We start from the raw sequence: 133,243 nt of genomic DNA, 5'->3' as shown, positions 1-133,243 counted from the left end.
GCACTCATCCAGGGAGTCTCCGGAGGTCCAGACACCTCGCAGCCACCTGCCAAGATCTGGGATCTGGGATCCAGGACGAGGGCCTGGAACACAGGGAAGGAGGGCAGGGATAGCAGGTGCAGGACCGGGGGGGGGGGGGGGGGGGGGAACCGGGGGAACCGGCAGGGTCCGGATGCTGTGCTGGTTCCAGGGCGCAGTGAGGGCCAAGCGGTCCGGCTCGGAGTGCAGGCAGGATACTCCCAGCCGGGGCGGTCATCCTCAGGACGTCTCTGTTGCTGGGCTGGCAGCGGCCTGTGCTCCCAGGTGGAGCCCGAGACCTGGACACCAGGACCAGGAAGGGCTCCACTGGCTCAAAGTGACTCCGGATGAAGGGTACAGAGCTGGTGCAGGGTTTCAGTAGCTTCTCAGAGCGCACGCTCACACACTGTCTCACACACTGTGCAGAGCAGAGACGTGGCCACCGGCTGAGCTGCAGCCCGACACCCGGATCACAGCGGAAGAGCTGATCCGGTGGGGCTCTTCATTCAGCTGGTGCCACTGGCCCCTGTCTGCTCACAGGAGTGATGTCCCACACTCTGGCCTAAGGTTCAGGGAGGTCTGCAGCTGTTAAGGGTGGAAGCCAGCAGGACGCTCTGTGTCTTTCTGTGTGAAAGGGGCAGTTCAGACACATGTACTGGGTCGTCCTGACTGGGACATTGGGTGGGGTCCTTATTCTGAAACTACCCTGGGATGTAGGACTATACTAACAGCAGAAATAAGAGGTCAGTAGTCACCCTCTGTCCCATGCAGATGGGAAGACATCCTTCCATTCAGTTTTACCAGTTTCACCAGTTTACCAGAGCCTAGCCCTGCCTACAATGGACATGAGGCAGGACAGACCCTTGATGAGACTCCTGTCCATCGCAAGCAGCACACCCAGCCATGGGGCACAGTTCTGGGATGCTAACAAACACGGCATTTCATTGAGCTGTACGAGCCACAGGGAGACCTGTAAACTCCACACGCAAGATGTCCCAGGCTGGAATAGAGACAGAGACCCAAGAGCAACAACTAACACCCCACCCTCCATTATAATGGGCTGCAGCAAGCCAGCCTGCTGACATTTCTCAGGCTCTGGATGGATCACGCTCGTGCTCTCACAGAATTATCTAGGTCAGTGTGGAGCGAGAGCTGGAGAAATCACCTGTGTAGTGACACCTGAGTATCTCAGTGTTTCAGCAGGAAATCACATCACTGAAACCTCACAGGAGGAGAATGAGCCGCACTCTCTCGGGCTGTATCTGTTGTGGAGGCTTCTTTGTCTACAGTAGGAAATTAATGGGAAGGGCACAATGCTGGCAGACCTGTTTGGGAACAAGAAACCACGTGATTTAGGAGAAAGACATGAGTTCAACGGATTGAAAACCTGGAAATTTACATCCCCTCCTGCCTCTCCTTGGCTTCTTTATAAACCGGGTGCCTCCTCCAGTGTCCCAGACTCAGACCTGCAGGGACGACACCACCGGCGACCATGTCAGAGAAGATCCATCTCCGTGGGCCTGAAGGTAAGAGAGAATAACTTACAGCTTTCCTCACTGCGTCGGGAGCGTAGGAGTCAATCTGGGAGATGCAGTCCCTGATAAACTATATTGGGCAGCTGGGTATTCCCACACCATGTTCAGTTTTCCTTTTACTGGTAATTCTGGGGGGATGATTTGGGGACTTTGGGGAACCTTTTTACCTATTTTACTTTTATTTTACCTTTTACATGGGTGAAGTCCTGTAAAAAGGCAGCCCTGTGTTCTGTGTGGTCGCTAGTGAGTGTTTAGCATTCCTTGTGATTGAAAATATCTGAAAATTACCACGTGTGTCATACCAATTCGAATTTTAATTAATTACAGCAGGGCATTCAGGTGACACACAAGAGTCTGTTGGATGAACTGAACTGGCGTATTTTTCATACCGCTTACAAGCCCATTATAACCAGAGAAAAAGATTCTGGTTTCCTAACAAAGAGACTGGACGTGTGAGTCATTAACCTATGAAAAGCCCACATCTGTCATAGAAACACCAGACTCAGGTTTCAGTCTTCCTTAGGGGATGTCTTTGTGAAGAAGCTCAGAGTCTTTTTACAGCACCCTTAGCCTTTGAAGAGTAGCCTGGACAGCAGCCCGCGATTAGGACAAAAATGATGTTGGACGACGCTGACACTCCCCTCCAACCTTCTCCATCTCTGTCTGTCTCTGGCTTCAGCTCTTCTCTCTCTCCTTTGCTTTCTGCTCCTCCATCTCTGCAGTTTTCTTCTTGTCTTTCGTTTCTCAGTGCTCTGTCGGGTATCTTTCAGGTTCAGGCAAGGTGGGACAGGTGAGGAATCGGTGTTAATTAAATCATTCCCTCAATGCAGAGACTCATTACCAGAACAATGTCTAAAAATACAAAATGTTACAGACAGGGGTCAAGAACAGAGCTAAGTCTCCTTTCCTTAAACCCTGATACCTGAAAGTGAGTAGGTTTATATCATTAAACCTAAAAATTAAATTAAATATATCTTTCTATCTGAAAAATGAATCAAATGAATCACCAACAAGGAGAGAACGTTTTTGGTCTGAGGTTTACCCAATAAAGGAAATCTGAGTTTCCTAAAGTCAGGTCTGCAAGCTCTCTGCAACATGGCTCATCCAGAATCTGATCAGAGGTTCTCTCACTTGGCTTCTTCTCTCTTCTGCTCCCTCTCTCCCTCATCCTTCTGCTGTCCTGTCTCTCCTGTGTCTTCATCCTCTGTCTTTCTGGGTGTTGATTTATTATCATTAAGAACAGTCATGCCCAGGAAGATCCCCTCTGATGCTCTGTGTTAACCTGTCCTGCGCTTGGGTGAACCAGGCATTGTTTTTAGACTCTGTGAAGTGGGAACATTAGTTAGCTTTTTGTGACCATTAGAACGGGATTAAACAGAATAAAAATGAGAGACAGTGCTCAAATTATCTAGATTAACCTGCTTTTGACAGAAAATAACAATGACATCGTATCAATAAAACGTTTCCAGTTGACAGGTGTTACTGACTGCTTTAAATTACATCAATATTGAGTGGACCTAAAATACCATAAAAAAACTATGGAGAACTTGAACTGTTCCACCTCACCTGGCTTCTCCCTATGAAGCAGAAGTTTCGATACCTATCTCCTTTGTGCAATGTTAGTCTTATTTAAACTCACTGAACATCAGACCTCTTTAACATCACATTCCTGACACAGGTAGAGGGGTAAACAGGTGTTTCCTGCTCTCAGTCATAATTACTCTTTAGTTTCAAATTGTTTTGTGCTTTAATGCTGATCCCAAGGGTTGACTTTCTCTATACACCTAATTTTACTAACAGTATTCTTTGATCAAATGTCGTGTCAGACTCCCTTGATCTAGACTGAAGACATTTAGCTCTGTGTGTGACCAGCCCCTGAGATCAGGAGGCATTCCTGCTGTTCTTCTGTTAAATCCTTTGAAAGCTCCAATATCCTCTCTGTGGCCTGGTGAGCAAAACCAAACACATTACTAGTTACTCACAGATATAATGTAGTTCTTACTGTATTTATGTATTTTAAAGCCTGAATTGCACACCCCCTGATTTCTTGATTTCAGTTCCTCACTTTTTGTTCTATATCATTTCCCTATTGTTGCTTCTCCTAATTGCCTTCATGATGACACAGAACAGTCTACAAAACCACACAGATCCCTTTCATGTGCTGCTTTCTACAGCTCTGTATTACTCTTGTGATGTGTTGTTTAGTGTGGATCGTTTGCACTTATTCATGTTTAATTAAATTTACCAATTGTCTGCTCATTTAGACTTTGTCTACATTTCTTTGTAATTGCTTAGTGATGTTTTTGTGTCACTCCCCCTGTTTATATATATTGTGCAATTTTAACAAGTTCACTTAATACACCAGAATATAAATAATATATATCAGGGATATCAACAGGCCTAAACAGAGCACTACTGCTCATCCCTGCTCACACCTGTCCAAATAGACACACCCCTGCTCACACCTGCCCAATAAGATACACTGCTGCTCATAACTGTCTAATCAGACACACCTCTGCTCATACCTGTCTAATCAGTCACACCCCTGCTCACACCTGTCCAGTAAGATACACTGCTGCTCATACCTGTCCAATCACACATCCATGCACCTGTCCAATCAGACACACCCCTTATTACACCAATAAGACTTTTCAGAACTTTATGGAAACCTAAACATATTTTTTAATGATAACAGGTATTCTTTTTGTGTAATTAAAGGATTCTATTACATCAATTAAACAAGAACCTTCCCTTTCCAAATCCAGCTATACAATGCCCTTTTTAGTTTAGATCTAACAGTCATTTTTAGAACAGTTTAGGTTGGAAGACAGGCTCCAGGTAGATCATTAGTTTATGAAAGCAGCCACGCCTGTCCTTATAAAGATGTATGTCTCCTTTTTTAGTGCTTTAGAGTGGACAGTTAGGGACCAGTGAAGAACTCACTCCTGTTGAAATTAATAGTTGTAAATTTTATTTTATGTGTCTTATGTATGTTAGAATGTATGTCCACCTTTCCTTGAAACGTTAATCCAAACTGGCCACAAATCTGGTATCACCATGTTCAGACTCAAGCTGTACATACTAGACATGGACTCCCTGTAAAGTCCCCTGCAGTGGTCTGTGGACTTGTAAAAGGTTTTCAACATATACAAAGTTTGAATGAAAAGAAATGTCCTCTCTGTTTTCCAGTGGCTGAAGTCAGGATCGTGCTGGTGGGAAAGACTGGAGCTGGGAAGAGCGCAGTTGGAAACACCATCCTGGGACAGAAGAGGTTTAAATCTCATCCGGCATCCAAATCCGTAACTCAGGAATGTGCCAGAGAGGAAGGCAAAGTTGAAGACACCCGTGTTGTAGTGATCGACAGTCCAGGACTGTTTGACACATCGCTTACAAATGACAAACTCGTTAGTGAGATCGTCAACTGTATAAAGATGTCTTCTCCTGGTCCTCACGTTTTCCTCCTGGTTCTACAGCTGGGCCGATTCACAGCAGAAGAGAAAGACACAGTGAAACAAGTAGAATATATTTTTGGCCAAGGGGCAGCTAGATACATGATGGTCCTTTTCACTCGAGGGGATGATCTAGATGAAAATGAGACGATTGAAGACTATGTGAAGGAGGCTGAAGATGATCTGAAGGAGTTCATTCGCCAGTGTGGCAACAGGTATCACGTCTTCAACAATAAATCCAAGGATCCAGACCAGGTCTCCTCACTCATGAGCAAGATCTCCCAGATGGTGTCTGAGAATGGAGGCAGCTGCTTCACTAACAAGATGTACAGACTGGAGGAGGAGAGGAAGGCGGCTGAAGAGAGACGGAGGAGAGAGGAAGAAGAGACTGAAGCACAGAGGAAGCGCTTGGAGGAAGAGGAGAGAATAAGACAGGAGGTTGCAAGGAAAATAAAGGAAATGAGAAATGAATGGTGTTTTATCTCCTAATATTTCTGAAGTAGGAAATATTTTCTTCTTTTCCCAATCAGGTGTGGCTGATCAGCAGCCTGACAAAAGCTCACAGGATAGAAATGCACAGAACACACACAAATATGCTTCCAAGGCTGGTTTGGCTTTATTGAAATGAATAAGTCCTGGCGTTCTTATTCTCATTAATCAGAAATGTCCAATGATCTGTAATGTTTTGTCTTTTTATTTTACTTTCCAGTTCACAATAAGATGTAGAAAGTAATGAATGCTCTATACCTCTGTTTTTCCATTAGTAAGAGATGCTTAATGAGCTGTAATAGCAAAAAACAAAAAGCATAAAAATAAAATAATAAAAAAATAACAAAATAAAAATAAAAACATGTAATTTTCTTTTCTTTACAAATTCTTAATATGGGTTCAAATCCAATCTAGACGATTGCGCTACTACAAGTCCCGCTATAGACTCGGCGATTCCGTTCCGTCCTGAGCAGGACACTGGGTCGAAATGGAAAGATCCGAACGCAGTAGCTACATAAGACTGAAATTATATCATCGTCACGGCGTAATGAGAAGCCCCCGTCTGCGTATCGCAGTATTCAACTAAAACTGCATTGTAATTACAGTACAGCAGGCCTGCTGGGTGTCTCGGGTCTCACACTGAAGGACGCCGTCATCAGAGAGGCGCAGTCGTGTACTCTAGTGTCCTCTAGAGGGCAGCAGTGCGCACTCCGCGGCTGAGAACCGGCGTAGTGCGAAGCTGGAGAGTCATTTCAACAGGCGAGTCCGACGCGATGGGTGATAAACCAGCGGGCGAGTTTAGTGCAGAGCTGCGCGCTGATACCGGCCTCAGCCCCAGTCAGTGCGCTGCCCTCAGCTCGTTGCGTTGTCATTGACTTTACTGCAGCTACACACTCTACATTCATAATCAAACAGACGGAGCGCCGTCACTTCTCCGATGTCTGCAGCCGTGCAGACAGAGACCCGTGAGTATTTGTGACATGTCCGGGGACTGTTCTGTAGTTACCAAATTGTATTGATCAGTGTAATTTCCCGTTCTGTGTATTAAATAAAACTTTCGGGTATTTATTTTTTATGAACCCGTTTATTAACCTGTTTATTAACCATGGGGTCATCTCAGTGCGCAGCTTTCAGTTCGCTGTATTTGACTTTACTGCAGCAACATGTTCTGAATATTGATCACCATAAATCAAACTGCGGGCTGTAACTTCTCCAATGGCTGCTGCTGAGCCGACAGCTCCCCGTGAGTGTTTGTGACACGTCGGGGGACTGTTCTGTGGTCACGGGAGGTTCTGACTGCGGGTTTTATTGATTAGTGTGGTGTCACGCTCTGTCTTAGTTAAATACTGAAAATACCGGCTGCCGAAGACCGTACACAGGGGAACTAACACTTTCCGTTCTGTACTTTACTTCAGAGTTTTATTGACAGGTACGTTCAACGCCAAGGATTCAGAACTCTGGTATTTACAGGGCATTTTCAAGATTTAAGATGTATTGAGCTCAGATCACTTCAAGACGATCCTGTAGAAATGCAGATATTTAAAACAGAAACAGTACAATAGCCTGCAGAACACAGGGACACTGGCTTAAAACTCTCCCTTTGAAAAGTGTCTCTGTGTTCTTTAGAAAAGGGAAGCTCTAAATGCAAGTTGTTCTTTCATTTAATATACTGTAACGGTTGCAATTTTGCAAAACTCTTGCGCTTGAAAGGGACAGTGTTTAAGCGAGTCGGGAATGGATGAGGTGTCTTGGGTTAGCTGTCTGGTAAATGTTGTAGAGCATTTGACGTCTTCTGTTGATCCTGACTGACTGCTCGGAGAAGTTTCTGTCAGGGGCGTGTCTTTGATATTTCGTGCTGCTCCTCTTCATCAGCAGAGGCAGATGGAGAGACGGGTGGGGAGGTCATGAGGCACAGCGTGGAAAGCCCCCAGCTAGATAGTAGAGTCCACAGAGCTGCTGGACACGAGTGACATGAACACCAGCAGAAGCACCGACTCCAAGTTGAATTGATGAGTTGATTTACACTCTACATGGTAGATAATTCATGCAGGGCAAGCCCCGCTAGACTCAGGCACCTCTGTGGTATTCACAGGAAAGGGGCTGATTTTCCAAGGTGCCTCTCGCTCCGCTCTGAGTATTTGAAGCTGTGGGGCGCCGTCAGGTGCAGCAGCTCTCTGTGCGCGCACTGCCTCCCCTGAGCTGCTGGGAAGTGCGGTAAACGGCGACGGCGAGGCGGAGAAGAGACGTTCTTGCTCCAACTTCCCGGTGTTTCCTGTACACGAGTCCCGGACAGACGAGACAACAGAAAGCGTTTAGTAAACCGGCAGCTGGTCAACGAGCTGAACTTGGAGAGAGAGAGAGAACCAGGACACACTGACACCGGCTCAGCTCAGAGCAGCCGCTTGCAGCGTGCGCAGCGAGAAACGGCAGATCTAAAAACACCTTCTGATGTGTTATTGAGGTTTAGAGCTGGGCCAGTTTTAAAATGACTATAGAAACATCTGGGGGAAATATTAAATATTTTATCTTGTATTTACGAGTAAATGAGCACATTATGACTGTCACACGATACCTACATGATCGTGAGCTGGGGTCCAGTTGTGAGCGGTGCAGTCGGCTGCACACTCGGTCTGGCTGGAGGGTAGGTGTGAGTGTCCTCACGGCGGGGACGAGTGGGGTCCCATGAGGTACAAACTGGACACCTCCCTGCAGCTGAAGCAAGTGGAGGCCACTGTGTGCAGATTCTGAGCGCTGGGCACTGTGAGCAACAGCGACCCCACAGCTCCAGCTGGGCACTGTGAGCAACACTGACCCCACAGCTCCAGCTGGGCACTGTGGGCAACACTGACCCCACAGCTCCAGCTGGGCACTGTGAGCAACACCGACCCCACAGCTCCAGCTGGGCACCGTGAGCAACACCGACCCCACAGCTCCAGCTGGGCACCGTGAGCAACACCCACCCCACAGCTCCAGCTGGGCACCGTGAGCAACACTGACCCCACAGCTCCAGCTGGGCACCATGAGCAACAGCGACCCCACAGCTCCAGCTGGGCACCGTGAGCAACAGCGACCCCACAGCTCCAGCTGGGCACCGTGAGCAACACTGACCCCACAGCTCCAGCTGGGCACTGTGAGCAACACTGACCCCACAGCTCCAGCTGGGCACCGTGAGCAACACCGACCCCGCAGCTCCAGCTGGGCACTGTGAGCAACACCGACCCCACAGCTCCAGCTGGGCACTGTGAGCAACACTGACCCCACAGCTCCAGCTGGGCACTGTGAGCAACACTGACCCCACAGCTCCAGCTGGGCACTGTGAGCAACAGCGACCCCACAGCTCCAGCTGGGCACTGTGAGCAATACTGACCCCACAGCTCCAGCTGGGCACCGTGAGCAACACTGACCCCACAGCTCCAGCTGGGCACCGTGAGCAACACCGACCCCGCAGCTCCAGCTGGGCACTGTGAGCAACACCGACCCCGCAGCTCCAGCTGGGCACTGTGAGCAACACTGACCCCACAGCTCCAGCTGGGCACTGTGAGCAACACTGACCCCGCAGCTCCAGCTGGGCACTGTGTCACAGCTCACCTGATCACTGTCTGTCACTATCGACTATCGGCTAATAATCAGACACAGCTGACATTTCTCTCCCTTGATATGGCAGCAATGTGCTTCAGGAAAAACTCACTGTATTTGAAAGGACATTTCTTAAAGTTAAATGAGCTGGGAAAGAGAGAGATGTCTTGGATGAGGTGTTTCGCAAATTATACAGAGCATTATCAAACCATGAAAACACAACATCTTACTGTTTTGTTGAGTCTGTTTTCAGAAAGATGTTTCTTCTGGGGACACATGTGACCTGTCTTTAATATGAGGTGTTTGTCCTTTTTATCAGCAGAGAGCAGTGAAGAGACTGGGCTGAGGAGGAGAAACAGTATGGATGACCGCTCAGACAGTGAGTACAGAGATCAGATCACATCACAGGACAGCACAGCCAGAGGGATCTGTACTGCAGGGATATTAACTCCCAGTCCCAAAGGGATCAGATCACATCACAGGACAGCACAGCCAGAGGGATCTGTACTGCAGGGATATTAACTCCCAGTCCCATAGGGATCAGATCACATCACAGGACAGCACAGCCAGAGGGATCTGTACTGCAGGGATATTAACTCACAGTCCCATAGGGATCAGATCACATCACAGGACAGCACAGCCAGAGGGATCTGTACTGCAGGGATATTAACTCACAGTCCCATAGGGATCAGATCACATCACAGGACAGCACAGCCAGAGGGATCTGTACTGCAGGGATATTAACTCACAGTTCCATAGGGATCAGATCACATCTTAGGACAGCACAGCCAGAGGGATCTGTACTGCAGGGATATTAACTCACAGTCCCATAGGTATCAGATCACATCACAGACAGCGCAGCCAGAGGGATCTGTACTGCAGGGATATTAACTCACAGTCCCATAGGGATCAGATCACATCACAGACAGCACAGCCAGAGGGACCTGTACTGCAGGGATATTAACTCACAGTCCCATAGGGATAAGATCACATCACAGGACAGCACAGCCAGAGGGATCTGTACTGCAGGGATATTAACTCCCAGTCCCATAGGGATCAGATCACATCACAGGACAGCACAGCCAGAGGGATCTGTACTGCAGTGATATGCCTCTAAAAATCTTGAGTTCAGTAGTGAAATCATATGTCAAAATTGAGAAAAAAAGATTCATTTTTTCTGCAACATCAGAGTGTGCTTCTCCACCTGTGCTGATGCTCCTGTGTCACCATTGACCTGATAGCCTTCCACACACCTATACTCCTCTCAATCTATCACCATTGACCTGATAGCCTTCCACACACCTGTACTCCTCTCAATCTATCACCATTGACCTGATAGCCTTCCACACACCTATACTCCTTTCAGTCTATCACCATTGACCTGATAGCCTTCCACACACCTATACTCCTCTCAATCTATCACCATTGACCTGATAGCCTTCCACACACCTATACTCCTCTCAATCTATCACCATTGACCTGATAGCCTTCCACACACCTATACTATATCAAAACCCCTCCCCCTGCACCAGCACCACCCACCCCACCATCAGCAGCACCAGCGCCACCTTCAGCGCCTTGAACCCCAAGAGCTCCCGCAGCGCCCCTGGAGAGCCCTAGCGCAGCATCGCCTGCAGTCACGTGCTCCCCAACACCCAGCGTGTTTTCCCAAGCCCTGACCCCACCACTGACCCCACAGCCCCCCCCAACAAGACACCCAAACAGACTCCCATAAGTTGCCCCCACAATTGCCCCGATTACCACCCCCAGACCCTGCCGTTACCCCCCTGCTCCCAGAGGGGTACCCTGAAAGTGTCCCCAGCACCATCCACTGGACGTCTCATAGAGGGTGTCAGAGAGGGCGTTAGGAGCACCAGGTTGGACCCTATGCAGCGCTGAGACTGAAGGTGATCGCAGCATCCAAATCCCAGAAGCAAAAGGCAAAAGTCGGAGCCTGAAACAGAGAACCAGAGAGGCCAGGCGAAATCAGAGCAGGAGGAAACCAGGTCCGTCCCATAAGTATTAAAAAAATAAACAGCTCTTAATGTTTAATTATTCACTCCACCCATCTACTACTTAATTTTGCTGTATGACTCTAAATCCCTTTCCGGTATGTGTTTCTCTTGTTGCTTCTGTGCCGCTCTGGTTCTGTTGGGCACCTTTTTAAGCGAAAAGTGCAACAATTTTCTTTTCAGCTCTGTCCTTGGGGGAGGGGGGGCGCATGACGTCACCAGTGTGCGCATGCGCGTTACAACAAACCGTTTCCGGTGTTGTTGCGCACTTCTGAGTAGAGAGTGGAGTTGTAACAAACTTCTGCTACCAGATGTCTTCTGTCGAGGTTGCTCGTCAGAACAGCGACTTTTAGAGAGGCACACACTGGTCGGTCAGCAGGGAGACTTCACCCTGGCCAGCAGTGCACAGTCCTGGTCTGGGAATAGGAAATGGTGTATAAACCCCAGCAACACTGGCAAAGACACTATTCTGACAAAACCAGGGGTTTCTAGTAGCTGAGGGTCTGTAGAATAGATCTGAGCTAGTTTTGCAGAGGCACAAATTCTTGTTTGGGCCGGAATGAGACTTTTCCCCGTCCAGCACTGCACAGCACAGTGTCAGTTTGCAAAGAGGAAGTGACAAAACCATCAAAACAATAATCAATGACGCAGACGTGAAAGAAGAACGGGACATTTTCTACTGGCTGTGCGTCTCTGTATCGCATTCTCTCAGTGTTGAGGACGCACAAATCGTTGTTTTGCTATAACTGCGGCTTTGTCTTGTCCAGGGTTGTTTTCTGAGGTGTCTTTTAGAGGGACTGTTATTTTGAAAGGCGCAGCCAACAGGAAGCCAGTGAGTGTGGCTGGTTTCACTCTGCTCTGAGTCACAAGAAACTTCTTGGACGAAATGGGTGCAGTATTGTCAACAAATCGCAGTGAGTATTGGAGATCTTTAGGGTGACGGTTGTGTATCTTCAGGAGCATACTGACTGGACGTTTTATGATTATTTGAATAATTTCAAAATTATATTTCTTTAGTTAAATACTAACGATGATAATACACGGAAGCTCTTCAAGATATAAAATGGAGAACAAGGACGAGTTTTACTTTCGGTTATACAGAAAAACACAGTATTTATGCCGCTGTGTTATTAGGAATAAACTAGACTGCAGATTTATTTGTCTGCATAAACGTATTTTTTCAGATCTCTAAATCTGACTGTCTCTGAAATCGAGTTGATCGCTTCTGCAAATATTGAAAGTGAGTTTCAGGAAAGTGTTGGAGGAAATGGCAGCTCGTCGGCCCCGCTGGTCAATGAGCTGAATGTGTCAAAGCAGCAGGTTGAAATCTGGGGTCTCTGCTGCTCTGCGAGGTGTGCAAGAGCGCAGGGAGTCGAGCCCGGGTCATGAGCAGGGTGACAGCACCAGAACACTGACACCGGTCAGAGCGGCCGCTTGCATCGTGCACAGAGAGAAACGGCAGATCTAAAAACACCTTCTGATGTGTTATTGAGGTTTAGAGCTGGGCCAGTTTTAAAATGACTATAGAAACATCTGGGGGAAATATTAAATATTTTATCTTGTAATTGCGAGTAAATGAGCACATTATGACTGTCACACGATACCTACATGATCGTGAGCTGGGGTCCAGTTGTGAGCGGTGCAGTCGGCTGCCCACTCGGTCTGGCTGGAGGGTAGGTGTGAGTGTCCTCACGGCGGGGACGAGTGGGGTCCCATGAGGTACAAACTGGACACCTCCCTGCAGCTGAAGCAAGTGGAGGCCACTGTGTGCAGATTCTGAGCGCTGGGCACTGTGAGCAACAGCGACCCCACAGCTCCAGCTGGGCACTGTGAGCAACACTGACCCCACAGCTCCAGCTGGGCACTGTGAGCAACACTGACCCCACAGCTCCAGCTGGGCACTGTGAGCAACAGCGACCCCACAGCTCCAGCTGGGCACTGTGAGCAATACTGACCCCACAGCTCCAGCTGGGCACCGTGAGCAACACTGACCCCACAGCTCCAGCTGGGCACCGTGAGCAACACCGACCCCGCAGCTCCAGCTGGGCACTGTGAGCAACACCGACCCCGCAGCTCCAGCTGGGCACTGTGAGCAACACTGACCCCACAGCTCCAGCTGGGCACTGTGAGCAACACTGACCCCGCAGCTCCAGCTGGGCACTGTGTCACAGCTCACCTGATCACTGTCTGTCACTATCGACTATCGGCTAATAATCAGACACAGCTGACATTTCTCTCCCTTGATATGGCAGCAATGTGCTTCAGGAAAAACTCACTGTATTTGAAAGGACATTTCTTAAAGTTAAATGAGCTGGGAAAGAGAGAGATGTCTTGGATGAGGTGTTTCGCAAATTATACAGAGCATTATCAAACCATGAAAACACAACATCTTACTGTTTTGTTGAGTCTGTTTTCAGAAAGATGTTTCTTCTGGGGACACATGTGACCTGTCTTTAATATGAGGTGTTTGTCCTTTTTATCAGCAGAGAGCAGTGAAGAGACTGGGCTGAGGAGGAGAAACAGTATGGATGACCGCTCAGACAGTGAGTACAGAGATCAGATCACATCACAGGACAGCACAGCCAGAGGGATCTGTACTGCAGGGATATTAACTCCCAGTCCCAAAGGGATCAGATCACATCACAGGACAGCACAGCCAGAGGGATCTGTACTGCAGGGATATTAACTCCCAGTCCCATAGGGATCAGATCACATCACAGGACAGCACAGCCAGAGGGATCTGTACTGCAGGGATATTAACTCACAGTCCCATAGGGATCAGATCACATCACAGGACAGCACAGCCAGAGGGATCTGTACTGCAGGGATATTAACTCACAGTCCCATAGGGATCAGATCACATCACAGGACAGCACAGCCAGAGGGATCTGTACTGCAGGGATATTAACTCACAGTTCCATAGGGATCAGATCACATCTTAGGACAGCACAGCCAGAGGGATCTGTACTGCAGGGATATTAACTCACAGTCCCATAGGTATCAGATCACATCACAGACAGCGCAGCCAGAGGGATCTGTACTGCAGGGATATTAACTCACAGTCCCATAGGGATCAGATCACATCACAGACAGCACAGCCAGAGGGACCTGTACTGCAGGGATATTAACTCACAGTCCCATAGGGATAAGATCACATCACAGGACAGCACAGCCAGAGGGATCTGTACTGCAGGGATATTAACTCCCAGTCCCATAGGGATCAGATCACATCACAGGACAGCACAGCCAGAGGGATCTGTACTGCAGTGATATGCCTCTAAAAATCTTGAGTTCAGTAGTGAAATCATATGTCAAAATTGAGAAAAAAAGATTCATTTTTTCTGCAACATCAGAGTGTGCTTCTCCACCTGTGCTGATGCTCCTGTGTCACCATTGACCTGATAGCCTTCCACACACCTATACTCCTCTCAATCTATCACCATTGACCTGATAGCCTTCCACACACCTGTACTCCTCTCAATCTATCACCATTGACCTGATAGCCTTCCACACACCTATACTCCTTTCAGTCTATCACCATTGACCTGATAGCCTTCCACACACCTGTACTCCTCTCAATCTATCACCATTGACCTGATAGCCTTCCACACACCTATACTCCTCTCAATCTATCACCATTGACCTGATAGCCTTCCACACACCTATACTCCTCTCAATCTATCACCATTGACCTGATAGCCTTCCACACACCTATACTATATCAAAACCCCTCCCCCTGCACCAGCACCACCCACCCCACCATCAGCAGCACCAGCGCCACCTTCAGCGCCTTGAACCCCAAGAGCTCCCGCAGCCCCCTGGAGAGCCCTAGCGCAGCATCGCCTGCAGTCACGTGCTCCCCAACACCCAGCGTGTTTTCCCAAGCCCTGACCCCACCACTGACCCCACAGCCCCCCCCAACAAGACACCCAAACAGACTCCCATAAGTTGCCCCCACAATTGCCCCGATTACCACCCCCAGACCCTGCCGTTACCCCCCTGCTCCCAGAGGGGTACCCCGAAAGTGTCCCCAGCACCATCCACTGGACGTCTCATAGAGGGTGTCAGAGAGGGCGTTAGGAGCACCAGGTTGGACCCTATGCAGCGCTGAGACTGAAGGTGATCGCAGCATCCAAATCCCAGAAGCAAAAGGCAAAAGTCGGAGCCTGAAACAGAGAACCAGAGAGGCCAGGCGAAATCAGAGCAGGAGGAAACCAGGTCCGTCCCATAAGTATTAAAAAAATAAACAGCTCTTAATGTTTAATTATTCACTCCACCCATCTACTACTTAATTTTGCTGTATGACTCTAAATCCCTTTCCGGTATGTGTTTCTCTTGTTGCTTCTGTGCCGCTCTGATTCTGTTGGGCACCTTTTTAAGCGAAAAGTGCAACAATTTTCTTTTCAGCTCTGTCCTTGGGGGAGGGGGGGCGCATGACGTCACCAGTGTGCGCATGCGCGTTACAACAAACCGTTTCCGGTGTTGTTGCGCACTTCTGAGTAGAGAGTGGAGTTGTAACAAACTTCTGCTACCAGATGTCTTCTGTCGAGGTTGCTCGTCAGAACAGCGACTTTTAGAGAGGCACACACTGGTCGGTCAGCAGGGAGACTTCACCCTGGCCAGCAGTGCACAGTCCTGGTCTGGGAATAGGAAATGGTGTATAAACCCCAGCAACACTGGCAAAGACACTATTCTGACAAAACCAGGGGTTTCTATTAGCTGAGGGTCTGTAGAATAGATCTGAGCTAGTTTTGCAGAGGCACAAATTCTTGTTTGGGCCGGAATGAGACTTTTCCCCGTCCAGCACTGCACAGCACAGTGTCAGTTTGCAAAGAGGAAGTGACAAAACCATCAAAACAATAATCAATGACGCAGACGTGAAAGAAGAACGGGACATTTTCTACTGGCTGTGCGTCTCTGTATCGCATTCTCTCAGTGTTGAGGACGCACAAATCGTTGTTTTGCTATAACTGCGGCTTTGTCTTGTCCAGGGTTGTGTTTTCTGAGGTCTCTTTTAGAGGGACTGTTATTTTGAAAGGCGCAGCCAACAGGAAGCCAGTGAGTGTGGCTGGTTTCACTCTGCTCTGAGTCACAAGAAACTTCTTGGACGAAATGGGTGCAGCATTGTCAACAAATCGCAGTGAGTATTGGAGATCTTTAGGGTGACGGTTGTGTATCTTCAGGAGCATACTGACTGGACGTTTTATGATTATTTGAATAATTTCAAAATTATATTTCTTTAGTTAAATACTAACGATGATAATACACGGAAGCTCTTCAAGATATAAAATGGAGAACAAGGACGAGTTTTACTTTCGGTTATACAGAAAAACACAGTATTTATGCCGCTGTGTTATTAGGAATAAACTAGACTGCAGATTTATTTGTCTGCATAAACGTATTTTTTCAGATCTCTAAATCTGACTGTCTCTGAAATCGAGTTGATCGCTTCTGCAAATATTGAAAGTGAGTTTCAGGAAAGTGTTGGAGGAAATGGCAGCTCGTCGGCCCCGCTGGTCAATGAGCTGAATGTGTCAAAGCAGCAGGTTGAAATCTGGGGTCTCTGCTGCTCTGCGAGGTGTGTAAGAGCGCAGGGAGTCGAGCCCGGGTCATGAGCAGGGTGACAGCACCAGAACACTGACACCGGTCAGAGCGGCCGCTTGCATCGTGCACAGAGAGAAACGGCAGATCTAAAAACACCTTCTGATGTGTTATTGAGGTTTAGAGCTGGGCCAGTTTTAAAATGACTATAGAAACATCTGGGGGAAATATTAAATATTTTATCTTGTAATTGCGAGTAAATGAGCACATTATGACTGTCACACGATACCTACATGATCGTGAGCTGGGGTCCAGTTGTGGGCGGTGCAGTCGGCTGCCCACTCGGTCTGGCTGGAGGGTAGGTGCGAGTGTCCTCACGGCGGGGACGAGTGGGGTCCCATGAGGTACAAACTGGACACCTCCCTGCAGCTGAAGCAAGTGGAGGCCACTGTGTGCAGATTCTGAGCGCTGGGCACTGTGAGCAACAGCGACCCCACAGCTCCAGCTGTGCACTGTGAGCAACACTGACCCCACAGCTCCAGCTGGGCACCGTGAGCAACACTGACCCCACAGCTCCAGCTGGGCACCGTGAGCAACACCGACCCCGCAGCTCCAGCTGGGCACTGTGAGCAACACTGACCCCACAGCTCCAGCTGGGCACCGTGAGCAACACCGACCCCACAGCTCCAGCTGGGCACCGTGAGCAACACCGACCCCACAGCTCCAGCTGGGCACCGTGAGCAACACCGACCCCACAGCTCCAGCTGGGCACCGTGAGCAACACCGACCCCACAGCTCCAGCTGGGCACCGTGAGCAACACCGACCCCACAGCTCCAGCTGGGCACCGTGAGCAACACCGACCCCACAGCTCCAGCTGGGCACCGTGAGCAACAGCGACCCCACAGCTCCAGCTGGGCACTGTGAGCAACAGCGACCCCTCAGCTCCAGCTGGGCACTGTGAGCAACAGCGACCCCTCAGCTCCAGCTGGGCACTGTGAGCAACAGCGACCCCTCAGCTCCAGCTGGGCACCGTGAGCAACAGCGACCCCTCAGCTCCAGCTGGGCACCGTGAGCAACACTGACCCCACAGCTCCAGCTGGGCACCGTGAGCAACAGCGACCCCACAGCTCCAGCTGGGCACTGTGAGCAACAGCAACCCCACAGCTCCAGCTGGGCACTGTGAGCAACAGCGACCCCTCAGCTCCAGCTGGGCACTGTGAGCAACAGCGACCCCTCAGCTCCAGCTGGGCACTGTGAGCAACACTGACCCCACAGCTCCAGCTGGGCACCGTGAGCAACACTGACCCCACAGCTCCAGCTGGGCACTGTGAGCAACACTGACCCCACAGCTCCAGCTGGGCACCGTGTCACAGCTCACCTGATCACTGTCTGTCACTATCGACTATCGGCTAATAATCAGACACAGCTGACATTTCTCTCCCTTGATATGGCAGCAATGTGCTTCAGGAAAAACTCACTGTCTTTGAAAGGACATTTCTTAAAGTTAAATGAGCTGGGAAAGAGAGAGATGTCTTGGATGAGGTGTTTCGCAAATTATACAGAGCATTATCAAACCATGAAAACACAACATCTTACTGTTTTGTTGAGTCTGTTTTCAGAAAGATGTTTCTTCTGGGGACACATGTGACCTGTCTTTAATATGAGGTGTTTGTCCTTTTTATCAGCAGAGAGCGGTGAAGAGACTGAAGAGTCTGAGCTGAGGAGGAGAAGCAGTATGGATGACCGCTCAGACAGTGAGTACAGAGATCAGATCACATCACAGGACAGCACAGCCAGAGGGGTCTGTACTGCAGGGATATTAACTCCCAGTCCCAAAGGGATCAGATCACATCACAGGACAGCACAGCCAGAGGGATCTGTACTGCAGGGATATTAACTCCCAGTCCCACAGGGATCAGATCACATCACATCACAGGACAGCACAGCCAGAGGGATCTGTACTGCAGGGATATTAACTCCCAGTCCCATAGGGATCAGATCACATCACATCACAGGACAGCCAGAGGGATCTGTACTGCAGGGATATTAACTCCCAGTCCCACAGGGATAAGATCACATCACAGGACAGCACAGCCAGAGGGGTCTGTACTGCAGGGATATTAACTTCCAGTCCCATAGGGATCAGATCACATCACAGGACAGCACAGCCAGAGGGGTCTGTACTGCAGTGATATGCCTCTAAAAATCTTGAGTTGACTAGTGAAATCATATGTCAAACTTGAGAAAAAAAGATTAATTATATCTGCAACATCAGAGTGTGCTTCTCCACCTGTGCTGATGCTCCTGTGTCACCATTGACCTGATAGCCTTCCACACACCTATACTCCTCTCAATCTATCACCATTGACCTGATAGCCTTCCACACACCTATACTCCTCTCAATCTATCACCATTGACCTGATAGCCTTCCACACACCTATACTCCTCTCAGTCTATCACCATTGACCTGATAGCCTTCCACACACCTATACTCCTCTCAATCTATCACCATTGACCTGATAGCCTTCCACACACCTATACTCCTTTCAGTCTATCACCATTGACCTGATAGCCTTCCACACACCTATACTCCTCTCAATCTATCACCATTGACCTGATAGCCTTCCACACACCTATACTCCTCTCAGTCTATCACCATTGACCTGATAGCCTTCCACACACCTATACTCCTCTCAATCTATCACCATTGACCTGATAGCCTTCCACACACCTATACTCCTCTCAATCTATCACCATTGACCCGATAGCCTTCCACACACCTGTACTCCTTTCAGTCTATCACCATTGACCTGATAGCCTTCCACACACCTGTACTCCTTTCATCCTCACCTTTGTCTTTCAGCCTTCATTGAGCCCCCTCGATCCCTCTTTTGGTGTTCTTTTACACCTCCCTACTCAACACATTCCCGTGGGGAAGAAATGATTTTTGTTCCTATTTAGAGCCGTCTTCAGAGATTGTGACAACAGTCATGGTTTGTTATAAGGGAGTACAGTGCGAGATTTCAGAGGTGTAACAGTATTGTCACACCAGGTTATGTGAGTAGTAGCTGTATCAGTTTGTGGAGCTCAGATCTTGACTGTTTAAACATGTCCAGTCAGTGCGCTCCTAGCAGTGCTGCAGGGGCTGTACAGAGTCCTCTGTCCACACGGTTCGGCTCTCCCTCTCCTCAGGGCAGCTCTGTAGGTGGGAACCGAACACCACACACTGTGGGCAGAGGAGCCCAGAGGCGCCTGAGCACTGGAATTGTAAGCCTTCTTCACTGATGAGGATGGTGAAGTGATTGTTGTAGTGTACAGTGGTGACAATCCCCTGTGATGATATTGGGATCGTCAGGGAAGCTGTGAAAATGCTGTACTGTGTGGGTGATTGTCTCTGCTGCTCTAATCGCGTTGGCCTTTGGAGGAATATAGACCACAGTTACAACAGTGTGAGGGAGCTGTAGAGAGGTAATAGGGCTCACAAAGCCTTTCTCTCTCATCAACAGTGTTGCTCCAGTGTTTGTTTCAGTGCAAGCAGACGCCTCTGGCACACTGCTTAACGGTCTCACGGGCATCTCGGTCCACTTCGTAGACCACAGTATGAACCATACAGGGCAGATCTGCCAGAGCTGAAATAATACAGGAGGCAAATGAACAAATATGTTTTCTTTCAGTACAAGAACAAGATCAAGAGACCAGTCGCCAAAGAAGAAACAGCATAGAACGGCCTCCAGACTGTGAGTAGAATCCGTAGAACTACGATTGATGTGTCAACATACAAGTGTCACCAGATCTGTACTGCAGGGATATTAACTCACAGTCCCATAGGGATCAGATCACATCACAGGACAGCACAGCCAGAGGGATCTGTACTGCAGTGATATTAACTCCCAGTCCCATAGGGATCAGATCACATCACAGGACAGCACAGCCAGAGGGATCTGTACTGCAGGGATATTAACTCCCAGTCCCATAGGGATCAGATCACATCACAGGACAGCACAGCCAGAGGGATCTGTACTGCAGGGATATTAACTCACTGTCCCATAGGGATCAGATCACATCACATCACAGACAGCACAGCCAGAGGGATCTGTACTGCAGGGATATTAACTCGCAGTCCCACTGGGATCAGATCACATCACAGACAGCACAGCCAGAGGGATCTGTACTGCAGGGATATTAACTCACAGACCCATAGGGATCAGATCACATCACAGGACAGCACAGCCAGAGGGATCTGTACTGCAGGGATATTAACTCACAGTCCCACTGGGATCAGATCACATCACAGGACAGCACAGCCAGAGGGATCTGTACTGCAGGGATATTAACTCACAGACCCATAGGGATCAGATCACATCACAGGACAGCACAGCCAGAGGGATCTGTACTGCAGTGATATTAACTCACAGACCCATAGGGATCAGATCACATCACAGGACAGCACAGCCAGGGGGATCTGTACTGCAGGGATATTAACTCCCAGTCCCATAGGGATCAGATCACATCACAGGACAGCACAGCCAGAGGGATCTGTACTGCAGGGATATTAACTCCCTGTCCCATAGGGGATAAGATCACATCACAGGACAGTACAGCCAGAGGGGTCTGTACTGCAGTGATATGCCTCTAAAAATCTTGAGTTGACTAGTGAAATCATATGTCAAACTTGAGAAAAAAAGATTAATTATATCTGCAACATCAGAGTGTGCTTCTCCACCTGTGCTGATGCTCCTGTGTCACCATTGACCTGATAGCCTTCCACACACCTATACTCCTCTCAATCTATCACCATTGACCTGATAGCCTTCCACACACCTATACTCCTCTCAATCTATCACCATTGACCTGATAGCCTTCCACACACCTGTACTCCTCTCAATCTATCACCATTGACCTGATAGCCTTCCACACACCTGTACTCCTTTCATCCTCACCTTTGTCTTTCAGCCTTCATTGAGCCCCCTCGATCCCTCTTTTGCTGTTCTTTTACACCTCCCTACTCAACACATTCCCGTGGGGAAGAAATGATTTTTGTTCCTATTTAGAGCCGTCTTCAGAGATTGTGACAACAGTCATGGTTTGTTATAAGGGAGTACAGTGCGAGATTTCAGAGGTGTAACAGTATTGTCACACCAGGTTATGTGAGTAGTAGCTGTATCAGTTTGTGGAGCTCAGATCTTGGCTGTTTAAACATGTCCAGTCAGTGCGCTCCTAGCAGTGCTGCAGGGGCTGTACAGAGTCCTCTGTCCACACGGTTCGGCTCTCCCTCTCCTCAGGGCAGCTCTGTAGGTGGGAACCGAACACCCCCCACTGTGGGCAGAGGAACCCAGAGGCGCCTGAGCACTGGAATTGTAAGCCTTCTTCACTGATGAGGATGGTGAAGTGATTGTTGTAGTGTACAGTGGTGACAATCCCCTGTGATGATATTGGGATCGTCAGGGAAGCTGTGAAAATGCTGTTCTGTGTGGGTGATTGTCTCTGCTGCTCTAATCGCGTTGGCCTTTGGAGGAATATAGACCACAGTTACAACAGTGTGAGGGAGCTGTAGAGAGGTAATAGGGCTCACAAAGCCTTTCTCTCTCATCAACAGTGTTGCTCCAGTGTTTGTTTCAGTGCAAGCAGACGCCTCTGGCACACTGCTTAACGGTCTCACGGGCATCTCGGTCCACTTCGTAGACCACAGTATGAACCATACAGGGCAGATCTGCCAGAGCTGAAATAACACAGGAGGCAAAATAACAAATATGTTTTCTTTCAGTACAAGAACAAGATCAAGAGACCAGTCGCCAAAGAAGAGACAGCAAAGAGCCTCCAGACGGTGAGTAGAATCCACAGAACTACTGTTGATGTGTCAACATACAAGTGTCACCAGATCTGTACTGCAGGGATATTAACTCACAGTCCCATAGGGATCAGATCACATCACAGACAGCACAGCCAGAGGGATCTGTACTGCAGGGATATTAACTCCCAGTCCCATAGGGATCAGATCACATCACAGGACAGCACAGCCAGAGGGATCTGTACTGCAGGGATATTAACTCACAGTCCCATAGGGATCAGATCACATCACAGGACAGCACAGCCAGAGGGATCTGTACTGCAGGGATATTAACTCCCAGTCCCATAGGGATCAGATCACATCACAGGACAGCACAGCCAGAGGGATCTGTACTGCAGGGATATTAATTCCCAGTCCCATAGGGATCAGATCACATCACAGGACAGCACAGCCAGAGGGGTCTGTACTGCAGGGATATTAACTCCCAGTCCCATAGGGATCAGATCACATCACAGGACAGCACAGCCAGAGGGATCTGTACTGCAGTGATATTAACTCACAGTCCCATAGGGATCAGATCACATCACAGGACAACACAGCCAGAGGGGTCTGTACTGCAGGGATATTAACTCACAGTCCCATAGGGATCAGATCACATCACAGGACAGCACAGCCAGAGGGATCTGTACTGCAGTGATATTAACTCACAGACCCATAGGGATCAGATCACATCACAGGACAACATAGCCAGAGGGGTCTGTACTGCAGTGATATGCCTCTACAAATCTTGAGTTCACTAGTGAAATCATATGTCAAACTTGAGAAAAAAAGATTAATTTTATCTGCAACATCAGAGTGTGCTTCTCCAGCTGTGCTGATGCTCCTGTCTCACCATTGACCTGATAGCCTTCCAGTCACCTGTACTCCTCTCAATCTATCACCATCGACCTGATAGCCTTCCACACACCTGTACTCCTCTCAATCTATCACCATTGACCTGATAGCCTTCCACACACCTGTACTCCTTTCAGTCTATCACCATTGACCTGATAGCCTTCCACACACCTATACTCCTCTCAATCTATCACCATTGACCTGATAGCCTTCCACACACCTATACTCCTTTCAATCTATCACCATTGACCTAATAGCCTTCCACACACCTATACTCCTCTCAATCTATCACCATTGACCTGATAGCCTTCCACACACCTATACTCCTCTCAATCTATCACCATTGACCTGATAGCCTTCCACACACCTGTACTCCTTTCAGTCTATCACCATTGACCTGATAGCCTTCCACACACCTATACTCCTCTCAATCTATCACCATTGACCTGATAGCCTTCCACACACCTATACTCCTCTCAATCTGTCACCATTGACCTGATAGCCTTCCACACACCTATACTCCTCTCAATCTATCACCATTGACCTGATAGCCTTCCACACACCTGTACTCCTTTCAGTCTATCACCATTGACCTGATAGCCTTCCACACACCTATACTCTCAATCTATCACCATTGACCTGATAGCCTTCCACACACCTATACTCCTCTCAATCTATCACCATTGACCTGATAGCCTTCCACACACCTGTACTCCTTTCAGTCTATCACCATTGACCTGATAGCCTTCCACACACCTGTACTCCTTTCAGTCTATCACCATTGACCTGATAGCCTTCCACACACCTATACTCCTCTCAATCTATCACCATTGACCTGATAGCCTTCACACACCTATACTCCTCTCAATCTATCACCATTGACCTGATAGCCTTCCACACACCTGTACTCCTTTCAGTCTATCACCATTGACCTGATAGCCTTCCACACACCTATACTCCTCTCAATCTATCACCATTGACCTGATAGCCTTCACACACCTGTACTCCTTTCATCCTCACCTTTGTCTTTCAGCCTTCATTGAGCCCCCTCGATCCCTCTTTTGGTGTTCTTTTACACCTCCCTACTCAACACATTCCCGTGGGGAAGAAATGATTTTTGTTCCTATTTAGAGCCGTCTTCAGAGATTGTGACAACAGTCATGGTTTGTTATAAGGGAGTACAGTGCGAGATTTCAGAGGTGTAACAGTATTGTCACACCAGGTTATGTGAGTAGTAGCTGTATCAGTTTGTGGAGCTCAGATCTTGGCTGTTTAAACATGTCCAGTCAGTGCGCTCCTAGCAGTGCTGCAGGGGCTGTACAGAGTCCTCTGTCCACACGGTTAGGCTCTCCCTCTCCTCAGGGCAGCTCTGTAGGTGGGAACCGAACACCACACACTGTGGGCAGAGGAGCCCAGAGGCGCCTGAGCACTGGAATTGTAAGCCTTCTTCACTGATGAGGATGGTGAAGTGATTGTTGTAGTGTACAGTGGTGACAATCCCCTGTGATGATATTGGGATCGTCAGGGAAGCTGTGAAAATGCTGTTCTGTGTGGGTGATTGTCTCTGCTGCTCTAATCCCGTTGGCCTTTGGAGGAATATAGACCACAGTTACAACAGTGTGAGGGAGCTGTAGAGAGGTAATAGGGCTCACAAAGCCTTTCTCTCTCATCAACAGTGTTGCTCCAGTGTTTGTTTCGGTGCAAGCAGACGCCTCTGGCACAATGCTTACCGGTCTCACGGGCATCTCGGTCCACTTCGTAGACCACAGTATGAACCATACAGGGCAGATCTGCCAGAGCTGAAATAATACAGGAGGCAAAATAACAAATCTGTTTTCTTTCAGTACAAGAACAAGATCAAGAGACCAGTCGCCAAAGAAGAAACAGCATAGAAGGGCCTCCAGACTGTGAGTAGAATCCGTAGAACTACTATTGATGTGTCAACATACAAGTGTCACCAGATCTGTACTGCAGGGATATTAACTCACAGTCCCATAGGGATCAGATCACATCACAGACAGCACAGCCAGAGGGATCTGTACTGCAGGGATATTAACTCCCAGTCCCATAGGGATCAGATCACATCACAGGACAGCACAGCCAGAGGGATCTGTACTGCAGGGATATTAACACCCAGCCAGTCACAATGTTACTTCATTCCCAGGATCTAAACTGCAGTACAGGAGCAGTACCCCAGCAGGATGCTGCAGTGTTGAACAGCCCCTGTATATCTGAGAATGACTTCTGAATGTCCTTTCAATGAAAAAATAACTGACTGATAATTATTCTGAGCAGAATTAACAACATAACATTTTCTTTGTTGTTAATGGGGAACTTAAAGAGATACCAGAGGGAAAAAATCTGAGCAGCAGTGAAGGGTCTCCAGGAAACAGTTGGACAGAACAATTCAGTAGGACTCGCATTCCTGTTAAATCCTCAGTTTACATACCACCAGTGTGTTTCAGCTTTATCAGTTTGGGGTAGATTGAGTACATTTTATATATTAAGTCCTCTTTGAAAGAGTCACAGACCGGACAGACCGGAGTGGGGAAGAGTGCCACAGGGAACACCATCCTGGCAGCAGAGGAGTTCCCATCTCGCACCAGCGCCTCCGGCACGACGCGGCACTGCCAGAGCGGATCGGTGAAGATCAAGGGGAGGCGCATCACTGTGGTGGACACGCCTGGACTGCTGGACACTCGGCTCTCCCCGGAGGAGACTCGGTTCCTCAGGGACCGCTGCCTCTCCCTGAGTGACCCCGGCCCCCACGCGCTGCTCCTGGTGGTGAAGGTGGGGCCGTTCTCAGACAAGGACAGGAGGGCGGCAGACAGGGTCCGGGAGCTGTTTGGAGAGGAGGCTCTGAGGTTCACCGTGGTTCTGTTCACCCGGGGAGACGACCTGGAGCAGCAGAGCCTGGAGGAGTTTGTCCGGGGGAACAGAGACCTCCAGCTGCTGGTCCAGCAGTGCGGGGGCAGGTGTCACCTCTTCAACAACAAGAGCAGGAGTGACCGCGCCCAGGTCACAGAGCTGCTGCACAAGATCGACAGCCTGGTGAGAGAGAATGGCAGCTACAGCATGCCTGAGACTTGCTGTATGAAGAATGAGCGAGATACAGGAAGTGGAGAAGGAAAAGGGAGCTGTGCTGGAGAACAAGATTCCTCTTCATCACTTTCACAACTGGAAGAAGATGAAGACCCAACAGCTGGCACAGCTGGGAGACACACAGCAGGAGAGGCAGAGAGTTTCTCTGTCCCAGCAGCAGAGCGAGGAAGAGAAGCGCCACCTACAGGAGCAGCTGGAAGAGCCCAGTCAGCGACAGAATCAATACAGGGGGCAACCACAGGGGGCGCTGTAGAGCTGACATCACAAACACAGGGGAAAGAAAAATCCAAGAAAACAAGAGATATGAAAGCCAATATGATAAAATCCTTGGGAAACTGTAAGTTATTTGCTTCTTGATTTTAACTGCATAAAATTTTAGTGAGAAAGTTTGATGAAAAGTCTATAATCTTTGCTGTGCTCATTTCTATGATTTTGTATATTTCAAACAGTTAAGGGGAAAGTATTCTAGATTCATTTTAAAGTTACAAGCTGTTTAAGATTATCTTAATGTTAATAATTCTACCAAATTTAAAAATAACTACTGCATTAACTAATTTCTATTTATAGTCTATTTTTAAATGAAAGTCAAATATACATTACTTACATATGAAGATATTAACAAGAAGGATCAACTGCATTGTTTTAAAAAAACTGACTAAACATCTCTCTGTTGTTGTCATTACTGTATACTTATGTGTATAAATGTATTAATTTGATATAAATACCTCAGGCCCTGTGTTGCTTCTACACAAAACCGTCTAGGCTGCAGCTCAGTTTGGGAAGAAACAGCTTCAGCTCATGATAAATGACAGCTCCTAGGAATTCAACTGAATGTGTCCTGAGAGCTTAGTCACAGGGCACATCTCCCTGGACACAATCTAGCGTACCCTCAATGTTTTCTGCTTCTTTCTTACGTAATATATATGTCGGCTATTTTGTAAAAACTGCAAAACTACACAAAGAATATCTACCCCCAGTATGAAAGTTTAGGAATGTTAACTGTTAATTGAGCAGCTGAGGACTGAGAATCTGTAGCCCAACCCTGTGGCTCAGGGGTGACCTCCTGGCCCTGGGATGAGAAGTGAGGACCCCTGTCCAGAGGGAGGGGCTATCGAAGGGGGAGGGGGGCAGGAGGACGAATGTGAAAGAGCTAAGGCTTGTGTATGTTTTCATAGTTTATTTTTTAATTTAGGGTCTGATGTCAGGATTGATTAAGGATCTGAGGTGAACCTGGCTGCAGTCAGTGGATTTCATGGAATGAAAGGGGTTATATCTTTCTGAATGATTTAAAACCAACAGAAAGATAAATAAAAAATGACAGTAGTTCTCATGTTTCTCCCCTGTTGGTAGTTTGGCCTGGAAAGCCTGGAGCTGAGAAGACCTCAGGAAACTCCACCCAGGGTGACCAGAGGACCACAGCCAGGGCAGAGAGCACAGGTCTGTTTTATTTATATTTATACATTTTCCTTTATTAAGTTAGGCAGGGGTGCACGCAGTGTTTTAGAATTGTAACAGGGCATGTTAATTCCAATCATTAACCTGTCATACACTGTTTGTCCCCTGTTTTGAACTGGTGCTCCACTGGTGCGCAGAGTGAAGACAGTTATTTCTTGGATGTTACCGTAGAGCCCCTCCCTGAGGCATTACTGTAGAGTCTCCTGTCTGGGGTGTTACTGTAGATCCCCTCCCTGAGGCATTACTGTAGAGTCTCCTGTCTGGGGTGTTACTGTAGATCCCCTCCCTGAGGCATTACTGTAGAGTCTCCTGTCTGGGGTGTTACTGTAGAGGCACTCCCTGAGGCATTACTGTAGAGTCTCCTGTCTGGGGTGTTTCTGTAGATCCCCTCCCTGAGGCATTACTGTAGAGTCTCCTGTCTGGGGTGTTACTGTAGATCCCCTCCCTGAGGCATTACTGTAGAGTCTCCTGTCTGGGGTGTTAATGTAGAGCCCCTCCCTGAGGCATTACTGTAGAGTCTCCTGTCTGGGGTGTTACTGTAGAGGCACTCCCTGAGGCATTACTGTAGAGTCTCCTGTCTGGGGTGTTAATGTAGAGCCCCTCCCTGAGGCATTACTGTAGAGTCTCCTGTCTGGGGTGTTAATGTAGAGCTCCTCCCTGAGGCATTACTGTAGAGTCTCCTGTCTGGGGTGTTACTGTAGATCCCCTCCCTGAGGCATTATTGTAGAGTCTCCTGTCTGGGGTGTTACTGTAGATCCCCTCCCTGAGGCATTACTGTAGAGTCTCCTGTCTGGGGTGTTACTGTAGAGGCACTCCCTGAGGCATTACTGTAGAGTCTCCTGTCTGGGGTGTTACTGTAGAGGCACTCCCTGAGGCATTATTGTAGAGTCTCCTGTCTGGGGTGTTACTGTAGATCCCCTCCCTGAGGCATTACTGTAGAGTCTCCTGTCTGGGGTGTTACTGTAGAGGCACTCCCTGAGGCATTACTGTAGAGTCTCCTGTCTGGGGTGTTACTGTAGAGGCACTCCCTGAGGCATTATTGTAGAGTCTCCTGTCTGGGGTGTTACTGTAGATCCCCTCCCTGAGGCATTACTGTAGAGTCTCCTGTCTGGGGTGTTACTGTAGAGGCACTCCCTGAGGCATTACTGTAGAGTCTCCTGTCTGGGGTGTTACTGTAAAGACACTCCCTGAGGCATTACTGTAGAGTCTCCTGTCTGGGGTGTTACTGTAAAGACACTCCCGAGGCATTACTGTAGAGTCTCCTGTCTGGGGTTACTGTAGAGCCCCACTGTGAGGCTGGAACATCAGTGTACAAGCAGTTGTACAGGAATGTCTCAGGAATCCACCATCAGTGGATTACAGGAGTATCCTGATCTTTGAGTGGTGGTGCAGTGTGTTGTGTTAAGGGTCTATGTTGAAGAACGAGTTTCCACCACCTGTGAAGCATGTTCACATACTGACTCACCATGATACTAATAGCACACAATCTCACTTGGCTTGTTTTTCAGTGTCTGACACACATGAGATGGTTAATCCCAGTTTGAGGATTGTCCTGTTCGGAAGGAGAGGAGCAGGGAAGACGTCCTCAGGAAACACCATCCTGGGACAAGAGGAGCTCAGATCAGCTGCCCCAGTGTGTGACAGGAGACTGCAAGACATGTCTGGGCGGCTGGTTTCTGTGGTGGAGCTGCCAGCCTTGTTAGACACAGAGCTTTCAGAGGAGGAAGTGACACGTGAGACTCACCGCTGTGTCTCTCTGAGTGACCCTGGTGTCCACGCCTTCCTCCTGGTCATTCCTGCAGGGCCTCTCACAGACGAGGACAAGGGAGAACTAGATCTGATCCTGGAAGTGTTCAGCAAGAGAGTCACTGACTACATCATTGTACTGTTCACCTGTAGAGACTCACTGAACACACAACCTGAAGACGAGTTTCTGCAGGAGAACACAGACAGCCAGCAGCTGCTGCAGAGGTGTGGGGGCAGGTACCTGGTGTTCAGCACCAGGGAGAGGGGAGCCCAGGAGTCACAGCTCCTGCAGAAGATAGACAGCATGGTGAAGGAGAATAGGCCTGACTGCTACACCGCTGACATGTACCTGCAGGCTCAACTGGACAGGAGAGACAGGAGACTCCAGCAGGAGCTGGAGGAGAAGGACAGGAGGATCAGGGAGCTGCAGGAAAAGATTGAGAGTATTTCACCAGGTAAGATAGAAATGTACCTTTTGTGATGTTATTGAACAGAGATCAGGTGGAGGTCAAATTCTAAACCCACACTTTCAGTTCCCTGGACATAAAAGCTCCCTGAATGAACACAGTGCTGTGCTCATCCTCTCCAGCCCCCCTCCCTGAACCCCAAGCAGCAGTTGCTATTTGTGATGACATGTATTTTGTTTTACTTGATCAGTATGTTTCAAATCTGAGTCAGTTATTTTCTCTCTGTTCCAGGCAGTGCAGGTAAAGAGGAAGACCAAGAGTGTGTGAGGATGGTGCTGATTGGGAAGACAGGCTCTGGAAAGAGTGCCTCAGGGAACACCATCCTGGGAGAGGAGAGGTTTACATCCAGAGTCAGCTCCGGATCAGTGACCAGGATATGTAAGAAGGGAAGAAGAAATGTCGCTGGGAGACCTGTGACTGTGGTCAACACTCCTTGGCTGTTTGACACAACACTGTCAACAAAGGAAGTTCAAAAGGAAATAGCCATGTGTATCTCCCTGTCAGCCCCAGGACCCCACGTGTTCATCCTGGTGTTACAGGTGGGCAGGTTCACCAAAGAGGAGAGAGACACAGTGGAGCTGATCAAACAGACCTTCGGTGAAAAAGCTCAAGACTATACTCTCATCCTCTTCACTCGGGGAGATGAGCTTAAAGACAAGACCATTGACAGGTATATTGAGGAGGGAGACCCTGATCTCCAGAGACTTGTTCAGGATTGTAGGGACAGGTACCACGTCTTCAACAACAATGACACAGGCAACTGCACCCAGGTGAGGGAGCTGCTGGAGAAGATCGACAGCCTGGTGAGAGAGAACGGAGGAGGATTCTACACCAGCCAGATGTTCCAGGAGGCAGAAGCTGCCATCAGACAAGAGAAGGAGAGGATCCCGAGGGAGAGAGAGGAGGAGATTCAGAGACAGGAGGAGGAGATGAGGAACACGTTCATGAAGGAAGCAGAAGAGCTGAGGAGAACATTAGAGGAAAAAGCTCAGAGACAAGAGGAAGAGAGAAAGAGGAAGGAGGAGGAGCTGAGACTCAGAGTGGAAAAACAGGAAGAGAGAGAAAGAGAGGAGAGAAGCAGGAGAGTGGAGGAGGAGAAGAGAAGGAGAGAGAAGGAGGAAAAAGAAAGGAGGGAGTGGGCAGAGAGAATGGAACAAGTTCAGGAAGAGAACAAGAAACAGCAGCAGAAATGGGAGGAGGAAATGAAGAAAGCTCAGGCAAGGAGAGAAGAGGAAGACAGACAGAGAAGAGCTGAGGAGGACAGGGCCCTGAGGGAGAGAGAGGAGAAAGTGAGAGAGGCTGAAACAAGGAAGATAAAAGAGCTGGAAGAGAGGATGAGGATGCAGCAGCAGAAATGGGAAAGGGAGAAGCAGGAGTCCCAGAGGAAGAGAGAGAAGGAGGAACAAGAGAGAAAGGAGCAGGAGAAGAGAGAGAGGAGACAGTGGGAGGAGAAACTCAGAGAGGCTGAAGAAAATCACAACAAAACCCTGGAGCAGGAGATGAGAAAACAGCAGGAGGACAGGAGGAGGAGGAGAGAGGAGGAGGAGAGAGGAGGAGGAGAGAGGAGGAGGAGAGAGAGAGGAGAGAGAAGGAGCAGAGGAAGAGGAGGGAGAGGGAGGACAGACAGAACAGAAATGGCAGATCTGAAGAGGACAATGGAGGAAGAGAGACAGAAGAGAGAAGAGCAAGAGCAGGTCAGGAGAGAGGAGATGGAGAGAGAGAGGAGAGTGAGAGAGAAGGAGGAGAAGATAGTGGGAGAAGAAACTAGCTGAAGCAGAGCAAGAGAAGAAGAAGACTGAAGAGGACCTGATGAGACAGCAGAAGCAGTGGGAGCAGCAGAGGGAGGAGGAGAAGAGGAGGAGAGCAGAGGAGGACAGACAGAGGGCAGAGAGAGAGCAGGAGGAGAGGAGGAGGCTGAGGGAGGAGATAGGCCAGCAGAGGATGGAGGCTGAGAGGGAGAAGGAAGAGCTGGAGAGACAGATGAAGCAGCAGGTGGCACAGAAGGAAAAGGAATATGAAGTAAGATGTGCAGAGATCAAGAAGGAGTATGAGGAAAGAGCTAGAAAAAGTGCTGAAGAATTTAATACATTTACAGAGCAAGAGAAAAGAAGAAGAGAAGAAGCTGAAGGGAGATCTAAGAAAGCACAAGCAGAAACCAAAGAAGCTATAATGGGATCAGTCTTAGGACCTCCAGGAGCAGTCGTAGGAGCAGCTGTAGCTAAATCTTGTGTACAACAGTGAAAACCACACCATTCACCACTAGCAAAGTGTCATTGTGTCATAACTGTAAATAACTGATGAACAAGAGGTGTCTTTACTGCTTAGAAGGGATCTGTTACACTTGCTGGCCCTGATGAGCAGAAGCTGTGGATCCTATGGGGACGAAGAGATAACTAGGAAGCCGAAGAATCACGAAATCTGAACTCTAGGTCTAGGGTCAATCAGGTCAGAATCGGGAAGAGAGACAAGACATATATGAATCCATGTGTAATCCAGGAATTCCAGGTCAGAAGACAATCCAAAAGTCCATAAGATGAAAGAGTAACAAACAGAGAGCCAGAGACGAAATCCACAAGTCTAGGTCAGTAGAGAAACTATTGTCCAGACACCAGGAATTCACACACTGAGGAAGGTACACGCAAAGTGGGCAAAGCAGGGAATCCTGGGAAAACACAATAGTGAGCACAGCGCCTCTGCAGGTTGGCCTGAAGTGTCCTTGGAGAACGGAAAAGCTGATTGGATAACTATCCTTAGGGCTTACACCTTCTAGGATTGGTTGAGGTGGAGCTGTGTCTCTGGTTGTGGGAGGCCGATACCATGACAGAATGTATCTGAGTTTTATTCAAATAGATTTCATGACTTCATATTTTGTAACAAAAAATAACTACACCCTGTCATGTGGTGCTGGGGTTGAGGAAGAATCTGAGCATTTGCCTTTTTATTGAGTATATAATATAGTGACTGTTTGCCTTAGCTCATATGCTTTTTGCTTAGCAACAGTCTAAAAGGATAATTCAAGCATTTTATTTGACCTTTTGACATTAATATTACAACCGCAACGTGTCTAGTTCATTTTCACACCTTCTGTTTGCTTACTCCTTTTTTTGTCTAAATGCAAGGTAGAACTGCTTCTTAAGAAGAACGTGGTCAATTACAAAGAGAGAAACAACATCTCCTAATATGGAACCTTAGAGTGAGCTTTCCTGTGTGAATCTGCTGTATAAAACGTCTTGTATTTACCATCTCGGGGGGATAGACTTTTACAGACCTGTATGAGAGACTGCTCTCAGGTCTGCATGGTCTTATCCTCCCCATGAGCATGAATAAAGGACTCAGATTGACCACACCTGACCTGAGGGAAGAATTTTCTTCGACAGGGTTCAGGGAGGGGAGCTGGAGAAGATGAGCACAGCTCATCTGAACCTCTGTTCGATACTCTATAACGTGACAAGGCCTGAGAAACACAGTACTGAGGTCTTCACATCTGTCACTGGTCCTCCTGCTGTCCTCAACTGCACAGTCCCCCAGGGAATCAAGCATGTTTGTTAAAATATCTAGAAAGACCACAGTGAGCGCTGTGTCCCTTCTCCCTCAGTCACTTCTGTGAATTTGAAACGCTTGCCTCAAGTTGCATTTGCCATCGCCATTTGCTTTCCTCTGCTGATGACTATGAACCCTGCAGCCACACACATGGGAGACTAAGGAAGCGCAGGAAGACCCCGCCACCTTGCCCACCATCATGCCTGCCTTCGAGTCTCCTGCTGGAAATGACTGCAAGGATTTTGTTTGAAGTCAAGATGAACAAAGACTACCAGATACCAAAGGATATTTTCCTTTTGTTGTTCGTTTCTGTATTATCAATAAACTTGTTCATTTACATTTTGGGAGTGTTGGGGCTGTTTCTGATATCTTAAAAAAAATCACAAATAGAAGTCAAGGACCTACAGAGCTCTTCAGAAGCACCTGAACTAGAACAGAAATCCTCCAAACAATCTGCAAGGAAGAGAGACATGGAGTAAAAACAAGAGGACAGGAAAGTAAAGGTTTATACTTCAAGGCCAGAGGAATCGGTAAGAGAATACAAGTAGCAGGTCAGTTATGAAGCAGCTGGAGTCGGAGAAGCCTGACTATCGCAGTGAGGCGGCGATGAACACGTCACGAGTGGATACAGTGTTCTGGAGGAGGAAAGGGAGCAGCGCTGTGTAGTCACTCAGTCCAGCAAACTTCCCCAGAACGAACTGTGAAACACAAACCTGAGTTTTGAAAAGTCCAACTCCACCCTGTCCCCAGGGTACAAAACAGGACAAAACAGTGGGTTTCACATTGGAGAGTTTAAATTATGTGCGAGAAGAGTCCGCAGGGTGCCAGTTTCCTGCTGCGGATGAGCAGTTGGGGGGAGTGAACTGTGTTTCCACAAGGGGCATTGTTTTACCTCAGTCTGTCTGGTTCCACATGTGGCAATCTCTAGATGTAGATGATGTCTCACTTGTTCAATTTTGAGTAACCTGTATTGCACTTATGTCATAGAAGCACCTAAGTGATTTTATTATTTTCACTATGTTATTGTATTTTATTTGTGTTTTCATTACCCTACACTGCAATGTTCAGGAATTAAAGTAATTAAATGGTCATTTCAATTATCTGTATGATATAGTTGGTATTTATTCTAATTATGTTTTTTTTCCATTGTCCTCACCTACTGTATAAAGGGGAAATGTTTGCTTTATAAGCTATATAATGAATTATATAGTAGTAATGTGCAATATGAATTCACACAGCAGCTAAGAGTGCATCCTGCTGTAAGATTCAGGTTACATGGAGACTTGCGGAACATAGCCCAGGAACTAGGGGTAGAAGATATTTGTTTCCAGGGATGAAGTTTCACAGGCAGCTAATTGAAACACACTGACACATCAAATAAAAAATACTGGGCAACTGCTACTCCTGAAGTAAAGAACAAAAGCAAATCAAATTTCCCATGAGGTGCTAAATGTTTCTTAAAAAACACATATCAACACTGCCTGTCTCAGAGTTCACCTGTCTTTTTCAAAGACTTCATGCATTTAAAACTGGAACTTTTTCTTTCTTGATTGTCTCGCAATTGTACGGAAGTGCATTGCTGCCACTAAGGGAAACAAATTGCCCCCTTATCTCGTAATTACGAGAAGATAACTCATTATCTTGTTATTACGAGATAGCAATGCTTACGTCAGTGTGTGTACAACCTGTTAAGCTGTGCACTGAACACATGTAGAAGCTACAGTGAACTTCGCTAGCGCTTTCGGTTTAATGATTGTGTCCAGACAGAATACATCCCAATGGATCTGAAGGTAAGGAACTGTTCTCTATAAAGACCTTCCCTTCTTTCTTCAGGAGAGCTGTCTGCGAAATTGACGACTGTGTTGTGTTATATAATACACTACATTGTACAGGTGGATTTTTTCAGTACATTTATTTTTTCCTGTTTTACTGGTTATTCTGGGATAATTTGAATAATTTCATAATTCTATTTCTTAGATAAATACTAATGATAATAATGCACAGAAGCTCTGCAAGATTTAAATGGAGGACAAGGACGAGTTTTACTTTCGGTTATACAAAAAAACACAACAGGATTTAGGCTTCTGCTTGATTAACTGTGAAAGGAACACGGTAGATTTCAGATTTATTTGTCTGCATAAAAGTATTTTTCCAAATCTCTAAATCTGACTGTCTCTGAAATCGAGTTGATCGCTTCTGCAAATATTGAAAGTGAGTTTCAGGAAAGTGTTTGAGGAATGGCAGCTCATCGGTCCCGCTGGAGCTGGGGAACATCTCAGACGGAGACAGAGAAACCCTTACTCTGGTCAAGAACGTGTTTGATGAGACAGTCCTGAGCTACACCATGGTCCTCTTGTCCTACAAGGGGGACCTGCAGGGCAGTGCCCTGGATGAGCTCGTCAGGAGGGACAGGCAGCTCGGTCAGCTGATCGAGCAGTGTGGGCTCAGGTACCACGTCTTCACTGAGAACAGGAGAGACCCGGCTCAGGCTGCGGAGTTCATCAGGAAGATAGAGGACATGCTGAAGGCCAGGAGCAACACAAACTACACCCACGAGAAGTACGAGAAGGCAGAGGCAGAGATCAGACGAGAGCAGGAGAAGAGAATGAAGGAGGGGGAGTCGGAGTTAAGGAGGCAGGAGGAGAAACTTGGGCGAAGATTCTCGGGAGAGAGGCTGAGGCAGGAGAAGAAAAGGTTACTGCAAAGAGAACGGGAAAGATCAAGAGAGCAGGCAGAGAATTCCAATCCATTCATGTCAATGTTGCATTTGATAGCTGGTGTATTCAACGTTGTTAAGAATGTTGTCAGTGCTACACTGGCTGTTTCTAAACAATATCTGGTACATTCAGTAAACGATTGTGTTAATCAATGATAAACAGTGCTGGAATAATAGCATGCTGTTTTTAAAGAAATAAGTCTAAGTGAAACTTTTTTATAAACTAACCTACTATGTAAGCTTTAAAAAATTGAAATGTGGGCATTCTCTAGATGTGCAGATAGCTGTCTTTGACCTGATTGTCTCACCTTTCACCATGGCCAGGGATCCAGGTGATCAGGCAAGTGGTCGTAATTGTTAACTACACTCACTTAGATCATAAAGTCAGTTCAGAATCCACAGGCTCTCCAGGTGCTGCTGCTATAAACAGACCTAGAAAACCTGCAAACACAGTGACCAGCCCTCCAGGACCAGGACTGGACAGCCCTGCTGCAGACACACTGACCAGTTCTCCAGGACCAGGACTGGACAGCCCTGGTGTAGACCACTCTACCCCGGGAGTCATCACACACCCTCTTGTCCTCCGCCAGCTGTAAAGGGGTTCATACCACAGGAGGATCTGACCAGCTTGTCCATATAGCCAGACTGACATACACACAATCCGCTGATAGTGACAATGAGCTATTTTAGTACTAATGATGTTTGTAGTATATTCACTTTAAATATTACGTTGTTGCCATTTGTCTACGTAAACAAAATGTGCGCAGTCATTTATGTCACAGTAAGATTTTCAAGTTAAGGAGAGTTTATGCTTCATGCTGAAAGAGCGAGCCAGTGACCTACATCTCCACCGGGGGGCGCTGTTTCACACTTCATCCCCACTCTGCTCTCACACACGTGAGGCGATCTCTGTATATTCTCTGGGGTGTTTTTTTTTCACTGGGAATTGTGAGTAAGCAATATTGTAAATATGTCAGGGGCGAATCCCAGTGATTTTATTGTTGTGGGGGTAATGTACAGTTTTTATAAATTCATTAAAAGATACTTCTAATCTGCTGTCCTGTGTATTTTTACAGGCATGCTACATTTGGTGTTTTATGCTAATCGCAGGGTGTTAAACTGTGTTTCTCATCCTTATTTCTCCTTCCCTCACGGGCTGCTCACTCCTGCTCCTGCCCCCCTTCCCAGCCCTGGGAAACTCCGCTTTCACAGTTTCTGACTTGAAGCAGCTGTCAGATTCTCCACGTTTTATCCTGTCTCTGTTTTGAGCGCTTGCGGTTTCTGTTTCCTGACACCACTCCCGGAATCCCGGAATCACAGTCTCCCCACGCACAGCTGACTCACTGCCCCTCAGGCCCAGCACAGGGCGGCACTCGTCCAGGGAGTCTCCGCAGGTCCAGACAGCTCGCAGCCACCTGCCAAGATCTGGGATCCGGGATCCGGGACGAGGGCCTGGAACACAGGGAAGGAGGGCAGGGATAGCAGGTGCAGGACCGGGGGGGGGGAACCAGCAGGGTCCGGATGCTGTGCTGGTTCCAGGGCGCAGTGAGGTTACGCAGATTAGGTGGTCGGCGATATGAGATGATAGGGCGATCAGAAAAGGTCATATCGCCGACCACCTAATCTGCGTAACCTCCTTGTTCACAGCTCCCTTGACCGCCCTCAACAACCATCCACACCAGGCACTTTCCCTTGCAACAGAGCTCGCTGTATCACCTGCAAATACACAGCCACCACCACACTCATTCAAGGCCCCTCAGGACAATTCCAGATCACCCAGACAGCATCTTGTACCTCCAGCAACCTTATTTACTGTATCTCTTGCAGTAAATGCCCAGCCATCTACATTGGAGAAACAGGAAGGAGACTCAGAGACCGTTTCAGAGAACACGTCAGGGCTGTAAAGATTAAAGATCTCTCCAAGCCCATTGTTTCCCATTTCACCTCTGACGGCCACGACCACTCTAATCTCTCCGTCTGTGTTCTCAAAGACGGTTTTCCAAACTCATACATCAGAAAGACCACCGAAACTAAAATTATTCTGCAGCTAGGATCACACCTTCTCCCTTCCCTTAACGACAGACTACTGTTCTTTTAAATTTTCTCCATTCATTGGAAGTTTCATTTCACACCTCTCTGCACCCATTCTGACTTCACACCTCTTGATTGGCCTCTCTTTCTGTCCCCTGCTCCCGCCTCTCACTCCTCCTCCCTCCCAACCTTTGTTCTCCCGCTACTTTACCTTTGCCTACTGCCCTGTCTCTCTCACACCTGAAGAAGGCTCCACGGCCGAAACGTTGTGTTCTCTTTCTTCTTTTTTTCAGCATGGAATAAACCTATTACTTGTTCCCGTGAGTAGGTGTATATCATTAAACCTAAAAATTAAATTAAATATATCTTTCTATCTGAAAAATGAATCAAATGAATCACCAACAAGGAGAGAACGTTTTTGGTCTGAGGTTTACCCAATAAAGGAAATCTGAGTTTCCTAAAGTCAGGTCTGCAAGCTCTCTGCAACATGGCTCATCCAGAATCTGATCAGAGGTTCTCTCACTTGGCTTCTTCTCTCTTCTGCTCCCTCTCTCCCTCATCCTTCTGCTGTCCTGTCTCTCCTGTGTCTTCATCCTCTGTCTTTCTGGGTGTTGATTTATTATCATTAAGAACAGTCATGCCCAGGAAGATCCCCTCTGATGCTCTGTGTTAACCTGTCCTGCGCTTGGGTGAACCAGGCATTGTTTTTAGACTCTGTGAAGTGGGAACATTAGTTAGCTTTTTGTGACCATTAGAACAGGATTAAACAGAATAAAATGAGAGGCAGTGCTCAAATTATCTAGATTAACCTGCTTTTGACAGAAAATAAAAATGACATCGTATCAATAAAACGTTTCCAGTTGACAGGTGTTACTGACTGCTTTAAATTACATCAATATTGAGTGGACCTAAAATACCATAAAAAAACTATGAAGAACTTGAACTGTTCCACCTCACCTGGCTTCTCCCTATGAAGCAGAAGTTTCGATACCTATCTCCTTTGTGCAATGTTAGTCTTATTTAAACTCAGTGAACATCAGACCTCTTTAACATCACATTCCTGACACAGGTAGAGGGGTAAACAGGTGTTTCCTGCTCTCAGTCATAATTACTCTTTAGTTTCAAATTGTTTTGTGCTTTAATGCTGATCCCAAGGGCTGACTTTCTCTATACACCTAATTTTACTAACAGTATTCTTTGATCAAATGTCGTGTCAGACTCCCTTGACCTAGACTGAAGACATTTAGCTCTGTATGTGACCAGCCCCTGAGATCAGGAGGCATTCCTGCTGTTCTTCTGTTAAATCCTTTGAAAGCTCCAATATCCTCTCTGTGGCCTGGTGAGCAAAACCAAACACATTACTAGTTACTCACAGATATAATGTAGTTCTTACTGTGTTTATGTATTTTAAAGCCTGAATTGAACACCGCCTGATTTCTTGATTTCGGTTCCTCACTTTTTGTTCTATATCATTTCCCTATTGTTGCTTCTCCTCATTGCCTTCATGATGACACAGAACAGTCTACAAAACCACACAGATCCCTCTCATGTGCTGCTTTCTACAGCTCTGAATTACTCTTGTGATGTATTGTTTAGTGTGGATCGTTTGCACTTATTCATGTTTAATTAAATTTACCAATTGTCTGCTCATTTAGACTTTGTCTAAATTTCTTTGTAATTGCTTAGTGCTGTTTCTGTGTCTCTCCCCCTGTTTTTATAAATTGTGCAATTTTAACAAGTTCACTTAATACACCAGAATATAAATAATACATATCAGGGATATCAACAGGCCTAAACAGAGCACTAATGCTCATCCCTGCTCACACCTGTCCAAATAGACACACCCCTGCTCACACCTGCCCAATAAGATACACTGCTGCTCATAACTGTCTAATCAGACACACCTCTGCTCATACCTGTCCAATCAGTCACACCCCTGCTCACACCTGTCCAGTAAGATACACTTCTGCTCATACCTGTCCAATCACACATCCATGCACCTGTCCAATCAGACACACCCCTTATTACACCAATAAGACTTTTCAGAACTTTATGGAAACCTAAACATATTTTTTTAATGATAACAGGTATTCTTTTTGTGTAATTAAAGGATTCTATTACATCAATTAAACAAGAACCTTCCCTTTCCAAATCCAGCTATACAATGCCCTTTTTAGTTTAGATCTAACAGTCATTTTTAGAACAGTTTAGGTTGGAAGACAGGCTCCAGGTAGATCATTAGTTTATGAAAGCAGCCACGCCTGTCCTTATAAAGATGTATGTCTCCTTTTTTAGTGCGTTAGAGTGGACAGTTAGGGACCAGTGAAGAGCTCACTCCTGTTGAAATTAATAGTTGTAAATTTTATTTTATGTGTCTTATGTATGTTAGAATGTATGTCCACCTTTCCTTGAAACGTTAATCCAAACTGGCCACAAATCTGGTATCACCATGTTCAGACTCAAGCTGTACATACTAGACATGGACTCCCTGTAAAGTCTCCAGCAGTGGTCTGTGGACTTGTAAAAGGTTTTCAACATATACAAAGTTTGAATGAACAGAAATGTCCTCTCTGTTTTCCAGTGGCTGAAGTCAGGATCGTGCTGGTGGGAAAGACTGGAACTGGGAAGAACGCAGTTGGAAACACCATCCTGGGACAGAAGAGGTTTAAATCTTATCTGGCATCCAAATCCGTTACTCAAGAATGTGCCAGAGAGGAAGGCAAGGTTGAAGACACCCGTGTTGTAGTGATCGACAGTCCAGGACTGTTTGACACATCGCTTACAAATGACAAACTCATTAATGAGATCGTCAACTGTATAAAGATGTCTTCTCCTGGTCCTCACGTTTTCCTCCTGGTTCTACAGCTGGGCCGATTCACAGCAGAAGAGAAAGAAACAGTGAAACAAGTAGAATATATTTTTGGCCAAGGGGCAGCTAGATACATGATGGTCCTTTTCACTCGAGGGGATGATCTAGATGAAAATGAGACGATTGAAGACTATGTGAAGGAGGCTGAAGATGATCTGAAGGAGTTCATTCGCCAGTGTGGCAACAGGTATCACGTCTTCAACAATAAATCCAAGGATCCAGACCAGGTCTCTTCACTCTTGAGCAAGATCTCCCAGATGGTGTCTGAGAACGGAGGCAGCTGCTTCACTAACGAGATGTACAGACTGGAGGAGGAGAGAAAGGCGGCTGAAGAGAGACGGAGGAGAGAGGAAGAAGAGAGGAGGAAGGCAGAAGAAGAGACTGAAGCACAGAGGAAGCACTTTGAGGAAGAGGAGAGAATAAGACAGGAGGTTGACAGGAGATGTCAGGAAGAGAAGGAGAAATTAAAAACACGAACAAAAAAATTGTATTCAAATCTCTGTTTAATCTCCTAATATTTCTGAAGTAGGAAATATTTTCTTCTTTTCCCAATCAGGCGTGGCTGATCAGCGGCCTGACAAAAGCTCACAGGATAGAAATGCACAGAACACACACAAATATGTTTCCAAGGCTGGTTTGGCTTTATTGAAATGAATAAACTCTGACATTCTTATAATCATTAATCAGAAATGTCTAATGATCTGTAATGTTTTGTCTTTTGATTTTACTTTCCAGTTCACAATAAGCTGTAAAAATTAATGAATGCTCTATACCTCTGTTTTTCCATTAGTAAGAGATGCTTGATGATCTGTAATAGCAAAAAAATAGCAGAATAAAAATATAATAATAAAAAATAACAAAATAAAAATACAAACATGTCATTTTCTTTTCTTTACAAATTCTTAATATGGGTTCAAATCCAAGGACCTTGGTCTCTACGGCAACTGGCTGCTTTCTCACGCGGGATTAGTCATCGCCCGTTGCTGTGAGAACGCGATCAGGCAGGCTGTCTGTGCCACACGCCCCCTCTGAACGGGTAATCAGTTCATCAGCGCAGGGTAAGAAAGCCCTATTCTGGCTGCTGCCTGTTGCCCAGGGCTCCACGTATTGAGATCTCCAAATACTGAGTCATACTCCTGAGTGCTCCTTGCCCCACCCTGTCTGTCGGCTCTTGAGAGCGCTCTGCTGGAATCGGACCTTCTGCCTGAACTACGACTCCGAACCTGAATCTCTGCCTGATTCCACGGACCCGACCTTTCTGCCTGGCTCCTGACCGTGAGCCTGAGGCCTTCCTGATTCAGTGGGCTGCACAGCCACACACTGTGTGTCGCAATCGTAAGTCCTTCCTCTTAAGGGCGCTCCGGATCTTTCCTGTTTTAGTTGATTTTGTACACCTGCCTCCTGTCCAGTCCCTACCTATCTAAGCCAGAGGATCCCACCATTCCAGGCTCAGCCCTGGGAGATGGACATCCGGAAGCCTAGCAGTGGGTCCGGAAGAGACCCGACGGCACAGGCTTCACCACGGCATCCTGACCATCTGGGTCCGGGGCTGGGAGCGCCTGGGCCCGTTAACCCACTTTAATTCCCCGTTCCTGCACCAGCTCCTTGTTGTCTCCTCCCCGTGTCTGTTTCACTCCCTTCCGGATTCTGCCGTCTGCACAGGGTCCTGATCCAGGCTTCGTGACACCCTCGTCAGCTGGTGGTTGATATTCACAGTGCATTAAGAGATTCCCTTGCATGCTGTACAGTCACCTTAAACCCCTGATAACAGCTGACGGTAACCCTCTTAAACACAATCATTACAGGAAGACACAAGTGAAATAACTGCAAAACACAAGGAGTCAAGACATCAGACTAAGTGCAGAGGAAGAAAGTAACAATCCTTACTTATACAGTATAGCGCTTTCCTGAACTCTCCACCCAGAGCACTTTACAGGTCATGGGGATCCCCTCCACCCCCACCAGTGTGTACTCTCACCTGCATGATGCTCCAGTCCGCTCCCCACACACCAGCTCTCAGTGGGGACGAGAGCAGAGGGATGGAGCCAGTTCAGAGAGGGGGGTTATTAGGAGGACATGACTAGTAAAGGCCAGGGGGAGATTTGGCCAGGACACTGGAGTGGAATGGGAGAATGGGAATGTGTAACACAAACTGGCATATTTTTATATCAGACTCAATCTGAACTGAATGATTAGAATAAAATGCACTCTTTGAAAAAACATTTAACAGAAATCACAACCGCCAGAAGTGCTTCATCTACTTGAGCTCTACTCGAGCTCCGCTTTGCCTCATGGGTACAACAGCTGTGCCCCCACCTAGGATCTGAACCCACAACCTCCCAGTTGCAGGTTACAAGGCCCGCCCATCCCCCGACACTCTCTCCCCTCCAGAGCCTCTCTTGCATCAGAACCAGACTGTGGACTTGAGGGTCTGAGTGCCTGAACAGGTGTGGCCCCTGTTGGTGCTGTACGTGAGGGAGACAACCTCAAGGCTGGCTCTAATGTTTCCCATCAGACCACACCGTGCCTGTATCCAGAGCTGCTGGACTTCAGCACAGAGCCACGATTAGCACGCAGCTCTGCACTAAACTCGCTCGTTAGTTTATCACAAATTGCCTCGGACTCAACCCGTTCTCAACAGCGGAGTGCCCGCTGCTGCCCTCTAGAGGACACTAGAGTACACGACTGCGCTACTACAAGTCCCGCTATAGACTCGGCGATTCCGTTCCGTCCTGAGCAGGACACTGGGTCGAAATGGAAAGATCTGAACGCAGTAGCTACATAAGACTGAAATTATATCATCGTCACGGCGTAATGAGAAGCCCCCGTCTGCGTATCGCAGTATTCAACTAAAACTGCATTGTAATTACAGTACAGCAGGCCTGCTGGGTGTCTCGGGTCTCACACTGAAGGACGCCGTCATCAGAGAGGCGCAGTCGTGTACTCTAGTGTCCTCTAGAGGGCAGCAGTGCGCACTCCGCGGCTGAGAACCGGCGTAGTGCGAAGCTGGAGAGTCATTTCAACAGGCGAGTCCGACGCGATGGGTGATAAACCAGCGGGCGAGTTTAGTGCAGAGCTGCGCGCTGATACCGGCCTCAGCCCCAGTCAGTGCGCTGCCCTCAGCTCGTTGCGTTGTCATTGACTTTACTGCAGCTACACACTCTACATTCATAATCAAACAGACGGAGCGCTGTCACTTCTCCGATGTCTGCAGCCGTGCCGACAGAGACCCGTGAGTGTTTGTGACACGTCGGGGGACTGTTCTGTGCTCACGGGAGGTTCTGACTGCGGGTTTTATTGATTAGTGTGGTGTCACGCTCTGTCTTAGTTAAATACTGAAAATACCGGCTGCCGAAGACCGTACACAGGGGAACTAACACTTTCCGTTCTGTACTTCAGAGTTTTATTGACAGGTACGTTCAACGCCAAGGATTCAGAACTCTGGTATTTACAGCGCATTTTCAAGATTTAAGATGTATTGAGCTCAGATCACTTCAGGACGATCCTGTAGAAATGCAGATATTTAAAACAGAAACAGTACAATAGCCTGCAGAACACGGGGACACTGGCTTAAAACTCTCCCTTTGAAAAGTGTCTCTGTGTTCTTTAGAAAAGGGAAGCTCTAAATGCAATTTAAAGCATGTTGTTCTTTCATTTAATATACTGTAACGGTTGCAATTTTGCAAAAATCTCGCTCTTGAAAGGGACAGTGTTTAAGCGAGTCGGGAATGGATGAGGTGTCTTGGGTTAGCTGTCTGGTAAATGTTGTAGAGCATTTGACGTCTTCTGTTGATCCTGACTGCTTGGAGACGTTTCTGTCAGGGGCGTGTCTTTGATATTTCGTGCTGCTCCTCTTCATCAGCAGAGGCAGATGGAGAGACGGGTGGGGAGGTCATGAGGCACAGCGTGGAAAGCCCCCAGCTAGATAGTAGAGTCCACAGAGCTGCTGGACACGAGTGACATGAACACCAGCAGAAGCACCGACTCCAAGTTGAATTGATGAGTTGATTTACACTCTACATGGTAGATAATTCATGCAGGGCAAGCCCCGCTAGACTCAGGCACCTCTGTGGTATTTACAGGAAAGGGGCTGGTTTTCCAAGGTGCCTCTCGCTCCGCTCTGAGTATTTGAAGCTGTGGGGCGCCGTCAGGTACAGCAGCTCTCTGTGCGCGCACTGCCTCCCGTGAGCTGCTGGGAAGTGCGGTCAACGGCGACGGCGAGGCGGAGAAGAGACGTTCTTGCTCCAACTTCCCGGTGTTTCCTGTACACGAGTCCCGGACAGACGAGACAACAGAAAGCGTTTAGTAAACCGGCAGCTGGTCAACGAGCTGAACTTGGAGAGAGAGAGAACCAGGACACACTGACACCGGCTCAGCTCAGAGCAGCCGCTTGCATCATGCACAGCGAGAAACGGCAGATCTAAAAACACCTTCTGATGTGTTATTGAGGTTTAGAGCTGGGCCAGTTTTAAAATGACTATAGAAACATCTGGGGAAAATATTAAATATTTTATCTTGTATTTACGAGTAAATGAGCACATTATGACTGTCACACAATACCTACATGATCGTGAGCTGGGGTCCAGTTGTGGGCGGTGCAGTCGGCTGCACACTCGGTCTGGCTGGAGGGTAGGTGCGAGTGTCCTCACGGCGGGGACGAGTGGGGTCCCATGAGGTACAAACTGGACACCTCCCTGCAGCTGAAGCAAGTGGAGGCCACTGTGTGCAGATTCTGAGCGCTGGGCACCGTGAGCAACACTGACCCCACAGCTCCAGCTGGGCACCGTGAGCAACACTGACCCCACAGCTCCAGCTGGGCACCGTGAGCAACACTGACCCCACAGCTCCAGCTGGGCACTGTGAGCAACACCGACCCCACAGCTCCAGCTGGGCACTGTGAGCAACACTGACACCACAGCTCCAGCTGGGCACTGTGAGCAACACTGACCCCACAGCTCCAGCTGGGCACAGTCAGCAACACTGACCCCACAGCTCCAGCTGGGCACTGTGAGCAACACTGACCCCACAGCTCCAGCTGGGCACTGTGAGCAACACTGACCCCACAGCTCCAGCTGGGCACCGTGAGCAACACTGACCCCACAGCTCCAACTGGGCACAGTCAGCAACACTGACCCCACAGCTCCAGCTGGGCACTGTGAGCAACACTGACCCCACAGCTCCAGCTGGGCACCGTGAGCGATATAAATTCCGGGCGAAATTCACTCGCCCGCACGAACGGCGCCACTCGCGGTTGTTGCACCCCTCCTGACTAGGGGGCGCCAGCGGGCGCCAGCGGGCGCGGGGAGGACTAGCCGGCTGCAGACGCGCCTCTCTGTCCGTCCGCGCTCTCCTCGGTTGTTTTGAAGCTGTCCGGCGTGGACACGTGGATCTGCAGAGTCAGTGTGGTTTTGATTTCGTGCGGGCGTGGTTGCGATGCTGCTTTGCTGAGTTTTCAATACATTTTAACAGGAAGAAATTATTTATTCCGACTTCTTGAGAAGGGAAGAGAAGCAGTACTTGTGAAATACCGTATCAGCCTCCCAGTTTCACGAATGAACGGTGCGGAGATGTCTCATTCAGTAAGTTCAGTACGTGATTTGTGCTCCTGTTTAGAGTCGAGGTGTCTTGTAACTAACTGGGAATCTTTACAGTCTTGCAGATATTTCAGTGTATTTCCATGTAAAGAGAACGAGAACGGAATCTTTTTTTTCTTTATAATGGGTGTGAAATTTCACCTACCTCTTCCTCCTTCTTGGGATTTACAAGTTCTTATACCTGGGTATCGTGCCACTTTCTCTAGAGGTCTATTATCAGTTGTTCCTAAATCAGAGTCTTTGAGTTAATAGTTCATATTTTTTAAAATGTAAACCTTTTTTAAACCAGTTTAAAAATAAACCTGAAATAGATGAAAACACGTTTAAACCTTCAACTGCAACATACAGCTCTCTTCTGTCCTTAAGAAAAACAGTAGTATTATCTGCTTGCTGAAGTTTTTAAATTTCTCTACCTGAAATGTTTATACCTTTCACTGTGCCGCTGTTGATATGGAGAGCCAAAGTCTGAGTTACTAATAAAACCAGAAAAGGTTCTCGGATGCCTCTCTAATTGTAAATCTCTGAAACGTCCCTTTGAATAGTCTTACCGAGTTTCTGACTCCATTGTCAAGACTCTTTAACAACTTTTGAATTTAAATGTATGTTCTAGTCAGCAACATGTAATAATATTACGTTTTAATTATACTAATTAATATTGAATTTACTGATCAATTTAAATTCTGAATAGTTTTTTTCCAAGTTCTAAAAGTATTTGATATTTTCTCATCTCCTCGATCTTACTTATACTGCCTTTGCTTTTTTTAATACAGCTCTTCTAGCAAATAAGATCACTTACAGTAACTTTAACAATATCCTCTTCTTTCTTCCTGTTAGAATTGGCCAGCCCTTTACTAATTTTAATAGTGAGTTGACTATTTTAGATTTAATAATTTTCTGATTACTGCAAACAAAGTTGTTCAATAATGCTTTTATCAGAACAATCTATCACAATTTAAACCACCATCCTTAAGAAATTAAGCATTTTCCAGGAAGTTCCTATTCAATTTCCAGAAACTTGTGTTTTTAGGTTTCACAGGACTAGATAATTGCTAACGCTTCTATAGCGCTTTTCTGGACCCTCCACTCAAAGCGCTTTACGCCACCAGTGTGCAGCCCCACCTGGATGATGCAACGGCAACCATAGTGCACCAGTACACTCACCCCACACCAGATGTACAAATTGTCAAAGAAACCCCTTTGTGGTCCGTCTGCACAACTCATATCGACATCTGGAGTGAGATTTTCTGATGTTTTCATACCAGCAACAAATCAGTTCTTGACTGTTTTGACAAATCTTGATTACACCATGAAACAGTTCTTACTCCAGAATTCAAACATCTCCAGATATCACTTACAATCAATCCCATACACAATTCTCCAATTCTTTTGACTTCCCAATAAAATGATCCCTTTGGGTTCACCAATCTTAATTATCATTAGACACAATATTAAAATCTCCTCCTAGATTTTTGTTTTGCTTCTGAAAATCAATCTAAGACTTGTTTAACATTAATGTCTTAACTCCTGAAGCACAAAACAGTTGATCCAAGCTTTTAAAATGTCATGATGACACGTTCCCCTTGCTTAGAGCACTGATCAACTTGTTTCTTTTTGCTTCTTGACTGTATTTGTTAAATGAATTTGGGGGTGTTTCTGAGTTTCCTCACTCTCTTTCCTAGAAAAGTTGTATTGTACCTTGCACTTTGTGGTTTGATAGCAGATAAGTTACTTTAGGCTTCAGTTTAGGAGAGAAAAGGGTTAAAAGAAAGTGAATTCTTAAGTCTGGGCTTTCCTAACAAAGTAAGGGAAGAGATTTCAGTTTCACTTAACCTTTAAACTTGAAACAAAAAAGATGCAGCCGAATGGCATTCTTGTGTTTTTCCTGATTCATGAAGCCCGACCTGCGTACAGTAACACCCTGAGCTCCTGTTCCTTTCTCGATTCAGAGTGCAGCAGCTCATCTTCTTATTAAGCCACTTTCTGGAGCTCTGTGAGAGCTGGAGAAGATTAAAAACTGATTAAATTACTGATCAGGTGACAGAATGGACACGCTGTGAGCACTAGTCACTATGAGGACACATACACCAGTGTGTTAAACCAGTTAACTGCACAGTACAGACAGTGAGCACTGGTCACTACGAGGACATAGAGTGACTTTTGTTTTCTTCAAGTTTAAAGCTGTTTCTTTGTTGGGTTATCGCTGTGAAGCTGATGGTGTAGGAGCAGTTTACTGTGTGTTACAAGTGCTCTTTGTGGGGGAAGGTCTGAAGCTTCATGACTCTGGTCCTGCTGCTTGTGTTGATAATATTCCTCCTTTCCTAGAGTCTGACCTCTGGCCTGGGCACGATCCTGCCCTGCATCAACAGCGGCACACTGGTGTCCTTCAGAGCCGACAACGGCTTGCTGTGGTGCAGCACCGAGCACAGCTGTGTCGGCCGCAACATTGAGGCTGCAGGGGCCAGCAGGGGCCAGTGGAGCCAGTTCAGGGCTCTGCTGGCCCCCAGCGGGAAGCTGCTGCTGCAGGACCTCAGAGGCGTGTACCTCAGTCGGATCAACTGGGGGGGCGTTGGGGGGGTTGACTCCATCATGGCTGCCAAGGCTGAGGCTGACGTCTTCTGCGAGTTTGAGGTCTTCACCCGTGGGGAGTACTTTGTCTTCAGAGCCGATAATGGGAAGTTCCTGTGCAGGAGGCCCCGTCAGGGCGAGGAGAACATAGAGGCGGCCCGAGATGACCCTGACTCTTGCTGCAACTTCCTGCTGTGCTGCGGAGATCCAGCAGATGTGGAACCACCAACTGCAGTAAGAGCGTTTACTCGTTTGAGCTCTTGTTTGAGAGAAAGAGCCGTTACTTTCTGCACTGCTAGAAGTCAGCACCCATATATTCACTGTGAGGAGCTGTACAGCAGTCTGTTAAACCAGTCCACTGGACACACAGTGAGCACTGGTCACTACGAGGACATAGAGACCAGTGTGTACAACCAGTCCACTGGACACAGTGAGCACTGATCACTACGAGGACATAGAGATCAGTGTGTTCAACCAGTCCACTGGACACAGTGAGCACTGATCACTACGAGGACATAGAGATCAGTGTGTTCAACCAGTCCACTGGACACACAGTGAGCACTGGTCACTACACGGACATAGAGACCAGTGTGTTCAACCAGTCCACTGGACACAGTGAGCACTGGTCACTATGAGGACATAGAGATCAGTGTGTTCAACCAGTCCACTGGACACAGTGAGCACTGGTCACTGCGAGGACATAGAGATCAGTGTGTTAAACCAGTCCACTGGACACAGTGAGCACTGGTCACTATGAGGACATAGAGATCAGTGTGTTCAACCAGTCCACTGGACACAGTGAGCACTGGTCACTACGAGGACATAGAGATCAGTGTGTTCAACCAGTCCACTGGACACAGTGAGCACTGGTCACTATGAGGACATAGAGATCAGTGTGTTCAACCAGTCCACTGGACACAGTGAGCACTGGTCACTATGAGGACATAGAGATCAGTGTGTTCAACCAGTCCACTGGACACAGTGAGCACTGGTCACTATGAGGACATAGAGATCAGTGTGTTCAACCAGTCCACTGGACACAGTGAGCACTGGTCACTATGAGGACATAGAGATCAGTGTGTTCAACCAGTCCACTGGATACAGTGAGCACTGGTCACTGCGAGGACATAGAGATCAGTGTGTTAAACCAGTCCACTGGACACAGTGAGCACTGGTCACTACGAGGACATAGAGTGACTTTTGTTTTCTTCAAGTTTAAAGCTGTTTCTTTGTTGGGTTATCGCTGTGAAGCTGATGGTGTAGGAGCAGTTTACTGTGTGTTACAAGTGCTCTTTGTGGGGGAAGGTCTGAAGCTTCATGACTCTGGTCCTGCTGCTTGTGTTGATAATATTCCTCCTTTCCTAGAGTCTGACCTCTGGCCTGGGCACGATCCTGCCCTGCATCAACAGCGGCACACTGGTGTCCTTCAGAGCCGACAACGGCTTGCTGTGGTGCAGCACCGAGCACAGCTGTGTCGGCCGCAACATTGAGGCTGCAGGGGCCAGCAGGGGCCAGTGGAGCCAGTTCAGGGCTCTGCTGGCCCCCAGCGGGAAGCTGCTGCTGCAGGACCTCAGAGGCGTGTACCTCAGTCGGATCAACTGGGGGGGCGTTGGGGGGGTTGACTCCATCATGGCTGCCAAGGCTGAGGCTGACGTCTTCTGCGAGTTTGAGGTCTTCACCCGTGGGGAGTACTTTGTCTTCAGAGCCGATAATGGGAAGTTCCTGTGCAGGAGGCCCCGTCAGGGCGAGGAGAACATAGAGGCGGCCCGAGATGACCCTGACTCTTGCTGCAACTTCCTGCTGTGCACATGATTGGGCGGAGGGCAGTGCGGTGGCTCTGTGGCTCAAGATCTGTGTCTGTGGCTGGAAGGTTGCTGGTTCATATCCCACGGCCGGCAGTGGAATCCTACTCCGTTGGGCCCCTGAGCGAGGCCCTTCACCCCAGCTGCTCCAGGGGCCGTATAAATGGTTGCCCCTGCGCTCCGACCCCCAGCTTCTCTCCCTGTCTGTGTGTCTCATGGAGAGCAAGCTGGGGTCTGCGAAAAGACAAATTAAAGTAAAGTGATCTTATATATGATTGTATAGAGCATACACACTCCCTCAGTGTACAACACAGACACACAACACCACACTGTACACACCACAGACACAGTGGTACATGCTTTTACAGAGCACACACTGTCCCTCACTGTTTTTGCACTTATTATTACAATTCCAGTGAAGAGACTCGGGTGAAATTCATAAAGCTGATTTTATCTTTTTTACTGGAATGCACAACGCAACAAAATCTAAATGATTAGCAATAAAACAAATCGACCACTATCAGCATGGTTAATGTCTATTTAAAGTGTTAATTTTCTGGATATTTTGTGACGCCATCAAACTGTTTTTGATTTGGTATTTCCTTCTATATACTATGTAAAATAATCATATATGCACTATGCATTGTGTCACACAGGCAGTAACAGTCCTGGTCTCTCAGCCTATATTGTATTTGCTGATCTTTTTTCCTTTGCTGTATCTGAACCAAGAAAAGGAAATTAATTCTGCTTTCTTTTTCAGCAACTCTAAAGTGTATTAGGACAGAGGAAGTTCAGACAGACAACTATGCAAAAAACAAATGATCATTTAGTGCTGAACTCACCTCTCCTTCTGTTCATTATAGAGTAATTTGTGCTGCATTATGGCATAGCAAGGGAAAGGCCGTGTCACTGGTGCCCATGAACCCGTGATCGGTGAAGTTGAAAGCAATTGCTTTACTGCATGTGTTTCTGTATCACTATGTTCTGCTAAACAATTATATAATTAAGTATATTAAAGAAAATGACAAGAAAATTAAATTTGAGGATTCCAGCTTATATTATATCTAGTGACCTTTACTGTATCCTGAACAAATAAAAGGAATTCTAAAGGAATTGTGCTATTTTTCCTCATTTGAAACTAAGTTTTTGAAATGTCTTTGTTATTATGCTGATGAGATGGCAGATATTCACTGTTCTGTGGGGGCTGTCTTGTTGCTCGGTGTTCTGCTTGCTGAATTAACATGTGCAGCTACACTTCTCAGTGTAGGAGTCTGTGGGGGAAAAACATTGATGTTCTGATGTGTCCCTGTCTGAAATAAACCACAAAGCACAGACACGGGCGGAATCCTCAAACTCTGAAACTGCATTTAGACATTTAACCGTTAGATGGAGACATTTTACAAATAACTTGAGCAACATGACCGAATACTGACAGACTTTACTGGGAATCTTAAGCCAAAAACAGGAGCAGTTATATCAGTGCAACAAGGTGTTATGAATAATTACTTTCTGAAACTATTTTTAGGTTTATTTGAGTATTCATCCTTTTGTAAACAACATTACTTTATGTAAATTATCAGCGTTAGCATTGTCCTGAGTCTTCCAGACCAGAGGTTGCTGGAATAATAGTGTGGAAATCATTCGAAGTGGACCTGTCACGTGAGGTGTCGAGAATTCTCTAGAGGCGATTCGCTCCTAGGTTGAAAAGGGGGGAGCTGACCGAGGGCGTCAGCTTTCTGCTGAGGCCGCTTCACTAACGGTCAGGGGTTGTATTTGCAATGACTGTTTATCGAGGGATACCGGACTCTGCAACTTGTGTTACTTCGTTTTGACAGACACACAAATTGAAAGGAAGGTCATAAAGACATCATCTCCAGAGCAGGGACGGACGTGCCTTTTACGGATAAGGGCTTTTAGAGAAGTGAACTTTTGTTTTGGTTTTCTTTACTCGTTTTAGGTCATTTGTATTTGTTATTGTAAATAAATCTGTGAATATATAAAACATTGCTGACGACCTTTACCTTTCTGTACCGCAACAAAGGGAATCTCTTGGTTCACAGTGATTATCAACCGAAAGCAGGTGAACTGCAGCTACTGAAGCAGGTTTTACAAAATATCTGTAGACGCGTACACATTTCCTGTTTCGCACTATTAAACATTTTGTATTGTAAAGTTTTAATTAAAAAAAACACGACTTATTTTGACCTCTTTTATTGTGCAGATCTAAGTTCTTAGCAATTTAAAAAGATGTTCTCCGTCTCTGAAAATAAAAACCTTAAAAAAAAGGAGTCTTGAGATTTTTACTCTACAGCTGTGATGTAGAAACATTTTGGGAAGGTTTATCTCCTCTCCGCTGAGAGCTGGTGTGTGGGGAGAGTACTGGAGCATCATCCAGGTGGGGCTGGAGGGGATCCCCATGACCTGTACAGCGCTGTGAGTGGAGTGTCCAGAATTAATAATATTATTATAGGAACTGTTTAATAAAGCAGACCCAGACAGTCTCGGGGAGACTTTCCGTCGCAAGATGGCGCTATGACTTTATGTCCCTCCCCCCCACAAGCGATCAACTTCCGGACACTTGTCTTGGAGGAGAGTCCTCCGCCTTCCCGTGGTGCAGCGCGGCCCGTGACCCCTGAGTGACCTCGGGCACACCGCAGAGCGAGACGCGCGGCGCGCCGGCTTCAACCTCGCTCACGGCCAGGCCGGTGGAAAACGGGGGATTTCCTTCTTTTTTTTTTGTCCGACTTTATTATTTGATCTTCCCGAACAAGCTCGACGTTACCCGCTGACACTCCGCCTGGGCGAATGGCTGGGATCGAGAAGCTGTCTCCCGCGTCGGGCCCCGTGGAGACCAGGCCGCCGGAAGACGAGATCGAGGGAGACGAGGAGGACGAGGAGGTAGACGCGCAGCCACTCCGGACTAGAGGATATGTCCACCTCTTTTCTCTCGTCCGGCGGGCGCGGTGGAGGCGGGGGCGAAACGTTGCCCCGGCAGGAGCCTCACGCTGTGAGCTGGCGCGATGCTGCCGCAGGGAGCCGGGCTCATTGAGCGTTAGCTGTGTTTTCGGTGTGGCTGTCCCCCGGTCCCCCCACACACACACCAGCCTGCGATGATCGCGCTGCCCCTCCGCACGGGCGGCAGGGTCTGAGGTCCGTGTCTCGGCCCTGCGGCCGCACAGTCCGGTGCTGCGACTCCTCTCCCTCCACCGCGCTGCCGAGAGGCGTGGTGGTGCCCTGATAACCCATAGAGGTTATCGATGGCGTCCTCGGGGTGAAGACCTCCTTTATTCTGTTGAAATCCCTGCGCAAATCATCACCAGCGCCCGGTAGTCTCTCTCGTCGATGTCCGTTTCGGTCACGGTGAAAGCGGTCATGTTATTGTTCCCGTCGAGAGATTGGGGTCGAGTCTGCGATCTCAGCCGGTTGAATTGAATTAGTCCTGATTGTCCATTACGCATTGGGGCGCCTGTGGTTCAGTCCGGGCCAGTGTTGCGGGGTGGAGGGGGTGTAGCAGCCGGGGGATTCGTGCGCTGTCTCCGGGCTGCGATGGCTCAAGTCTCTCCGGCCTCCTCCCGTTGTGCAGCTGGACGAGACCCTGGCGGAGCGGCTGTGGGGGCTGACGGAGATGTTCCCCGATGGGGTGCGCTCGGCGACGGGCGTGACTCTCGACTGCTCCCTCTCCCTGACCAAAAAGCTCTACAGGTAAGCCGGGCCGACGTGCGTGCGGGCCTGGGGGGGAGGGAGGCGCGGCACCTCGGTGCAGGAGACTCGGAAGTGCCGGCGGGCTTGAGCAGAGTCCGCAGTGACAGCCGAACCAGAGGACACGAGCAGGCCAGGCACTAAGGGAAAGTACATTTAGAATTGAGAAGAATAATTAATAATTCCTCACACTTACATAGCACTCTTCTGCACACCCCACTCACAGCGCTGTACAGGTCACGGGGATCCCCTCCACCACCACCAGTGTGTACCCCCACCTGGATGATGCACCAGTCCTCTCCCCACACACCATCTCTCAGTGGGGAGGAGAGCAGAGTGATGAAGCCAGTTCAGAGAGGGGGGTTATTAGGAGGCCATGATTGTTAAAGGTCAGGGGGGAATTTTGGCCAGGACACTGGGGTGACACCCCTACTCTTGTCAATACATTTTTAATGACCACCGAGACTTAGTTTTACGTCTCATCAGAGGGATGGCATCTTTTTTTTTTACAGTATAGCTTCCCTGTCACTATACTGGGACATTCGGACCCACACAGACCGCAGGGTGAGCGCCCCCTGCTGGCCCCACTAACACCTCTCCCAGCAGCAGCCTCAGCTCTCCCAGGGGTCTCCCCTCCAGGTACTGGCCAGGCTCCCACCTGCCGGACTCAGTGGGCTGCCTGTGGCGAGCTGCGGGGTCACACAGCTGCTGGCAGACTAAGAGAAGAAGAGCCACATCCTTACTCAAAGGGAATTGGGAGTACGGATCAAGCGTCCCATCCGTGTGGAAGAAAGTCAAGTCAGCATCCGTGTCGGCACGCGTAGGCAGCAAAGTAGCCTTCTTCAGGTGTCAGGATTTAAGGATAAACACCCTGTTCAGACTGCCAGTAATCGGGGGAGTGAGGTCACGTACGTGTCGTGGTCACAGTCCTGTGGCTTCAGTTCTGACCCATAACGCTCAGCAGCACCGCTGGCATCGCCCTGAGTCTGAGCAGACCAACACGGCTGCAGGGCCCTGTGGTCCTGACGGCCCGGGGTTCGAGTGATCAGGCCATGGCGTCTCTCTCTCTCTGCTTTGATCCCCATTAACCTTGTCTGGTGTTGATTTCCCCCCTCCTGCCTGCTGGGCCGGCCTGCCCCCCCCAGCTTCACGCGCTCGGCGCTCTGGATCGGCACCACCTCCTTCATGATCCTGGTCCTGCCCGTCGTCTTCGAGACCGAGAGGCTGCAGCTGGAGCAGCAGCAGCTGCAGCAGCAGAGACAGGTAGGGGGCGGCGCTGTGCATGCTGGGAAAGGGGGGTGGGGCACAATGACAAAGGCCTGACAGTGAAAGGATGACACCTGGGTGGGAGGATCTGGGGCAGGGGGTCTAGAAAGGAGCCACAACATTTCTGGGCAGCTTCTTCCACTCTTTGGGCAGTTCCACTCTCCCACCACCCTTTGTGTACAGCAGTGCCTCCTGTGCTGGCTAGAGGATCTCATCCAACTTTGTCTTGAGAGAAGCCAGGGTATCGGCTTCACCAAAGCTGCTGGGCAGCTTGTTCCCCACCCCCACCACCCTCTGTGTAAAGAAGAGTCCCCTGTCCTGACTGGAGGATCTCATCCAGCTTTGTCCTGAGAGGAACCAGGGAATTGGAATCAGGAACACGGCTGGGCAGCTTGTTCCCCACCCCCACCACCCTGTAATGTCCTGAGAGGAGGGCGGATGTGTTTCATCCGGTTTTAATATTTTTTTTTTGCAGATCCTGCTGGGACCAAACACGGGCATGTCGGGGGGGATGCCAGGGATGATGGCTCCTTCTCCGGGCAAGATGTGACCCGGAACCCGGAGCCGCGTCCGATCCTCTCCGGAGCCGAGGAAACGCAGGGCGGGGGCGGGAGGGGGGCGGCACCGGAGAGAGGAAGAAGACGCCCCGCCCCCTCCCTTCCCAGCAGCCCCTGCAGCGCTGCCCGATTCCCAGACTCCCCGGAGCGGCCCGCAGAGACTCACCCCCCCTCCCCTCCCGCCCACTGTGGTTTTACTGTCGTGTTTTTACACGCGGGTCGTGGGAGCAGCTGGGATCGGAGAGGCCAGGAGGAGACTGCGTCGCGTCCACGCGGGGCTGTGCCGTGTTCGGGCTGGGCTCTGCTGGCGGTGCGTCCGTGAGCCCGGCCTGTCACCTGGGGCCCGGGGCGTCGGGCAGGACTGGGCTGAGAAATGAACCGATACTGGGCTCAGTTTTGACCAGACTGTCACCCAGCAGCTGGACAGCAGAGCCCCTGGATAACAGCGTCAGCAATGGGATACAAAACAAAGTCGAGTATAAGCTGATCGCTTCAAATGTTTGATCACCGTGGGAAAAACCCTCTTGTGAATCTGTAGCCCTGAGGGATCTGAAACGCGAGTGTTGGTAACGTCCAGTTCCTTCACATCACGCCTGCGCTGTCCTGTCTCCTCTCGAAGGTCTGGCTCTGTTGTCCAGGTGTCTCTGGCGCCCCCTGTTGTCAATGAGCGGGCCGCGGGAGGTGCTGGTCGAGTCCCGGCGTGAATATCCGCGCCTCTCTGACTGTCGCAGCCCCAGTGTGGACACGCCGCCCCCTGGCCAGCCCTGTTTTAGACACGGTCACTGTCCCCATCCCCCCACCCCACCCCCGGCGATCTGGGGGACGCGTCTACTTTCGTGTGAAATATGGAGGGGAGGGGAGTCTGGGACTCTGCGACCGGACTCCCTTTCCCTCTCGTCCCGGGACGGGACGCCCATGGCCCTGTGTACGAGTCTGCTGTACTGGAATTAAAAAGTGGAATGTCGAAGATCTGTGAGTTCTTGGCGTTTTTTTATTTATTGTGCAGAATTGCAGCTGGCAGCGACACAATTCGAAGCTGCTACTGTAGATATCAAGCAAGTGATCTTTACACAGAGATGGGTGGGAGCGTGGAACAAGTGGTTGAAGACCATACCGCGTCCTCTTTCAGGAAGCAGCTGGGCGAGAGGCTGGGATCAGTTTAGCTGCCAAACAGACGAGGTGGGGTGAATGGCCTCCTCCCGTTTCTAAGCTGTGCTCCTGGGTGGTCGGGAGTCGTTCTCGATGATGTCGCTCTCTTCTGTTCTCTGCTGGTTTGTCGGCTTTTAAAAGGAGCCGGATGACTCCGTCTCCATCCAGAGCGAGAGTCGGGGTGAAAGGTTTCGGGGTGCAAACCGTTTATGTTGTAAAAGCGTCGGTTTTGTTGTTTGTAGTGTTGGGTGCGGGCATGCTGGAATAAAAGTGTGTTTTAAAAAATTCTTAAGGTTTTCTTCTTAACTGCACAAATTACCTTGCACAAAGCCTTACAAAACGGACACGCGAGGTACTGCTGGGCTCCTCGTGTGGGGTGGTGGGGGGGGGGGGGTAAGCTCTTTGATGGACAGCAGATCTCTCCAATCGTCGTTAGGAGTGGGCGGGCCGAGGGCGGGGGGATGCGCCCCCGGTGCCCTATCAGACCAACTGAACATACTGACTGACTGGCTGCCTGCGCCAATCAGCAAGCAGGAAAACAACAGCACGAGGGCCCGGCGGGCGAGGCGTGTCAGTCCGGCCGAAGTTCCCGCCGGTCGCGGGTCGTGATTCAGAAACCTCAAGTCGCCGACAACCTCTGGTAATTAAACCCTTCATCACTTCAGCAGAGCCTGTGAGATCGATTTCGAAGAAACGTTTCTTCCTTAGGTGCCCTTACGGTTCCCCGGGAGTCTTAATTTACTTAAGAAACGGTTCAGCAGGGCAAAAACATCTGACCAACGCAGGTGACTGGATATAAACTGAAGATCCAGTTTTCACGGACATGCTTTAATATTATTTTATTGAAATATTGTAGGTTCATACCCCAGTGGTACTGTACGTAATAATCACACACATTGTATTTCGTTTCGTTAATGTCAGGCATTGTATGCGTGGTGTGTAAGGTATTCAAAGGCAGGACTTTAATTTCGTAGCCCTGCGTAAAAATCATTTCGACGTGTGAGGAATTAACAATTTTCACTTACAGTTAGTTAATTTACTGTGTCGTGTGCCGCTTGCTGGGGTTATGTCACGAACAAATCCGTTTCGCTACGTGTATTTTACTTAATAAATCGGCGAACTAACCTCCGAGCTACAGTGACGCAGACGTGCACTGACCCGAATTCAGCGATACAGCTATGGATCTGTATTTAGTTACGTGTGGTTACTTGCTTTTATTTAGTGGATGGGCTAACAAATCCTTTATACCTGTAGACAATATCGTAGGGGGGAAGGAACGAGTGAGAGGTTTATTCCCCGCTGAGAAGAGAAGAAAGAGAACCCAACGTTTCGGCCGTGGAGCCTTCTTCACTCGTACCGCAGCAAGGCTCCACAGCCGAAACGTTGTGTTCTCTTTCTTCTCTTCTCAGCGGGGAATAAACCTCTCACTCGTTCCTTTGCAGCCTACGCATGCTGACGCAGCTCCCCACCTGAAATATTGGGAAACGTGGTAAGGGATTACTTCTTTACAATGTGTCAGAAGTTTGCAGGGAGTGGTTTTTAAAAGGCAAGATCTGACCTCGCGTGCTAGTAACACACGCTGCTGTGATGGGTATGACTGCCGACTTTTTAAAACGCTTTCCCCTCGGCGTCTCGTTGGTGTGTGGGGAGTCCTCCCGTCCTCAGGTGACTGGTAACTGTGACGGATCCCTGTTCTTTTCCCCGCCCCGCCCTGCCCGTCGCCACAGTGTTGCCCCTGTTGTACGGTCCCGCCCGTCGGAGCCAGCGAAGGAGTGGCCCCCCGGAGCCTCCCGCCATGAAATCCGTCGAGGACCAGCTGCTGGAGTCGGAGTCCGGGTTCCAGGAGGATGAGGTACGGGACTCCCGGCCCGTCGGGTCACCCAGAGCCGGCCTCCGGCTGCTGCGGCTGCTGGTGTCCGGGACGAGTGGGCTCCGGGGATGGGACAGGACGGGACTCGCTCTGCCCCCCTCTAAAGCACAGCTCCCCGCGGGGGCCCGTGTGGCTCAGCTCGGCTCGTCCTGCCCCAGCGGGAGAAGGGAGGGCGAGACCGTGGGCGGCCCCAGCAGGCCCGAGCCGGACTGTATCCGGGGGGCCGGAGTCCACAGCTGGTGCCGTGAGCTGTGAGGCGCCGAGTTCCGTGCCCCCCGGACACCTGGAGGGCTCGCCTCCGTACACAATCACGATATACAAGGGGGGTGCCCGAATCACAGCTCCCCTGTGCTGCCTCCCTTCAGGGGGTTCCTGGTTACTGGTCCGTTTGTCTCCGAGCAGCGCTCCTGGTCCTAAACAGAGTCCGGCACACTGTCTCCAGTGAATGCACCAGTGTCGCTCCGTGCGAGAGCGACTGGGCAGTCTCTAAAATCAACGCGCCGGGGGATCGTCCTTCCTCTAACATCTGCGCGCGATCGATGCTCACGTTTTCCTTTTGCTGTCTTTTGCTTTGTGTCCTTTGCCGTCTAGGATTCGTTCTTCCAAGACGTCGACCTCTTGCAGAAGCACGGGATCGTGAGTATCATGCAGACGTGCTCTATAGGCGGTATACGATTCAAAACAAATGTGGCAGACGCAAACGCCCTGGGGAAAAAAGGTGATTCAATCTTTATTGGGCTTTTATCCGTTTATACTGTATGTTAAGATTCTTTCCAGAACACTCCAATCCGGGTCTTTATTGAGCAGATTTCGATGCTTTTTCCTTCCCTGTGTCTCCGACTCTCGGAGCAGCACAGAGCTCTGGGTGGATCTGGGGGGCTCTGGGTTCACAGTGTGAGGGGCGAGGAGAACACCTGTATCTGACTGACCACAGCGCACGAGACTCTCTTTCTCTCCTCCCGCCTTTGTCCTTCGCCCCCAGAACATGGCCGACATCAAGAAGCTGAAGGCGGTGGGGATCTGCACGGTGAAGGGCATCCAGATGACCACGCGCAAGGCGCTCTGCAACGTCAAGGGCCTGTCGGAGGCCAAGGTGGACAAGATCAAGGAGGCTGCTGGGAAGATGCTGGTAAGAACTGCGGCCTCTTCCCGCGCGTGACGCAGTGGCGCGGCGCGGCGCGGCCTGGCTTCCAGTGCCCAGCTCCTTCAGGACCCTGCGGACAGGGGGCTGACGCTCCGGACGTGGTGCCCCCCTACCGCAGTGTCCAGCCCTGTGCTAACCGCAGCTCTGTGTTGCCTGCAGTGTCCGGCAAGAGCTATGCTGACCATGATGTCCAGCCAGGCCTGTGTTGACCTCAATGTCCAGCCAGACCTGTGCTGACCGGAGCGCTGTGTTGAATGCAATGTCCAACCAGCCCTGTGCAGACCAGAGACCTGTGCTGACCGCAGTGTCCAGCCAGGCCTGTGCAGACCAGAGACCTGTGCTGACCACAGTGTCCAGCCAGGCCTGTGCAGACCAGAGGCCTGTGCTGACCGTAGTGTCCAGCCAGCCCTGTGCTGACCGCTGCCCTGTGTGTTCGTGTGTGTTGCAGGAGAAGGGTTTCGTGACGGCCTACCAGTACAGCGAGAAGAGGAAGCAGGTGTTCCACATCAGCACCGGCAGCGCGGAGTTCGAGTTAAGAGCGTAGCAGGGTCACCCCTCGCGCCCCCACACTCTCACAGACATCCCCTTGCTCCCCGCTTTCCAGCCTCTGTGGTCATTTCGGTTTTTCATCAGCAGCAGGGAGTGAGAGGTCTTCTCATTGTAGTTGTATTTAATTCAAGCACAGAACAGGGGAAAAGAGGTGTACATGCTGTACAGATCCTATGCCAGATCGCTTTTTCCATTTTAATGTGTAATCATTTCAAACTGCGCCCCCTACCCTGCACTTACCCTGCCTGTGCAAATCCTGTGCAGACCGGAGTGCTGTGCTATCCATGGTGTCCAGCCAGCCTTGTACAGACTGGAGCTCTGGACTGACCAGAGCCCTGTGCGGACTTGAGCTCTGTACTGACCAGAACCCTGTGCAGATTGGAGCTCTGTACTGACCAGAGCCCTGTGCGGACTGGAGCTCTGTACTGACCAGAGCCCTGTGCGGACTTGAGCTCTGTACTGCCAGAGCCCTGTGCGGACTGGAGCTCTGTACTGACCAGAGCCCTGTGTGGACTGGAGCTCCATACAGGAACCGACAGGAACGCGTCGGTCTTGTCCTCTCACTGCCCTCCTCTCTCTGTCCTTGCAGCAAGCTGCTGGGGGGAGGGATAGAGAGCATGGCCATCACCGAGGCCTTCGGGGGTGAGTCGGCCGGCGGGCTCCCTGGGGTCCGTACCGCGCAGTCGGGGCTCGGACTGCACCGCAGAAGGACATCCAGCCAGACTGTACAGCTCTCACACTCTGCCTGCTGCCTGCCATGATATGTTGCCTTTATGATTGATGTCCAGTGCTTTAATGCTGTGAAACAGCCATGGCCTGAAGATATAATACAGTGAAAGAAGCTGTAATGTTGTAACTGAGCCCAGAATACAGTGACTGAGCCAGGAATACAGTGATTGATGTTATAATTCAGTGAACTGAGCCACAGCTGAACACGATTTATGCAAAACAAGACAGCGATTTAAGCCGTAGTGCTGTAAGAGAAGGTGAATTATGTGAAATAGCTGTTGAAGCTGTAATACACTGATGTACAGTATGAGGATGCAGTGACGAGCCCCAGGGCCCTTTACTCTGTATCCGGTTGGAGTTTCCCTTGTTGAATGTGTTTTTACAGAATTCCGGACGGGAAAGACACAGCTCTCCCACACTCTGTGCGGTGAGTACTGTCGCTGCAGGAGTGGTCAAGGAGGGATAAACTCCTTTCATCTACACGCCTACATGAGGACAGATCCGTGTTAAAATGTAAAAAACTCCTTTGAACCACAAGGGGTTTTTCCATTTCAGTCGAGAACTGAAAATCAATCTGGGTATTGTAATAATATTGAAATTCGATTGTTCTTTAGTCTTTCGTGTGGCTGGAATCTGTTTTTTTTTATAAAGATGTTTCTCTTTGTGACGATAAAAACAGAAGAAATGTTACAAAGCGGCCGTGTTCGGTGCCGCTTCTGAGTCTTTCCTGTGACTGTCGTCTGCGCTCGGACTCGTTCCCGCAGTGACGGCGCAGCTCCCGGGAGAAGATGGATACTCCGGAGGGAAAGTCATCTTCATCGACACGGAGAACACCTTGTATCCTTCCGGGCTCCTGCCAGCCCTGACCGCAGGGGCGAGTTCTGGAGTACTGTGTGCGGTTCTGGTCGGCGTGTCTCCGGTGGCTCAGTCGTTAGCATCGCTGCCGCACAGTATTGTGGCCCTGGGTTCGGTTCTGGACCCGGGGTGCTGTCTGTGAGGAGTTTGTAGGTTCTCCCTGTGTTCACGGTGGTGTCCAGCAGGTGCTCTGGTTTCCTTCCAAGGTCCAAAGACATCTTAATAGGTTAATTGACTATTGGGAAAACTGGCCCCGGTGTGTGTGTGTGTGTCCTGTGATGGGCAGGAGTTCAGGGTGTGGCCCGCCTGGCGTGTGTTTCCCGGTCCTGTCTTGGAGGTGGTGTGTGTTTCCCAGTCCTGTCCTGGGAGTGTCGTGTGTTTCCCAGTCCTGTCCAGGAACAGCCTTGCTTGTTGAGCTCCTTAGCCCGAGGGCGCTGCCAGCCGGCCGGACAGACTGAGGGACATCGCCGACAGGTTCAATGTGGACCACGACGCCGTGCTGGACAACGTGCTGTACGCTCGGGCCTACACCAGTAAGGGCTGTCCCGCCCCCAGGCCTGGAGCCGGACCCTGGGTCTAGACGATAACTTTTTAACTCTTAACCCCCGCACACCTGCGGCTGTCATGCTGACCTGTTTTAGGCTCAGATGTTGTAGCAAGTTTAGTAAGGGATTGCAACATCTGCAGTTCTTGTCTTCACCTGACAGTTCTCTGGCCCTAAGGGGAGTGTTGTCTTGTAAAAAAGTGCGTTTCCAGTTGTTCGCCTTCAGGGTGCAGAATAACAGCAGACAGCAGATCGCTTTCAGGCACCAGTTAGCCCACTGGAAACGCAGGGGTACCCCGGGTCCAGGACCGAGTGTCTTGACGTGTGCCCCCCGTTCACAGGTGAGCACCAGATGGAGCTGCTGGACTTCGTGGCGGCCAAGTTCCACGAGGAGGGCGGCGTCTTCAAGCTGCTGGTGAGACGACCTGCCCCCTCCCTCTCACCCCTTTCACGAAATCCCTTTTATTTTTAACCTGAAGCCTTTATACCTTCGTGTCTGAGGAGCGGGGCTCTCCGGGGCTGGAAGACGCCGCTGCAGGGCGGGGTGAGGTCCGTGTGTCCCCCCGCGTGGCTCTCGCTCTCTCTCTCCCCCCGCAGATCGTGGACTCCATCATGGCGCTGTTCCGGGTGGACTTCTCCGGCCGCGGCGAGCTGGCCGAGAGGCAGCAGAAGCTGGCGCAGATGCTCTCCCGGCTCCAGAAGATCTCCGAAGGTGCGCCCCTCGCTCGCCCACACTCGGGGGAACCCGGGGCCTGAACCTGCGTTTAATTTATCGTGTTTGCTCTTTGTCAGAGTACAACGTGGCCGTGTTCGTGACCAATCAGATGACGGCGGACCCCGGCGCCGGCATGACGTGAGTAGACTGGGGAAGGCGCTGTCTCACCCTGCTGAGTCACTGGAGTCCTGCAGGAGGTCCCCGAGTGAGCGTGGGACAGGCAGGGCAGGGGGACTCTTCCGACTCACCCCTGTGCCTCTGACTCGTGTGACTCGCGACCGCCGCTCTGATTGGAGGGCTGCTGTGTCCGTCTCAGGTTCCAGGCAGATCCGAAGAAGCCGATTGGCGGGCACATCCTGGCGCACGCCTCCACGACGCGCATCAGCCTCAGGAAGGGGAGGGGCGAGATGCGCATCGCCAAGATCTACGACAGGTACGACGAGGCAGCGTGCCGGGACAGCGCAGGAAACTACTGGTGCAGGGGTCCCCAGTCCCGGTCCTGGGGGAGCTAGTGCGTCTACACCAGGGGTCCCCAGTCCCAGTCCTGGGGGAGCTAGTGTGTCTACACCAGGGGTCCCCAGTCCCAGTTCTGGGGGGACAGTGTGTCTACACCAGGGGTCCCCAGTCTTGCTCCTGGGGGAGCAGTGTGTCTACACCAGGGGTCCCCAGTCTTGCTCCTGGGGGAGCTAGTGTGTCTACACCAGGGGTCCCCAGTCTTGCTCCTGGGGGGGACAGTGCGTCAACACCAGGGGTCCCCAGTCCCGGTCCTGGGGGTACTGCAGATTTTCAGTTCAGCTGGGCTGGTAACAGCACAAAGCAGCTTGTTATCAGCTTGATTGGACCCAGTAAACAGCTCCTCACAGCTCTTCAGGAAACCCGGAGACACACTGGCCAGCCAGGACTGGGGACCCCTGCACTACACCAACACACGGGAACCCCACCCCACCCCGAATTCCACAGGCCCCCCGCAGCTTCGAAAACGAAGAGCGGCCGTCTCCCCGGAGCGACTGATACTCACGGCCTGTCGCTAATCTCTCCACGGCCGCCGGCGGTCCCAGAGCCGGGCAGTAACGGGCGCTCTCCCGTCTCGTTCCCTAGCCCCGATTTGCCGGAGAACGAGGCCACGTTCTCCATCACTCCGGGCGGAGTGGCAGACGCCAAGGAGTGAAGCAGCCACAGGGAGGGAGAGGAAGAGGAGGAGGAGGGGGGCGCAGGGGGACCCCCATCCCGACGGCTGTCAGTGGAGTGACGCGACAGACGCCGTTCCCTGTGTTCGTGGGCACCAGCGAGCCCTCGCTTCCGAAGCCTGATTGGTCTGTGTGTTTCTGAAGCGCAGATTGTTCGCCAGGAGAATAAAATGGTTTATACCGTCAGTGCACCTGTGTTCTGCCTGTGTTCAGTGGAGGGAACAGACAGGGGACAGGGTGTAATCTGTTTTTATTATTTCGACAGGGAGGAAGACTTGTTCCCTTTTGGTGCCGTTTGTGAAATAACTCTCTGTCTCTGCCGTTCCGAACTAATTCGGTATGGAAGCTGTCGAGGCTGTCGAGGGCAGAGAACACATTAACCGTTGCCTACGCAGCGGGTCTAATCATGGAACTGTGGGACTCCGATATCCCTCACCCGGGTCCAAAGAGTCTTACAGCTACGTGTACCTGTAGAAAGCTGCACGTTTTGAGTTACCTACTGTGAAAGAAACATCCCACGTGTGTCTTAAGTGAGGAAGTAATTACGTTAATTGTTAAACTGGCTGCTCAGCTCGGACCCCAAACCAACCTGGGACTGTGTGGTGGCTCCGTGGCTCAGGATCTGCTGTTGCCAGTTCAAATCCCGCGGCCGGCAGAGGAATCCTACTCCGTTGGGCCCCTGAGCGAGGCCCTTAACCCCAGCTGCTCCAGGGGCGCTGTACAGTGGCTGATCCTGCGCTCTGACCCCCAGCTTCTCTCCCTGTCTGTGTGTCTCATGGAGAGCAAGCTGGGGTCTGTGAAAAGACAAATTCCTAATGCAAGAAATTGTATAGGGCCAACAAAATGATCTGATCTGATCTTAAACCAGAAGACATGCCTCAGCTTCTAAGCCCATGGGTTGGTCAACCTCTGTAAATCTCTGCTCCCGCTAATCCTCAAGTCTCTAAGTGATCTTCAGCACCCGGGTCAATTAAGAGAAGGGGCTGTCGATAGAGAAGGTCCAAAGTCTAGCGCCCCGCCTCTGCAGCGAGGGGGGCGATCACGTGGCCGGCTGCGCAAACGGCGTCGCGGCCCCCCGGCGCGCACGCAGAGGCCCCGCCTCCCCGACGGGCGCCCCCCCGTATTCCAGAACCTTCTCTACGCCCCCTGCGCGACGTAGCCGCGGCCCTGCGCACGCACCGCTGTTTTTCTGTCCGCCATTTTGTCCTGTGTCGGCAGGCAGCTTTCGCAGAGCCGGGGGGAGATCAAGCCAACTTTACGCGGCTATCGCAAAAACAAAAACAAAACATCCACCCATACTCGTTATCTAGCGGTTTTCTTTTTTGTCTAGAGAGAGAAAAAAAACCTTACTTTTTTCTTTAAACGCAAAACACGGTTTCGTTTCGGGCTGTTCGTAAAAGAGACGGGCAGGCCGAGGGTGCCTTCGTGTTTTGAAGACACGAAACTCGCTGTTTATATATAGAGCTGATATATATATTTTCCACACCGCCTTTCGGTATTCGGCTCTTCAACGGATTAAGACCCCCGATTTCGGGAATTGGAGGCGACGGTAGTTTGCCCGGTGGCGGCAGTTGAAGAGCCAGCCCGACGCTCGCCGGAGCAGAGGCGCCCTTGTTGTTGTTGTTGTTGTTGTCGTGGTGGTTTGTGTGGAAGATGAGGGGCGGTTCGTCATACGGAGACAGAGACCGGGACCGTGGAAGGGACCGAGGGTGAGAAAAACATCCATTTCTTCTCGCGTGTGTGTGGTGGGGGGTGTCTTGGAGGCCTGTATTCGCTGGAAACGCCGGGGCTGGCTTGTCTCTGTGGGGGGCCTGCAGTCTGGTCCTGCGTGTTAGTGGGGGGTGGTGGTGGTGTTACTAAACGCGAGTTGCGTGATCTCGGTGTGAGTGAGCGTAAAATTGTTTTTTAAAGGTGGGAAACCATTTCTGAACTAAAAAAAAAACCTGGGATTATGTAACCAGGTTTGGAAAGGCACATCACCCCCCCCCCCCCCCCCGCCGACCAGGCGACCAGGCTAAATCTACCGCATTAAAAAAACAACAACATTGCTTTATTTTTTTTTACTGAAATGTGTCGCACAGTGATGGTAAGACGTCCCTGTCGATTTAGTTTTTTTTTAAATATCGGCCATAACGGTTGAGGTTCAGCTTGGTTGCGCTGAACCTCAGACGCTCTCGAAAAGCGAGACGCTGGTATGGCAGCTAGTATAAGTGAACTCAAAAGCAAACCTTTCTGTGCCCCGTGTGTGTGTGTTAAAACCCCACCTCGGGTCTGTTCGTGTTCGGAGAACCCGGTTCTGGGGGGTCAGGAGCGCGTCGGGCTGTTTCTCTCCGGCGCCCGCTTCCTAAACTCTCTGCCTGTCTCCCCCCTCACTCCCAGGCCTCGGTTCGGGTCCAGCCGGGGCGGGCCCCCTCCCACCAAGAAGTTCGGGAACCCCGGGGAGCGCCTTAGGAAGAAGAAGTGGGACCTGGAGGAGCTGCCCAAGTTCGAGAAGAACTTCTACACCGAGCACCCGGAGGTGGCGCGCCTGACCCAGGTGCGGCGGCGCGCCCGCTTCCGTGAACGCGCAGGGCCGCGGTCCCGGGGGTCGGGGGGGGGGGTGCTGCTGCTGCTGCTGCTGCTGCTGGCGGGGCTCTTCGCTTTCATGAGCAGGGCAAAGGCCAGTTCCACGCCGAAACGCGTCTGGAGTGTGGAGCCCTCTTCAGGCGACGCCCGAGCCTGAAAATGTTGTCCTCTTTCTGACTTTCAGTGTGGGACTCATCGGTACTTGTTCCTTGTGCTGCCAGCGTGCACCGATGCAGCTCCCTGCTTGAGTCTCCTTGTCTTAATCTTGTCGCCAAAGTGGTGTTTTAATGTAAATGCTTCAGCAGGCATTTCGCCTTATTGGCGAGCCAACTGCAGCGAAATAGCGGAGCATAAAAATTTCCCAGCCCTGGTCCCTGTGATTCCCCTCTTCGATGCCTTTGCCTTAGATGTTAATTCGATTAATTAGGTCTTCGAAATTTTGTTTTCGGGGTCCCGGAAAGTTTTGAGGTCTGCCCGTAGGTCATTTGAAATGGTTGTTTGTTCAGGAGCATTAAGCGATTAAGAGTGACCCCAGTTCACGAGGGATTAGGGTTAAGAAGCTGAGACTGGGAGCCATCGGTGCCAAAACGGAGATTGTAGCAGTTACGGAGCCCTGATGCAGGGTGAGCTGTTGCAGCATTTCTGAGCGGCACGTGACTGTTCAAGGTGCGAGCTGCCAGGCTCTTACCAAGCGTGTGGAATTCAAGTGTAGGAGCTCGCTCTGCTTTTATTTCAGTGCCGTGTTGCACCGGGCGGGTCTGAGCCCAGGTCAAGGCGTGTTTTTCCCTCAGCAGCAGATAAGTGAGAAAACACCCCCACAAGCAATACAAGACAGACATGGGCAGGGGAATCACCAGCTGAGCAGGGTGTCTGCGTTCTGAGGGGGGTAAATGAAATTGGTTCAAGGGTTTGAAGGGTCCTCTTGGGTAGAATGTGCTTCATGCTAGACTCCTGACTTAGACATGGGACTGGGCTGAAAGATCAGAACCTGTCTGACAAAACTCCCCAAAACTCCTCCTTTTCAATAAAAGGCTGATGATTTGTGGATGGTCACGTTATATCCACCTTAAATTGTTTAAGTGTAAGAGGGGCTGGCGCTCCTGGAGGTGATCCGTCTCCCACGAAGAGCAAGTCCGCCGTGGCGTGACCATCCCGCTAATCTCCCCTTCCCCCCCTCTGTCCCCCTCGCAGTTTGACGTGGACGAGTTTCGCCGGAAGAAGGAGATCACGATTCGGGGCTCTGGGTGCCCCAAGCCCGTCACCAGCTTCCACCAGGCGCAGTTCCCCCGTGAGTACCAGCGCCACCGTCGCGTTCAAGCGGTTCGAAACGGCTGCAGCTTGGGACACCGTCTTTTACTTCTAAAGTAAAACTCAAGTGGGTCGTGGTTGTAAATACGTGGGTGGTAGTCGGGTGCCTTTGGCACCGGCCCTCCCAGCCTCTTTCAGCACGTGACTTTTGATGCAGCCAGTCGCCAAAGAGTGTAATCGATTTGAATTAGCTGTTAAACGGAGTTGACTACTTGAGTTGACGGGCTGTCGGACAGCAGTGCAGAAGCCTCACGCCTCCCTCGCTCCCCCACAGAGTACGTGATAGACGTGCTGGTGCAGCAGAACTTCGTGGAGCCCACGGCCATCCAGGCGCAGGGCTTCCCCCTGGCGCTGAGCGGCAGAGACATGGTGGGCATCGCCCAGACCGGCTCTGGCAAAACCCTGTCGGTAAGACTCCTCCCCCTGCGTCCCCGCGCCCTGCCCCGCCCCGCCCGCTGGCTGGAGCTCGGAGCTCCGCACAGCAGCGGGGCTCGCCTTGGGGCTTGTTGATGTGTTGGCCGGTGGCGAGGCGCTCGGAGCTCGTACTTCAGTGCCCTTTGTTTCTGTGTTTGTCCTGCAGTACCTGCTGCCCGCGATCGTGCACATCAACCACCAGCCCTACCTGGAGCGCGGCGACGGCCCCATTGTAAGTCACGGCGCCCGGGGCGTCTGTTCGTGGCCGTGCTGCGCGCCGTGTCACGTGCGCGGCTTCTCAAACGTGTTAGGGGATTGAAGGGAAGAGGTCACACCAAATGTAAACATGAGGTAGAAGGAGTGGCTACGGTTGGCCTGCCTGAGTTGTGTCCCTGAGTGTTGGTCTGACAGTCTGCCCCTGTCCCCACACTGCAGGGCTCATGTCACGTCTGCCCTGTCTGTGCTGGCTTTAATGGGGTGCTGCCGTCCCAATGTCTCAGACCAGTTATTAAGTCTCGGTCACAGGTTTGTTGACACTATAGAAGAATTGTACACATTTTGAATTGAGCCCAAAATCGCGAACTTGAAAGTACTGTAAGCTGCCACGTTGTTACAAACTCGCATTTGAGTTCCCACGACTTGTGATGCGAGGCGGCCCTTCCTGCTTGCTGGTCACTGTAGCAGACGAGTGTGATGTGATGTACGGGCTGTGCAGCAGACTTTTCACCGCAGAGATGTTCCAGCGCGATCTGCAGGCAGAGATAACAAGTAAATAGTTTTTGTGGGCAAAACCGTCAAGAAGTCCAGAGGGATGTTTCTGTTGGATGAAAAGAGAAGTATTCGCAGGCCTGCATGTTTACGATATTGTAGGGCGGCTTCACCTCGCCGGATGTTTTGTTGCCTCGCTCTGAATCGCAGACAACAATAGCAATATGGCGCTGCGCGTACCTGGAAATGTAGTCTGTTTCGTGATGCGAATTCGCGGTCTTTGCATTGCTGTTTACATTTTACCGTCGTCGTGGTTTTGAAGCGCACTCACCTGCGCTGCTTCGTTCCGGCTCCGGAGTATGAAAGCAGCCTGCGGTTCCCCTTTCACCTTCCTCCCTCTTCCCCGGGCAGTGTCTGGTCCTGGCCCCGACCCGGGAGCTGGCGCAGCAGGTCCAGCAGGTGGCGTTCGACTACGGCAAGTCCTCCCGCATCAAGAGCACCTGCATCTACGGGGGGGCCCCCAAGGGCCCGCAGATCAGGGACCTGGAGAGAGGTAGGAGCTGCCGCGCCCAAGCGTGGCGTCCGTCTTCCTCCTACTGCGGGCTTCCAGCCATGGCCCCGAGCCGCGTAACTGTGGCACGTCCCTGCTTCCTCCTCGCTTTGTCGGTAACGCGGACGCGTCTCTCTCCTCCCTTCCGCCCCCCCCACAGGCGTGGAGATCTGCATCGCCACGCCGGGCCGCCTGATCGACTTCCTGGAGGTCGGGAAGACCAACCTGCGGCGCTGCACCTACCTGGTGCTGGACGAGGCCGACCGGATGCTGGACATGGGCTTCGAGCCGCAGATCCGCAAGATCGTCGACCAGATCCGGGTGGGTGGAGGGTGGAGGGTGTATGGGGGCACCGCGGGGATGCGAGCAGGCTCCCGTGAAGCTCGTTTCGTGCTGCTCTTCTGCTTGATGGGTGCTCCCCAGTTTGTTAAGCCTGGGTGTTGGTTTGTAAACATGAAAGAGCTGCGAGATCTATTTCCTATACTACAGCAGTGCAGAGCGGGGCCTCTGCAAAACCAGGATCTTTGCATCTGGTGTCATTTATCCTTCAAGATGACTCTCTCAACAAGACTCGTCTCCTCCTGAATCTTCTCGTATTTGTTTGCCGATTTCGGCTTTTCACATCTCTCCTGTCCTCCCTGAGTTTGGGCGCTCATTCTCACCTGTCTCCAGCCGGACCGCCAGACGCTGATGTGGAGCGCCACCTGGCCCAAGGAGGTGCGGCAGCTGGCGGAGGACTTCCTGCGGGACTACGTGCAGATCAACGTGGGCGCGCTGGAGCTGAGCGCCAACCACAACATCCTGCAGATCGTGGACGTGTGCATGGAGAGCGAGAAGGACAACAAGTGAGTGAGGCGCCGCACGCTCACGGTGGGGGGGCGGGGGGCGAGCTCAGCCGGACAGCACGCGTTCGCACCCTGGGACACAGGGACACGCCATGCACTCGTCTGATCACGGAGAGAAAGCAACTTGCACGCGTTCGCACCCTGGCTCTGGTGACGGGCCCCCATAATGCAACACGCATGCACAGCCTGTAAGAGGCAAGCCGGAGGTCACCACGGTTAGCGCTGTGTCAGGGGAGCTCGCTCACACTCCTCTCTCACAGTGCTACACCCAGCAGGGCTGTGAGGAGTGTGGTGTTTGTAGTGTTACAAAAATAGAGAAAAATGAGGGACGGATGAATTAATAAGTAAAATGAATAATCATAACCCTCCAACTTTAAACGATTTATCCAACCGCTCTGGAATATTCTTGGTGTAATTAGAGGTATGTGAATTCTTTCTCTGGTGTAGCTTTGGTGAAAAGAGTAATAATTCAGGTACTTTTGGTTAAAGATATTTAACAATGCCAGTGACACACTGTACGCTATATACAACATAAGCATACAACAGACAAGTTTCTCTGTGTATACGGTCTGTACAGACAAGGTGTTTCGGAGACCTATGTCTGGACCACCCAGAAAATCTCAGACTGCTTCCAAGTACTCAGCTCTTAAATAATGCCTACAAGGGCCAAAATAAGACATAAGCTGCCTACTATATTATGCAGTGCAATCTGCAGTTAAATCTCTCTCTGGTAGTTCCTTAGTCTTTTTTCGTGTGCTCTCTCAGGCTGATCCAGCTGATGGAGGAGATCATGGCGGAGAAGGAGAATAAGACCATCATCTTCGTCGAGACGAAGAAGCGCTGTGATGACCTGACCCGCAGGATGAGGCGAGACGGGTGAGTGGGGGAGGAGCAGGCAATTCTTCGGGACGGTTGTCGGGACCGTCGCGGAAACCAGGTTTTCTCGGGCGTTAAAGAGCCGTCTCCTCTCCTGACCTTGGGAATTGCGGTGAAAGAGCTTATTTTTGTTGCAGTGTTTTTCTTTGGCATGTGTTTTAAATGGGTTCAGTTAAGGGGTAGTTCAGGGGTGGGCAGCTTCAGAGCGTACCCAATTCCTCATGCGTGAGGGAGACTCCGCGTTTCTGCGGTTTTAACTGGGAAATCGAAACCTACTCCCGTGGAAAACCCAGGAGGATTAGTAACTGAGGCCTGGTCCTGGAGCTTGTAAGGACTGGAATTTTGTAGGGTGCGATGGATGGTTGATTGGAGGAACTGTTGTTGCCGGCTCCTGCACTCGGTAAAGAGCCCGGAGTTTTTAACTGGATTCAAAAGGAAGTCCTTTCTCCTCCTGGACAGAGTGCTTCTGTTTCACGCGGGGTCTGTTTTTTCCAGGTGGCCGGCGATGTGTATCCACGGAGATAAGAGCCAGCCGGAGAGAGACTGGGTGTTGACAGGTGAGGCCCTCCGCACGCCCTGCGTTTCCGATGCCGTTTCAGCTTCCTGTTGACGGTGCTCCAATCTCCGTCCCTTATTTTTCTCCCCGTAGAATTCCGGAGTGGGAAGGCGCCCATCCTGATTGCGACTGACGTGGCGTCTCGGGGATTAGGTACGTCTTGATCTGGCCTCTCCGGAGGACAGGGACAGTAAAATCGGAAAAGCTGTAGCTCAGTACAGAGGTAGATGAAGTTACACAAGCTAGACGTTGTATGCAGCTGAAAATAAAATGCCAGTAGTACATCGTTTTGTAGTTGTAAAGAGAAAGAGCGTGATTCTCCCCCACATGATGAATACCGTTTTTTTAACCAGATCTTTTTTTGTTTTGTTTTGTGTGTTTCATTTTTTTATTTATTTTTGTTTGTTGTTTTTCCAAGTTTCTTCCTGCACTTGAAGCGTACAGGCTTCGGGGCGGGCCTGCAGCAGGACCTAGGCATGACTTATCGAGCGCCCAGCTGAGTGTGGAGAGGAGAAGGCCCGATTAATCAATCCCAGCCGTCCTCCCGACTCGACCCGGAGCAGCTGCTCTGCCTGCCTACCTGGTCAGGGGGGGCTGCTGGGCTGTCAAATTCCACTGGGGGTGCTGAGAGGGGTTGGGGGGGCCTCTTAAAATCTGAAGTAGGACATTGCAGTATAGCTAGCTCAGAACACAGGGCTATTGTCCATTTAAATCCTGGTCACACAGTTTTGCAGCAGCATTCAAATTCTTGTTCAGCTGGTTTTGATGCGTAACTGCAGCTTAGGAATATGAACAAATCAGTGCCAGATTTCTGCTCGTAATGATGTTAATACAACATGCTCTTAATCCTGTTTATTATATAACAAGGCCTAATTGTGGTCTTAAGTACTTTGATTTTCCTAATTTGTGTAAGTTGTTGGCTGTTTTTTTGCCTTGTGTGTAGGCCTCCTCCTCCTTTTGTGTTATTTGTTAAATTTTGAACAAATTCAGAAGGCTCAGAAGCCACAGCTTGTGTTATAAGTAAAAAAGAGCAGCTCTGAGCACACAGCAGCTTTTTCAAACAAAAGCTTCATGAAGCTCCTTCAGGCTTAAATATTTAAATAATAGGAGTCTGTCAAATTATTTTGCTTCTGCATTGCAGTTGAACGGTGCTGATTGTGCAGTGTAGATGAGAGGAAAAGTGTAACAGCTTTGGAATTTGCAGTGTGGTGTAGCTAAGATATAGTCAGGCAGGGTAGGACACCAGGACCCTGTGCTGTGTAGTGTAGTTGAGAATTAGTCTGGCAGGGTAGGACGCCATGACCCTGTGCTGTGGGGTGTAGTTGAGAGGCAGTCAGGCGGGGTAGGACGCCATGACCCTGTGCTGTGGGGTGTAGTTGAGAGGCAGTCAGGCGGGGTAGGACGCCATGACCCTGTGCTGTGTGGTGTAGCTGAGAGGCAGTCAGGCAGGGTAGGACGCCAGGATCCAGTGCATGAGAGCAGAGGTGCTGTTCTTGCCTACAGCTATGTTTTGTGTTGGAGTAGGTCTGAGGTCAGTCCATGCTAGCAGAGGCCCCCCGAGTTGCCCCTAGAGCCCCAGCCCCCCACCCTCCCGCTGTGCCAGTCTCTCCCTCTCCGGGCGTCATGTCTGGTCCTGGCTGGCAGGAGTCCTGGCCTGATCGCCGCCACGCTGCGGAAGGAAACCAAGCTTGGAACCACACTGTCTGTCTGCCGAATGCTTCTTTGTGCATTGTGCCTAGTGGCCTAGTCGACCGAAACAAACGAGCGATCAGAAAAACGCAAAGCAGTCAGAGCCGCGTCTTAAAACGGTCGCCGCTGCCGCACTCCCGATTTACACCGGGCGCCGCGAGGCGGTGCTTTCCCCCCCTGTCCTGAAACCTCGGATCTAAATTGGGACGTCTCCTTTTCCAACCCCCCTCCCCTTCCGCCCTGTCAAAGGCCAAACCGCAGGCGTCCTTCCTTGAAACGCGCTCTCTTCCCCACGACCCCAGCCCCCGTGCCCCAGCAGTGGTCTGTTTCTTGTTACTGCTGTAACCCTGGCGTTACCTGGGCTCCTGTGTCCAACGCTGCCTGCTGCTCTCGGAGATGGGGTGTACCAGCTCCGCGTCTCCTCTGTCTCCTGTGTGTCTGTGTAAGATGGAAAGATACAGAATACGGGCAAGCCCCAGCTTTTCCTAGAACGTGTCTCTTTTTGCGAAGGAAGGTAAGGTGGGGTGTTCCCATCTGGGTACAAGGCAGTAGCGCAGGCTGATTTTAAGAGCTAGAGCTAGCGAATTGTCCCCTGTATCCCTTTATCTGACCGTTCTAGACGCAGAAGGTGCCAGTGGCCATTATAGAATTCAAGCAATTGGCCTTGCACCCTTTACCCTGGGGGGAAGTCACTGCTTCCATAACTTGAGAGTCGGGCCTTTATACCCACCTGAAATTGTCACAGTAAGACCTCACGGGGCCTGACGTGCAGTGCTGAGCGTAGGTTGGCTTCCCCTGGGGATTGTGGAGTCCGAAGTAGCCCTGCCTTGCCTCCTGACCGGCGCAGTCTCTTCCTACGTGAGGCGTCCTGGTCTCTTAGGCTCTGGCCCGGGCCTAAGGACCGAGCCTTTCGCCTGCCGGACTGCTCCAAGCCGCCCCGGGGGCCCTCTGGGAGCCCAGAGGAAGGAGCATCCCAGGCGGGGAAGGCGGGTCAGGCTGGGGCCGGACATGGGATCCAGGCTACCTGGGTCTGCAGCCACAAGCAAGGGGAGCAGGCGGTCCAGCTCTGCGCCCCTTGACCCGGTCTGAGCTGGGCGGGCAGTTCTGACCCGTTTCCCAGGACAGATCCGTGGGGGAGGGAGCTGAACTTTGCACCGTATCCCAGCAGCTCCTGTAGCAGCGGTAAGTACACAACCCCCCCACTCCCTCCTGTCGTGAATTCTGTGACCTGTCCGTATTTCAGGATGCATTCATAGACTGACAAGTCCATTCAATCAGCCTCTCACCCCCAGTTCATGACCTTGTTGTTCTTTGCTAATGTTTCCCTACTAACTCTCTTTTGTATTGTGTTTTCTCTCTGGACGTTTTTCAAGGTTATTTTTTTTTAATTAATTTTCCCTCTTCCTTTTAAAAAAAAAATATCAAAGGAGACTTTTTGTCAAGTGCAGCAGTGTTGTTTACTGAGCCCATCTTCTGTAATGAGAAACAGACTCATCTGATCGAGTGTTTTTGTCCTCACCTGGGAGGATTCAGTACTAAAGCCAATCTTGCCGTCTCCCCCTTTCCTCCCAGTGTTGCTTTCTCTCTTTAAGAGGCCGCCCGGGCAGTTGCAGCAGGGTCCTCTTACCTGCGCCCACTCTCGTTCTAGTCAGGGAAGGTTCGTCTGCGCTGTTTCAGCAGAACTAGCAGGCGGGTGTTAATGTGGGTGTCCTGGTCTGCCAGCTTCCTGTTCTTGTCGGAAACCGAGCAAACCGACTCGGCCCGGTTCTGACTCCCTGGCGCCGGGAGGGTCCAGTAGCAGCGCTGCCACGTTGCCCACGTGTGTCTGGCCTCCCCTCGCCCCTCCACGCACGTGGTTTGGGGGCGTTACGGAAAGGCAGACAGACGCTCGACCGGTGCCAGAAGGTCAAAGGTCAAAAAAGGCTCTCTCCACTCGCCCCCCAACCCACATTCCTATCACTGTCATCGCCTTAAAAAAACCAACAGCGCTGTGAGAAAAGACAGCACCTCCCCCACCACCACTCCACCCTTCCTCAGGCCACCTCCATCATTTCGCAAAACCTTTGAGTCGGAGGGGAGCGCAGAGAAGCATGAGGCCGGTGTGTGTCGCTCCGCGGGGGGCTCGGCCCGCGGGTGTGGGGTGTTGGGGGGGGGGGGTCTCGCTACGGGCTGGGGCTGGGGGAGGGGTGTAGCGAGTTGTTCGACGGCGCCGATCCTTTTGGGCCGGGAACCCGCGGATTCCACCTGGAAGTTTTCGGAAAGTCTCGCTCCGTTGTTGAGATTTGCTCTGCGGTTCCCTGGAGCCCTTGTGAAGCTCCGGTGCAGATCTTAACCGAAGGCGGCGTCGATTTCTAACTGAGCTTTGAGCAGCGCAGTCCACTTGGAAACGGGAACTTGTGGGACACATTTCAGGGTCATTTCATGCGCAGAGGTGTGGGTTTTCTTTCTTAAAAGGGCACCAGACCTTTTAAGAGCAAGGCTTTGCACTTGTCACCATGTGGCAGTGCGTCTTTCTGTGGACTGTGCTGTAGAAATGTCTCTGATCTCATCGGGCCGGTTCTGACCGCTGGGAATCTGTGTTTTAACTCTGTTGGGATACAGATTTTCACCGTCATTGGGGGGGATTCTGGAGTTTTTATTTTTTTGTGTGTGGGATTTGTTTTCTCATTTTGGGGAGGAATCTGTATTTTAACACTGTTAAACTGCAGGTTTCCCTTTAAGGTCCAGGTTTTACGAATTGGGGTGTTCCAAAAACATGACCAGTTGTTTATATTCAGAATCGAATACATTGATGATATCTGGTTTAGGGGCACAAACAGCAGGATTTGAAGTAGTGGTGGCATTTTTAAGAAGCCGTGTGCTGTAGAATGACACAAGATGGGGTCGAAAGTCTTTTTAAGATTGCAGCAGTCAGCTCCTGTACACGAGTACACGTCTATTCAGACGCGGGGTTTTCACCCTCCACGCGTTTGTGCGCTGCCCCCATGGTCTTGCGCGTCGTTTCAAAGCACAGGGTAAAAAAAAAAAAAACGCGCGCTCATTCCTGCACGACAGCCACACCTGCCTTCTTTAAAACAGGAGCACTTGCTTTTCGTTCTGCGGTGGCAGCAGGTAAGTACTGCGTGCAGAGTGTCTGTCGGGGCTCGGAGGGGCAGCTAGTGTTTCCTCCTGGAGCTCGTGCCTCGTGTAGACGAGCGAGGTGTGCGCGCAGAGACAGGCCAGGTGCGAGGGGGCCTGCTCGGTACAGGTAAGTTGTGCAGCTGTCGGAGACAGATGAGGGGACAGGAGTGTTGAAGGGGCTTGTGTGTCGACCTCGGTGTGGTAAGGGGCTCGGTCCCGGAGCCGTTTGTCATTCGCAGCCACCTCTTGAGTGCTTGACGTTGGCGTCTCGAGTGGTCTGTCTTATAAAACGCGGTCGTACGTCTTTCCCTAACTCTTTTCTTACTCTCCCCCCCTCTGTTTTTCCACAAAAAAAAAAACAACAATTGACACCTTCAAGATGTGGAAGACGTGAAGTTCGTCATCAACTACGACTACCCCAACTCCTCCGAGGACTACGTGCACCGCATCGGGCGCACGGCGCGCAGCACCAACAAGGGCACGGCCTACACCTTCTTCACGCCCGGGAACCTGCGGCAGGCCCGCGAGCTCATCCGCGTGCTGGAGGAGGCCCGGCAGGCCATCAACCCCAAGCTGCTGCAGCTGGTGGACTCCGGGAGGGGGGGCGGAGGAGGTAGGGCGGCACCGCGGCCGGAGGGGAAGGGGAGGGAGGAGGTAACGGGGAAGAATAAGAGCGAGACGTCCTTGACAGCTGGGGTGAGCTGTCGGGGCGCGTCGGCCTGAGGCCGGGTCGATCCCAGGTCCTCTGGGCCGGGGCCGCAAACGGGGAAACGGGAATTGGCATGTGGAAAAACGGGCGCTGATCTCCAGCTGCGCTCGTGAGCCGGTGAACTGTGGGCTGTAGGGATACCGCAGCAGCTCAAGTCCTGTAGTAGGTGCAGTGGGAGAGCCGTTTCTCCCCTTCTCCTCGCGCGGCGGGAGTGGTTCTCCTCGGACCGCTCCGATGCCTCGCCTGTGCGGTGCCATGACGCCGCGCTGCTCTCTGTCGCCCCCTGCAGGCGGCCGCTCGCGCTACCGAGGCAGCGGCTCCAACTCCAACAACCCCAACCTGATGTACCAGGAGGAGTGCGAGCGGCGCATGCGCAGCGTCGGGGGGGGCGCCAACTCCGCCAAGGACGCCCGCGGCGGGGGCAGTGCCGGCTCCGGCAGCAGCAGCGGCGGCGGGTTCAGCCGCGGGGGCAGCCGGGACCACAATGGGGCGGACCGCTCCTCTTCCTCCTCCTCCTCGTCCTCTGCGTACAGAGACCGGGGCAGGGACAGCCGGGACGCCGGCTCCTTCGGCACCGGTGCCAACTCCACCCCCACCTACGGGGCCGCTGGGAGCAGCCAGGGCGCCGCCGGCGGGTTCGGGGACCAGTACCAGGGCTACAGCGGGGCGGGGGCGGCGGGGGGCCAGGACCAGGCCCAGCCGCAGCAGCAGCAGCAGCAGCAGCCCCAGCAACAACAACAACAACAACAACAACAGCAGCAGCAACAGCAGCAGCAGTTCGGCAACATGGCTGCCCGGGCCGGCCAGGCCCCCCCGCCCGCGGGGCCCCAGCCCCTCATGGCCCAGCAGTTCCCCCCCCCGCAGCCCATAATGGGCTTCATGGGACAGGCACCCTTCCAGTTCGCACCCCCTCCCCCGCCCCCGCCCCCTCCCCCCAGGAAATAAGGGGTGGGGTGGCTCCCCATCTCAGTTGGCGTCTCGCCTTCCACTGTTGGACTGAGACGCCAAGCCCAGACAGAGACTGTTGCGTCTCGGACACCCGTAGATCTCGGTTGCGTTCAACATTCAGATCGGAGACGGGAGCGTCGGGGGCAGGACGGGGATTGGGGGGGTGACAGTGGTGGGGGGGGGGGGTCGTTGTGGCCAGTCAGGGTGTGATTTTTTTTGCTCTTTCTAGTTATTTTGACTGCCTCTGAGTAAACTCTAAAAGGGGCCAGCGTCGTGATTTTTTGGGGGGTCAGATGTGATGCGATCCCGGGACTAGGGACTAGGGCGGCGTTTGTTGTCCGTTCGGTGGTGTTGTTCTGTTGCTGAAGTGGGAGGGTCCTGAACTGTTCGTAGCCCGCGGTCTGGTGCCTCGAGCTGTATTGGGATTGAAGGCAGAGCCTGTAGCGGGGGCTCTCAGCTGGCTGCAGGAAGCACAGGTGAGCAGGTGACTCTTTGCTGACCGGTACCTTGGATTTAAGGCTGTTCTGAGTGGGCGGTTCAGGTCATCAGGGCCTGTTTAAATGAGAGACTGGTTCTGTAAGTGCACTCAAAGGGAGCTGGTATTCTCTGAGCTCCGTGGGCTGTCATGGCAGTGAATAACCTTGAGTGCAGATTAGTAACCTGCTTTTTCATTTGCTCGTCAGTGTGGTGGATTTGTAGGTCCTGCAGAGGCACCTCTTGCCTGTGATTCACAGGAAGTCGAGCGTTTCTCTGCTGAAGACTCGAAACTGTTCCTGTGTTACTTCTGGCCATTTTTGTACTTTTTTTGAAAGAAGAGAAACAATTGTGTTAAGGACACTTTTTTTGATTGGAGGAAAAAAATGGCAGAGTTGGGGAAAAGAAATGACTTGTTAATCCTGCGGAATTGTAGTGAGACTGCCAAAGAAATCGGTCCTCAGAAACCTTGGGATTCAGAAACTCTGCTTTGCCGTTCCCCTCTCCACACTTCCTGAAGGTTGAATGTAGGATGTCTGGGGTGTTCCCTCGTGAGGAACAGATGTGAATTTTGTATATATACGTGTTATTTTCTCTCTCTCCTCTCGGTGTGTTCTGTGACAGACCAGGTAGGGACGCGAGAAGCCCCCTTTTATATCCGATTACTTTCCTGTCACTTTGCTAACAATCCATGTATTGATTTTTGAAGGTTATAACGGCATTATTTTTTGTTCGCTCTCTGAAGTCAAGAGGTAGGTGCTGTTTTGCTTCTGCTTGTTTTAAAGTGCTGTGTTGAAGGGAGTCAGAGTAGTGCCCCTTCTCCCCAAGCCTTTGGAAAAAATGGAAAAAATCGTCCTCTGTGTAGCTGAACCTTTAAAAGCGCATCTGTTTTTGATACTGTCTGGAGCTTTTTTTTCAGGTTTTAATAAAAATTTTTGAAACTTAGCTTGGTTGTTTTTTTTTAAGAAAACATTCCATTTCATCTGATTTTTCCCGGGGTTTTTTTCCCCAAGTGTGTTGTGAGCTCGTCCAAAGGCTGATAGATGAGCAGCCTTAGTGTCTTGGTAAAACAGTACAGTTTCTCCAGACTAAGCTCTTAAGTCAGTTCTCAGTGTTCCTGAAAAACTGCGCTGAAGGATCCATTGCCATGTTGTTGCATCTTTGTATGTTTTTAGATTTAATTCTCATCCCTAACATAGGCTGGGGACAATGTCAAGATCACGTTTGTCAGCACTTAAGAGGGGCGCATCTTTCCTTCTGAGCCTCTGGGCTCTGAGAGGGCGCGCAGATTCGAGACCGCTTCTCCCAGTGCTGGCAGGGTAACCAGTAAGCTGCTGGTCACTGACCGACACAGCTTTCGGGGTGGTCTGGCTAGGCAAGAGCCTCCATGACTCATCGCTTACCCCCCGTCACTGTTTCTCGGGGTCTCACAGAGCTGCCGATGAGCTCTGCAAACCTGTAGTTGGCAGCCCCCAACAGCAGAGGAATAAGGTGGTTTTCAAACAACTCCAAACCCCCCCCACCCCAAGAAAGACAGGGAAAGAATGAACCACAAAGAGAAAGAATAACTTTTATTTCCCTTAAGTACATATTTGCACTAGTTGATTTGTTTGGTAAATGTACATAATCTGCCATACCCACATATTTACAAAGTCACAGCTGGACTGGCAGGAGGGAGGAGCTGTGGGATTAGTGTCTCCGTGCCGGTCTGTGGGGCCCGGGGAGCTCGGCTTCCGCTGTGCTGGAGCAGAACGAGGCCGGCAGCGGCCCACAAACCGCTGTTTAAACGAGGAGGAGGAGGATGTCGTCAGGCTGAAGCTGAAAGGGAAAGCTCGAGGAAGGCTTGAGGCGTGTAATCAGAAAGGTGATGCTTCTCGTAGGGACCCCCCTTCTCCTCCCCCGGTGACTGACCTCCTGCAGGAAGTCCTAGCCCCAGGGGAACTCGCCCGGGGCGCTGTGGAGGTTTTCATTCCAACGGAAAGGCTTCATCACACCCAGGACCCCCAAATCTCGATCCCTGAGAGCCGCAGTCCAGCGTGAAAGCTCAATCACAGCAGTGTAATAATCTTCCAGAGGTTTAAGGATTCCCCACATTCAACAAGCCCAGAAAACCTGCTGCTGCCCACAACACCCACCTCTTGTGACACTGATTCACTTCAAGCTAAAATATATATATATATAATGCATTTTCCTTGTCAAGTTCTGAATTAAGGTGAGCAAGAGGCTGCTGTCCAGCCCGGGAGGAACCGGAGAACATCCCACTGCTCCCACTGCTGCCGTGGCAGGAAAAATAACTCCCCTTCGTTTCGCACACTCGCCTCTCCGTACGCCAGAAAACGCCAGCCCCGTGTGCAGCGGCCAGGAACGCACGTGAGGCATGAGCAGAAAACGAGTCGCTCAGACTCAGGGACACGGGAGAGCGAGCCGAGGCCTCCTGGGACCACTCCTGTGCTGAAAGAAGAGTCCTGCCTGCTCGTGGCTTCTAAACCAGTGTTTATTTCCCCGGGGGACCCCAGCTCCCGTACACACTCGCGCCCACGGCCGGACACACACACACACACAGAACGGCAAGAGGCAAGTTAGTACAGAAAACAGCAAAACACAACGTGAAAGAAGAGGCACATTCGGCAATCATGTTCACTGAGACCTCAGCGTTGACGACCGCAGCGGGGGGGGGGGGGGGTTGGGGGGCTCAGACTGTGTCCAGACTGTGGGGGGGTGGGGGGGGGGTGGAAACGTTTCCCAGAGCAGAAAAGGTCGGTTCTTCCTTCGTCACTGGCCGCAGGGGGCGGACCGAGGGAACGGTCTCTCCGCCCCCACCTAACGTTTGGCCATCCTAACGACAACCCCCCCCCCCCTCCTTGACTCGGAAACAACCGCTGCCCAGCTCTCCCCGTGCAGACCGCACACGCGGAGCAGACTCGGCCCGTCCACTGAAGCAACAGATTCTCTCGCGCATCTCAGAAAGGCCAGGACGACCCCGCGCAAGACCAGCTGGGAGACCTTATGGCTCAGCGCTGCGATCAGACCGCAAGGCCTCCTGCTACACATCGTACCCCAAACCACCCCGCATCCCCAGTGGGAACTGCGCTGGCCCAGGACCAGTTCCACCCAATAGGTGAGCCTGCCGACACTGACGACACCGTTCGCACCCGCACAAGAGACCAGAGACTGAAACCGATTTCTGATGCGGCACCGAACGACTCCTCCCTACGCGCACCTGCCCTGATCGACAGGGAGAGAACTTCCAGCTTGCGCCCCGATCCCTGCGACCCCAGAACGGGCCCTTTCACGTCAGGCCAGCGCGGATGCGACGGAGCCCGGCTCCGGATCCCGTTGCTGGGGAAACGGCTCGCTTTCTGACCCGTGTGGAGCAGGAGGGGGCGAGGGGGCAGGAGGAGAGCCGCTGCATCACACACAGACCCCTCAAGACCCCACCAGAACAGTGAACCGGAACAACATAAAGGAATAAAACAATACAAATAAATAAACCCCACAGGAGAGGAAGGGGGCAGAGGCTGGCGAGAGGGAGTCAGTCTGCCAGTGTAACAGATGAGGGGGAGGGAGAGAGACGCACAGGAAGTGGTGCCCAGGTGACCCGGAAGTGCGTCCGTCCTCCTAAAGCTTCCCCCAGTTCTCGGGAGGGGGGAACTGCTCCACGTCGCCGATCTCGTTGTGGGTCTCCTCCCCCATGGTGAAGGTCAGCTTGTACCGCAACCGGACCTTCTCCTGCACGGACACAGAGGGCGGGCAGGGGGTCAGCCCGGGCCGGGTCGGGTCGGGCCGGGCCGTGAACGGGCCGGGCGAGGGGGTCCTGACCTTGTGCGGGTTGGCCAGCAGCAGCACCTGGGTGATGGCCACAGGAGGCACGATGGGGTTGAAGGCTGGGAGCTCAGTCCCGGAGGGAGGCTGCAGCTTGACCTTCATCACCTGGGCAGAGAACACAAGAGGAGAGCCCTGAGAGGAGCCAGGGCATCGTCTTCATCACCCGCAGGAGCAGGAGACACAGGACAAGACCCTGACAAAACACCCTGAACTGAGAGCGCTACACCACACAGGTCAGAGTAACGGAAGAGCACGTGCTGGAGGAGCTCTGGACATCGCTGGGCTCTGCTTTGTGCGCCACACTACCGCTACAGCATCAGAGCGACTGGGACACACCTACATCCCCCCTTATTCCCAGCGACTGTTCTCTGCGGGGCCCCACGCAAACCCCTTACACACGGCCAGCCAGCGATCCCCTCGCTCTGTCCAGGCCGAGGGGGTTACCTTGGGCACGGCGGACTGGAAGACGATGTTCCGGACGGGGACGGGCGCCGTGCTGATCATGGAGATCACCACCACCAGGACGTCGGGACGGGACGGTGGGCAGTCCCGGGCGAAGTGGAACAGCACCCGAAAACTGTGCTTATCGAACACTGTCACAGGTAGGATACTGCCTAGGGTCAGAAGAGAGACTGGTCACAGGTAGGATACTGCCTGGGGTCAGAAGAGAGACTGGTCACAGGTAGGATACTGCCTGGGGTCAGAAGAGACACAGGTCACAGGTAGGATACTGCCTGGGGTCAGAACAGAGACTGGTCACAGGTAGGATACTGCCTGGGGTCAGAAGAGAGACAGATCACAGGTAGGATACTGCCTGGGGTCAGAAGAGAGACAGGTCACAGGTAGGATACTGCCTGGGGTCAGAAGAGACACAGGTCACAGGTAGGATACTGCCTGGGGTCAGAACAGAGACTGGTCACAGGTAGGATACTGCCTGGGGTCAGAAGAGAGACAGATCACAGGTAGGATACTGCCTGGGGTCAGAAGAGAGACAGGTCACAGGTAGGATACTGCCTGGGGTCAGAACAGAGACAGGTCACAGGTAGGATACTGCCTGGGGTCAGAACAGAGACACGTCAGAGGTAGGATACTCCCTAGGGTCAGAAGAGAGACTGGTCACAGGTAGGATACTGCCTGGGGTCAGAAGAGAGACACGTCAGAGGTAGGATACCGCCTAGGGTCAGAAGAGAGACTGGTCACAGGTAGGATACTGCCTGGGGTCAGAAGAGAGACAGATCACAGGTAGGATACTGCCTGGGGTCAGAACAGAGACTGGTCACAGGTAGGATACTGCCTGGGGTCAGAAGAGAGACAGGTCACAGGTAGGATACTGCCTGGGGTCAGAACAGAGACAGGTCACAGGTAGGATACTGCCTGGGGTCAGAACAGAGACACGTCAGAGGTAGGATACTCCCTAGGGTCAGAAGAGAGACTGGTCACAGGTAGGATACTGCCTGGGGTCAGAAGAGAGACACGTCAGAGGTAGGATACCGCCTAGGGTCAGAAGAGAGACTGGTCACAGGTAGGATACTGCCTGGGGTCAGAAGAGAGACAGATCACAGGTAGGATACTGCCTGGGGTCAGAACAGAGACTGGTCACAGGTAGGATACTGCCTGGGGTCAGAACAGAGACACGTCAGAGGTAGGATACTCCCTAGGGTCAGAAGAGAGACTGGTCAGAGGTAGGATACTGCCTGGGGTCAGAAGAGACACAGGTCACAGGTAGGATACTGCCTGGGGTCAGAACAGAGACTGGTCACAGGTAGGATACTGCCTGGGGTCAGAACAGAGACACGTCAGAGGTAGGATACTCCCTAGGGTCAGAAGAGAGACTGGTCAGAGGTAGGATACTGCCTGGGGTCAGAAGAGACACAGGTCACAGGTAGGATACTGCCTGGGGTCAGAACAGAGACTGGTCACAGGTAGGATACTGCCTGGGGTCAGAAGAGAGACAGATCACAGGTAGGATACTGCCTGGGGTCAGAAGAGAGACAGGTCACAGGTAGGATACTGCCTGGGGTCAGAACAGAGACAGGTCACAGGTAGGATACTGCCTGGGGTCAGAACAGAGACACGTCAGAGGTAGGATACTCCCTAGGGTCAGAAGAGAGACTGGTCACAGGTAGGATACTGCCTGGGGTCAGAAGAGAGACACGTCAGAGGTAGGATACCGCCTAGGGTCAGAAGAGAGACTGGTCACAGGTAGGACAGAACAGAGACAGGGCACAGGCAGGGGTCCCGCCAGCGGTCACTCACTGGGCTTGATGGACTCCAGGGGCACAGTGACGTTGGCCAGGGAGATGTCAGGCTGCAGGGGGGCGCCCTGCCCTGCCGCAGGAGCCCCCACGCTGGGTTGGGGGCCGTGGAGATGTGCAGGGAGCTCGGAGGGGAAGGCTGGTGGCAGAACCGGGCTGGATCCGGGCTGGGCCTTGTGCTGCAGGTCCCGCAGTGTGGGCTTGGGCAGAGACTGCTGCTTGTCCCTGGAACAGCCGGAGAGAGACCAGTCACCACCGCCGTCCCACTGCAGCGCAGCCTCCGGAGGAAGAGCCAGCACTAGGGTACAGCCTCAGGCCCCCTGTGTGTCCACGCCACGCAGTGAACTGCACTGTGCTGTACGGCTCCACCAGGCTCTTCAATCTCCCCCGAACTGCAGCCAGTACCCAGCAGAGCTCTGTTCTGCGCTAGCGGACTGCAGTAGCGGCTGTGTTTATGTCCATGCTGTATTAACTTGTGGTGCTTTCGTGCGTGCAGCAGTGAGGCAGCATCTTGTTCGGTGCCCTGTGTACGCCCCCAGAGGGTATTCTCACACCCCCGGACCACCCTGTAGTGTGACAGAGCGAGCTCGCCGGCCCTCTGTCCGGCAGGGCTGCGCGACAGCGAGGAGTGTGCCGTGCGGAGGGCCTTTACCATTTGACCTGCAGGTTCTCCGGGGGCAGAGATTTCTGCATCAGGCTCTTGCCCAGCTGCTCCAGCTCCTCCAGGGCCTTGCTACCGGGGGGCGTGGCCGTGGGCGTGGCTGTGCCGGGGGGCGGGGCCTGTGAGGGCGCGGTCACCGCTGGCTTCAGTAGTGCTGCCGGGAGGGGCGTGTCCACGCTGTCGGAGGACTGAGGCCACACCAGAGGGAGGGGGGAGGAGGAAGACAACATTTAAACACGCGGTGTTCAAGGCAGTGGAGTGTGCAAGACCACAAACGGTTATTTACAAAGATTTAGCCAACATCTACTCCAGAAACACAGGAGGCACGCAAAGAATCATGGGTGTCTGGGACTACGCTGTCCCATGGAGGCCCGTCCAGGACCAGGAGGGAGGATCCGACTTCCGGACCCCCCGTTCAAAACAGGAAAACGGGACGGATGTTCTCCTCTCTGGGAGGCACGGCGGCGAGGCCCGATACCGCACAGCGCGGAGAGGTGCGATTCCAGCTCCGGGACGCCTTTCTGAGGGGAGCTTGCATGTTCTCCCCAGGTTTCCCATCACCCCCCCCCCCCCCCACCTCAAGACGTGCTGCGCCCAACTGCGCCCTGCGTGGCCCAGGGGGGTCTGTACGGAGGGCTCGTTCTCGGGGGGAGAACGGAAAGGGAACCGGACGGCCTCGGATCAGCTGACGCCTCTCTGGGGGCCGTCTGCCTGCCACCCATGAGCCTCTCGCTCCGGCCCTGCACACCCGCGTCCCCCCCGTCTGTCCGGGCCTCACCCCCCCACTCACCTGAAAGGAGTTCCAGCCCGTGGAGTCGGCAGGCTGGGAGAGCGCGCCGGGGGCGGGATCGTTGAGCCCTGCAACACGGAGAGGGCGGGATTCAGTCACGCTCCCGCCAGGAGAGCCCAACCACACCCAGAGGCAGCGGGATCGAGGCAGGAGGAGTGCAGGAACGGGACAGGAGAGGGAAGGAAAAGAGGGAGGGGCCGGGGAGAGGAAAGGGATTGGGGAAAACCAGAGGAAGGTCCCGGAACAGTGGGGGGGGGGGCGGTTACCTAGAGACATGAGCTCGTCGTCCAGCAGGGAGAGCCCCGCCTCGGGGGGAGGGGCGGGCTGCCCCGCAGACAGGTTGGGGAATGCTGGGTATGAGGGCGTGGTCACCGAGGTGTCCAATCCCGTCAGGTCCAGCAGGGCGGAGCTACTTCCTGCGGGAGACCCAGGCAGCGATAAAGCCACGGCAGGGACACGCTCTTTATCTTCCAGGTGGAATGACACAAAAACACAGCATTACAACTCAGCTGAAGAGCGTATTTTTACAAGCTAAATAATTAAAATTACGTTCTTAATGCCCATGTCCAGGATATAGACACACCCCTCAGCTTCTTGCAGTAATTCAGGAGCTACTTTCCCTGACTGAGGAAAAGGGTCCCCGTCGCCCCCTACCTGTCATCTTGGGCATTGCAGTGCTCTCCCCGTTCACCTCCTCCCCCTTCACCACCTGCTTGTACATGTTGATCACCTGGGTCAGGTTGTCATTGGCCTGCAGGATCTCCGCTGCAACGACAGCGTGCTTCGCTGAACAGCCGAACACGGCGGACCTTCGCCGCGGCCCAGCCCCGCGCGGCGTCTCGTTACCGCGGCCCAGTCTTACCAAGAGCCTCGTCGTTGTCCTCGGTGTCGCTGGCCAGCCGGAACAGAGTCGGCCTCATCTTCTCACAGCGCTGGTACAGCTCCTGCGCACAGAGGACAAGACTGAGGCCCTGCTCACCTCCGACACACCCAGACACACTCACTCCACACACACACACACAGCCCTGCTCACCTCCGACACACCCAGACACACTCACTCCACACACACACAGCCCTGCTCACCCCCAACACACCCAGACACACTCACTCCACACACACACACACAGCCCTGCTCACCTCCGACACACCCAGACACACTCACTCCACACACACAGACAGCCCTGCTCACCTCCGACACACCCAGACACACTCACTCCACACACACAGACAGCCCTGCTCACCTCCGACACACCCAGACACACTCACTCCACACACACAGCCCTGCTCACCCCCAACACACCCAGATACACTCACTCCACACACACACACAGCCCTGCTCACCTCCGACACACCCAGACACACTCACCCCACACACACACACAGCCCTGCTCACCCCCGACACACCCACTCCACACACACACAGCCCTGCTCACCTCCAACACACCCAGACACATTCACTCCCTGCTCACCCCCGACACACACCCAGACAGCCCTGCTAGCCCCCGACACACCCAGACACACTCACTCCACACACACACAGCCCTGCTCACCTCCAACACACCCAGACACACTCACTCCCTGCTCGCCCCAACACACACCCAGACAGCCCTGCTAGCCCCCGACACACCCAGACACACTCACTCCACACACCCAGACAGCCCTGCTCACCCCCGACACACCCAGACAAACTCACTCCACACACACAGCCCTGCTCACGCCCGACACACACCCAGACAGCGCTGCTCACCCCCGACATTCATGCTCACCCATGGATACAGATGCACAAAACAAGTGCACCCACCCGGCGCCCGGCGCCCCCCACGCCCCCTGACCTTGATGAGCTCCTCGTTGCTGGGGGTGGTGGTGTCATGGCTGTACCCGTGCAGCAGGTCCGTCAGCAGCCGCACGTTGCTGTTCACCTCCTCGATGGCGTTGACCCGTTTCGAGATCCTCTCCATGCGCCGCTGGTCCTGCGGGAGGCCGGGAGACGCGCTCAGAGGCCGGGCACGGGCCCGCTCCCCGCGAGAACCGGGCACGATCCTCCACAGAGGGAGTGCCGACCGGGTCGGCCCGCAGTACATTCTGACCGGGTCAGGGACCGGCTCGGTCTCGATTGGCTCGCTCACCTCCTGCACCATCTCCTTTATCAGCTTGTTGGCTGCCCGCAGGTCCTCGGGGTGAGTGCTGTTCAGGAGGCGGGCCAGCATCTGGAGGGGCAGAGAGAGAGAGAGGAAGAGGGTGGGAGCAGGAAGGGAGGAAGGACAAGGCATAAAGAGAGGGCGGGGGGGGGGGGGGTTATGGTGGTAAAACCCTCGGTCTCCGATGGCACCGCGCCCCAGCCCTCTCACCTTTGACTTCTCCTCATCCTCGAAGATGGCGTTCTTAGGCCGGGGGGGCGGCGGGGGCAGGGGCTTGTCGTCGGGGAGCACCGGGTCCTGCTTCACGATCCCTGGATCCGCAGAGGAGGGGGGGGACACGGAGAGGAAGGGGAGGCGGTTAGCGGCCGGCCGGCTCCGCTCCGGACAGGCACCGCACAGGCGGAGCTCCACTCACCCTGCTTCTTCAGCATCTGGTAGGCATCCGAGATCTTGACCTCGTCGGGCAGGCCCACCGTCCAGCTGTACATCAGCTCCAGCACCTTCGACTTCACCTTCTCCGGAGCACGCGTGCCCAGGTACTGAGAGAGAGAGGGACAGGGGGAGAGAGACTCGGACAGAGGGAGAGACGGGGGAGAGAGACAGGGACAGATGGAGAGACAGAGAGAGAAAGACATGGACACAAGGGCCCCGACAGTAAAAGTGTACTCTTACAGCACTGTTGTCCTGTAATGCAGTACAGCAGCACTGGTTAACACTCTGTGCGGTGTCCAGCAGGGGGCGCTCACCTTGGGCGACACCACCTTGATGAGCTCATTAAGGAAACGGAACTTCCCCACCTCGCTGTGGAAACGCTTCCCACAGTTCTTCATGCACGTCTCCAGGACCTGGAAACACACACACAGCGCTGACCGCTGACCGCTGACCACATACAGCACAGCAAAACACTTACGGCTGACTACAAATATAGAACAGTAAAACACTGACCATACTCACAGCTCAGCGCTGACCGCTTGTCCACTGACCACACACAGCTCAACGCTGACCACAGACTACACACAAACCACAACACTGACCGCTGAGCACTGACCTCACACCAAGCACAACGCTGCCCGCAGAAAACCAACCACTCAAAGAGCAACAATGACCGCTGACAACACACAGTGCAGGACTGACCACACACGTATTGACTACTGACCGCATGTACAGCAGGACCGTCATGTACAGACAGCCTCGTCTGTCTCAGAGCTTCTCTGAATCCCACCCCCTTTGCCATAGATCTCCAATCAAACCCAGATCTAAACAGCCTTCTTCCCTGAGAGCGTCTGTCTGCTGCCCGCTCCCCGCTGCCCGCTCCCCACTGCCTGCTCCCCACTGCCCGCTCCGAATGACCACACCGGAGTCTTGAGCATGGTGCCAGCCTGCCCGCTCCGAATGACCACACCGGAGTCTTGAGCATGGTGCCAGCCTGCCCGCTCCGAATGACCACACCGGAGTCTTGAGCATGGTGCCAGCCTGCCCGCTCCGAATGACCACACCGGAGTCTTGAGCATGGTGCCAGCCTGCCCGCTCCGAATGACCACACCGGAGTCTTGAGCATGGTGCCAGCCTGCCCGCTCCGAATGACCACACCGGAGTCTTGAGCATGGTGCCAGCCTGCCCGCTCCGAATGACCACACCGGAGTCTTGAGCATGGTGCCAGCCTGCCCGCTCCGAATGTCCACACCGGAGTCTTGAGCATGGTGCCAGCCTGCCCGCTCCGAATGACCACACCGGAGTCTTGAGCATGGTGCCAGCCTGCCCGCTCCGAATGACCACACCGGAGTCTTGAGCACAGTGCCGGCTCGTCAGGGCCGGACCCCAGGCGCTCACTTACCGTCAGGGCCTGCATGGCCTCCCACTCCTGCGGAGACTGGATCTTGTGGGCTAACAGCCGGGTGGCCAGCTGAGGGCTGAAACAAACAGGCACAGGGGTCACTGAGCGGGCCGGAGGAGCCTCGAGACCCCTCGTTCACAGCCGCCGTGGGGGGGCTCGGCTCTTACCCCTCCAGGTCCTTGTTGAGCTGCTCGCAGAAGGCGCGGATGCTGTCCCAGTCCTGCTCCTTGTTCAGGGGGTTGGTGGCCTTGTCTGAGGGGGCAGGCACACAGACAGACACAGTGAGCGGCCTTCTCTCTCTCCACAATCGGCAGGCGATCCCAGACTCCTGTGGGGTCTGATCTCCACACTGGACTCACAGAGACACCAGACTCCTGTGGGGTCTGATCTCCACACTGGACTCACAGAGACACCAGACTCCCGTGGGACCTGATCTCCACACTGGACTCACAGAGACACCAGACTCCTGTGGGGTCTGACCTCCACACTGGACTCACAGAGACACCAGACTCCCGTGGGACCTGATCTCCACACTGGACTCACAGAGACACCAGACTCCCGTGGGACCTGATCTCCACACTGGACTCACAGAGACACCAGACTCCTGTGGGGTCTGACCTCCACACTGGACTCACAGAGACACCAGACTCCCGTGGGACCTGATCTCCACACTGGACTCACAGAGACACCAGACTCCCGTGGGACCTGATCTCCACACTGGACTCACAGAGACACCAGACTCCTGTGGGGTCTGACCTCCACACTGGACTCACAGAGACACCAGACTCCCGTGGGACCTGATCTCCACACTGGACTCACAGAGACACCAGACTCCTGTGGGGTCTGACCTCCACACTGGACTCACAGAGACACCAGACTCCTGTGGGGTCTGACCTCCACACTGGACTCACAGAGACACCAGACTCCTGTGGGGTCTGACCTCCACACTGGACTCACAGAGACACCAGACTCCTGTGGGGTCTGACCTCCACACTGGACTCACAGAGACACCAGACTCCCGTGGGGTCTGACCTCCACACTGGACTCACAGAGACACCAGACTCCTGTGGGGTCTGACCTCCACACTGGACTCACAGAGACACCAGACTCCTGTGGGGTCTGACCTCCACACTGGACTCACAGAGACACCAGACTCCCGTGGGACCTGATCTCCACACTGGACTCACAGAGACACCAGACTCCTGTGGGGTCTGACCTCCACACTGGACTCACAGAGACACCAGACTCCCGTGGGACCTGATCTCCACACTGGACTCACAGAGACACCAGACTCCTGTGGGGTCTGACCTCCACACTGGACTCACAGAGACACCAGACTCCTGTGGGGTCTGATCTCCACACTGGACTCACAGAGACACCAGACTCCTGTGGGGTCTGACCTCCACACTGGACTCACAGAGACACCAGACTCCCGTGGGACCTGATCTCCACACTGGACTCACAGAGACACCAGACTCCTGTGGGGTCTGACCTCCACACTGGACTCACGGAGACACCAGACTCCTGTGGGGTCTGACCTCCACACTGGACTCACGGAGACACCAGATTCCTGTGGGGTCTGACCTCCACACTGGACTCACAGCGTCCTCCTGTGCTCTCAGTTACTCAACAATAGCTCAGCCCATCCCCAGGAATCTGCCTCTCATACCCTGGACTTAGAAGAATAACTTTCTGAAGTCCAATGTCAAAGAGAGGCAGTATGTTATGTATGTCATTAAGTCCCATCAGGCTACTCACTAGACCAACCAACATCCTAAAGCCCGTCAAGAAACATAACTTCCTCCTAAATTTCCCCAGTCCTTCCCTTTCACCACAGGCTGTTGCAGAACAAGCAGTGGTCGGTCACCGCAGGAAGGGGGCGGGGATTTAAGGTGCTCAGAAGCAGCAGCCGACAGTTTAACACGGTGCCGGAGAATTTGCATGGGCTGTTATCTGACTGTGACTCAGCCTGCGCGAACAGGCCAGTGGGTTCCGCTCGTATTCGTGTCCGTATGCAGCGCACACCTCCCGACGCAGGCAAAACCTGAAATACAACAGGTGCCCGATCTCCATCTCGGCAGGTCTGCGGTCTCCTGCCGCCGCTCACAGCCGCGGGGCTCCGGCCACTTTAAAATGAGCAGAGCCGTGGCGTGAGGTACCACGTCACACCCCGCACTCCCGAAACGCAGCGACGCTGGAGGTGACACGGCTCTGCGCCACACGCAGGGCCTCACGCAGACGCTCGCTAGGAGGAGGGTGATCTATAACAGCGCTAGGGACATACTGGGGGGGCTCATTTTAATCTGTCACGGGTTCCTTAGAGCAGTACTGCGAGCTATCGGCACCCTTATCACCACAAGCCCGTTTGGGAAAAATCATCTTCATAATACACACGGTGTGGTTTTGTTGACACGGAATGTACGTCTTGTTTAAAAAGAAAACACTGACAGCAGGAAAGGGTTTGAAACAGACAGCCCAGAGACGTGACATTTGATTGATGAAGTAAACATCCGCCAACATCGTCGACCTAACTCCGCCCATCGCCCCCCAGCTCAGCCCCGGTTCCGGACGGGTCCAGATCTCTCTTTCAGCGCCTGCAGGCAAGAGCAGCCTTTGCAGCTACGCTGTCTCTAGCCGGCCAGGGCGCTCGCTGGTTCCGGAATGTGAATAATTCAGGGTGAGGTCTCTGTAATCATAGTGTCGTACTGCACTTGTCCGATGAACCTGCAAGAGTCCCGACACTCGCCCGGTTCGGAAGCCTCCGACCCAGCCCCCGTGTCCCGCATCGGTCCCGGACCGACCCTGCCCGATGCAGCGGACCCCCTGCCAGCGCCCCAGCCCCACCAGCCCACCGCCCCGGCCCCCGGTCCCCCGCCGCACTCACTGATCCGAGACTCCAGGGTCTCCTCGTCTGGCGGCGCCGCCATCTTGGGGGAATCCACACACGCTAGCGGCTCTCCAGATCTCGCGAGGAGGCCCCGCTGAACTCTCGCGAGAAACCCTCTTCCTGGCCGGTTGTCAAGGAAGTGTGTGCGGTGACGTCATTAGGGCGGGTCCTAAGCGCACAACAAGGCATGTGTTTCTGTTCCTCATTTGAGCTCTGTCATTGCTCAACTTCACCTGCGTGCATGCGGTTAGTAAGGGAACACAATACACTTAAAGAGCTATAAAACATTGAATATATTTGGGACTTATTTTTAGCAGTAGTTAGTTTGGGTGTTAAAGTGGATATTGGCCAATGGGGGTAATGGCTTTGGCCCGACAAAGCTGTGAATGTCAGGTCAGTGCTGTTGCCAGTAAGAGAGGCTGGTGGACCAGCAGGTGGCGCTCTGCCCCCTGGGCCACAGCGAGTGCACCAGTACAGTGACGGGGGGGGGCACTGACTGCGAAGGAGACGTTAAACCGAGGCCCTGAGTGCTTGGTTATCACAGGACCCTCAGTGCTGGGATGGGTGTTTAACCTGCAGGCACTGAGGATGTCCGTCTGTCTGTTCCAGGCAGGCTGATGAACCCTGACACGCAGACAACACAGCTGTCTGTGGCTGCTAACTCTGACTTGATTCGAACCACAGCTTCAGAAATCTGTTCAGGTTTCTGCTCTCCACTGCTGTTAAACCACCAGAGCAGATGGCTGTTCGTATTCCCAGGACTGAGAGCCACTGCTTGCTCTTACAAATTACCACAGCCCTCGCTAAGGGGGGGGGGCATTAGGGGCCAGTGCCCCCCCCCCCAAAAAGAAATTTCTAATAAACTGGAAAAAATGTTTTCGTTTATTTTTTTTAGAAATATTGAAAAATCTTTATGTAACTCATCTCAGATTTCAGTCAGATGTTCTTTTTCTGTCATGACGAGTGGAAAAAGGTCGCTGGGCCCTGCGTCCCCACTGAGGTCTCAGGACAGGATTTATGATACCACACACCAGGCGGTTTTGTAGCCAGAAATGGTTCAATCTCATTTCGCTAATCGGAAAGCTGGGCTGACAGTAGTCTTAAGGATGGATATAAGAAAGTGGGTCTAAGGACCCCCTTCAGTCAGCACCCAGGGGTGTGTTTGCTGAACTACATTGGACTTTGCCTCCTGTGTTGTAGCGTTGATGAGGTAACTGTCGTCTGTAGAGTCCCGTGTCTCAGACCCAGCCCCCCGGTTCAAACCAAATGCCCACCTGTTCGAATCGTTCTGGCGGAATTACTCTGTTACCCCGACCGGCGTCCCCTGTGAAAACACTGCAGCGGGGAAGAGCCCCTGAAGGGGCTGGTCCTTCACGGCAGGCTCCAGGCCATGCTGCGGTGTCTTTTCAAACCATCAAGCACCACATCACTAAACGTGTCCAACCTTCTGTTAAAAGAATTGGGCTGAAGGGCTGGTGAAGGTTCTGTACCCCAGCTGTTAATCGTGCTCGACTGAGATGCTTGAGAACTTTGGCTCGTGTGTGTAGGCGGGTGTCTGCCCGTGGGAAGAAAGATGGGGCAACCCAGGGAGGAGGGCAGGAGGGCAGAATCGCCTTTCTCCTGCGGAAGGCGCTACAGCGCAGACTGGGCTCCCGCCAGGCTGAGGTTGTTTCCCGTGTGAGCGCTGAGCCGGAGAAGAGGGCTCTGTGTCCCTGTGTGCGAGTCAGCTGGGCGGCGGAGGTGTCCTTTCCCAGCAGTGGAAACACCTTGCCCACACGTCCCTGTGAAGACTGCCGTTCCCACAGACACAACCGCAGGGTGCATTGTGGCCCACAAGCTGAGACAGTTTCAGATTTAAGACTTAAGATCACTTTATTGGCCATATACAATTTCTTGCATTAGGAATGTGTCTTTTCACAAACCCCGGCTTGCTCTCCATGAGACACAGACAGGGAGAGAAGCTGGGGGTCAGAGCGCAGGGTCAGACATTTATACGGCGCCCCTGGAGCAGGTGGGGTTAAGGGCCTTGCTCAGGGGCCCAACGGAGTAGGATTCCTCTGCTGGCCGCTGGATACAAACTGGCAACCATCCAGCCACAGGCGCAGAGCCACCAGTCTGCCACAGTGGAGCCAGTGGATCCATAAATAAGGCAACACTTCTCCTCACTCATTAAATATTGAGCCTGAGAATCACAGCACACTGAAGGAGGCCATCCAGTCCACTTGATTTTAGTCGCTAACTGACTGTCATCAACAACGTGGCTGAGCAGCTTGTTCCACACTCCCGCCGCCCTCTGTGTAAAGAAGCGCCCCCAGTCCCGCTCGGAGGATCCTGAGGTTGTATAATTGGCTTCTACGACATGGCTGAGTGGTTTGTTCCAGACTCCCGCCACCCCTTTGTGTAAAGACATCCCTCAGTTTTTTTAAATTCATTTTCTCCTGCATAATTGATCCGGGTTTCTCATCCAGACTCTTACTGTAATAAACCAGCTTTTTTAGGTTCGACGACATGTACCAGACTCCCAACATCCAAAACATCGCGTTTGGTAATTCAGACAGTTAATAATAATTTAGATGTTTCATGCCACCAGCACGTTTTTAATGAATGTAGTGTACAGTAATAATTGATGATAGATGTAGTCAAAGAAATTTGACAGCTGTATTAGTACATACAGTGTTGGGGGAAAGTTTGAGTTCGTTTTTTTTAAGTAATTTAAATTACTTGTGTAAAGGATTACTTGTAATAATTAGAACGGCGAAAAATCATTTTTGAAAGGTCATAAGTTACTATCCTATGGTTACTATTCAACCCTCAGAACTTCATATCCAATGACGACGTAGGAACACAGTCCAATGTTAAAAAAAAAACCTGGTGTAACAACAGATTTGGAGGAGCGATGTCGTGCAGAATTACGTGTGTGACGGACAGACTCACTAACACGAGCAAGGGCGACAGCTCATAGCAGGCGTAACTTTAAAAGTGAGCACACCCCAAACTTCAGGGTGGGGGGGGGGGGGGAGTGTTTGTGTGCACCTCGAAATCCTCCCGTATTAGGAAGAGAGACGAGAAGGGTGCACCTTTAAGATGACAGAATCCCTCTGGACTCCGGAGGGTGAGGGCGCCCTCTGCGTCAGGCACAGCAGGGCAGGTCCACAGCGGTGTCCGTGTGCGTCTCCAGCCCCGTAGCTCAGCGACGGCGCCCCGGCTGAAGCCGAGCCAGGAAGCGGCGTGGAGGCGATGGGAGCCGGAGAGGAGGTTCAGCCCGGAGCAGATCTCGCCGTGATTTTTAAGGGATGAAAGCGCCAGCATGAGATGGACTGTTCCGGGCTTTAAAAAAAAAAAAAAGGAGAAAGGATTTTAATTTTTGTCGAGTAAAAACGAAAAAAAAAGACTTATTTTTCATTGCATCGGGAGTTTGGGGAGTGCCGCGCATGTGGACGAGAGGCTGGGTGTCTCTCTGTGTGTGTGAGCGACTCTTGCTCGGAGTTTCAGTTCAACTGATGTGTTTTTTTTTCCCCCTGCTGCTGCTACAAGAGGCTGCTTTGTGAAGCCAGGGCGACGGAAGAGAAGTGCTCTTGGGCTGCAGCTCAGACATAAACGGATCTGGATACACGGGGAGGGAGAAGCAGACACTGTATCGGCGCTGCGCCCAGACTTGTAGCCGGTGGCCGGCTGGGGAGCAGGACTGCTGGGGGACACCGGGCTCTGAACTTGGAGCCCTTCATCTGAAGTGGTCTTGCCTGGACTTTGGAGAGGATTAATTCAAGTTTATGTATTTTTTTTTCATCTCGTTTCCCTCCCCCCTCTCTGTGCGACGATCGTGAGATCGATGGGATAGATATATATCCACAAAACGGCAAAAAAAAAACAAACAAACAACAACAACAAACACGCACACACGCTGGATCGATCTCGTAGCCTGTAATCATTTAAAATTATTTTTTTTCTGGGTGGGGGGGAAAAAAAAGAAGTATCGCTGTGTTCCGTGCGTATCGGATTTCGTGGTGTTTGAACATGATTTCTGCACACCCCACGCTGGTACCTGCTGAAAGTTGGTACTGACGTGATGTTTTGTAAGATAACTTGTTATTTTTAGCATCTGGGGAGACCTTTGTAAGCTTTCCTTATTCTGATTGTGGTGGTGTTGGTTTTTTTTTTTGGTGGTTCCACTGGGAGAAAAGGAACGGACACGATTTTTTTTGTATTTTTTTTTTAAAAAAAATTCTGCTAAAACATGGGATCTTTGAAGGCGCTTCAGGAGTGGTGTCGCGTACAGTGCGAAGGTTACCCCGGCGTGGAAATCAGAAACATGACCTCGTCCTTCCGAGACGGGATGGCTTTCTGTGCTATAATTCACAAGCACCGACCCGACCTGATGTAAGTATCGGCACGTCTCTCGCCGTGGTGCCTGCGCGCAGCCGCCTCCCAGTGCGGCCCGCTCAGCCTCGGGTTCGATTGGAGCGGTGCCCGGCCGAGGGGGCACGGAGGCCGGGGGGACCGTTTTGGAAGCGGCCGGTGTCAGGGTCGTGTTACAGGGATGAGGGTAAACGGTCTGGCTGAAAAGTACCGTTTTTTTTAAAAAAAAAAATCGATTTAGACTCTGACTGACCTTGGAGTTTTGCTGACATGATTTATTTATGACGCTTTAAGCAATACTTAAAAACTTTCCCCGGCGACTGGGTTGTAGTTTCGACACATGAGAGCGGCCCGTAATTTCAAAAGGTGGCGAAAAATTGCTGCTGTCAACAAACCACATTGATACGAACTCCAGGAGTCCGCAGGGCGGTGTGACTGGCCAGGACGTCGGGTTTACGACAGGAAAGAGAGATACTGTTCGAACTTCGCACCGTAAAGGAGAATCAGTGCAGTTTTATCTGCAAACGTGCGATATTTCACTCAGATGCGAAACACAACCTGACTATATTTAGTAGGTGGAATAATAAGGCTGTTTTTTTTTGCTAGAGAAGGGGGTGGGGGTGTTGAGTGACTTTCAGAGAGTGACTTCGCCACACCGGTGACAGGAGGATCTGAAGTAAGACTCCTGTCGGCCTCACTGCGAGGAGGGTGGAAACAGACAGACTAAAGCAGCTCTTGTCACCAGGGTTGTCAGTCTGCATAATGCATGAGGTAATTTGTCATGACGTGCCCTGAGCTTTGAGGGCGTGCTGTGGCGTCGCCAGCACACCGGTGTGCTGCTGTCGGGTCTCGGCTGGGGCCCTGCTGTCAGGACGCATAGGTGCCGAGATCTCCCCGAGCCTCTTGGCTGGGGTGGCACGCCGGGCAGGGGGGGCCCTGTTGGTGTTCGGCAGCTTCATTGTGATCGCTGGTGTGACCTTGGCAGCGCAGGGCTGAGAAAACTCAAGACGCCTTCTGCTCTGCTGTCCAGCCCCTTCCTCTTCCTCTTCCTCTTCCTCGCTCTGTTTGTGGTCCCCGAGCCGGCCGGCGACCGACTATATTTAGTGCAGCGCCGGTGTCGAGTTTAGATTTTGCTCCGGCGACGAGGGACCACACACACACACACACATTACCCCCCCACAGCTTTCATCTCGACAAGACTCCCAGATTATTTTTGGATGAGCAGACCTTTGGTGCAAGATTTTGTTGTGTCTCGAGTCGGGAGTCCTGGAGATAGCAGATCAGACAGCAGTAATAATGTGTTTCGGCAGAGCTCGTGGAACTGAAGGGCCTGCTGTTCCTTGTGCGTGGGGCAGGCCTGGTCTGTGTGCAAACTGCTCATCTGGTCAGCGCCGTTTTCCCTGTGTGGATGATGTGCCAACAGAGGCAACAAGATCAGATCAGATCACTTTATTGGCCAGATACAATTTCTTGCATTAGGTCTTTTCGCAGACCCCAGCTTGCTCACCGTGAGACACACAGACGGGGAGAGAAGCTGGGGGTCAGAGCGCAGGGTCAGCCATTTATACGGCACCCCTGGAGCAGCTGGGGTGAAGGGCCTTGCTCAGGGGCCCAACGGAGCAGGACTCCTCTGCCGGCCGCTGGATACGAGCCGGCAACCTCCCAGCCACAGGCGCAGATCCTGAGCCACAGAGCCACCGCTCTGCCCTGGGAGCGCTGCATGATGGGAAACTGCAGTTTCGGATCTTACTCCTCAGCATGGTTCACCGCCGGTCCCCCCCCTCCTCTCCACGGGAGGGCTGTGGCTCCTCTTGCCTCTCAGCGGGGCCCCTCCGTTTGGCTTTGATCCATCTCTGCAGCGGTTCTGATAGGTCTGCAAGCCCCCCTGAACACACGGTTAGACAATTCTGGCCTTTGTCATTAATAGGGCCATTGTGATGAGCAGGGCCTGAGGCGGTCACAGCAGGGACGGCCCGCTGGACAAGGGGAGACCTCGCGGCACAGTGCGCGCCGTTTCATTCCGTGTGCAAGATCCAGCTGAAAAACACTGCGCACACAACAATGTACATGCGATGTGTTGGCCCGTCTGCGTGATGACTTCGCAGAGATGTGTCTTTACGACCTCGCGATGCCTTTGAGAAACCGGGGAGCAGGTCCGGGCTCTGGAGCAGACGTCTGTGAGCGGCCCGTCCCCCGGGGCGCTGTGGCTGTGAGGCGTCCGGGAGGACTGATGGGGAGAGACGGGCTGTCACGCTAATCCGCTGGCAGGCCTTCAGCCCGTCGCTGTGGATTAAGATCTCCCGCAGCCAGTCCAGCACAGGGCAGCAACTCTGCCTGCTGAGCGACGAGGTCTGGCCCGAGCACGCCAGGCGCCCTGTCCACGACCCAGATATAAACGAGAGGAGCCAGTCAGGCCGCCTCGTCCGCCCGGCTTAGCGAATTGACCCCAGGATCTCATCCAGCTGCTTCCTGATTGAACCCGGGCCGGGCAGCTTGTTCCACACCCCCACCCCCCCTCTGTGTTAAGTACTGCCTCCTGTCCTGACTGGAGGATCTCACCCAGTTGTGTCTTTGAGAGAAGCCAGGGTATTGGCTTCAGCAACATGGCTGGACAGCTTGTTCCACGCTCCCACAACTCTTAGGGTAAGGAAGAGCCTCTTGTTCCACCCATCCATTTTCAAACTGGTTCTTCCAGTTTGGGATCGCACCAGAGCTGGAGCCTGTCCCGGGAAGCAGCGGGCGCAGGGAGGCGTACGCTCAACAAGCCTCCCGATTTCAGCTCTCAGCGCGCTCGTGTCACGTTTGACCGCTCAGGCTGAAGGTGTCCGCTGGGTTGATGGTCAGTGTCCGGGTGAGCCACTCTGTCCCCAGTCCTCCTCCTTCTGCCGGACGTGGGGCTGGGCCATGCCTGTGGCTCTGCGTGGAGAGATGTGAGAAGGAGACAGGAAGTTCAGAGGTGTAATAAGTCCAGGACCGGCAGTTTGTACAGCGCCGCGGTTCCGACGCCACACGTGCTCTCTCCCTCCGCCTGGCGGGTCTCTGCCCCTCCTCCTCGCTCTCAGGATGTGTGTGCCACCTCCCCCCTCCCCCACCGGCCCTGACGTCCTGCCCTCCCTGTCCTCCTGCCTTCCCTCTCCCCCCCCTTCTCCTCCGCACAGAGACGGTAAAACAAAACGCCATCACACTGTGATGCACGAAAGCAACCGAGACCAACCCCAAATCCAGACAGAGACTCGACAGCAGCAGACACAGCCACGGGCGCGAGGGCTTCCAGCGTTGTGGGCAGCAGTATCGCTGAACCTGGACCTTGGCGAACCCCAGGGGTGCCTCTCCCTCCCTCCCTCCTGCCTGGCTAGCCGCAGTCCAGTGCCACTGTGGTTCCTGGGCTGCAGGCCTGGCCTGAGACGCTCGGCGCTGCTGCCCAAACTGCCCACAGCTCTTCGCAGAGCGGTTTTGTCTGATCAGTTAAGTCTCGGCACAGCGGTCAGGCAGTGTCTCATGTGGGCTTCCTCCCCATGCGATCTGGGCTCCAGTGCTGGCCTTATCGTCTGCGACTGCTGTGGAAGTGCAGGGTCTGAAGTGCAGCCAAGCAGGGTTGGTTTGCATGTAATGTGCAACATGTGAAGCTTGGTTTTATTCAGTCCACTGCTGGTGAAGTAATACAAGACCATTCTAGACCTTCAGACTTAATCTAGTCCAGGATGAGCCCCTACATCCCAGAGATCACAGCCTGGGTCTCAGTCCAGGATGAGCCCCTACAGCCTGGAGATCACAGCCAGGGTCCCAGTCCAGGATGGGCCCCTACATCCCAGAGATCACAGCCAGGGTCCCAGTCCAGGATGGGCCCCTACATCCCAGAGATCACAGCCAGGGTCCCAGTCCAGGATGAGCTCCTACAGCCTGGATATCACAGCCAGGGTCCCAGTCCAGGATGACCCCCTACATCCCGGAGGTCACAGCCTGGGTCCCAGTCCAGGATGAGCCCCTACATCCCAGAGATCACAGCCTGGGTCCCAGTCCAGGATGAGCCCCTACATCCCAGACATCACAGCCAGGATCCCAGTCCAGGATGAGCCCCTACAGCCTGGAGATCACAGCCAGGGTCCCAGTCCAGGATGAGCCCCTACAGCCCGGAGATCACAGCCAGGGTCCCAGTCCAGGATGGGCCCCTACATCCCAGAGATCACAGCCAGGGTCCCAGTCCAGGATGAGCCCCTACATCCCAGAGATCACAGCCAGGGTCCCAGTCCAGGATGGGCCCCTACATCCCAGAGATCACAGCCAGGGTCCCAGTCCAGGATGAGCCCCTACGTCCCGGAGATCCCAGCCAGGGACCCAGTCCAGGATGAGCCCCTACGTCTCGGAGATCACAGCCAGGGTCCCAGTCCAGGATGAGCCCCTATGTCCCGGAGATCACAGCCAGGGTCCCAGTCCGGGATGAGCCCCCATGTCCCAGAGATCACAGCCAGGGTCCCAGTCCAGGATGAGCCCCTATGTCCCGGAGACCACAGCCAGGGTCCTGATGGTCCTGCCTCACTGAGTTGACACGCAGTGGTGCCAGGGCTCTCAGACTGTGAATAACCTTTACATCACCGATTCTTGGTCTCTCATTAACTCTGTTTTCATCTTCTCCTTTTTCAGCAACTATGACTCCCTCTCAACAGAGAACGTCTATGAAAACAACAAGCTGGTGAGTTGATGTGACATCATCACCCTGGGAACCTGAGGGGGGAGGGGACCTGTGAGCCTGAGGGCCTGAGGAGGAGAGGACACCTGGATACAGACAGAGAGAAATGGAAAGAACTTGAGGGAATAATACAGTGTCTATATGGTCCTTTTGAGGATGACCGCCCTTGTCAAGCGCTGTACATGAGGAGCTCTTGACATGAAGAGAAAACGAAAGAGGCTGTGAGGAGGAGAAGGAGGAGCGCTGGAGCTGCCGATGAGGGTGCGAGGGGTTACAGGAAAGAGGAACAGGGACTGGCGGCTGAGAGCCTGGAGGAGCTGGGAGGGAAGTGGAAACGGGCTGAGAGACAGGGAGTAAGAGGAGATCAGAGAGAGAGAGCTTGTGTGACTGAGAGGTCAAGGGGGTGAGAGCACTGTGCACAGAGAGTGAGACAGGAGGGCGAGAGCACTGTGCACAGGGAGTGAGATAGGAGGGCGAGAGCACTGTGCACAGGGAGTGAGACAGGAGGGCGAGAGCACTGTGCACAGGGAGTGAGACAGGAGGGCGAGAGCACTGTGCACAGGGAGTGAGACAGGAGGGCGAGAGCACTGTGCACAGGGAGTGAGACAGGAGGGCGAGAGCACTGTGCACAGGGAGTGAGACAGGAGGGCAAGAGCACTGTGCACAGGGAGTGAGACAGGAGGGCAAGAGCACTGTGCACAGGGAGTGAGACAGGAGGGTGAGAGTGAGACAGGAGGCTGAGAGCGCTGTGCATAGAGAGTGAGACAGGAGGCCGAGAGCACTGTGCACAGACAGTTAGACAGGAGGGCGAGAGTGAGACAGGAGGCTGAGAGCGCTGTGCATAGAGAGTGAGACAGGAGGCCGAGAGCACTGTGCACAGACAGTTAGACAGGAGGGCGAGAGTGAGACAGGAGGCTGAGAGCGCTGTGCATAGAGAGTGAGACAGGAGGGCGAGAGTGAGACAGGAGGCTGAGAGCGCTGTGCATAGAGAGTGAGACAGGAGGCCGAGAGCACTGTGCACAGACAGTTAGACAGGAGGACGAGAGTGAGACAGGAGGCCGAGAGTGCTGTGCACAGGGAGTGAGACAGGAGGACGACTGTGTCTGCTCACCGGTCTGTACAGCCCCTGTGTACAGTGAGCTATGTCTGGCAGTGATGTAACTGGCCTGTCTCTGGGTTTTTCTGTGAGGCCTAAACACAGGCTCTGAATAGAGCCTGTCATCTGTGGACAACTCCTCATTTGTAACACTTAATTACTGGGTAGGACTGCAAAACACACTCAGAACTGATGACTTGACTTTTTCAAATGAGGCACTCTGTGTTTAATCAGCCCAGACCACAATAACAAACCCCAGACTGGCAACTTTGGAATCCCACAGCACAGCAGTCTGGCCCCTGGACAGGGTGCATTTTATCCTGAGGAAGCAGAAACGCCAGGACATGCTGTTAATATTTCAACGGCGTGTCTGCCAGTGCAGAATCCTCTGTTTACTGAGGTTGGAGTAGTTTTTCGTGTGCTATGCATGGCTGAGAGATGACACATCCCGCGGTGCTTGTTTGCCTGCTGGGAGTAAACCCAAGGGTGTCAAGAGTGAACAGACAATCAAGCCCAGCCAGCCTGGTCTCAAGACCTGGGGAGAAACCTGGGGTTCCGATGTGGGATCATGGTCCTGGAACATGCAGACTCCATACAGACAGGCACTTTAGAAACCTGGCAGATGTTACGCTATAACGCAGCAGGCAGCCAAAACTGACCTGTCCCAGACCGCAGTGGGTTTCTAATGTGATGGGCAGTGCAGAGTGCGTGGAGTGCAGAGCGCGTCTGGGGGCAGTTTCCCAGGGAGCGACGTGGACTCGGGGGCCCCCTGGTGTTGGAAATGTCCGCAGGTGCTCTCACACCTGTATTCCAGGACCCTTGCTAGGATTCCAGTACACCCTCTTCCGGATCGGAGTTACAGCAAGGGGCTTCCTCTCATCCCACAGTCTCTTCCAGCCCCTTCCTGAGCAAAGCTCGGCTTCAGCAAGTTCACCGGGCGGCTTGTTCCTCCTCCCAGAATCTCATCCAGTCCCTTCCTGAAAGAAGTCAGGGTATCCGCTTGAACAACTTTGACCGGGCAGCTAGTTGCACACCCCCGCCACCCTCTGTGTAAATGCCGTTCCAGAGGATGCTTCAAGGGGAAGGGAAGTCTGCGCGGTAGCGTGTACACAACGGCGACGCGCTGAGATATGTGCTCTCCTCTTTCCTCCCTCTCTGTCAGTCTGGGGGTCTCGTGACGCCTGTGTTTCCGCCTGGGCAGCGCTGGCTTGGCGTGCCGACCGGTCCCTGCTGGCGACTGACACGGGGAGCCCAGCTGGGGGGGGGGGGCTGTGTTCACTGCTGTCGGAGGAGGAGCTGGAGCTGCTCCTCCTGCAGCACAAACCCCCTTTTCTCCAACCGTCCTAGACACCAGCGCTCTGAAAGAATCCATTTTATTCCATATAGCGCCTTTAAAAGTAGCGTCTCGGATCACTTTACAGGAACAGTACAAAACCGAAGTAAAAATAACAAAGACGGGAGATAACAAAACCAGCAGAAGGGAAACACGAGGGATTAGAACTGTTGTAGAAGATGAGAAGAGCTGACAGGGTTTGAGTCTGGGTTCGAAGGAGCTCAGGGAAGGTGACTCTCTGATACCCTTGGGGACAGAGTTCCAGAGCGCTGGGGTGCAGCAGGAGAAGCCCTGTCACCCCTAGAGTGTAGACGGGCTTGGGGGACAGACAGGAGAGCACAGTTAGCAGAGCGAGGGCTGTGAGGTAGGGAGCAGGGCCATAGCAGCTCAGACAGGTGCTCAGGTGCCATGCAGAGCCGTGTGGGTGAGCAGGAGGAATTTGAAAGCCGATAGGCATCCAGTGCAGGGACTCCAGGACAGGAGTATGAGTGAAGACTTTTCTTCTCTCCCTCTGGATCGCTTCCCAGTCCTGTGGTCTCCATCTCTCTCCCTCCTCCTCCCTCCACCGGGAGAGGTGTCCTGCCCACTGATGGAGGGGCTTGGCAGGTCCTGCAATACCACAGCAGACCACAGGTGGCGCTGCAGCCACTCGACCCCTTTTCTTCCCTCCAGAGAAAACGGGGAGAGCTCCACCCTGTCAGAAATAGAGCCCCTCTGCAGCTGATGCTTTTAGCCTGGAGACTACGAGGCGACTATTTATAGTCTCCCTGTCTGTCCCTCTGCCTGTCGCCTGTGGGTTCGGCGCTCCGCTTCTGAGGCAGAGAGCACAAGAGTGAGTCACTGCAGGCAGCACGTGGGACTGCATCAGACTGCACACACACCAGATCTTTTCACACACACACTGAAGCTCACAAAGTCACATAATCACACAGTCACTTATGCTACCCTGTCAAACTCTTGAATCTGTATCTGCGGCAGGCTGGGGCGTTTCACTGGGAGTTTAGAGGAGCTCTCCGGTCCAGCAGCAGAAGAATCCCACAGGGAAAAGTGTGGAGAACAGGGAGTTCTCGCAGGAGGAATAGGACCAGACTGGCCAGGATTTAAGATGTAGTTATTTTGGGATGCTGTATTAGGTTTTTCCTCTGCGTGTTGAGCTCCTCCAGCCGCAAGGCCGCAAGTCTTGTGTTTGGGTCCGTGCTGTTCAGGGACTGACTCAGTGGAATGAAGGATCTGATCCTCTCTCTTCCCTCTGTCCAGGCATTCGAGGTGGCGGAGTCGGAGCTGGGCATCCCTGCTCTGCTGGACCCCGAGGACATGGTGTCCATGAAAGTGCCCGACCGCCTCAGCATCATCACATACATCTCCCAGTACTACAACTACTTCACCAGCAAGAGCCACGGTACTGTCCAGTGTCACTCCGGTCGGCAATCCCCTTGCGGAGACGGTCCGGAGTCACTCCGGTACGGTCGGCGATCCCCTTGCGGAGACGGTCCGGAGTCACTCCGGTACGGTCGGCGATCCCCTTGCGGAGACGGTCCGGAGTCACTCCGGTACGGTCGGCGATCCCCTTGCGGAGACGGTCCGGAGTCACTCCGGTACGGTCGGCGATCCCCTTGCGGAGACGGTCCGGAGTCACTCCGGTACGGTCGGTGATCCCCTTGCGGAGACGGTCCGGAGTCACTCCGGTACGGTCGGTGATCCCCTTGCGGAGACGGTCCGGAGTCACTCCGGTACGGTTGGCAGTCCCCTTGCGGAGACGGTCCGGAGTCACTCCGGTACGGTTGGCAGTCCCCTTGCGGAGACGGTCCGGAGTCACTCCGGTACAGTCGGTGATCCCCTTGCGGAGACGGTCTGGAGTCACTCCGGTACGGTTGGCAGTCCCCTTGCGGAGACGGTCCGGAGTCACTCCGGTACGGTTGGCAGTCCCCTTGCGGAGACGGTCCGGAGTCACTCCGGTACAATCGGCGATCCCCGTGCACAGACGGTCCAGAGTGACTCCAGCACAGTCGGCAATCCCTGTGTGTAGTTATTTTACAATGAGTACAAGAGAGATTCGTGCTGTGTTGTACAGTTCAGACACTCCTGTAAGTATGTTGTGATCTAGTTGTAAACTAGACTGTAAACTCTGTGCTGTAATTACTGTACAAAGACTCTGAGTTGTATATTATTCTGTACACTTGACTGGACGGCGCATTATAGACCCTCGAACCCACAGACTGAACCCCTGTAGCCCCTCACCCCCAGTACCGTGTGATGGGACGCCGGGAGCCTGTGAACCGAGCAGTGATGTCATTCATTCTCTTTAAGAGTCAGCGCGGGATAATGTGACTGTACGTGCGTGTTCTTGTGTGCAGGCAAGAGCCACACTTCCCCAAATCTATATTTAGGCCTGGCACTCATTGTGATTGTTTCACAAGACACAGCTGACAGGGGAATTCACACACCCACTGACTGCCACTCCACCCCCAAATCACCGTCCGCCCCCTCACGGAGAGGCAGGGATCAGGACAGGGCCAGAGGGAGAAGGAGACGGACAGGGAGAGGGTAAATATCACCCCTGCCCTGTGTTTATAAGAGAAGTTTCTGATCCATTATCCTGTTCCGCGCAGTGGCTGCCCCCTCCATGAAGAGGCCGAGTGGTACAGCCCACAGCGAACCTGCCGGTTGAGCCCAAGGTAGGGGGGAGTTTGATTTTCTTTCTTGTTTTGGAATTTAAAAAAAAAAAACTCGATATGGATGTTCACCACCGTGGAGAATGAAGGCAGCGAAATGCAGAGCTTTAGGTTTGTTCTGAGACAGATGAAGTGCAGATAGCCAGTGTGTTACGGTGGGTGTGGGGCAGGTAGCCAGTGTGTTGCGGTGGGTGTGGGGCAGGTAGCCAGTGTGTTGCGGTGGGTGTGGGGCAGGTAGCCAGCATGCAGTGCTATTAGCTGTTGTCTGTTTCAGTAAGTGAGGAGCAGTTAACGAGCTCAGCGAGACGCAGGGTTAACAAGCTCAGCGAGACGCAGGGTTACTGATCCTGTCTGCCCCCCACTCCTCCCAGGAGGCTCACACCTCTGTCCACCTTTCCTGCCTTTGATCCCTCGTTCCTCTGATCTGCTGCCCAGTCCAGTGCGAGTCTCCTGCCTCTGCCTCTCTCCCTCTCTCTCCCTGTCCGGATCTCCTCGTTTTCCAGTGTGTGTGACAATAGCGAGCCCTGTTGCCAAATTCTGCCCTGCAGTGGACGGTGCAGATCGCTGGCGCCTCTCCAGCTTGCGTCAGTTCCAGACCCAGAGTCGGAGTCTGCGCAGCTGACCCCCCCTCCTCCTCCTCCTCTCTCCCTCCCCGTCTCTCTGCAGGCTGCGCAGCCGGGGGCAGATGACCAATCGAAACGCAGCACCATGAGCAGCACCTGCGCAGCCTGCCAGAAGCACGTCCACCTGGTGCAGAGGTACCTGGCCGACGGCCGGCTGTACCACCGCAACTGCTTCAGGTAGGTCAGGGATTTCAGGAACGGCCTTACAAACCTCCTCTCCCTCCCTCTCATCATTCTCCAGGACTCCCTCTCTCGCGCGCTCTCTCTCTCTTCCCACTTTCCTTCTATCCCTCTCTTCCTGCCCCTCTCTCTCGCTCCTCTCACCCCTCCTCTTCCTTCCGGTCTCTCCCCCATCCCTCTCCACCTCTGTGCTCCTAGCCTGCATGGCGAGTGTGGTAGATACAACCACGCCTGGCTTAGAAGCCAGCTGCTCCCTCTGTTCTCTGTGATCATCAGAGGTGTCGCTTTCTCAGGTGCAGGCAGTGCAGCAGCACCCTGCTGCCTGGGTCCTACCGAGCGGGCAGCGAGGAAGGGTCCCTCGTCTGTTCGCACCACTTCGGGAAGCCCCCGGCCAATCAGAACGGCCGGCCGGACCTCAGCAAGGGCGGGCGAGGGGGCGGGACGATGACGGCGACGCCCAGGGGAGGGCCCGGACCTGAGACTCCGCCTTCTGGGAGGGGCCAAGCACAGGCGCTCCCTGTGGGCGGGCTGCCGGAGAGGGCACCTGTGCCGGATACAAGGGAGAGTTCGGCATCGCAGGACAAGGAAAAACGGGGGGAGGTGGAGGGGAAGGAGAAGGACAAAGAGGCAGAGGGCAAACCCCAACCCTCCGTGCCCCCGAATCCCTTCGAGGAGAGCGAGGACGAAGGAGAAGAGACGGAGAAAGGCCCGGAGGGAACAGCCAATGGGAGCCCGGCTCCCGCCCCTTCCCACAGGGCAGGCCAATCGGAAGAGGAGAGGGCGGGGCCCAGCCGCCCGGTCCCCGCCCCGCGCAGGCAGGTCGACTCCTCCCCGGCCCCGCCCCCTCGCCCCGTCCCCCGAGCCAGGACCCCCAGGGGCACCGACAGCCCGCAGGTCAACGGTGAGTCCCGCGCCGCTGCCGGGGTAGAGGGGTGGGGTGCATGCGATCCCGATATTCCCACGAGAAGGACTAGGAGCGCCGGCCTGGGCTGGCATGTCCTCTTCTGAGACGGAGGGAGAGGGGCTGTGAGGCCGACCACCTGATTGGATTGTGTCCCCCTTCTGAGCAAGTTACCCCCCCCCCCCCCCCCCGCGCTCGAGGGAGGAGTCAGACTGACATCGGGGGGCCCAGCAGACTCACACTCTAGATATCCTGTCCTGCAGCGCTGAGGCGATGTCCAGCTCGCTCCCCAGAGTGCCCCCTCGCTCTCTCGCCCGTGTGACTGCTCTCACGGCTCTGCTGTCCTGTTCCCTGCGCAGGTGCTCCGGCAGATCCCGGCTCGGCAGCCCCGAAACCCAGGGAGAGATCCCATTCTCCGGGCAGGTGAGCACTCCAGGGAAACGAGACGGAGGAGCGCTGAGGCGTGGTCCGGTTTTTCACGTCACTGCGTTTATTGTTCCTCTTGTAAAATCGGCATCACTGACAGGTGAATCTGGTCTTTCGGACCGGTCTGATACAGAACCAGTTATCACACGTTGTGATGGGATGTTGTTGGCTTGTGTTGTGAAAGAAGGTGACAGAATTAAAAGCGAGCGTGTCGGATCACGGCTGGAAGACGGAACTGCGGTTTAACCAGACCTGCAGTTTGAACCCAGTGCTCGCTGGTGCCTTTCTGCTCCCCAGAGGCTTCGATCTCGTCACATAGTGCATCTTTTCTCTCCGTGTCAGCACAAGTCTGCCCAGTGAAGCCAGACCGAAAGACCCGCCCTGGATGGCTCTGGTCCAATCGGAACCCCGCAAGAGGGCGCCGCCCCCTCCGCCTCCCGGCGTGGCCACGCCCCCTCGCTCTGGCTCCACCCCCGCCCTCAAGGAGGAGGAGGAGCCGCGGCCTGCCACTCCACCCCAGCCGGCCAATCCCTTCGAGGAGGAGGAGGAGGGGGAGGGGGCGGAGCCTCAGGAGGCTGGTGCGGGCCCGCCCCCAGCCGTGGCCAATCACCCCTGGTACAGCATCACCGTGGCAGCCAGCTCGCCCAGCCCGGAGGGCGCAGGAAGTCCGAGGAGGAGCAAACGCCCGGCGCCCCCCACCCCACACCCCTCTCCTTCCGGTCAGTGCACTGTCGCCTCTTCTGCGCCTGCCGAGCTCCGTCAGGAGGGAATGACCCCGCCGTAACTCTCCGCCCCCCTCCTCTCTCTCCAGCTCATTCCCACTCGGAGCCCTGCTCCATGGCCCCGTCCCCGGCCCTCAGCGTGGAGAGCGTCTGCTCCGACACCTCCTCCAAGACGCCCCCGGGGGGCGCCGCCGACCCGCCCAGCTCGCCCGTCACCAAGAGCGTCTCGGAGCCGTCCATCAGCGGGCCCGGCGGGAGCGCGGCGGCGGCGGCGGCGGTGGCGGCGGCGAACCCGAGGTCGGAGCGTGGCCCCTCCCCCCCGGCGCCTAGCCCCGGCCCCCCCGGCCCGCCCACCAATACCAGCTCGGCCCCGGCCACCCCGCAGACCAATCGCAGCGCGGCGGGGATCAGGGCCGCCCGCCCCCCTCCTCCCCGGCCCCCCTCCACGCCCAGCCCCCTGGCGAAAGGGGGCGCCCCCTCCCCGCAGCAGCCCCCCGCGCAGGGAAAGGTAAGAGCCTGCAGCCGGGAGCCGGGCCGCTCTGGCGCACGGGTCGGGGTCGGGGCTGTTTTCGGGAAGCGCGAGAATCCGGTCCGGAGCGAAGAGACGCTCCTCCGAGGGCCGTGCTCTCTGAATCCCTCTGGGATTCTGGTGGTCCGGAGCGGAAATGAAGGTGCCCTTTCAGCGGAGAGCCTGTCCCGCCGCCGAGCTGGCGAATCCGCCGTGTCCCAGGACAGGGGGGTCCGGATCGGTGGTTCTGAACCCGCGCTGCAGACCGCGCCCCTCGGGGTCCCCAGACCTGCTCTCGCACCCCTGACCGCAGATCACTGAGGACAGATCCTCACTGTGGAACGGAAGAGACAGGATTTCGCATTTCTTTCAGTTTCTCATTCGAACTTGAACATGAAGAATATGGGAAAAACTACCTGCTCTTTTAGGTTTACCTTAGAATAACAAGGTTTGAGGAAACAACGTAGTTGTTGTACTAATTTGTGTTTTCGATGATGTACCTTCTGAAGAAATCTGACCTCTGGGGGGGAGTGTCTGCACCCCAGCTTGAGAACCACTGGTCTGGAGGCCAAGCCTCTCGGAGTATGCGCTTGTGGCCAGCAGGGGGCGCCAGTGCGATACTTGAGCAGCGGTGAATTTAATCAGTTTCTCTCTGACTTCTGGGTCCCTGGTTGTTTTCTCAATAAACCTGATAATGACTTAGGCTGAGACCTCAAGGGGACAATCTCCTCAGTCTTTCTTAAATTGTATTGTACGCCTGGTTTTGGCTTCATAAGCGTTCTGCTATCTGCGTTTACTAAAAACATACAGGAGTTACGTTCGTTCTGTCTGTCCTTGATCTGTTTAAAGATGTGAGCACTCTTAGGGTGCGGGGCTTTGTTCTCTGGGGGTACACGGCTGTGCGGGGCTGTGTTCTCTGGGGGTATACGGCTGTGCGGGGCTGTGTTCTCTGGGGGTACACGGGTGTGCGGGGCTGTATTTGTAGTCGTGTTGATTTGTCTCTCCTCTCCCCCCAGAGGACCTGTAAGGAGAACCCCTTCAACAGGAAGTCCAGCCCCTCCCCCTCCACCCCCGTAACCAGGACCCCGAAGGGCAACCGCCCCGCGCGGCCCCCTGCTCCGGGGCACGGCTTCCCCCTGATCAAGAGGAAGGTGAGTGTGAGCAGCTGCCTCCATCGGCCTGCTGATCCAGTTGACACGGGTCCGGGAGGAGACGTCTACAGCCTGTGTGTGCCTGTGTGTGTGTGCAGGTCCAGTCAGATGAGTGTATTTCCTTGTACTGGATATCTACGGCCTGGATGTGTGTGTGTGTGTGTGTGTGTGTGTGTGTGTGTGTGTGTGTGTGTGTGTGTGTGCGTGCACGTCCAGTCGTACGACTATATCCCAGTGGAGGATATCTACACCCTGTGTGTGTCTGTGTGTATGCAGGTCCAGTCGGATGTGTGTATACAGGCCTACAGCCTGTGTGTGTCTGTGTGTGCAGGTCCAGTCAGATGTGTGTATTTCCTTGTACTGGATATCTATGGCCTGTGTGTGTCCGTGTGTGTGTGCAGGTCCAGTCGGACGAGTATATCCCAGTGGAGGATATCCATGGGGAGATGAACCAGATCGACAGGCAGCTGGATGAACTGGAGCAGAGAGGGGTGGAGCTGGAGCAGAAGCTGAGGAACTCTCCGAACGGTGAGGCTGGGGCCCGAGGGGGACCGGGGGGGGCCGCTGTGGGGTGTACCTGGGTAACAGCGGCTGAGCTGTGGCTTGTGTTCCCTCCCCCTGGAGCTCTGTCAGCATATACTGGGTTTTAAATTACTGGTGCTGTGCAGTGGGAGTCTGGACCGGACTGAATTTGACTGATACCTCCGTGTCCTCCTGTCTCTCTCAGACGAGGAGGAGGAGCGCATGCTGGTGGACTGGTTCAAGCTGATCCACGAGAAGCACCAGCTGGTCAGGAGAGAGGCCGAGCTGGTCTACACGTGAGTGAGCCCTGCAGCCCGTGGGGGTCCTGCACTGTGGGAGTGGGGCTGGGGGTGCGGCAGCAGGAGTGTGGGAGTGGGAGTGGGAGGCGTGGGCTCAGTGCCTCTCTGTTTCTCCGCAGGGCCAAGCAGCAGGCGCTGGAGGAGAGGCAGGCGGACGTGGAGTACGAGCTCCGCTGTCTGCTGAACAAGCCAGGTGACTGCAGCAGGGCACAGAGACGGGGTGCAGGGTGTGTCTGTGGGGGTGTGGCAGTGACGGGGTGCAGTGTGTGTCTGTGGGGGTGTGGCAGAGACGGGGTGCAGTGTGTGTCTGTGGGGGTGTGGCAGAGACCGGGGTGCAGTGTGTCTGTGGGGGTGTGGCAGAGACCGGGGTGCAGTGTGTCTGTGGGGGTGTGGCAGAGACCGGGGTGCAGTGTGTCTGTGGGGGTGTGGCAGAGACGGGCTGCAGTGTGTCTATGGGGGTGTGGCAATGATGGGGTGCAGTGTGTGGCAGTAATGGGGTGCAGCCTGTGTCTGTGTCTCCCAGAGAAGGACTGGACGGAGGATGACCGCGCTCGGGAGCAGGAGCTGATGCAGGACCTGGTGACCATCATCGAGCAGAGGAACCACATCGTCAACAGCCTGGACGAGGACAGACAGAGGTCAGATGCTCACAAGGGCAGCGCCGGTCCGGTCCGGTCCAGTCTGTCAGGAGTGGGAGCCCCAGGGCTGGGTGACAGAGAGATGGGGGCTGGCCATCGGGGCTCTGTGGGGAGACGGGGGGGTCTGTGTGTCGGGGCTCTGTGGGGAGACGGGTGGGTCAGTGGGGAGACGGGTCAGAGGTGGTTCTGACAGTTCTGTGTCTGCAGGGAGGAGGAAGAAGACAAACTGCTGGAGGCCATGATCCAGAGGAAAGGTGAGGGGAGCCTGGTCTCCGTTTCTCCATCCCCCTCCGCTGCTCTTCCTCCCTCTTCCTCTCACTCCCTGTCTCTTCCTCTCCCTCACTCGCTCCGTCTCGGTCTCTGCAGAGTTCCAGAAGGAGGGCGACAGCGAGCCCAGGAAGAAGCACAAGTTCAAGCCCGGCAAGGTGCTGAAGATTCTGGGGGGCAAAGCGGAGGGCAAGAAGGGGTCCCCCCGAGGCAAGGAGAAGAGCCCCAAGAGCCCCCCTGCCCACTAGCGACGGGGGGGGGAGGGGAGCACCAGTGAGGAAGCACCCCCGGGAGGCAGGGAGGGGGGCAGAGGACATTATGGGGTACCCTCCTCGCTGCCCCCGTCACGAGAAAACTCTGGACACCCCCCCCCACCTCACCCCTTCTGCTAGAGGGGCGGACTGCTGGGCCGTGAGGAGAGCGCGGACAGCCCTGGCGACGCTCTGTGACCCCCCAGCTGTAAACCGGGGACCCTGAGCCCCACCACCCCCCACCTGCAGTTCGCCAGCGAGCCGCTTGTCGCGCCACACAACGCCAGGCACACAGAGGAGCAGGCACAAACCCCGCCGTATCCGCGACGGGCTGGGCCTCGGGCTCCGCGCAGGGCCTGACGCGGACGCTCGCGGGGAGTGGCAGGTGGGTTCAGCGGGGGGTGGGGGGGGGGGAGAGCGTTGTGGTGTGGGTAAAATGCGCTGTTTCACTGTGTGTTTCTGGATGGGGGCGGGTGTTCGCTTTCTGATGGCCAGGGCTGTGGAAATCGAACAGAACCTTCCCTGCCCCTCCCACACCGACAGAACAACCGGGTCACGGCCCTGTGGACAAACGCAGAACAACCAAGTGGAGAGAGAGAGAGGAAGGGGGGATTTATTCGTGCAGTTTGTCCAAAGTGCTGTGCGACCCACTTCCCTGGGTCGGTGTGGGCAGAGGACCCGGCCCGGCCCAGCCCAACTGTGGTTCCAACTGTGGAACCACAACTGACAGGACTGGACCCTCTGGGAGGTCAGAGGGCAATGTTTCACTGAACAAGACGACCCCGCACTGAGGCGCGCTCGATGCACAGTACACTGTATCTGTATGGGACGTGTTCAGGGCCTGCGTGGAGGTCAGCAGGCGCAGGCCGTGAATTTGTTTTTTTAACTGGAGAGGGTGTGAGAGCAGGTCACAGGTCACAGGTCAGGGAGAGTCCTGGTTATGCAATATTTAATGTCCGTTTTTAAAGATGCCTTTATGTTTCTGTTTTTTGTTTTTTTGGGGGGATTTCTGTGTTGAATAATAACTGTGGCCTTAAAGAGCTGGATTTCTGGATGAAGCAGCACAGAGCGTAGCCCCAGCGGTGTGGGAGCGTTGCATGCGGACCCAGCACTGAGATACCCTGTCACTTCACAGACGGACCGGGTTCGAAAATCCTGGAATGTGTTCTTGTCCTCTGTAAATACCTTCACGTTAGCACCCAGATCTGGGTCAGTGCCCTACAGCTGCTGAGCTGCAGGATGTGCGTTTAGAGAACAAGGTCCAGTAGAACCGGTACTGCGAACAGCAGGCCCAGTTCGGCCGGTCAGAGCTCTGGTGTAAGAGGCTGTGGCTCTGCGTAGTTCTGGGAGTTTGTCAGTCTGTCTCTGCCTGCCTGGGCCTGTGTCTGCTTCTTTTAGAGGGTCAGAAATAACAATAACACAGCTTGTCTACCCAAGAACATCCAAATAAACTAACTTAATGAAACGCATAGCAGTTGTGTTTTAAATCTTTAATCGATTTTGTGTTTTGTCATGAACCGTATCTGGGTCATTCACTGCAGTCCATTCATGGGTGACCCCCGATTGAAGTGACCCCTGTGCTCACAGTACAGGGTAAGAGTCACGTACTGGGAGCTGTGGCTCAGTGGGACGTCCAGTCCAGTCTAAACTGTGTTCACCGGTGGCGCTGCTGCGTGCCGGACCGCTGCCTGTGTTGGTGGAGCGGGAGAAATTTTCCCAAGGTCCAGAGCTGAGCGCTCGTCTCTTGATTGTGGGGAATAAGTCATGACACCTTGAGGGAGCCTGTCTGGTCCACTCCAGACCTGTGTGGCAGGAAGGGGTGACCGAGCTGACCCCCTCACTCAGGGCTGCTCCTGCCCCCTCTGCCTCAGGGCGCTCAGCTCCGAGCTCCGAGCCCCGTCGATCAGCTCCAGCTCACGGATTTTCTGTGGAGGAGAGGAAACGGGATTTCACAGAGTGTCGCGGTGTTCATGATGTCGCCCCTGATGATGCCATCAGCTCTGTTACCCGAGTGATACAACGCTGATGACATCACTACATGTTCTCCGGCTGCAGTGATGACCCTTGTGATCTGATGCTGGTGATATCATCTGTGTGTGGCAACGATTGCGATATTGGCGTCTCCATCCATGCACGATGACACGGTGTGATGATGTCAGCAGCACGGCGTCAGCTCTGTTACCTGGGAGATCTCCGTGCTGATGATGGTCTGGTACTCCTTCCCTCTTCCCAGCGCAGTCATCTCCTCCAGGAACTGCTGTCTCTCCTCGATCTCGTCCAGCACTGAGACGGGTCGAAGACGTGGAGGGAAAATTTGAGTGAATTCGGTCAGACTCGCGGCAGCGGTCATTCTTGAAACACTGAATCGAACTGATATAAATCAAAAGTGCTCCAGAGTGGGACAGTCTTGCACATGTGATCAGGGTTATGACAAAGGGAAGACCCTATATTGGTATTAGTGACTTTTTCATATTTTGCATCCGTGTTTTGGTTGGCTGGGACTGCTACACATCATCACTGCCCGGTCTGGCAGATCCCTTTATCGAAAGCAGAGGTTAGTCAAGCGATGGAGAGCAGTGCTGGTCGGAGAGGTCTAGCAAACCATACAGACTGCTGGATCAGGCCAGTCGGTGTTCCTCCTCACCCTCCTGGAAGCGATCCCTCCCGGGGGTAACTTCTGTCCCGGCAGCGTCTGGCTGGGGGGGCGGCGGACCGGGCTCCTCGCGCCCCATGGCCAGCAGGCTCTGCAGACGCCTCTTCTCCTTCTCCGGGTCTCCTGGGAGTTCAAGAGGAGGAGAGAGAGGACACCTCTGAGCTCTGCGCTCTGCTGCGCTGCAGGGCACAGCCCAGCCAGGAGAGGGCCCAGGCCTGCTCTGTGTGCCGCTGCGCTGGACAGCTGGACGAGGGCCCCGGCTCTGCTGCTGTAGCTCGCGCGGTGCGGCCGACTCACGTGTGGGTCTGGGGCGGAACCTCTCTCTCTGGTAGCTGTCCCCGGCCTGACACTGTTCGGCGCTGCGCCGCTGGGGCTTGAAGGCGGGGCTCGGGGCTGCCCTTGGCTGGGGTCTGGGAGCAGCGGCTGGGGCTTTGGGTACTTCACTGGAGGTGGGGTGACAGCGCGGCGGGAGGGCGCCCCCTTCTGGCAGAGGAAAGCAACACCACCATTGGTGCATGAAAACCGTGCTGAACCACAGTGTGGAAGACGAATAGATATCACTAGATGTCTGCACGGGCATGAAATTGAAGCCCCCTACCCGAGACCTTGAGACCTGATCCGACCGAGCTCAAATGGTACTGCCCAACTTGAAGCTCGAACCTGACCAGAACCCGAGATCGATCACTCTCTTTTCCTCTCAGGGCGAGCAGACACACGTGCGCACACAGAGACGGATTCTCACAGACACGGTTCTACAATGCGAGCGTGCAAAATAACTGAGGAATCTCTTCCAATAAAAATACATTTTATAACATAAAAAAATAATAATAATTCATTTTCACTTATTAGAAAACAGACCCGAACCCCCTCTTGCGCGGAGGCGAGTGCAGTGTGAACACCAGCTCTGCCCACCCGCGGGGTCGGACAGGGGGCACCAGAGAGGAACCGCAGGACCCCGTTCAGGAGTAGTGTTTAAAAACGCCCCCCCCCCCCCCCCCGTGCCTCAGGGTGGGTGTGATGTGGAAACGGTAATGAGCTCAGGCGAGACGAGGAGCTCGGATCCTGGCACGTCTGTGGGAGGGTATGCCAGGGCGTGTCTGACGAGTCGTGCGATCGGGACAGTCCCCGCCGGCGGCGTGTTCCAGGACACCCCGTTCGCCCTGCTGTCCCTCCACACTCACTCTGCAGCCTCTCGCTGATCTGTCTCTGCTGGAAGAGGGTCAGCCTGGATTCCTGCATCATCACTGCAACGGGACACAAGTCAGGCTGTCAGGCCCCAGAGCCCGGTTCACACCCAGACACCCCCAGATCACGCTACCTTCCTCTCCACGACGGAGGAACGGTCCCAGACTCTCTGGGCTCCGCTATTCTATAGTCCAAGCCTACACTGCAGGAGGCTGGAGGAAACAGGAGAACTAGAGCACCATGTTGAGAACTCACGCCAACCCGTGGAGGAACATGCAGACTCCACGCAGACAGGCGGCAAGCTGGGATCTCGTCCTGCAGTCTGCAGCTGTGACGCAGCACTGACGCCCCGCCCCCCTCAAGCACTGAATGGGCAAACGCACGCGCCGGGGCACACACTCTCAGCCCACATTCAGGACACTCGCCTCTCAGGAGCTCCTGGGTCTCCTGGCTGTACTGGGGCACACGGGGGCAGTTCCACAGGCCGCCCCCGGCTCCTGGGAGCTGAGCTCTGTCTCTGGAGGACATCAGACGCAGGGTCCTGCACACAGGAGCACACAGGGGTTAAGATAATACAACCGTCCACCCCTTTTCTTCATCCAATTCAGGGCCATGGAGGAGCCAGAGCCTTTCCCAGCAAGCTCCGGGCGCAAGGCAGGATACACCCTGGATGGGACGCCAGTCCAACGCAGAGCGCACACACTCACACCAGGGCCAGTTCTGCCGGTACCCAGTTAATCTACCAGTGTGTCTTTGGGCTGTGGGAGGAAACCCACACGAACACGGGGAGAACATGCAAACTCCACACAGACAGCACTCCAGGTTAGGGATCGAACCCAGGGCCCCAGCACTGGAAAGCAGCAATGCTACCTGCTGCGTCACGGTGCCGCCCTTAACTTGCTGTGTGCAGCACAAACTTTCAACGTGCGGCAGAGTTCAGGACGAGCTTGCGTGCTGAGAAACAGCTGACTGTTGGGAAACGAGTCAGGTGAAGGGAGCAGTGAGCAGTCCAAGAACACAGGAACAATACCGGGCGTCGTGCCCAAGGCTCTGGAGCAACAAGATCTCTCTGTGGCTAAAACTGGGGGACAGGTAAAGTATAATAGCTGGAAAAGGTGTCTGTTCTGCAGCGAACGAGCTATAAAGCTGTCAGGACTGGAGGCAGGCAGCCGAGTCATCACTGTCCCAGTGAAAGCGCCTGGGGGTGAAAGTCAGAAAGCTGCCTCTCCAGAGGCTGCAGGGAACAGCCCTTTCTCTGTCCTGTTCCCATCTCCCCAGGCTTGCTTCTTACCACTGCACTGCACACTGCTCCTGTACCCCCAGACTCCCTGTACCCCTGTCCACTGCTCCTGTACCCCCAGACTCCCTGTACCCCTGTCCACTGCTCCCGTACCCCCAGACTCCCTGTACCCCCAGACTCCCTGTACCCCTGTCCACTGCTCCTGTACCCCCAGACTCCCTCTCCCCCTGTCCACTGCTCCTGTACCCCCAGACTCCCTCTCCCCCTGTCCACTGCTCCTGTACCCCCAGATTCCCTCTCCCCCTGTCCACTGCTCCTGTACCCCCAGACTCCCTGTACCCCTGTCCTGAAGTTTATTACCCTCACTCACCTCCCTCTCCTGTACTTACTGGATTGTCCCAGATGGGAAATTTGCTTTGCAGGCAAGTAATTTAACACAACACCCCATTAACAAATAAGAGACATTCATATACGATGAGAAAAAACACAAATATATTAGGTCAAATGTACATTCAATTGTCCCCCATTGAGCCGGATCATAGCCGTGGGAATAAAAGATGACTTAGTTCTACTGAATCTGGGCGGTCTTAACTGAAGTCATCTCTCACTTTATTTCTCATTTTACCCCCGTGACTGTTTCTGGTACTTTTCACTTAACATTCATTTCGTGTAGAGCGTCACTCCGGAGAAGAACATTATAATTACAGTACCCACCCTCTGTTGTGAGACATTTGCAGATTGAATACTTCTGAACTACGTTCACTCACGCAATTCTGGTCTATTAACTGTGTGTTCATAAATATCGCCCCATGGTTTGAATTGCAGTCGCCCCAGTCTCTCTTCTATAGCTACAGTGATGCCGTGCCGCTGGGAATACAATACTGCACCAACACCGCCCGGCAGGACGGGAGAACGGCCGCAAGGTGCGCCAAGCGTTACCCTGAAAATCATCCCCGACACGAGCTTATGAACCTGTGATATGAACTGCAGAAAGACGGACATCTCACCCGGTATCGTCTCCAGTCCGCACACAGCCTGGCAGCGCGACTTCCGGCCAGGACGCGGAGCCCCGCTGCCATGGCAACGGCGGGGCCGTGACGTCACACCATGACCCCCCCCCCCTCCCCCCCGCCGACGCCGCCACCCGAAACAGGTTGTTAGGAAAATTGTCCCTGCAAAGTAACCGAGTTCCACAGACTACTCTTCTAATGCATTTATATGTTATTTCGTTCGCTGTCGCCTATTGTTATATGTTTTCTCTTAATGTTTATAAATAAAGCTTTGAAAAATAAATAAAACAAGTTGTTACAGTAATGGGAACCTAGTGGGTATTAATAGGTCATATGGTATCAGATAAGTTATTTTCTTTAATCGCTTTGAAAATATTTTCACATGCTGTTTGGTAAAAGGCTGTTATTAGGTACGTTTTACTACGAAACGTGGCATTTATTATGCTAAAAGTTTCATATTGTTATGTTAAAGTAACTAATGTCATTTTCTAACTGTGTTATATATTTGTACTACTGTGTCAGCAGTTATAATGCCCTATGCTGAACAAACTCCCAAGAAAATTCCGCAATCAATAGAAGAAACCCGACTCCATTAACAGAAAACACTGACAGTACAGCAACTGTGCTCTTTGACCCGGAAGTTGTCTTGCCTGGGGCGGAAGTGAACGGAGGACGGCGTGGTGAGGAGGAGGAGGCGGGTTGTCTGCGCCGAGTGTGTTTAGTCGTTTTTCGGCTGCTTAAAATACTGCTGCGAGGTTTCCTCTGAATTCCTCACGCTTGCGGGTGACAGATGTCTGACAACGAGGACAAGTAAGCGGATCCCCGTGTTTCTGAAAGGTTTTATTTGGGGGTGTTTTACCGTCCGTGTAGCTCGCAGTTTCCGCGAATCCCGAGATCAGTGCGAATGTGAGTGAGGTGAACGGCAGATTTTGAACCACATCAGCTGGATTATTAAATATTTATTCTGCTAGCTGGTTCTCCGTGGCGTTCAGAGGCTGCAGGTTTTCTCTCTCGGGCTTCATCGATCTTACCTGCGGTCCGACGAGACGATGCCGGACGGGTCCTGAGCCCCGAACTCGTCCTGTTGATCCTGATTGAAATCAGAAAAATCATGATGTTCCCAGCTGGATGACCCACAAACCCGTTCTCCTCAGCCTCTGAGGACAGCCCCCCCGGCGGCTTGCGCCCGTCTGCAGCGGGGCGACCTGACCCTCCTCTTCCTCCCTGTCTTTCAGCTTCGACGACGGAGATTTCGACGATGTCGAGGAAGATGAAGGGCTGGACGATTTGGAGAACCCGGAGGATGTGAGTGTTTCTCACCTGGGCCCTGTCTTGTGACCCTGTTTCTCTGGCAGTGGGGCACTGTGACGTGGACCCCACCTCTCTCTCTCTGTCTCTCTGTGGTGTGAACCCCTCTGTCTCTCCCTGTCCGCAGGAGGATCAGGAGAACGTGCAGATCCTGCCAGCGGGGGAGGGCCAGCAGGCCAACCAGAAGCGCATCACCACCCCCTACATGACCAAGTACGAGAGGGCCAGGGTGCTGGGCACCCGGGCGCTGCAGATCGCGTGAGTGGCCGCCTGTCTTCTGTCTGCAGCTCCCCTGGTCCAGACCCGTCTCCCTGTGCGTCCCCCCCCCGTTCCCCCTGTCCCGGGACAGAGCGTTGCTTGACTCCTGCGTGTGACCAGTTCGGCTGACTCAGTCTTCGCCAGCTGGACATTAGAATACACGACGATGGCCGGCGCTGCGCTGGGGTTCTAAAGTCGCCCTGGAAAACGAGAGGGTTCTAGAGCATGGCGGCGCTGGGGGTCCGCAGAGGGACCCGTACGCCACATGACCTCAGTTTTACGCCTCCCTGAGCCGCGCCCTGACTCCCTGCGTCCCTGGAGAACTTTGTTCCTGCAGGAAAGGACTCCCATGCGGAGTTCTTGATCTGTTGCTCCTGCCTTGAGCTGATCTGGAGTGAGAGACAGACAGTGGGATGGTTCTCAAAACCGGCCCCCCCTAACGGTCTCGCTCCTGTGGGTGTCGCTGCGGCTTCAGGATGGAGAGCGCGTGGCAGTCTCCTTTCACAAAGAGGGGCGGGAGGGTGGAGCAGGAATCCAGTCCGTCGCTCTGTCCCGTGTTCTCCAGGCAGGGCGGGAGGCGGAGCGGCGCTGTCGTTCTCACGCTCTCCCTCCCTCCCTCTCTCCCTCCCTCTCTCGGCAGGATGTGTGCCCCCGTGATGGTGGAGCTGGAAGGAGAGACGGACCCTCTCCAGATCGCCATGAAGGAGCTGAAGTGAGTGCTGGTGGGAGGGGGGGGCAACAAGTGTTTCTACTCTGCGCCCACCAGGGTGGGTGGAAGAAAACAATCGCAGGAACGCAACACTCGAGAGCAGGTCGTTTTACCCACCCAGCAGGTTATGCTGCTGATAACTTATAGATCGGAGGGATCTCACCCAGCTATTTCTTGAACAGCCCTGGAGGGAGAGATGTCTTCAACAGGGCCTGGAAACGAGTTCCAGACACCCACCACTCTTGGCGTAGAAAGGAAGTCTGGAATGCGCTTCCTTGCTGTGTGCGGCGTAGGCTCCGTAAGCCCGTCTGTGTGCTCCCTGGGAGATGGTGGAGGCTCCCGTGGGAACGCGGGGTGCCCACGGTGTGATGTAAAAGCACCGGAGTCCGGAACTTTCGGCTTCCCGGCTCCGTGACCTGTCTCTCCGTGTGTGAAATTCCCAGGGGGTTTCTGTGGCTGGCGGGTATTCCAGAGTCGCGCGTCTCCATGGCAGCGGACGGCTGCAGGGGCCCCTCCCGCCTCCTGTCTCTGCGCCCGAGTGCCAGGCGTTCCCGGCGCAGCGCAGGGGAATTCCGCAGCTATGTGGGGATTTTTCAGGCCCGCGGTCTGCCTGCAGTCGCCGTCTGGCCTGGCCGCCGGAGCCCGGGACCCGCGCCGGCGGGCTTGCGCTCCGGGTGATGGGGCCGGGAATGTCGGGGCGCCTCCGGGATGGCCGGAGATCGGGAGCCTTGCTCCCTTGCACGAGAGAGGAGGAGGGTGGGGGAGAAACCAGCGAGCTGTTTTTGGGGTCACCTCTTCGTCCCTCCGCCCCGCCGCCGGGGGGGGTGGAGCAGTGGCTGGGGTTCGGGGCTGGGGTCCCAGTACCCGCGAGTGGAGTGCACCAGTAAAATCCCCCCACTGTGTGAAGAGCGACTGATTAGAAGGTCGCTGGCTCCGAGGGGGGTGAAGGGGGGAGGCTCGGGGGTCGCGTGGCCTCGGGTTCGAAGGAGAGGGGGGTGTGCCCACGCCTCACGGCTCTCTGTCCGTCTCCGTGCCCCCACAGGAGCCGGAAGATCCCCATCATCATCCGGCGCTACCTCCCGGACGGCAGCTACGAGGACTGGGGCTGCGACGAGCTCATCATCACGGACTGAGTGGCGCCGGCCCCCGAGCGGTGCCGGGCCGGGCCCCGCGTTCCTGACCCCTCCTCCCGCCTTCTCCACTTCCTCTCCCGCTCCTGCTCCTGGCTCGCGGAGTTCCCCCTGAAGAGGAACGGCAGCTGGCAGCGGGAAAGGCCGGGAATTTGATCCCAGTTCCTGGAAGCCACGGACCCTTCTCTTCGGGCACGGACAGCCGGGCTGACCGGCTGACCGGTCAGTGCCATCACCTCGTCCGGCGGGATCGGAGGACCCGACAACGTCTTCCTGACGGGCCGAGCAGGGAGCGCGGGAATGATGCGAGAGTCCGAGCTTGGATCACATCACATCACATCACATGAGGTTTTAGCTCCAATCCCGCAGTGTGGAGCCCCCCCACCCCCCACCCCTCCTGCCCTGTGTTAATTGCAGTTTTCCTTCTGCTGTGCACTTGGATGGCGGCTGTGGCCTCAGAGCTCCACCAGGGGGCGTTAATATTTCAGAGAAAACCAGGTCTGGCGCTCGGCTCTCCTGTGCATTTCGGTGATTTACAGTTTGTAAAAATGTGTATATTTTTTGTTATCGGAATAAAAATGGCAAAATTCCTAAGGTGTGATTCCCTGATTTCATGTTACGACTGGTACAGTTTCTGGAGTTTCTTTCACAAGGGGTTTTGGACTTGTTGCCGATGTGAGAGACTCCTAAATTGGCAATTAAGCGCTCCAGAACTGGATTTCTGATTCTGATCGTGTCCGTCAGGGATTTGCCCAGTCTGGGTCAGTGACCTCCGGTTTCCCATGATGCTCCAGTCCTCTCCCCACACACCAGCTTCCAGTGGGGAGGAGAGCAGAGTGATGGAGCCAGTTCAGAGAGGGGGGTTATTAGGAGGCCATGATGGGTAAGGGCCAGGGGGGAAATTTCGCCAGGACACTGAGGTAACACCCCTACTCTTTGAGAAACGCCCTGGGATGTTTAATGATCACAGAGAGTCAGAACCTCTGTCTTCCCCTTCTCGGGTGGAATGAGGAACATGCCACCCCCCCCCACCCCCGTCCACTTCCTGCTGGCGGAGTAGCGTGCCGAGAGCCCGACTCCGCGCTGGCACGGCGCCCTGCAGGCTGGCAGCACAGGCTTGGCTGCCTCTCGCTCGGAAAGGTGAAAATCGCTCTCGTCTCGAAACGGTAACCCAATCCCCTTGTTGTATACGTGCGCACGGACTGCTGTGTGTGTGTATGTATTTGTTTTACCTGAAGCGAGAGCGTTGAGTCACTCCAGCTTTCCTCTGGAACTTGGTGTTCCAGACGCCCTCCCTTCCTCATAGACGGGGAGAATTAGCCCAGACTGCCTCTCCTTCTCCGCCAGTCTCATGCCTCCAGAAACCCACCCCATCTGACTCCTGGTCACTTCGAACTGCTGACTGTATCCCACTCTTTCTCAGTCTCTCTGCCCCTCCCAGCCTCTCTGCCTCAATCACTGAGCCTCACTGCTTCTCCCAGTCTCTCTGCCTCAATCACTGAGCCTAACTGCCCCTCCCAGTCTCTCTGCCTCAATCACTGAGCCTCACTGCCCCTCCCAGTCTCTCTGCCTCAATCACTGAGCCTAACTGCCCCTCCCAGTCTCTCTGCCTCAATCACTGAGCCTAACTGCCCCTCCCAGCCTCTCTGCCTCAATCACTGGGCCTCACTGCCCCTCCCAGCCTCTCTGCCTCAATCACTGGGCCTCGCTTGCTTGGTCTGAGACATTTTGTTCTGCAAATCAGGAGAACGTCAGGCTGGGCCAGGTAGTGGAGCTCCTCAGCCTCAGCCCTGCCGTACCTGTGAACGATCAGACAGACAGACTCGGGGGGGAGGGCTGTGCTGCAGAGCTGCCAGTATGTGTGCGCTGGCAGGCTGGCAGAGATTCAGGCAGACAGGCAGGTAGGTGAGGTATGTAGCTGAAGGTAGGCCTCACTCACACAGACAGGCCATTGTTAAGAGCTGGTGGTGCTTCCATGGCAACAGCGGTTGCCGAGGCGACCTGGGTCTTGCCTCGGGGGCCTCTTCCCAGGACTATCAGAGTGCAGCCCCGATGAAGAGGCCCTTTGTCTGGGTGACAGTGATACTCCGGGCCCAGGACTTTATCAAGGCCTCATCGCGCGCTGCCAGCAGAGGGGTGGGTGTGCGGAAAGCGAGCAGGAGGGTGACAGACGAGCAGCAGAGACTTGTTTTTGTGCTGTTTCTTCCTCGGCTCGCTCGAAAAGATGGCCAGGCGGGTCCCCCGGTCCAGGGGCACGCTGCAGAAGACGCCCTCGCTCTCCGGTCGGGTATTTGACTTCAGATGCTTTGAGTAACATCCTTCAACTCCAGGGGCACTGGAGAGGAGAGCAGGAGCCCAGATCCGGCTGGGAACGTTCCCGCCCCTGGTCCCTGACAGATGGGGGCGTCTCCCAGGTAACAGTCCACAGGACGAGCACCTGGAGACACAGCAGCCCCTTAGCCTGCAGAGGGAGGACAGGCACTCCTGGACTGTCACCAGCGGCACAGCTCGGGTCAGACTGGGATCGGATCAGGATCTGATTAGACTCAGATTGGGCTGGCATCAGACTGGGATCAGCCCGGGACCAGGCTATGATTAGATTAAGATCAGGCTTAGATCAGGTTCAGATCAAGCTGGAATCAGGCTGGGATCCAGCTGGGAGCGGGTTCGGATAAGGAAGGGACCTAGTGCAGGTCAGGCTGGGATCAGACTGGGATCAGGAAGGGACCGGGTTCAGACCAGGGTCGGATCAGGCTTGGATCGGGAGAGGGCTGTGGGAATGCCTGCACACTGCAGCCAGAGTCCTTGCGCTCCCCTGCGGGATCGGCCCTCAGCGCTCCTCCCTGCGTCTTCCCCGGGGTGGAAGGGTGTTGCTCGGAGAAGATTAACGCACTGAAACCTACACCCTAGTGGAGGGAAAGGTTATCCATCCCTCTCTCCCTCCCTCCCTCCCTCTCCGCGGAATCTCTTAATCCCATTACGGCGCGGCTGGAAGAAGCCTGTCTTTGTGTGTGTAAGCCCCAGCCCGCGGTCTGGCCCTGCCCTGGGTTACTCTCCCCTCAAAGGGCGCCTTTGTGTCCCGGCGTCTCTCGCACGATTAGAGGAATTAGGAGCCCCTGTACCCACCACAGAGCAGCAGGAATTTAACCGCTTCCTCCACAGGCCTGCGGGACCAGCTCTGCAGCCTCCTCCGTGCTGCACCGCACTGTGGTGTGGTATACTGTAGTATACTGCACCGCACTGTAGTGTACTGTAGTATACTGCACCGCACTGTAGTGTACTGTACTGTAGTATACTGCACCGCACTGTGCTGTAGTATACTGTACTGTAGTGTACTGCACCACACTGTAGTGTACTGCACTGTACTGTAGTATACTGTACTACACTGCACCACACTGTAGTGTAGTATACTGTACTGTAATACACTGTACTGCACCGCATGGTAGTGTACTGTAATACACTGTACTGTAGTGTAGTATATTGTAGTGCACTGTAGGGTATACTGCACTGTACCATAGTTTACTATGCGTCACTGTGCTGGACTGCACTGTACAGTACTGCAGTGTGTTCTACTGTGCTGTCTTGCTCCCTGTACTATAGCAATATACGGTGCAGTACTGTCCTGCTCTCGCTGTCTGTAGCCTGGAGAGCTCTTCTGCCTTGTTTGAGACAGACGGGTATTAGCTGATTGATTCAGTGCTTGATGCAAAAACAGCTCGAGATCAACAAAGTGAAAATAGTGAATACAGGAATAATATATACATATATATTTCGAATGATGTGGATAAGCCCTGAAAAAACCCAAGAAACGTACGCAATCTGTTTTTAATGTGGAGTTACTCCGCACAGTTTTTCAGTGCAGCGTCGGCCCATGAAATACAGATACTGTCACCAAAAAAGCTGACGAGGGAAAGAAAAAGAGGAGGAACTTTTCTTCCCGAGCCCGAGGAGAAGGCGGACAGGGGGGATTGTATTATTGTGACACCCAGGTGTTGGGGGGGGAGCAGGGCGGTAGCGCAGACTTGAAGTCTGTATTGGCAAAGAGAATAAATACATTAACGAATAAAATAATTAATTAGTGGGTGAATTGAACCGCCTACCGAGACGACAAAGGGGGATACGAGGTAAATGACTTACTGTGCTTTTCCTCCCTCTCTCTCTCGAAACCGAGTCGACCCCTCCAAGTCTGTTCAGCCGTAAACTATTTTATTTTTAAAACCTGTACTACAACGAACTTTTTAAATGGTTTGCCGTCTGCGCTAGTATTTTTAGTAGCGCTTTATTTGGCTGACGCTTCAAGTCTAATTCGGTCATCCCTTCTGATGGGGTCTCCCTGGACTTTGTGCTTCGGCTTGGTCTGTCTGGACGCCGGGGAGAAACTTGCACCTGCTGAAAAACGCGGATGAACGAGTCCCACGTGTTGACCTGGATACAGCTTCTCTATTGACAACTGGGAGTGCCAGTATTATCACTAGTGTCTATGTGGGTTTGCGCCCACAGTCCAGAGACGCGCTGGTGGGTTAACTGGCTTCTGTGACAGCTGGTCCTGGCGTGAGTGTGTGTGTGTGTGTCCTGTGATGGGCTGGGTGTCCGTCCAGGATGTACCCCACCCTGTGCCCGTTGCTCGCCAGGACAGGCTCCGGGTCTCCCGCGACCCTGACCTGGAAGAGGCGGTTGGAAAGTGGAGCTCTAAAGCGCTGAGACAGTGTTCACCAATAGGGGGCGCTGTGTTAATTGAGGCCCAATGGCTGTTTGAGTAAGACACACTGAGGCAGTTATAGTCCAGTGCAGCAGCGATTCCCAGCTCTAGTCTTGCAGGAACCCGTTGTCTGCTAGTTTATAATCCTTCTGTATCTCCGATGCCAACTAATTACTCAGCTGACCTGCTTGCTTGTTAGGACTTACTGAACCTGTTTCTCCAGTCGGAAATACCGGACTTAAGTGATACTGTTTCCAGCTGCTCCAGAGCACAGAACTTCACACAGCGTCCTCTCAGCTTGCTGGCTCTTAATTCTGGCTAAGCAGCTCTTACTAGTGCATCTATTGATGATGAGCAGACACAGGTGAGAGTGGCACTGTATCAGACACACCCACAGTGGAATAATTATAAATCCAAATATGGACGAGCCTGTACCAGACACGCCCACGTACGTTAGTGAGTCATTTAAGACACGCCCATGTCGAGTGTTTTATCCAATAGTCACATATCGGGCAGCACACCTGAATGGGGGCGGTCCCGGGCAAAAAAATCCCATTGGGTGTTTAAAGAGCTGAAAGCAAACTACAGATCCGCCTGAAACTGGAAACCGGAATCAGTCGGGTTAGTATTAGGAGTTCAGCTGCAATAAAAAAACAGAAGTCGCAGTGTTCCTCTGAGACCAGAGGACCATGTGAAGATGAGCATTCATAGGACTGCAGGGCTGTGAGGTTTGACCTGCAGTAGCATCCAGCCAGTCATCAAAGAGGATTATTCAACTCTCCTCGAGTGCCCCCGGGCCAGGGGGAGACGCTGAACCAGTGTGATCGTCCGCAGAGCCTCATGTGATGAGGGGCTGATGAGAGGAAGGGGTGTGCGTGTCGAGCCGGGCGTGTGTCCCGGGGCGTGTCTGCCCCTCGATGTGGCGCTGCAGTCTGAGAACCCGTCGCCGCCGAGATAGCCGCACCTCAGTGTGGGTACATCCTTCCAAAGGGCAGTCTTACGAACCGTAGCGCACCTCGTTATAAAATCACAGGGGGGCCGCAGTTTTGGCAAATTTAGGAGTTTCATTCTGGAAAAGTAGAAACTATTAAATAGTGAAACAGTGAGATCAGCGGAGACTCTCACCTATCTCCTCGCAGGTTCAGCCTGTCCTTGCGCCTCTGAGGTCACTCACCTGGGAAAGTGCCCAGGTCCCCTTGGGGAGATAGAATTCATTCAGTTCGGAGTGGTCTCCTAAACCTGTCTGGGGCTGTCTTTGCAGAGTTGAGTGCATCAGGATCAGGGAACTGAGTGGTACGTTTGTGCAGATTAGAACGAGGATGGGGAGAAATTGGTAACATGAGTAGATTATTCGTCCTTCTGTCAGTAAATGGTCATGTCATCTTGTCAGTGTGTGTAAGGGTGCTGATAGTATTTGGTAGTGTCAGTGTGTTAGTACATCAGTGCTGTGTCAGTGTGCACCAGTGTCTTATCAGTGTGCACCAGTGCTGTGTCAGTGTGCACCAGGGCTGTGTCAGTGCATCAGTGTTTACACCAGGGCTGTGTCAGTGTGCACCAGAGCTCTGTTAGTATACCAGGGCTGTGTAAGTGTACACCAGTGCTCTGTTAGTACACCAGGGCTGTGTAAGTGTACACCAGTGCTCTGTTAGTACACCAGAGCTGTGTAAGTGTACACCAGTGCTCTGTTAGTACACCAGTGCTGTGTCAGTGTGCACCAGTGCTGTGTCAGTGTATCAGTACCCCGTTAGTCTATCTGTATCTGGGTACCTGAGCTTTTGTACACAAACATCTTTTAAAAACAACACGGCTTTAAAAAAAGAAAGAATATATATTTATTTTAGTGTAAGAAGTTAATAAGAATCTCTAGGGTTTTCAGTAAGACTAATATTTACAAATGTTTTTCAGCTGACAGTAAAAATACAAAATAAGTGAACAGAATAAGGAGACGTACAGAACTGTCAGGATCAACAGACTGTTAACAAGTAATAAGTGTTTTGTTTTTCTCAGCAAATATAAATAACTTTGTTTTTATATATAATAATAGTAATAACAGGTCTTTCACTTCCTTAGTAAGCAAGTAAACTGAAAAAAAGAAAGCTGTGGAATAAAAGTGTTTCGTCAGATTGCTCTGGGCCTGCAGGAGTCCCGGTGCGTGTATTCTCAAGTGAAGACGTGGACATTCATTTATTATTCATATGAAGAGTGAAAAACCCCAAAGAAATAATGATCAAATAAAGATGAACAGAGAGAGGTAAAGGGGAGGGACCAGAGTTAAACTGGCTGATGGACAAACCAATACGACTGCAAAGAGAGGAGCAACGCCTCTTTTGATTGGTCTGTTGGGACGTGAGAAATTGGTTTGATTGGTCTGTTGGGACGTGAGAAATTGGTTTGATTGGTCTGTTGGGACGTGAGAAATCCGATTAAGGAGGAGTCCTGAATGTTGGCCATCCAGGTGTACTGCTCACCTGAAGCTGACATTCGTAGTCTTGACTCGGAGTCAAGAATGATCAGTAGTCTCGTCTTTGATCTGAGCCTCCCCCCCCTCTCTCTTTATCTGCGACTGCTCCTCTGTTACAGCCTTTCACTGTTCCACTCTCTCTCTCATTCTCTCACTATCACCCTTTCACCCTGTCTCTCTCATCCTCTCACTCCTCACCCCTTCCTCACTCTCCTCTCTCACTCTCCTCTCACTCTCCTGAAGTTGGCATCAGCACACTGCAGTTAATTATAACATAACGGGCAACAGACTGCAGCACAACTGACAGTTGCTTTTAGCAAAAACAAAACTGGACTTTTAGAATAAATCAGTACTTTTAAAAAATGCAAAGCAAACACATTGTTCACACATTATTATTATTAAGCCCAGGGCAGTGGTGAGGACTTTCAGTGTAATGGAGATAACAATAAAAATAATAATAATAATAAAATAATAATAATAATAATAATAATAATAATACATTTTTTTTTCTTTTCAGACAAAACAAAAAAATAGCCTTCATTTTGGTTAATGATAAAAAAAGATATATCAAAACGCAGTTGATACACACAAGGTCTGTGTGGCTCGGTCCCGGGTGGGAGAGAGGGATAGGGACCCTCTCCTCCAGTTCCCAGTGGGAGTGGACACCGTGTCCAGGCCGCGGACTGGGGGGTCCCGTCTCTGCGGCACCAGACCGTGCGCCTAAATCAAAGAGCCTGTACCTGCATGTGTGCACAGGTCTGTATCGCAATATCCTGCGCAGGAGATACAGTGTGTCTGAGTACAGTAGTCCAGCATCTTAGACATCTTGGACTGAAATGCAGGGTTTTTTACCAAGACCTCAGGTTTCAGTTCAGGACCAGCAGACCTCAGACAGCGCGGCAGTGACTACAAGAGCCTGTTAGAAAGACGCGTGTTGAAGTACGGGGGGGGGGGGGGTCTGTCTGTAATGCCAGACCATGTGCTTGCTCACAGGAGACACGTCGGTAGAGCTCTCCTGTTCAGTAGACGCTGTATCTAAATACAAGAATCTGTCGACACAGAGCTGTTGCACAGAAAGTAGGCGTCTCTGCACAAGAATCTTCTGCAGGAGACTGCACACGGCCATCCTGCGTGTAAACACAGAGAGTCTCCATCCTTGCGGTTTCAGTAGAAGCAGGTAGAGTACAGTGTAGTAGAGCACAGAGCTGCCTGGGACAGCCCTGCGTTATCCGAGTCCGGCTGCACTTGGAGGAACTCCTCCACTCCTGAGGCTGTTCGAGCTGAGCGGTCCAGTGACAATCCGCCTGTCCGCTCGGATCCGGACCAGCAAGCGGACTCCGGCGCCCTGTGAG

The 133,243-nt window shown here is 52.9% G+C and overlaps 11 protein-coding genes across 14 annotated transcripts; 9 read left to right on the top strand and 2 right to left on the bottom strand.

The window, feature by feature from the left end:
* The first annotated feature begins 1,497 nt into the window (after positions 1-1,497).
* On the top strand, positions 1,498-5,491 carry LOC148821545 (GTPase IMAP family member 4-like). Its single transcript, XM_088930758.1, has 2 exons — positions 1,498-1,544; positions 4,743-5,491. Exons 1-2 carry the CDS (start codon positions 1,511-1,513, stop codon positions 5,489-5,491), a joined length of 783 nt encoding a protein of 260 aa, XP_088786884.1. The 5' UTR covers positions 1,498-1,510.
* A 19,958-nt stretch (positions 5,492-25,449) lies between these two features.
* LOC148821544 (GTPase IMAP family member 8-like) lies at positions 25,450-34,710 on the top strand. The gene is made up of 5 exons (XM_088930756.1): positions 25,450-25,480; positions 25,825-26,394; positions 29,369-30,061; positions 30,305-31,609; positions 31,827-34,710. The coding sequence occupies exons 1-5, from the start codon at positions 25,450-25,452 to the stop codon at positions 32,312-32,314; spliced, it is 3,087 nt and encodes a 1,028-aa protein (XP_088786882.1). The 3' UTR covers positions 32,315-34,710.
* Positions 34,711-36,645: 1,935 nt separating this feature from the next.
* LOC148821543 (GTPase IMAP family member 4-like) lies at positions 36,646-41,750 on the top strand. Its single transcript, XM_088930935.1, has 2 exons — positions 36,646-36,673; positions 40,951-41,750. The coding sequence occupies exons 1-2, from the start codon at positions 36,646-36,648 to the stop codon at positions 41,742-41,744; spliced, it is 822 nt and encodes a 273-aa protein (XP_088787061.1). The 3' UTR covers positions 41,745-41,750.
* Positions 41,751-46,639: 4,889 nt separating this feature from the next.
* On the top strand, positions 46,640-52,298 carry LOC148821542 (uncharacterized). Its single transcript, XM_088930919.1, has 3 exons — positions 46,640-46,817; positions 49,146-49,622; positions 50,754-52,298. Exons 1-3 carry the CDS (start codon positions 46,782-46,784, stop codon positions 51,198-51,200), a joined length of 960 nt encoding a protein of 319 aa, XP_088787045.1. The 5' UTR covers positions 46,640-46,781; the 3' UTR covers positions 51,201-52,298.
* A 1,510-nt stretch (positions 52,299-53,808) lies between these two features.
* tomm22 (translocase of outer mitochondrial membrane 22 homolog (yeast)) lies at positions 53,809-57,681 on the top strand. The gene is made up of 4 exons (XM_088930963.1): positions 53,809-54,088; positions 54,774-54,892; positions 56,035-56,152; positions 56,631-57,681. Exons 1-4 carry the CDS (start codon positions 53,996-53,998, stop codon positions 56,703-56,705), a joined length of 405 nt encoding a protein of 134 aa, XP_088787089.1. The 5' UTR covers positions 53,809-53,995; the 3' UTR covers positions 56,706-57,681.
* Positions 57,682-59,593: 1,912 nt separating this feature from the next.
* Positions 59,594-65,639, top strand: dmc1 (DNA meiotic recombinase 1). 2 transcript variants are annotated; one of them, XM_088930905.1, is made up of 13 exons: positions 59,594-59,713; positions 60,323-60,367; positions 60,714-60,860; positions 61,324-61,406; positions 62,014-62,066; positions 62,539-62,580; positions 62,918-62,990; positions 63,450-63,541; positions 63,894-63,967; positions 64,150-64,264; positions 64,345-64,405; positions 64,584-64,700; positions 65,366-65,639. In XM_088930905.1, the coding sequence occupies exons 1-13, from the start codon at positions 59,657-59,659 to the stop codon at positions 65,433-65,435; spliced, it is 1,029 nt and encodes a 342-aa protein (XP_088787031.1). In that variant the 5' UTR covers positions 59,594-59,656; the 3' UTR covers positions 65,436-65,639. The 2 variants fall into 2 exon arrangements, with proteins under 2 accessions (XP_088787031.1, XP_088787032.1); XM_088930906.1 differs by lacking the exon at positions 59,594-59,713 and having other exon boundaries at positions 60,355-60,449.
* Positions 65,640-66,642: 1,003 nt separating this feature from the next.
* ddx17 (DEAD-box helicase 17) lies at positions 66,643-81,158 on the top strand. The gene is made up of 13 exons (XM_088930828.1): positions 66,643-67,163; positions 67,834-67,990; positions 69,211-69,307; positions 69,602-69,735; positions 69,908-69,973; positions 70,861-71,002; positions 71,160-71,320; positions 71,672-71,844; positions 72,610-72,720; positions 73,216-73,277; positions 73,370-73,429; positions 78,465-78,698; positions 79,084-81,158. Exons 1-13 carry the CDS (start codon positions 67,108-67,110, stop codon positions 79,737-79,739), a joined length of 2,109 nt encoding a protein of 702 aa, XP_088786954.1. The 5' UTR covers positions 66,643-67,107; the 3' UTR covers positions 79,740-81,158.
* Positions 81,159-81,765: 607 nt separating this feature from the next.
* On the bottom strand, positions 81,766-94,704 carry gga1 (golgi-associated, gamma adaptin ear containing, ARF binding protein 1). 2 transcript variants are annotated; one of them, XM_088930831.1, is made up of 17 exons: positions 94,604-94,704; positions 91,887-91,971; positions 91,720-91,795; positions 90,632-90,730; positions 90,301-90,424; positions 90,096-90,196; positions 89,874-89,954; positions 89,580-89,717; positions 88,610-88,691; positions 88,402-88,512; positions 88,014-88,214; positions 87,748-87,815; positions 86,949-87,145; positions 86,298-86,521; positions 84,486-84,655; positions 84,036-84,146; positions 81,766-83,945 (listed from the first exon to the last, which is right to left on the bottom strand). In XM_088930831.1, exons 1-17 carry the CDS (start codon positions 94,644-94,646, stop codon positions 83,835-83,837), a joined length of 2,022 nt encoding a protein of 673 aa, XP_088786957.1. In that variant the 5' UTR covers positions 94,647-94,704; the 3' UTR covers positions 81,766-83,834. The 2 variants fall into 2 exon arrangements, with proteins under 2 accessions (XP_088786957.1, XP_088786959.1); XM_088930833.1 differs by having other exon boundaries at positions 88,014-88,163; positions 94,604-94,659.
* A 2,972-nt stretch (positions 94,705-97,676) lies between these two features.
* On the top strand, positions 97,677-119,703 carry LOC148821537 (MICAL-like protein 1). Of its 2 annotated transcripts, XM_088930823.1 has the most exons (16): positions 97,677-98,983; positions 103,604-103,652; positions 107,336-107,477; positions 108,688-108,741; positions 109,340-109,550; positions 109,847-110,454; positions 110,814-110,877; positions 111,223-111,599; positions 111,692-112,110; positions 113,127-113,261; positions 113,663-113,789; positions 113,989-114,079; positions 114,202-114,275; positions 114,606-114,720; positions 114,928-114,974; positions 115,087-116,700. In XM_088930823.1, the coding sequence occupies exons 1-16, from the start codon at positions 98,841-98,843 to the stop codon at positions 115,233-115,235; spliced, it is 2,805 nt and encodes a 934-aa protein (XP_088786949.1). In that variant the 5' UTR covers positions 97,677-98,840; the 3' UTR covers positions 115,236-116,700. The 2 variants fall into 2 exon arrangements, 1 of the variants encoding a protein (XP_088786949.1); XR_016093919.1 differs by lacking the exons at positions 97,677-98,983; positions 103,604-103,652; positions 107,336-107,477; positions 108,688-108,741 and adding an exon at positions 119,685-119,703 and having other exon boundaries at positions 109,421-109,550; positions 115,087-115,623.
* On the bottom strand, positions 116,889-122,373 carry c13h22orf23 (chromosome 13 C22orf23 homolog). Its single transcript, XM_088930945.1, has 7 exons — positions 122,358-122,373; positions 119,502-119,617; positions 119,073-119,135; positions 118,189-118,374; positions 117,883-118,014; positions 117,421-117,521; positions 116,889-117,163 (listed from the first exon to the last, which is right to left on the bottom strand). Exons 2-7 carry the CDS (start codon positions 119,602-119,604, stop codon positions 117,080-117,082), a joined length of 669 nt encoding a protein of 222 aa, XP_088787071.1. The 5' UTR covers positions 119,605-119,617; positions 122,358-122,373; the 3' UTR covers positions 116,889-117,079.
* On the top strand, positions 121,876-125,325 carry polr2f (RNA polymerase II, I and III subunit F). The gene is made up of 5 exons (XM_088930965.1): positions 121,876-122,136; positions 122,562-122,631; positions 122,762-122,892; positions 123,533-123,604; positions 124,644-125,325. The coding sequence occupies exons 1-5, from the start codon at positions 122,117-122,119 to the stop codon at positions 124,732-124,734; spliced, it is 384 nt and encodes a 127-aa protein (XP_088787091.1). The 5' UTR covers positions 121,876-122,116; the 3' UTR covers positions 124,735-125,325.
* Positions 125,326-133,243: the final 7,918 nt, after the last annotated feature.

This window comes from Atractosteus spatula, chromosome 13 (genome assembly GCF_055471065.1).
Source record: "Atractosteus spatula isolate fAtrSpa1 chromosome 13, fAtrSpa1.hap1, whole genome shotgun sequence".
NCBI lineage: Eukaryota > Metazoa > Chordata > Actinopteri > Semionotiformes > Lepisosteidae > Atractosteus > Atractosteus spatula.
This window is presented reverse-complemented; position numbering and strand designations above follow the sequence as displayed.

Coding starts and splice junctions, on each gene's coding strand:
- dmc1 (XM_088930905.1), top strand. CDS start 59,657: ATGAAATCCGTCGAGGACCAGCTGCTGGAGTCGGAGTCCGGGTTCCAG. Junction 60,861..61,323: donor AGGCTGCTGGGAAGATGCTG/GTAAGAACTGCG, acceptor TGTGTGTTGCAG/GAGAAGGGTTTCGTGACGGC. Junction 62,581..62,917: donor GCTCTCCCACACTCTGTGCG/GTGAGTACTGTC, acceptor TCGTTCCCGCAG/TGACGGCGCAGCTCCCGGGA.
- gga1 (XM_088930831.1), bottom strand. CDS start 94,646: ATGGCGGCGCCGCCAGACGAGGAGACCCTGGAGTCTCGGATCA. Junction 90,197..90,300: donor CCAGATGCTGAAGAAGCAGG/GTGAGTGGAGCT, acceptor CTGCGGATCCAG/GGATCGTGAAGCAGGACCCG. Junction 89,718..89,873: donor TAAAGGAGATGGTGCAGGAG/GTGAGCGAGCCA, acceptor GGCCTCCCGCAG/GACCAGCGGCGCATGGAGAG.
- c13h22orf23 (XM_088930945.1), bottom strand. CDS start 119,604: ATGTCCTCCAGAGACAGAGCTCAGCTCCCAGGAGCCGGGGGCGGCCTG. Junction 118,015..118,188: donor GTTCCGCCCCAGACCCACAC/GTGAGTCGGCCG, acceptor TTGAACTCCCAG/GAGACCCGGAGAAGGAGAAG. Junction 117,164..117,420: donor TCAGCACGGAGATCTCCCAG/GTAACAGAGCTG, acceptor TCTCCTCCACAG/AAAATCCGTGAGCTGGAGCT.
- LOC148821544 (XM_088930756.1), top strand. CDS start 25,450: ATGTTACTTCATTCCCAGGATCTAAACTGCA. Junction 26,395..29,368: donor CAGCATGCCTGAGACTTGCT/GTATGAAGAATG, acceptor CTTGTTTTTCAG/TGTCTGACACACATGAGATG. Junction 31,610..31,826: donor GGACAGGAGGAGGAGGAGAG/AGGAGGAGGAGA, acceptor GGAGAAGATAGT/GGGAGAAGAAACTAGCTGAA.
- polr2f (XM_088930965.1), top strand. CDS start 122,117: ATGTCTGACAACGAGGACAA. Junction 122,137..122,561: donor ATGTCTGACAACGAGGACAA/GTAAGCGGATCC, acceptor CCTGTCTTTCAG/CTTCGACGACGGAGATTTCG. Junction 122,893..123,532: donor ACCCGGGCGCTGCAGATCGC/GTGAGTGGCCGC, acceptor CTCTCTCGGCAG/GATGTGTGCCCCCGTGATGG.
- LOC148821543 (XM_088930935.1), top strand. CDS start 36,646: ATGGCCAGGGATCCAGGTGATCAGGCAA. Junction 36,674..40,950: donor GGATCCAGGTGATCAGGCAA/GTGGTCGTAATT, acceptor CAGTGGCTGAAG/TCAGGATCGTGCTGGTGGGA.
- LOC148821542 (XM_088930919.1), top strand. CDS start 46,782: ATGAACGGTGCGGAGATGTCTCATTCAGTAAGTTCA. Junction 46,818..49,145: donor TGTCTCATTCAGTAAGTTCA/GTACGTGATTTG, acceptor CTCCTTTCCTAG/AGTCTGACCTCTGGCCTGGG. Junction 49,623..50,753: donor ATGTGGAACCACCAACTGCA/GTAAGAGCGTTT, acceptor CTCCTTTCCTAG/AGTCTGACCTCTGGCCTGGG.
- tomm22 (XM_088930963.1), top strand. CDS start 53,996: ATGGCTGGGATCGAGAAGCTGTCTCCCGCGTCGGGCCCCGTGGAGACC. Junction 54,089..54,773: donor GAGACGAGGAGGACGAGGAG/GTAGACGCGCAG, acceptor CCCGTTGTGCAG/CTGGACGAGACCCTGGCGGA. Junction 54,893..56,034: donor CTGACCAAAAAGCTCTACAG/GTAAGCCGGGCC, acceptor TGCCCCCCCCAG/CTTCACGCGCTCGGCGCTCT.
- LOC148821545 (XM_088930758.1), top strand. CDS start 1,511: ATGTCAGAGAAGATCCATCTCCGTGGGCCTGAAG. Junction 1,545..4,742: donor CCATCTCCGTGGGCCTGAAG/GTAAGAGAGAAT, acceptor TCTGTTTTCCAG/TGGCTGAAGTCAGGATCGTG.
- LOC148821537 (XM_088930823.1), top strand. CDS start 98,841: ATGGGATCTTTGAAGGCGCTTCAGGAGTGGTGTCGCGTACAGTGCGAA. Junction 110,455..110,813: donor CGACAGCCCGCAGGTCAACG/GTGAGTCCCGCG, acceptor TTCCCTGCGCAG/GTGCTCCGGCAGATCCCGGC. Junction 113,262..113,662: donor TCCCCCTGATCAAGAGGAAG/GTGAGTGTGAGC, acceptor GTGTGTGTGCAG/GTCCAGTCGGACGAGTATAT.
- ddx17 (XM_088930828.1), top strand. CDS start 67,108: ATGAGGGGCGGTTCGTCATACGGAGACAGAGACCGGGACCGTGGAAGG. Junction 72,721..73,215: donor CGCAGGATGAGGCGAGACGG/GTGAGTGGGGGA, acceptor TGTTTTTTCCAG/GTGGCCGGCGATGTGTATCC. Junction 73,430..78,464: donor CGTGGCGTCTCGGGGATTAG/GTACGTCTTGAT, acceptor GACACCTTCAAG/ATGTGGAAGACGTGAAGTTC.